Genomic DNA, 138,310 nt, shown 5'->3' with positions numbered 1-138,310 from the left:
GCGGGGCCGGCTCTGGCCGTGGGATGCGTTCTCGGCCCCCGGCAGCCCCAGGACACGCCAGTGTGGCAGGCAATGGCCGTGGCTCCGGCCCCACCCAGGCCACTCTGATGCGCAGGCTCCTTGGCGGGGGGCACTTGGAGTTGCCAACCTGCTCCTGAAGGCTGGGAGCCACTGACCCAGGCTGGAAACCCTGCGCACGGGGGGAGCCCACGGCAGCCTGGCCAGCCTCGCCCCGGCAGACACAGTGGCCACCCCGCCACGGCCAGAGCGCCTGGGGGCTTTCCCCAGCTCGAACTGGAAGGGAAGCACTATACCCCCCCCCCCCCATACCCTAACAGAGCAGGTGGGGGGGTGTGTATGTCTACACTACAGAGTTAATTCAAACTAATGGACGTTAGTTCGAATTAACTTTCATAGGCGCTACACTAGCGCTCCGTTAGTTCGAATTTAATTGGAACTAGCGGAGCGCTTAGTTCGAACTAGGTAAATCTCATTGCACGAGGACTAACCCTAGTTTGAACTTACTAGCTTGAATTAAGGGGTGTGTAGCCCCTTAATTCGAACTAGTGGGAGGCTAGCCCTCCCCAGCTTGCCCTGGTGGCCACTCTGGGCACCACCAGGGAAACTCGTATGCCCCCCCTCCCGGCCCCGGACCCCTTAAAGGGGCACGGGCTGGCTACGGTGCCCGTACCAGGTGCAAGCCTGCCAGCACCCAGCCAGCAGATCCTGCACCTGGCACGCCATGAGCCAGCCACCCGATGCTCCCCCTCTTCCCGGGAACAGGCTGGCGGCTCTCGGGAGCCTGGCCAGGACCGCAAGAGGTGGGCACCCGCCTGGTCTAGTGCAGACATTGTGGACCTAGTCCACGAACTCCGCACTAGGCACAGGAAAGTGGCCGTCTAGGGCAGGAGAGCTGCCAGCCTGGCCACCCAGGAGCAGGAGTGCATGAAAATCAAGGTGGTCCACTGAGACCCCCGACCCTGAGCTTAGAATGGCCGTAGTGGGTCAGACCAAAGGTCCATCTACCCCAGTAGCCTGTCTGCTGACAGCGGCCAACTCTAGGTACCCTGGAGGGGATGGACCGGAGACAGTGACCAAGCCATTTGTCTCGTGCCATCCATCTCGAGCCTTCCACAAACTTTGGGCAGGGACACCATTTCTACCCCCTGGCTAATACCACTCCATGGACCCAACCTCCATCACTTTATCTCACTTCTCTTTAAACTCTGTTCTAGTTCTAGCCTTCACAGCCTCCTGCAGCAAGGAGTTCCACAGGTTGACTCTTTGCTTTGTGAAGAACAACTTTCTGTTACTAGTTTGAAGCCTGCTACCCATTCCTTTCCTTTGGTGTCCTCTAGTCCTTCTTTATGGGAACTAATGGAGAACTTTTCTTTATGCACCCTCTCCACACCACTCTTGCTTTTATAGACCTCTATCATATCCCCCCTCAGTCTCCTCTTCTCTAAGCTGAAAAGTCCCATTCTCTTTAGCCTCTCTTCATATGGGACCTGTTCCAAACCCCTCATCATTGTAGTTGCCCTCCCCTCTCCCAGCCTCTCTTCCCCTCTCCCACCTACTTTTCCCAGTCTCCCCCAGTTTTGTTCAATAAAGAGAGATTCTATTTTTGACCACACGTTTTCTTTATTTTGTACATCAGGAAGGGGGGCTAGGGAAGGGTAAGTGGAAGGAGGTGAGGGAGGAATGGGGTATGCGCCCCCCGATGGGGAGGACTGGGCTGGCTCTGCGGGCTTCTGGGGGTGGAAGTTCTCCTGCAGCCCCCCAATTGCCTCCTCTCCCCCGATGGCAGCCTGTGGCAAGTGCAGCCGGGCTGATGGCCGAGTGCTGTGATGTGACGAGTGTGGGCACTCAGGGCACTCCAAGCCAGGACTGCTTTGCAAGTGGGGCACCCCTGAGGACTGTCTGTCTATGGTGGGGGTCGGGTCCCTTTAAGCACAGCCCTCGGCTCGCCTGAGACAGCAGCTCCGCGCTCTAAGTCCTCCTCTGACGCCCTGCCGGCACTGCTTCCGGCCAGCCTTAACCTCTGTTCAGGGTCCACTCAATGTGGACATGCTAGTTCGAATTAGCAAAACGCTAATTCGAACTAGTTTTTAAGTCGAGATGCGCTAATTCAAATTAGCTTAGTTCAAATTAACTAAGTTTAGTTCAAATTAGCGCTGTAGTGTAGACATACCCTTACACACACACACACACACACACACACACATACCCTTACAAACACCCACCCACCCAGTGTCTGCTCTGTCCCTGAGTTACACATACACACCCAGTGCCTGCTGTTACTGGGATGCGCGCACACACACACACCCAGTGTCTGCTCTGTCCCTGGGTTACACACACACACACCCACCCCTCATCCCTGTTTTGTCACTGGGTGCCACATACACATCCAGTGTCTGCTCTGAATCCAGTGTCGTTCCCCCCCCCACACACACACACGCTCTGCGGGAGGGTTAACTTTGCAAACATCCCTCTCTTAGGAACATTCCCCATCAGTTGCCTCTGGGCTATTCATGCCAAGTGCCTTGAAGCCCTTAACCCCCCAGCCTGCCCCTTCCCAGCAGCACCCCCAGCCCAGAGGAAATTCCACAGCGCTGATGTGATGTGAAACATGATCCCCCCCCACTTCCCAAAGCAGGTCTCTCCACAGCCCCCCCCCCCCCCAGCCTTTTCTGGTTCAGAGGCTGTAACTCGAGAGGGTGGAAATGCAGCTTCTTTCATCTTCCATTTCCCACATCCTGCGTCTGGGAGAGGCCACCCAGAGCCAGGAATGTCAGGCATGCGGCTCCTGCCCCTGCCAGCCCCCCATGCCGCTCCATTCACAGAGCAGATTAGCAACGGCCCTTTGCCTCCCCACAGGCTGCATCTACGCCTGAGCCTGTGTTAAACTCAGCCCAAGGCTCCTGGTCCTGCTGGGGCCCAGAGCGCCCCAGCTCGGCGCCTTTCTCCCACTGCTGAACCCCGGCTGCCCTGGAGTGAGGATGGAAGGGCTCCCGGTCAGAGGCCACTGGCCAGCACGGTCTCGTGCGGGGAGGCGATGTGAGGCCAGCATGTCCCCGAGCATCCACTGAATTTTGGCCAGGTCGCCCTGTGTGCTGGGGCAATGGGGAACCTCCTGGCCCAGTCGGGCGGCGCTGTGGGTGCCTGACCCCTCCGCTGACAAGGCCGTAGGGCTCTGAGCGGGGCACCAGGAATTGCAAGCGCCCCGGGGTCCCAGTCACGGGCCAGGCGCTGAACAAACCCAAAAGAGACAAGCCCCGTCCCCAGGAACGTGCCTTTGCAGTGACTGGAGATGGGCTGCAGAGGGCTTGCCGTTTGCCCTGGCACGGCCCCGGGAGCTGGGGCATGCTGCCAGCCCCGTCCCAGAGGGAGGCAGACAGAAGCCAAGGCCCCAGTGAGGCCGAGTGGGCGTCCATTGCAAAGTCTGAAGGGTATGTGGGGTTCAGTGATGAACTTGGGGCATCAGGCCCTTACCTCCCCTGGGGCCCATGGAGCAGGGCCACATGGCTCCTGCGTGCTGGGGAAGCAGGGGTCCAAGGAGTGGCTCTCGCGCCCTGTAGCGTGGGGGGTCCATGTCTGTATTTGCTGCTCCACTGAAAAGGTGTCACATGTTCCTGGAGGCCACTAGCCTGCAGGCGCGCGCACATCCGCTCCAGGTACTGAAAGGGTCCCTCGCCCCCCTAAGCAGTCAGCAAGAGCTACAGGCAGGACTCAACACGTGGTTTGCCCAGGGTGGTTCTTGGAGCAGGACGCAGGCCTCGTGGCTTCTTAGGCCACCGCTCAAGTCACTAGCCCATGCGTCCTCCCTTTCTGGTGACACTCGTGTGAGTGTTGTGACTCCTGCCCAGGGCACTGGGAAAGGGGACGCTTCGAAAAGCCTGCATCTGCCGGCAATCTTTGGTTTGGTTTGGTCTGGGACTTAGGGTAAGTCTACACTGCAAAATTCAGTTGACCCAAGTTATGTTGCTGAACCGCCACTGCTGTAATGAAATCACTTTCGCATGCCAGCCTGCGCTCCTTGTGTTGTGTGCACACCCTCACAGGCAACACTTGCATGGCTGTGGGTAGTTGTGTCAGTGCAGGTGCTACCAGCTAGCACAGGGTGGTTTGAGAAGGGCTTGCAATACCTCTTGGGGGGCAAACAAGTTGAGCAAGAGTGACTGGGAACGTGGTTTCAGCATCCCATGATGCAGTTTTCTCCATCCCATAATTTTATGTGCATCTCATATATTTCATCTTTTGTCAAAAGCTCCATAAACTTGTGCATCTGCCATCTCTGTGAGAGACATGGACCCTGCACCGCTCCACACCTGGGTGATGAGCATTGTGTAGCTGATCCTGCAGCAAAAAAGCAAACATGCCTCTGGACTGCATTAACAAGAGCGTTGTAAGCAAGCCACGAGAAGTCATTCTTCCCTTCTGCTCTGTGCTGGTCAGGCCTCAACTGGAGAATTGTGTCCAGTTCTGGGCTCCGCATTTCAGGAAAGATGTGGAGAAATTGGAGAAGGTCCAGAGAAGAGCAACAAGAATGACTGAAGTTCTAGAGAATATGAGCTATGAAGGAAGGCTGAAAGAATTCAGCTTGTTTAGTTTGGAAAGGAGAAGACTGAGAGGGGACATGAGAGCAGTTTTCAAGTATCTAAAGGGTGTCACAAGGAGGAGGGAGAAAAATTGTTCTCCTTGGCCTCTGAGGGTAGGACAAGGAGCAATGGGCTTAAACTGCAGCCAGGGAGACTTAGGTTGGACATTTGGAAAAACTTCCTGCCTGTCAGGGTGGTGAAACATTGGGATCAATTGCATGGGGGGATTGTGGAATCTCTGTCGAGGATGGTCTAGACCAGGGGTCTCCAAACTTTTCAGCCTGAGGGCCGCATTAACTATCAAACAGCAGTTCGGGGGCCGACTACACACTTGAGGTCCAAATAAAAAACAATCAAAACATGGATGTTGTTAATTATTTATTTAATATTATTTTATTCAGTTATTATTTAATAACACATTCATACACTACACATGAACACCTGTATTAGTGTGAATGGTGAAATTGTTTCCTGGATGCCAAAATAGCAGACATTTCTGGCTTTAGATTTGTTGTCCCTAACATCAACAGTGACCTGAGATTATCATCGGACAAGTTTGTTCTCAAATTGTTCTTCACGTATTTCATTCTTGAAAATGTTTGTTCACACAGGTATGTTGTTCCAAAGATTGAAAGGTACCTTGATGCAAAAGTTTTGACTTTAGGAAAGTCTTCCTTGGGCAAAAACTGGTAAAAACCCACCAGTCCTATTTTGAACTTGTCCCTAAGGAGGTCATTTGCTTGCAACTCAATGACTTCCAGCTGCAGTTCATCCGGGCAACTGGCCACATCTGCTTCAAATGGGTTTTGAAACAATCTCACTTCTTCTGCCTTTGAATCCAAAAAGGTCTCCACGGGCCGGATGAGAGGGCCTGGCGGGCCGCATCCGGCCCCCGGGCCGTAGTTTGGAGACCCCTGGTCTAGACGGTGCTGGGTCCTGCCGGGAGGGCAGGGGGCTGGACTCGATGCCTCCCGGTTCTAGTGTGCTATGATTCTGTGATTCTATTGGCAGAGCGGTCAGAGAAGCCATGGCAATCTGGTGATTCCCTGGAGGCTTTCTTGCTGTGGGACAAAGAAGGAAAGAATTCAGGGTTGGTGGCATTCAAAGAGCAGCTGCAGATGGTAGAGTCCCAACTCCAGGCTGAGAAACAAGCGCTGACGGGGGAATCACATCATCATGCAGGTTTGTGATGCTGCAGGACTCGGCGGCATGAGGCCGCTTCCCAGGAACTGTGCAGAGCTCGCCCCGGCAGTGCCGCGACCGGGGACGCGAGCGCTGATTGCTGTGTATTGCGGCCACTCCATGGGGAATCAGTTGGGCGTCGGGATCGCTGCGATGCAGGTGCGCAGGGCCGTTCATCACGCTGGGCTAGGAAGGACTGTGATGGGGGCAGTGTGCAAGACATGGTGGATGGTCCTGCAGCAACAGGGTTCCCAAGCTGCAGTGGGGTGACAGATGGCATGTGCACCCCTGCTTTGGCACCAGACTCTCTTGCCAAGGAGCACACACAGACAGAGCTACCTTTCGCTGGTTTCACAAGTGCTGGGAGATCCCTGCCGTGTTTTACTACTAGCAGGGAAGGTGCATCTTTAGGAACACAGGCCTGTACAGAAATCTGCAAGCAGGGACTCTGTCCAGGCCAGAAGATTACCACGGGGAATGTTGAAATGCCAATAGTGATCCAGGGAGACCCAGCCTATCCCTTACTTCCACGGCTCATGAAGCCATCAACCGGTCACCTGGACAACAAGGAGGAGCCCTTCAACTCCAGGCTCAGCAGGTGCCAAATGACGGTGGAATGTGCCTTAGGCCGTTTGAAAGGTGCTCTCCATTCATTCTATTAGACCTTGGCGGCAAAAATATTCCCCAGGTGATCGCTACCTACCGAGTGCTTCCAACATCTGTGACGCAAAGGAGGGGAAGTCTGCGGGGTGGCCTGTGGAAGCGAAACTGATTTTGAGCAGCCAGCTATCGAAGTTTGAAGAAGAGCTCAGTGGGGAACTATACAGCTCTGAGAGACCATTTTAATGGTGAGCCACTGTCCTGTGCGTTGCTGTAGTATGCTGTGCCTGGCATGGTCTGGGGCACCATGGTATGACTCTTGGAATGCGTGTAGTGTGTGTGTGTTGTAACACAACACTGAAATGCACCTAGTGCTCCTCTCCGTGAATGATGTCAGCCCCAGCCAGCATATGTTGTGAATTAACAAAGATGAATTACGTTTCCATAAATAGAGTTTTATTCCAAACCCACGTGAACAGACGTATTTGTAACTGAACGGGCCTTCGTAGATCCCTGGGAAGGGAAAAGAACAGGCTTTCTTGCTGCAGACGCGCACACCAAGCGCATGTCTCCAAGGGCAGTGTGACTGGACTCTCCTCCAGCGTGAGCTGGGGGGGGAATGCAGCAGCCCTGAGAGCCAGGTTGAACATGGGTGTGGGGGGCCCCTGACGAGGTCCCATAATGCAGTTCTTTCTCCATGGGCTACAGAGGCAGGCAGACATGTTGGAGACCCTTGTGGACCTGGGCTCGTTTGCTTCTTGAGAAGTGCCAGCATCTCCCGCTGCATGTGCCTCTCCTTTCCCTGTGCTCCTCTTCCCTCTGCTCCATCAGGCCTGTACGTGGGGGGCACAAAGGGTACCAACGAAGCATGCTCCGGCCGGCCGGGGCTCCCTTCCCCCGTGCGCCGGCCGGCCGGGGCTCCCTTCCCCCCGTGCGCCGGCCGGCCGGGGCTCCCTTCCCCCCGTGCGCCGGCCGGCCGGGGCTCCCTTCCCCCCGTGCGCCGGCCGGCCGGGGCTCCCTTCCCCCCGTGCGCCGGCCGGCCGGGGCTCCCTTCCCCCCGTGCGCCGGCCGGCCGGGGCTCCCTTCCCCCCGTGCGCCGGCCGGCCGGGGCTCCCTTCCCCCCGTGCGCCGGCCGGCCGGGGCTCCCTTCCCCCCGTGCGCCGGCCGGCCGGGGCTCCCTTCCCCCCGTGCTCCGGCCGGCCGGGGCTCCCTTCCCCCCGTGCGCCGGCCGGCCGGGGCTCCCTTCCCCCCGTGCGCCGGCCGGCCGGGGCTCCCTTCCCCCCGTGCGCCGGCCGGCCGGGGCTCCCTTCCCCCCGTGCGCCGGCCGGCCGGGGCTCCCTTCCCCCCGTGCGCCGGCCGGCCGGGGCTCCCTTCCCCCCGTGCGCCGGCCGGCCGGGGCTCCCTTCCCCCCGTGCGCCGGCCGGCCGGGGCTCCCTTCCCCCCGTGCGCCGGCCGGCCGGGGCTCCCTTCCCCCCGTGCGCCGGCCGGCCGGGGCTCCCTTCCCCCCGTGCGCCGGCCGGCCGGGGCTCCCTTCCCCCCGTGCGCCGGCCGGCCGGGGCTCCCTTCCCCCCGTGCGCCGGCCGGCCGGGGCTCCCTTCCCCCCGTGCGCCGGCCGGCCGGGGCTCCCTTCCCCCCGTGCGCCGGCCGGCCGGGGCTCCCTTCCCCCCGTGCGCCGGCCGGCCGGGGCTCCCTTCCCCCCGTGCGCCGGCCGGCCGGGGCTCCCTTCCCCCCGTGCGCCGGCCGGCCGGGGCTCCCTTCCCCCCGTGCGCCGGCCGGCCGGGGCTCCCTTCCCCCCGTGCGCCGGCCGGCCGGGGCTCCCTTCCCCCCGTGCTCTGGCTGGCCGGGGGAAGGCTGGGACTGATTTCCCTGCCCACTTGGGGGGCCATGGGGTGCATTCACATGTACACAAAAAGCTCCCCCCCCCCCCCCGCCGCCACCACAGACATTTGTGTGCACAGGCCTGTCTATGCTTGTGCACAGGACAGACCCTCCCTCCAAACCTGGTCTTGGTGTCTGAATCAGCAGAGGCTTGCAGGGTCTTGGACCGCACCCTCTCACACCCTCCTCTTCCTCCTTATCTGCCAGGGGCTCTCCACTGAGAGCAGAGAGCTCCGCAGGCCACGTTTCCAGCCACGCTGCAGTGCCGGGGCTGGGTTCACAAGGTCAGTGGGAATTGGGCCCCTGGAGCCGCGCAGGTGGCAAGCGCTGCGCACACCCTGCCCTGGGGGTTCTCAGAGCACAGCGGCGGTCCCAGGACACGGGGCTCACAGGTACGAGGGTGTGTGGCTAGAGCAGCTGAACTGAACGCTGGCCCTGCGTGCCACAGGAAGCCGATGGCTCGCTCTCGCCGGAGGGGAAGAGCTCCGGCCCAGGCTGGCTGCAGACGTGGGCCACGTGCCGCTAGCCTGTGCGGGAGAGTGTCTGCTGCAGTAATGGCCGACTGGCATGGGCACGTGTCCTGCCGCAGTGGCAGGACGAAGGCCGCCCTCCCCAGAAACCTCTGGCAGAGGGTTGCGTGCACCTTCAGGAAAGTGCCCTCAGATCTCTGGAGAATTCCTGGGACGTCCCCGCGCCTCTCGGCCTAGCTGCTCAGGGGTGGGAAGCAGACAGTGCCGCTGCGCCAATTGGTGATTTTGCTACAAATGTGTCCCTGCAGTATCAAAGCCAACTGCCTATTTCCTGGCATCTGGCTCACCCCTGCTGGACTGTAGGGACGGGGGGTTGAGCTTGAGCCGGGAGTGGGAGCAGGGAGTTCAACCGCCGGATCCCCCAGTATCTGGCCTCCATGCTCAGCTCCCCAAAGGAGCCAAGGCAGCCATGGGGTGGGTCTCACGGAGGAGGCCAGGCCTTTTTGCCCCCTCCCTGAGCAGTGGGGCCAGGGGTGCAGCATCAGCAGTGGAGGGCCTGCCTCCTGCACTCACTGGCAGCAGTGGGGGAAGTGGAGCAACACAGCCCAGCTTGGCTCTTCTTCCCGAGGCGGAGTGGGGCAGCCCTGCCCTTGCCCCCAGCAGAGCCAGCTGTTGTTCTGTTTGCCCTGCTGCTGCCCTGGGCACCAGCTGCCCTCCCCCTTCGCTGTCTCCCGGCTGCCCAGAGGCTGGGGTTGGGGGGCATGTGCTGCCCAGTTTCCCCCCTGCACCCCACCCCTTGTGGCAGTGGTGCTATTCTGGGGGCTATTTCCGCGGGCAGGAGCCGCGCTGTCGTGTAGGACTAACACTGCCGCGTGGGCCAGGCCTGGGGAACAAATCCAGCAATAGGCCTTGTGCTGCGCCCCCAGGCCGACAGCCCGGGCAGAGACAGTCCAGCTATTTGTGTGCAGTGAATTGAAACTGCAAAGCCCAGCTCTGGACTGGCCGTTTCCACCCATGTGCTAATTCGAATGGAGACCGGAGGCTCTAAAGAGTGGGGGGTGGGGGAGAGCAGGAGGAGAAGGAAACAAAACTATAAATTGAGAAAGGGACACTGCAGCTCCAAAGGCCCAGCACAATGGAGGGATAAAGCCGCAATTAGGCCTGATTATCATGCAAGGCAGTCCTGGTTGGCCTGGAATGCAGCTGAAGAGACTGCAAGCTGAAGGGCTGGGGACAGACCCTTTGATGTCTGCATGGTGCTTGGCTCCGCCAGCCAGCAGAGCACAAAAAGAAAAGCGTTGCGAGTGCGCAGTGCGATCCAGTGGCGACGCAGCACGCTGCAGACAGCATGGGGCGTGAGCTGGCTGCGGGGTTCCGAGGGAGCCTGCCGACACGCCCAGCGCTCCCGCTCCCGGCTTTTTGCTCGCTTGCTTTTTTTTCCCCCCAGATTGGCTAAGATTTCCTCAGTCTGCTCCCTCTGTGAGACGTGTGTGTGCTGCTCAGACAGCAGGACCAAATTCAGCCCCGGTGTCACTGGTGCTGTCTCGCCTGGCACGCCAGCTGCTTTCCCCAGGCCTCAGCTTGGCCGGGAGAGGGAGAGCGCGAGCGAGGATGAGCCAGCCAGACACAAGCGGACCGCCCTTGATTTAGGGGATTCCGTTGGGAAGCGCAGAGGTTCGGAGCCAGGGAAGACCCCCTACCTGCTGCATAGCAGGGCCTGCTGGCCATGGGCTGAAGGCCTGGGTGGCCAAAGAGGCACTAAAGTGCAGGGACAGATGCTGATGGTGCCCAAAGGCTCACAGCCCTCCACATTGAAGGCCGGGGGGGAGCCGTTTGGAATCTAGCAGAAAAGTTGCGTAGCCCATCAGCAGGCACACGCCTGGGCGTGAACTGGAGCTCTTGTTCCTTTGTTTATTGATTCATTCGTTTATTTCGCATCTGACACATCCTAATTGCCTGGAGGAGGGACTGGAAGCGGGGCCAGGTTAAATGCCGACGCGCCAGCCTTGCTTTCCACAGACACACAACGTGGCCCATTTTGGGAAACAGGCCTAGTCGCTCGTGAAACGCCCTGGAGCAGTGATGGGCAGCCACGAGCCGTGCATGGGCTGCATAAGTGGCCCCCCTTCATCTCATTGGGCCACAGCAGCCCGTGGCCCACGGGGGTTCCACCTGTGGCCCCCAGTTCCCCTGTCTGCTCCAGCCTGGCCAGAGCAGCCCCTGTCCACAGTGGGGCTGTAGCTGCCCCCTGCCCGCAGCAGGTGAGGAAGCTGCTCCAGCCCTAATTAGGGTCAGGGTAAAGCTTAGCGGTTAAACGGTCACATCCCTACCTTCCAGCACTTTCGGAGCACCTAGCCGGCACTCGTCCCTGCTCCTCCCCACCCTCCCAGAGCGTGAACAGCTGATTCCTACTGTTCCAGCTCAGGGGGAGAGGGGGAGGTAGGAAGTTTGGGGCTCCAATGCCCAGTGCACAAGAGGCGGGGGGGGGCCAGAGAGGACGCCCATGGGCTGCAGGTTGCCCACCACTGCCCTGGAGAGAGAAGATGGGCCTGAGCCATCTCCACAACCCCCCAGCTACCTCTGTGCAGCATGGTGGCTGGAGGTGGAGTTTGGCCTCTCGACCGCCGGGTTAAATCCAGCGCAAGTCAGTATGGGTGGAAACAGGCCACCGCGCGACAGCCTGGGAAATAAGCCGGCGCGGGACTCAGTCCACTTCCCAGGTCTGGTCTGCGCTGGGGATATTCAACCGGATTGGCAGTGGGGGATCCTCAGGGTAGCTGATGGGACATTCCCTTCGCATAGGCAGGCAAAACTGGTGTGAGACATTCCCAGGCAGGCGTGGAGTCCTCCAATGCCAGGCACTGCATTCCTGTCCACATGGGTGCAGCTGACACCCTGGCTGGAATTGGGGAACCCCCCGAAGTAAACAAGCCTCTAGATCCTGTGTGCTGCAGATGGGCTCAGTTCCATGGCAGCTAGGCTGATTCAGCCCAGCAGAGGAGGGTATGGCCTTGCTACATTTGGCCCTAATTAGCAGGTGCAGCAGAGGCTTGCACATCCTCCTCTGCCTTCCTTAGCGGAAGTCCCTGCAGGTTAGAACCACGGCCCTTGGCAGGAAAGCTCGCCGGCTTGCTCTGTCCACTCTGTTTATAAACAAAGAACTTCCATTTCTAGGACAGTCCATTTGGGACCTTTCATCATCACTGTAAGGGATTCAGTAATTGGTTAGGGCCAGGTTGTGAGCTACTTGTGGGCGGGAGTAACGAGATGCAGGGCTCTGGGAGTTTTCTTGCATCACTCAAGGAAAGTCTGTCCAGATTTTCCTCAAACTTCCCAGCAACAAATATTTCACCTTTGGCCAGCGACCCAGTCACGACAACGTCGGCTACACAAGAGGATGTTTCAGAAAGTTCTGAGTAAGCCGAAAACAGAACATGGAAACTCTTTTGCAGCCTCGAGTACAGTGCCCAGTGTGAACAGAAGAAGGTGGGAAGGCAAAGTGGTTTATGGATTCAGACTTAATGAACGAAACATGTATTTGTCCCGCTGCCCGCTGTCATGTCTTGTAGCTCAAACCCATCTGAGTATGAGCCACATTTTGTATTTGTATCTCCCAGAATAGGGGGTGTCTCCTTTGCCATGATGCCTAGAAAAAGACCCACAATGGTCAGCCCTCCGAGACCCCTGTCTATCACGCTGACCAGTCATATTTTATTGTTTCCTCAAGCTCCCCAACCTGTCTGCCTCCAACTTAGTTTGTAGGCTTTGGGAGAGGGATGGTCTTTTTGTTCTGTTTGTACAGCCCCAGCATAGTGAGGTTGTGGTTCCTGACTGGCAGGACAATGACACAAATGATTATAATAATCTGCACTGCAGCCACAGGTGTGGCCCTTTTGTTATGCCTCTAATTGCCACTTGCGGAAAGGATGTGCACATTTGTTTCTCTGTTGTGTATGGTAACATCCTTATCTTGAAAGCAGAGAGGCTAGGAAGATATTTCATCTCCGCTCGAAAATACTCTGCAAGTTGCCTCTCGGGACACCTTTAAGGTCTGAGACTGAAACTCTGTTTTCAGCTCTCGTGGCCTGTGTGCTTTTTGAAAATCGCTTGTGGTGTTTTGTTTTGACTCAGCAAGGAGCCTGAGCAGCTGTGTTGGGTTTTCTTTAATAATAAAAGAAAACAGGGCTCACCAGAATTTCCAGTAAAACCCATTAGATCATCTAAGCAACTCATTCCCCAAGTATGTGTGGGCGCTGGGAGCTCCCAGGTCTGCTCAGGAAAGAGCCCAGCTGGGCTTCGCCCGTAATAATTTAGTTCTCAGTGGCTGAAGCGCTCTGCTCTAGATGCTAATAGAGTGAGTAATCAGAACCCTGCTTCCAGTAAATTATTTATCTTATCTCTGGAACTCGGCAAAGCATCTCAGCCAGTGACTTCTGTGGAAAGAAGCTGCTGGTCAAGAACTCCCAGCTGGAATCTCCACGTTTACTAGAAAAGGGAAAAGCATAGACTCCGGGTTTGCCTGTGCGGATCAGGAAGCAATGACGTACTTACAATAAAACTCCAAGCCAATCAAAAGTGACTTCATCAAGGCGGCAAAAGGGGTCTGGCTTATGTTGAGGATGCCAGCTTTGACAGGCACCGTGGGTGGGATCCATCAGCATCATGGTGCCCTGAAAGTCCAGGAATGCTGCAATCCACAGAGCGGAGCTGGGGGCTCGATTCCCTTTGCAGTGGATGGGGAGAGAGGTGCCTTAGAATGTGACCCACAGAAGACGGCACGCTCTGCAGGGCGTTGCCCAGGTGCAGGTGCCCGTCTCGTTTGCAGAAGAGCCTGGGGCTGTTCTCCCCTCTCTGCCCCAGGCTTGGAGCAGGAGTCTCCCTCCCAGTCACTGAGCTACCGGGTATTCTGATGGGGGTTCCCTCGGTCTCTCCTCTGGAGGGGGATCCTCTGTGGCTAAATAACAACCAAGTAAGTGGAGCAGGGGGCCTGGACCCAGGGTCTCCTACGTCCCTGGGGCGCCCTGACCACTGGACTATAGGGTTTTTTCTCATGCTCTTTCCCTTCTCCACCAATGATTATTTAAGCATGTAACCGGAACAGGGCTGCCAACAGGGGCGAGCACAAGGAGGGCAGCTGCCCCAGCATCCGGCAATTTAAAAGGGCCCTTCTTATAGTCAGCTCGTCTCAGACTTCTCCTTTGCCCATGGCATCTCTGATCCGTCCCAGTCCTAATGCACCAAACTGAAAACTCCCCCATCTCTTCTTCATCAACGATTTAGATATTGGCATAGAGAGTACGCTTATGAAGTTTGCAGATGATACCAAGCTGGGAGGGGTTGCGACTGCTCTGGAGGATAGGGTCATCATTCAAAATGACCTGGACAAATTGGAGAAATGGTCTGAGGTAAACAGGATGAAGTTTAATAAGGACAAATGCAAAGTGCTCCACTTAGGAAGGAACAATCAGTTTCACACATACAGAATGGGAAGTGACTGTCTAGGAAGGAGTACGGCAGAAAGGGATCTAGGGGTTATAGTGGACCACAAGCTAAATATGAGTCAACAGTGTGACGCTGTTGCAAAACAAGCCAACATGATTCTGGGCTGCATTCACAGGTGTGTTGTGAGCAAGACACGAGGAGTCATTCTTCCACTCTACTCTGCGCTGGTTGGGCCTCAGTTGGAGTATTGGGTCCAGTTCTGGGCACCACATTTCAAGAAAGATGTGGAGAAATTGGAGAAGGTCCAGAGAGGAGCAACAAGAATGATGAAAGGTCTAGAGAACATGACCTATGAAGGAAGGCTGAAAGAATTGGGTTTGTTTAGTTTAGAAAAGAGAAGACTGAGGGGGGACGTGAGAGCCGTTTTCAGGTATCTAAAAGGGTGTCACAAGGAGGAGGGAGAAAACTTGTTCATCTTGGCCTCTGAGGACAGAACAAGAAGCAATGGGCTTAAACTGCAGCCAGGGAGGTTTAGGTTGGACATTAGGAAAAAGTTCCTACCTGTCAGGGTGGTGAAACACTGGAATAAATTGCCCAGGGAGGTTGTGGAATCTCCATCTCTGGAGATATTTAAGAGTAGTTAGATAAATGTTTATCAGGGATGGTCTAGTCAGTACTCGGTCCTGTCAGGAGGGCAGGGGACTGGACTCGCTGACCTCTTGAGGTCCCTTCCAGTCCTAGTATTCTATGATTCTATGATACATTATTGACCCAGGCTGAAATCATTTTCTATATCCTCTCTGACCTCAGTGCACTGCTTGACACTCTCCTCTTGGAAAGCTTTGAAGAAAACACTCATGTCACTGGCTTCTTCCTCACCTGCATTCCTCCTACCTCTCTGTGTCCCTGGGGACTGCTTTGCTGACAGTAGATGATTCCTTTGTGGAGATGCTCAAAGCTCTGTTCTCATTTCTGTCTACCACCTGCCACTGTTTCAATCTATTGTTTTGATGGGGCGGGCTGTACCATCCCTGTCTCTAACATCTTTAAATGTTACAGACTCCTCTATCAACCTGATTTCCTCTCCATCCTGATTTCCTTCAGCTGGAAATGGGGGAATTCTAAACTATGGTTCACTGCAACAAATGTAATTTGAACTCCTTGTGCTTCTGTAGTATTTTCGAGCTTTCTCGAAATAATGTGTACAGTGGCCAAATTATTGCCAATAGGGCAGCTGCAGCATTTTGGAATGTCTTGGGTATTTTATGTAAAAACTTCAAGGCTGTGCCTACGAAAGCTCATGATGCCATCTACATGTTTTGTTAGTCTATAAAGTGCTACCAGACCATTTGTAGTGTCTTTTTTATTAGAGAGAGAGAGAGAGAGAGAGAGCAGTAAGATACTGAAGAATAAGATGATCTAAAATGAAATGCATTGTGTTCAATGGCTTTGGCTTCAAAACAACCAAGCAGTCTTCCCCAGGTGAAATTCACCATGGAACTGAAAAAAATGAGAAATTTCAACCAAACACAAATTCTGTTATGAAGTCATGTCTTTTGAGAGCTGCTCTAACTTATACCTGCTTGCTTCTCACCCTGCGGTCATTCTAGTGCAAAGAGGAGCTGGAAGAGAGGGTGCTTTCAGAGGGTCACAAATAATCTCAAAGCAGGAGGGTTGTATCATTATTGCTATTTGGCATCAGGGGAAACTGAGGCACCCAGTGAGAATATGATTTATCCAACAGGGAAGTGCAGAATCAATAATAGAATCCTACACTCCCAAGACGAGACACTAAGCAACACTGACCCCTGGTTACACCATGTCTGTTTCAGTCATATATCCCCCCATCCACATCTCCAGTGCTGGAGTTCAAGGGGAAAGGGCAGACAGGCACAGAGTCACTAGGCTGGCCCATCCCACCCAGAGTCTCTCTGGGACAGAAAATTCCAGACAGCTAGTTAAGCTGACTTCTTAGCTGTTTCAGAGCAATACAGAGCAGCCAAAGTTGTGGGTCAAAATCTGGACCACAATGCCTTGGGGTCACTACAGGCAGTCCCCGACTTACGCGGATCCGACTTATGTCGGATCCGCAGTTACGAACGGGGCTGCCCCAGAGTACACGGACTGCGGGACCTCGCGGTCCCGACGCCCCTGTACTCCGGGCGAGAAAAGCTGCTCCGCGTCTCCCTGGTCTGCAGACCAGGAAGACGCGGAGCAAAGCCGCTGCCCTCCCCCCCTCCCCCCCCACGAGGCTTTGCAAAGCCGCGGGGGGGCTCGGGCAGCGGGGCAACCCAGGCGCGCCTGGGCTGCTCCGCTGCCGGCTTCCCCAGACTTTGCAAAGCTGCGGGGGGGCTCGGGCAGCGGGGCAACCCAGGCCGCCTGGGCTGCTCTGCTGCCGGCTTCCCCAGACTTTGCAAAGCCGCGGGGGGGCTCGGGCAGCAGGGCAACCCAGGCGCGCCTGGGCTGCTCTGCTGCCGGCTTCCCCGAGGCTTTGCAAAGCCGCGGGGAAAGCCGGTAGCGGGACAGCCCAGACGCCCCACGGCTGTCCCACTGCCAGCGTCCTCAGAGGCTTCGCTCCCCGTCTCCCTAGTCTGCTGGTCTCCAGCAGACCAGGGAGACTGGGAGCAAAGCCGCGGAGGACCCAGGCGGCGGGACCGCGGTGCGTCTCGGTCCGCCGCCCGCGTCTTCCTGGTCTGCTGGGGTAGGGGGGGCGCAGCTAGTACACCCCCCCTGCCCAGCAGACTAGGCTTTTCTCTGGACACCTGTGGCAGAGCAGCTGGGGCGCTGCCGGTTGGTCCCGCAGCGCCGCTCTGGGCGCTACTGGACCAACCCAGCAGCACCCCAGCTGCTCTGGTCCTGATTCAGCCGCTGCTGGTCAGTTTCAGCAGCGGCTGAATCAGGACGCCTGGGGCAGAGCAGATGGGGTGCTGCTGGGTTGGTCCAGTAGCGCCGAGGAGCAGCGCTACTGGAGCAACCCAGCAGCACCCCAGCTGCTCTGCCCCAGGCGTCCTGATTTAGCCGCTGCTGAAACTGACCAGGGCTGACTACAGGAAGCCCCAGGCACAGTTGCTCTGCCTCGGGCTTCCTGGAATCAGCTGCTGATCAATTTCAGCAGCAGCTGACTTGGGGACGCTTGGGGTTCTTAAGTTGATTCTGTATGTAAGTCAGAACTTGCGGTCAGTTTCAGCAGTGGCTGAATCTGGACGCCAGTTCCGACTTACATACAGATTCAACTTAGGGACTGTAGGTTTGTTCTTATCTTGTACGTAACCCAGGGACTGCCTGTACTCTGAAATAGTTTAGAGACTAGAAGGACTGAAAATGGAGACAAGAACTGAATGCAAAGAGCCTGCCTCTGTTCTGCCCCGTTTGGTCTTTCATGCGCACCCAGACACAATGAGCACGTAACAGAGGAATACAGAATTCTGGTTTAATAGTGTGTTACACTCACTTTGCACAGTTGTAACTACACAAAGCCTAAGGCAAGAAAATGTGTTGTGTCCTATTTATTTTCTGCCATCTGTGCTTTGTTCACCTTTTGCTCTTATCTCACATGATGGAATTTAGCCAGTTTCATTGTGTTTATAGCCGGTTTCACTTTCAGGTTGCTGCAACCTTTGGCTTGCAAGCATTGCTGGGAAATGTTTGTTTGTTTTAAATACAGCTACTCCTCCCAGAACTTGTTTAAAATACAAATATTGTGGAGAGATTTCTGTTGGCTTTAGCTTTTATCAAAGCTTGTTTATCCAATAAAAATGTTGGGGACAAATTTGAATTGACAGTATTTAAAGGTTGTATTTGTACTTGCAGGCTCAATATACAACTAACTACACACAACACAACTCTCCTTCAATGCTGTCTGAGACTGACACAATTAAGAGTGCCATTTTTTAGAAGTACACGTATGGAAAATTCTGCAAAAGTCTTTACTTGCAACAGCATGAGCTCTTATACACCACCCTAAAGAAGTCAAATGGGCCAGTGCCATGTTCTTTTCACATGTGGGACCTATTTCTCCGCGCACACACACACACACACACACAGGATGCAGAGTGTGAACAGTCTGAGCTCGTGTACAGCAGTGGAACTCAATGGAAAGCGACTTGGAACAGTCCCAGGGCCAAAGCGGCCTGTGAGCAGAATGAGACCCCATGGCAGGGATCCACCCGGTGCTTTTCTGGCCAGGGCGGCCATGGCCCAGCTAACAGGACTGGGGCCTCTGCTGCCAGGGCTTTGGGGACGTGCACGTGGGTCCCTGCCCCGAGGCGCTCACAGCCCGGAGCGAGGGGCGGGCGGGGGCCAGGCTGCAGGACCCTGGTGGGGCAGCCGGGGGGGCTATTTTGGTTTGCTGTTTCTGCTGGATTTGGGGGGTATTTACAGGCCTGCCCCTCCCCCTCTCACTGCCCCGCCCCGCCCCCTTCCACCTGCTCCTTCCCTCTGGCCTCCCCTCCCCCCTCTTGGCGCCTTTTCCTTCCCGCCACGTCTTGAGTCTCCCCGGCTATTCTGACGGGGAGGGGGAAAGGCCGCCCCCGCGGCTGATTGGCTGCGATCGCGTTTGTGGGCGTGGCGGGCCGCCCTAAGCCCCGCCCCCGGCTACCCCGCCCCGCCCCCGTACTCCAGGCGGCGGGAGCCGGGGGAGCCGGCGCCACACGCAGCCCGGCCCCGAGCGCAGCAGCCTCGCCGCGCTGCCCCCCGCCGCCCCCCCGCGCTCCCGCCCCGCTGGCGCCCGGCTCGGCCCCGGCCCCGCTCCCGCCGCAGGGGGACGGGGCGGGGATGCTGCTCTCCAAGATCAACTCGCTGGCCCAGCTGCGCTCCGGGCCCGGCGGGGAGCTGCACCCGGCCAAGCTGCAGCCAGGTGAGCCCGGCCGGCCCTCCCGGAGCGGGGCCGGGCTGGGTGTGGGGGGGTCTGGGTCTGGCGGGGGGCCGGGCTGGGTGTGTGTGTGTGTGGGGTCTCGAGGGGGGGCCGGGCGGGGGTGTGTGTGGGGGGGGGTCTGGAGGGGGGGCCGGGCGGGGGTGTGGGGGGGGGGGTCTGGAGGGGGGGCCGGGCGGGGGTGTGTGTGGGGGGGGGTCTGGAGGGGGGGCCGGGCGGGGGTGTGTGTGTGGGGGGTCTGGAGGGGGGGCCGGGCGGGGGTGTGTGGGGGGGGGGTCTGGCGGGGGGCCGGGCGGGGGTGTGTGGGGGGGTCTGGAGGGGGGGCCGGGCGGGGGTGTGTGGGGGGGTCTGGAGGGGGGGCCGGGCGGGGGTGTGTGGGGGGGGTCTGGAGGGGGGGCCGGGCGGGGGTGTGTGTGGGGGGGGTCTGGAGGGGGGGCCGGGCGGGGGTGTGTGTGTGGGGGGGTCTGGAGGGGGGGCCGGGCGGGGGTGTGTGGGGGGGGCCGGGCTGGGTGGGGTGGGGTCTGGCGGGCGGGGGGCACGGTTTGGCACGTTAGCCTTGTCTTTGGGGGTGCAGCTGGCCCTGACCCTGGTCTCTGCCCGCAGGGAAGGAGAAGGAGCCCCTGGAGAAGCTGTATCAGGTGGGCCCGCTCCTGGGCAGCGGGGGCTTTGGGTCCGTCTATTCGGGCACCCGCCTGTCGGACAGCGCCCCGGTGAGTCGAGCCTGCCCACTTCCATCTCCTCTCCCCGCTTTGCCCTGGCACAGCCACCATCTTGCCTCCCCTCTTGGGGTTGCCTTTCTCCAGGCTGATGGCCTGTCTGGTTCTGTTTGTCTCCCAGGTCGCTATCAAGCACGTGGCCCGGGACCGGATCTCTGACTGGGGGGAGCTGGTAAGTGTCAGGAGCTGGGGCTCTGCGCGCCCCGTGGGGCTCAGCTGGGGGGTGGCCTCTGCGGGCCAAGTCGCCTGCCTCTGACGGAGATCTCCCTTCTCTGCAGCCTGGCGGGAGCAGAGTACCCATGGAGATCCTGCTCCTCAAGAAGGTGGGCTCTGGCTTCCGGGGGGTCATTCGGCTCTTGGACTGGTTTGAGAGACCAGACAGCTTCATCCTGGTTTTGGAGCGGCCAGACCCAGTGCAGGACCTGTTTGATTTCATCACGGAGCGGGGGGCCCTCCCGGAGGAGCTGGCCCGCAGCTTTTTCCGCCAGGTTCTGGAGGCTGTTCGGCACTGTCAAAGCTGTGGGGTGTTGCACCGGGATATCAAGGACGAGAACATCCTGATTGATCTGAACAGCGGGGAACTGAAACTGATAGATTTTGGGTCTGGAGCATTGCTCAAGGACACAGTGTACACTGATTTTGATGGTGAGTAGCTATTTCCATCTGCCTCTTTTATCTGCGTAGGGAGGAAAGCCAGGGAAATTCCCCCTTGAAATGGGTTATTCTCTGCCTGTAAATGCTCCGTAACTTCCCAGCCAGGGATTGTCTTGTTCCTCCCTTCCCTGCCACTGCCTAAATATACTGTTGTTTGAGCTGCAGCTTTGATGCTATTGGGGTTTTCCTCCTTGCCTTGAATCCAAAAAGCTTTTCAGAAACGTGTGCCCCTCTCTTGGGGATAACCCCAGATGCTGCGCCGGCACACAGGGATTGGTGGTGGCGGCAGAAATTGGGTGTGAGCTCACAAGCTCTCTGGATTGAGTCTCTGTGAGCAATGTAGAGAAAGTTGGGCCCTGGTTCCAGTGGATTTGTTTTCTCTAGATCTGTCTCTCCTGTACATTTCAGCAGGGATCTGGCTGGGACTCGGCTGCCTCCCCTCCGAGATGGGGAAAGATTGAGTTAAACCTGTCTGCAGCCATGGCTGCTCAGATGCTGGCGCCTAGCCTCATCTGCCAGCTGGGTGCAGGGGAGGTGGCATGTCCCCCCTTAGGGTAAAGAGGGCTCTTGTGGGGATGGCTGGACTTAAGTGCAGGGAGGGGTCGAGAGAAGAAGCTGCTGCCACTGCCGCCATCTCTCTAAATTATTCATTTCATTGGAAAGTTGCATTTCGTCACGGGATGCATGTTGTGAAATCGGATCTGCGGGAGATCTGCTTACAGCTGGCGCCCTTTCCTCTGCTGCCGAAAGATCTTTGGGGAGGGGGCAGCTGCACGGGGGAGGAGGAGGGTTTGACCTTGGAGCAGGGGGGCAGGAATCTGCTTGGGGGACAAATAAACAAAGCTGCCTGTGCACATCCTACCCCCTTGAAAGGCACATTCAGTGTCGGGCCGTTGACTTTCAAAAAACCCTCCCTGCTTGCTGTTCAGGGCTGGTTTTGCTTCTGCCTTGCCCAAAGGCGGAGGAGGGGGGAAGGGGACAAGCTGCATTTTTTGTTTTTAATGTAACGGTTAATGACAAGGGATGGGTGGCCCTCCTCTTGGGTGGCTGTTCCCGAGCTGGCAGTGCCCCCTGGTGGGCCATCAGCTCTCTTTTTACAACCCAAAGTTTGTAAACAAGAGTCACGTGGCCAGAAACCAGACTAGCAGCTCTGACCTCAGTCTCCTCTTCCTGCCAGAAGGGAAGAGATCAAATACAACAAAGGCCAAGGGCGTAAGCATCTGCAGAGGCCAAAAGCAGGGTGGAATCGGCATTCCAGAGACAATTATCCCATGCACAAGTGTACTAACCATGCTCATGCCCAGGCAAACCACTCCCTGGCTGTTGTACAACTAACCTTTAGCCACAGCTTTGGCATGGGCTTGCTTTATACCCGGCTGACTCCACAGTAGTTAGTGCCAAAAAAGGGGTCAGCTCTTTGGCTTACTCAGGGAAACCTTTAGGTGGAGAAAGGACGATAAGGTTATCTGGGCTCCTCGTAGTACAGTAGACGAGGTCTCAGCCCCTCACCAAATGCTTCATGGACTGAAGCATTTGCAAGCTGCCCCTCTACCTCAGTGAGAAATGGTGAATTTGAAAGACGCAGTCAGGATAAGTGGCCTTAAGAAACCTGTTACTTATCGCCGCTTGTATTGCAGCTGGAAACCGGTTTACTTGCACTCCCTAGGTTCTGCTTCACTTACAGTTTGTACCCTAGCGCTACACTGCAACTGCTATACCTGCTGGGGGATTAAATCCTAATCAAACTGGGCTGAAAGTGAAACAATATTAAGATATCGCAACCTGCATTGGAGGCTGAAGTGCTTGGCTCGGTCTCTTAAAACCACCCTGGTAACACCTGAAAGAAGTAATTAGCAGATTGCTCTTTTGGCTAACAGTGATCCTTGAATCTTCCCTGCAGGGACAAGAGTGTACAGCCCCCCAGAGTGGATCCGCTATCACAGATACCATGGCAGGTCGGCAGCTGTCTGGTCTCTGGGGGTCCTGCTCTATGACATGGTCTGTGGGGATATCCCTTTTGAACATGACGAGGAGATCATTAGGGGCCAGGTCTACTTCCGACAGAGGGTCTCTTCAGGTGAGCACGCTCTTCTTGCCTCACGGCTCCGAACCTGAATGCAGCGCTGGCAAAGGGAGAATGCCAGAGAGGTGCCTTCCCATCCTTTCATGCGACCAGTCAGACGTGCAAGTCTATGGTCTGCTGGTCCCTTTTTGCCTTAAGCTCCATGGCTCAATGAGCTGTTCGGAGTTATTGAATCCCAGCAAAGTGCTTGGGGTCCCGCTGTTTCTCTGCCTTAGATGGCTGCTTCAGAGCTCACTGCTGTAGTTCATTTCGACACTTGACTCTTGGTGGGGTCTTTAATGTGGCTGCTGCAGCTGGCAGCGGGAGCAGGCTTACAGAATCCTGAACTGAACAGCTCACTGCGGGGGAGGGAAAGGTGATTGGTTTTGCTGTTAGCCTGCCTGTGAATGACAGGAGGGTGGGTTGCTCACAGCTTTGCTTTGCAACTGTGCTTCCTTGTGTATCTTCAGTCTCCTTCCAAAGATGGGAGGCGGTTCACATACCAGGTAGGGGAGTCACACAAACCACACCTAGCCACAGCCATGGTAATCTGTCCTGTGAAGCAAGGTGGGCAGGTCCCAAAGCAGACTTGCAGTGGGTAAATAGGGAGGCTTGTCGACTTTAGACCCTGCTCAGCAACACTGACTGATTCACCAACTGCTCCTCTCTCTCCCCAGAGTGCCAGCATCTCGTTAAATGGTGCCTGGCCTTGAGGCCGTCTGACAGGCCGTCTTTTGAAGACATTCTAAATCATTCTTGGATGCAAGACGTCCTCTTGCCACAGAAAACAGCAGAGATCCACCTGCACAGTCTCATTCGGGAGTCTGGCAAATAGCAGCTCCTCTCATCCCTTGTGTAAGACAACTCTCACCAGTGACTGTCTGCCTGTTGCATGGGAACATTCATCTCTCACCCAGAGCTCAGCTACCTGGAGAATCTTCTGAGAGGCTGGAGGTTGTCATCCATCCCAGGCAGACTGGCCTTGGATGCATTTGGTCCTGCTTTACTTGATGTCTCGCCAGTAGACTTCTTGGATGTCTTCTGGGCACATCCATTAGAGTCCTTGACCCGCTGAGTCCTGGAATATGAACTGAGCAAGGACCAGAGAATTAGCAAGAAGGTTTTGCTTGGGAAGACTGGCTGTGGAGGGGGAGGGGAGGTACTGATTGGAATGGCTGTCTTGTCACTGTGTCACCGTGTCCGGAGTGCCTTCAGTTGCCATCAGGGCTGTGCTGGGGGAAATACTTGAATCTTCCTATGCCGCTGCTTCTCCAAGATTCACCTGGGTTTATTTTATCCCCCTTCTTAAGGAACAGGTCAGGCAGCCATGGGTGATGCTGACACACCCAGGCTAGTTGTTTCTGAGGTATGCTGTCTAGCTGGAACTTTCCTTCCTTGGCTCTCTGCTTTGAGCCTTGGAAGCTGAGGCGTCCTCACAGATGCACAAACAATGCAACCCCATAGAGCTGTAAATGTGTACAGAATTATACAGGAATGAAGCTCGGTGTACAGAGGATTGTAGTACAGTTTTTACTTTTTTGTTTGGTTTTTAACTTATTTTCAGGGTTTTTTGTTGTTTTTTTTTTTTTTTTTTAAAGGAAAATCTGTAGCCTGTAGGATAACTTATTTATTTATTTATGAATCCTATGGGTTCCACGCCCATGCCTGGCTTCCACAGCTGCAGATCTGGTTTCCAGTTGGGGGTACCCCCAGACTGCACTGCCTGCTTAGAATGTTCTGTGTGGAGTGGCCGACTGCTCCCTGCTGTCTAGTTCCACACATGCCGGGTATTTGGCTGGGGTGGGGGCCGCCATGTGTGCATGTGTATATAGCATGGGTCTAGCCACGCTGTCAGGGAGGGGACCCTGCACTTCAGCACTGTCAAGCCTGTAGATGTAATCAGTGTGTAGTCTGCTGGTTTTGTTAATAGTTAATATTGTACAGGGGAGTTCAGAAATCCTATTTTTTTTATACCTGCAGTTTTAAATAAAAATGAATCACTTGCTTTACCCTGAAACCTCTTCTCTTTTGGGTGCAGTAAAGCTACCACTCTCCTAGTGTAGAGAAGTGGTGCTGTCAGACTCAGGACCCTTCCGAATGTGGCCAAAGCCAGCGGCTCGCGGAGCAGGAGAGGAGTAAGCTACCGCTAGAGCTAGCACCCCAAGCCACAAAGCTCACATCCATGTGTCTTCAAGGCTGAGTTACTCGGGCAGCATTTCGGTTCAACCCATTAAAGGGGCTGGCTGTTAGTGATGGATCTGAACTTCTGGGCTATCCATGTCGAGCGCCCTGGTTCTGGCCAGCTCTGGGAGCCCTCTTCACTGAACTGAGATCGGTGGCATACGACAGAGGCCTAGAGCATCTCGTCCCCTTGATATGATACAGTTTCCATTTGTGCCTCACGTGGGGTGTGGCTAAGCAGGCAAACACCAGAGCTGTGCTGATAATGGATGCTGATCATCTGCGTCAGGGCTCATTGTGTTTCAGTAGCAGACCATGTGTGGCGGGCTCTGGAGGCCCTACTACACATCTGGGAGGCTGATTAAAGAGAGAATGGAGGACTCAGCAGTCAGGGACGCTCATGGATATGGCCCTAAATTCAGTGGCTTTGAGCCAGGATGGGCAGGGCTGGTGTTTCTGGCTGCACTTTGCCAGAGGCTGGGAATGGGTGACAGGGAGGGATCACTTAGGGAGTGAACAGAACAGGGAATCCCCGTGGGGTACCTGGGATTGGTCACTGGAACAGGGCAGTTTGCTCACGGCGCTGGTGTGCAAGCGTGTGCGGGCTGAGCCAACCGGCCTGTAGCAGCGCTGTGATTGGCTGAAGGTCAGCGCCTGGCTCTCGCAGTCTGTGCTATGCAGTCAGCATCCATCTCCCTGCATGAGCCCTGGCTTTACGTGTCCCCCTTTAGTAACACCGGGAGGGAAACAACGATGTGGACAGAAAGGAGTCACCTGGCAACCCTGCGTGTGAGCAACGGTAAATGGGATGTCTCACGGGCCACGCGTAGAATCCCACACACCTCACCGTGCCACCACTGCTCTAGGCTTTCCATTCCTTCACTGCCCCATGCTCACTGCGCCTTCGGCCGGGTCACTTCCTGCTCTGGTTCCCCATCTGCAGAGCCCTCTTTGCACAGCCCTTTAGAAGAAAGGGTTAGCTTGTTTTTCAGACACCTCCCGTTGGTTGGTGGGTGGGCTGAACAAGAGAGCTCAGCTCCCTGTCTTCAAAGGCTGGGGGCTACTTAGCTGTGTGGTTGTCGTTTAACCTCAGGCTCTTGTGCTAACCCAAAACACTCTTTAGCACTCCCTGTTTTGAGGAAGTCCATCTCACACATTCAGAGCAGCAGCCACCTCTCTGGCGTGACACAGAGCTGTGTGCAGCTCCGGCCCTGCAGCCAACGGCTCTCTGCTGCAGGCAGGTGCTCTCTCCTTCCCGTAAGCACTGCTCAACTGCTAACTTCACTTCTTAGAAACCTCGCCACAGCCAGGCCAAGTGAGGTCAGAGCGTAAAGCCCTGCAGGGACCAATGCCTCCTCGCTTTGCTCCTCACAGCTCAGTGGGGGGCAGTGCAGCAGTACGGGCAAGCCAGCCGCAGGCACGGAGTACCAAGGAGCGCCTGCAGGGTTCCCTGTAAGCTGTGTGCTGGTGCCGTCGGCAGCAGACAGTCGGATACTGCCCAGCAGAATGCCTGCAGCTAGGTTTGTATTTCTACTGGTGGGGCACATTCGCGCAGGCCTTCATGCATCCATGGATGGAAAAGACTGGAGGGAACATTGGAGCACCTGGTCTAATTCAGCCCTTTGTCAGGTCGGCATAATGCTCGTTGAGGTCAAAGATCCTAGGTCAGGAAAACATTTGAATGTGTGCTGAAGCCCCAGGAGTCAATGGCACCGGTGTGGGTGTGTTTACACGGCCGCTGGGAGTGCCCTGGAAAATAACAGGGTGGAGCTCTTGGTCCTGGGGGGAGGCTGCACGAGCCGTACGATCTCAGGCCCACCCAGCAGAATGGACTTGAGCTTAAGTGTTAGCCCCAGCCTCCGCCGGTGCCAGTCCTGCCCCCACGTGCACTGGGATGGATTTTCTGGAAGCTGGGCTCTTCTTTGCTGGATCTCAAATCTTGGTCAGGCAGCTAGGAGGAGGAATGTCAATAGCCCAGACTGGCAACAAAATGTACCGGTGCCATCTGTGCACTCCTGGGCTACGCAGGCCCAGAGCTTCCCAGGCGAGGCTACTCCACAAGGCCAGGGTGGCTGCAGTCCAGGCTCGCCCCAGGAGTGCAGCTGCCCTGCGGCGCCTGTGCTCTCCTGCAGGAGGTGCTGCTTCAAAGCCAGCGCTTGCTGGGCGTGAGGGAAGAGTTCTGGCCACCCACGTGAGGAGCTGGTGCAGTGCGTGGGTAGCGTTTGTTTGCTCTTTCGAGGCAACCATGTCAGGTGGATGCCAAGGTCTGTGCTGCTGAGCCTGCTGGAGACCTTGACTGGCAGAAAGTCCACTGGGGGCGGGGCCAAGCAGGCAAAAACAGCCACTGCAGACAGGGAGTGAGCCCGGGAGTGTAGTGTCATCCGCAGGGCTGGCTGAGGACAGGCTGCTTGAACCCATCCTCCCAGCAGCCTCTGCTACCAGGCTCTTCTATTACCCTCATCACAGCCACCCGAGCCAGGCTCCTAAATTAGTGAGGCCTTGCAACACTGAGCACTGTAATGCCTACATACCTTTCAAAATCTGGGCTTTCGCACTTACCACCAGGCTTTTCAGCCATTGATCTTCAAAGGCCTTGTGAATGTACTGTATGGCAATAGCTTTCTCTCCATTTTACAGATGGGAAAGTAGAGCTATGGGAGGGTGACATGACTTGCCCATGGTCATTTGGAGACGCAGTGGCAGAGCTGTGGCAAGGCCCAGTCCTGCTGAATCCCAGGTCCCATGCCCTGCGTGTGGCTCCTTGAGGCAAAAGAAGGCCCTGGGACCACCCTTTTTCAAACACACACACATGACAGGCTTTGCAGTTTATTCAGACTTGAGGTCACAAGTGGAACCTGCAGCAACAGAAATGGAAACACTGACTGACTCCAGGGAGGGAGACTCCACAGGTATGGCCTCTGAGCTCCATCCCTAGGCTACACAAGTTCAATAGGGGCCCAACAGGGCTCTGAGGCCTCCCCTCATAAGCCTTTCCTAACAGTGGAGCCCAGCCTAAACCTGGGCGGTTCTGACACGTTCCTGGAGACCCGCCTCGGCCGGAGGGACATCCGGCCTTGCCCTTTGCTTTCACTGAGCAGCAGGGCGTGCGTGACCACGAAGGAGAGCCAGAAGCAATCCGTGGGGATCCTGGTGCCCAGCCCAAACCACTCCAGTGGGCTGAGGGAAAACCAGGCTTCTTTGGAGATCTGGTACAACAGGGCCACGAGGAGGCAGTTAGTCAGGTCGTAGAAGGTGATCCAGGCGACATAGGCGAACATCCCCATGCAGTGCCGCTTGTGGACTGAGTAGAGGAGCAGGATGCATACTGGGTAGGTCATGACGGCCAGCATGAAGGCCGTATAGTAGCAATACGGCAGCATCTTCCCCATGCTGGTCATGTTGTTGAAGGGCTTGATTTTCTCCATCTCCAACATTGCTCGCTGGAAATGGCCAACCTCAAAGATAAGGTACATGTTAGTCACTAGGATCATGTAGACAGCAGCTACGGTGGCCCCAGCCTTGGGGCTCATGCCACAGAACCCCCCTGGGCACAGGATGATCATGTTTTCTCCACAGGCAACTTGGCTGGCCAAGGAAATGGCAGGATGTGGCAGAGCAGAGAGGCGAGGCAGGAAGGATGCCGGTGAGGCTGGCGTCAGGGATGAGTCCAGCGAGCTCAAGCCTAGATTGGGAAAGAACAGGGTCAGGCTCAGACATTGTGTGAGGAGCCGTCATTGGCACCTACAGAGGAGAGCTGACCAGGGAACTGCGCCACCATATTTACAGCGGGCCACCTGCAAGAGTCCTTCAGCCCTATACGGAGAGTGGGACGGTGTGTCTGGGGCACACACTCGCTCACTGCAACCCCATCTCAGCGAGACTGCCGCTAAACCCACACTTGGCTATGTCCCCTGTGGTCCTATGTGCTCTTCACACATGCAGTCCGGGTGGGGCTCTGAACCAAGGGCAGGCGGTGGGCCTGCCGGCTCTGCAAGGCACCACTGCCAAGGGTGCAGGCGGCTGGTGGCTCCAGTTCCTGGGAACGGATTGCAGTGCTGGGGAGATTCACCTGGATTGTATTTGCGGACTGACTAATGACGTTGGGCGCCTAAGCCCTAGGGTCGGCCTCTGGATTATTTTCATCTCAATAATGCCGAGTCTATCCATCCCACAGCTGGTGGCACCCACTAAGGGGATCTGGGCTCTAGACCCACCTCTACCACTGGCCTGCTGGGCAATCTTGGACAAGTCATGGCCTGCTCAGGGCCTCAGTCTCCTGGAGTGTAAAATGGGAATAAGGATTCTGGGCCCTCCCTTCTCAAGCACTTTGAGAACTGCAGAGGGAAGGTGCTAAATCCGAGTGAGGAGTTCTCCTATAATCGGTTGGTTGCTGCAATGTGTCCACTCAGCTCTCGATTCCAGGCCTCCTGAGCCAGCTCTGCTGCCTCAGGGCAGTTGGAGAAGAGCTTTGCAGAGCAAAGCAAATGAAGAAACAAGGGGGAAAGCCAAGCCTGCAGGCTCTCTCCTGGGAGGGGTGAGCTCCTGGCCCTCCTGGAAATCCTCGGACTGCAGTTTCCGAAGACCCAGGGCCAGAGAAACAAGAGCCCGAGGCTTGCCATCTGGGGCAGGCTGCTCAGCACGCAGCAGCTCCCCATTTGCACTATGGCCAGCACCCAGCCTCCAGCAGCCTGGGCCTTGGCCAAGCTAGCCCTGCCAGTAGGTGCCCTTCTGAGGCTTCTAGCTGCAGCTGACAGCCATTCACACGGAACTCAGAGGGGGAAGCCTGGAGCTGTAATCAAGCAACCTCCCATTAGCAGCAATGGAAATTCGCTTGACATCCAAGTAGCCCTTGAGATTTCGTCTCCATCTTCCATGCCTGCCTGGCCGGCCAGGGCTAACTCGCTCCCTTCCAGGGGTCTGACCTCAAGCCTCTTTCAAAGGAGAGTGTCTAGACTGCAATCCCTTCTTTCGAAAAAGTGAGCCGCTTTTTCGAAAGAGGGCACCAGGCAGTCTGGATGCTCTCTTTCAAAAAAGCCCTGTTTGCATTCAACACCTTTTTTTGAAAGAGCACTTTTGGAAGAAGGTGTTCTTCCTCGTGAAATGAGGCTTACCACGGTCGGAAAAACCGCTGCGTTTAATTTGAAAGAACACGGCGGCAGTCTACACGCAGGGGAAGTTTTTTCAAAAAAACCCTGTAGTCTAGACACACCCCAAGAGAGCAAAGGGAGGAGACCTGGTGACTGGAGCCACTGCGCTATCTTGCACCAGCTGGAAGTGATGCCCAGTAACCAGGCCTGACCTTGGAGGCTAAGGGCTGAGACTGTGTGCTAAAGGAATACCGCCTCCAAAGACTCACCTAGAAAGCAAAGGGAGCCTAGGACTTGCCAGATGGGATGAGAACTGAGACCCATCTAGGCCAGGATATTTCTCCTGGGCTGTGTCTACATTGGGCCACTTATTCTGGAAAATCAGCCGCTTTTCCGGAATAAGCTGCGAGCTGTCTGCACTGGCCCTTGAATTTCCGGAAAAGCAATGACGCTCTACTGTACAAAATCAGCCGATATTCCGGAAAAACTATTCTGCTCCCGCTCGGGCATAAGTCCTTATTGCGGAACACTGTTCCGGAAAAGGGCCAGTGTAGACAGCCCAGTAGTCTTTTCCGGAAAAAAGCCCCGATTGCGGAAATGACGATTGGGGCTCTTTTCCGGAAAAGCGCGTCTACATTGGCCACGGACGCTTTTCCGGAAAAAGGGTTTTTCCGGAAAAGCAGCCTGCCAATGTAGACGCTCTTTTTCCGGAAATACTTATAACGAAAACTATTCTGTTTTAAGCATTTCCGGAAATTCATGCCAGTGCAGACACAGCCCAGCAGTGGTCAGGGCCAGATGCTTCAGAGAACGATACAAAGAGAAACCCCAGAAGGTAGAAGTGGGCTTAACCCAGGGACAAACAGAACACACTGGGCCACGTTATTCGATAGAAACCAAACTAACCACCTGTCTAGAGCTACCAAAAGGCGGCTGCTTCCCCCTGCTGGCGAGCAGCCCCTAGGACAAGAGCCCTGGAGAGGACCTGTCTGCATGGCCAAGAGGCCAGTAGTGTCTCCTCAGCCTGCTCTGGCCAGGAATATCCCTGTGAAGAGATTTCGGACCCCACATTACTGCCAGCCCTACAGTCTACACTTCGGGGGTGGTGACTGTATTTGGCTTCTTCCCTTAAAAGAGTCTAAAAAGAATTCAGGGGCCTGCATCATTCAAACTCTCAAACAGCTGCAAACTCATGCACCAGCTCAGGGCTCAGGGCTTTAGATTGTAGGTTCACTGGGGCCGGAATGGCAGTATTGTCATCTCCCCTCATGTAGCAGGAGACGTGCAATACTCGGGGTTTCTCTTCTAGCCCGTGATTTGGTCAGAACGCCAACTTCGGTTTGAAAAAACAATTGAGCCTCGTGGCTGTGGAGTAAAGCTGAGCACCCCTGAAAACCAAGGAGAAGAGCCGTCTTTCTGAATTAAAAACCTCACCATTCTTAAGTCAATGTCAGAATTGCTGAGGCCTGAACTCTTGATTTTGGAACGTGGGGGCTGGCCATTTTGGAACCGTATGTGTGCCGTGCCGCACCTCAGCGACATAAACAAACCAGATGTCAAATAACCCTGAGAGCATGAAAAAAATCAGGCAAAATCTCAATTGCTTTGTACCACTGGGTGTGATTCCAGCTCGCTCAGCTTGGAGAGTTTCACATTCTGCCTCTGGGCCTCAGCCCAAAGCTGCCAGGTTTGGGTGGCAAAGCCTGCCGAGGGATTGTTACAGCCACGTACAAACGGCTTTCCTTGCAACTTAGAAAAAACCTATCAAAATCAGACCTGATAAATTCCCATTCCCCTCCCCACACTCATTGGAGCAACACGTTTGTGGGCCACCTGAGGCTGGCGCAGGAGGGTTCCCCAAACACGTGGAGATCTATGAATGAATTTCTGCTCTGGCAGCCCGTCGGCCGGCGAGCGCTGCCCGCTGCGATCTCCCCGCAGCGCAGCGACAGGCCCCAGGGAGCCCGGTGCGAGGGGCTCGCTCTTACCCGTGCCAGGCGCCCTGTCGCGCAGAGGGGCGGGGAGCCGAGGCCCAGGGCACTGAGCGCCTTGCCCACGGCCGCCGTTTGACTCACCTCGGGGCGAGACGAGCGCCCCGGCTGGGGTCGGCCGGCGGAGGGCCAGGCCCTGCGGGTGCCTGGACCCCACGCGCCCAGCCTTGCTCCGGACGGTCCCAGCAGGGGGCCAGAAGATGGCCGCCGGGGAGCGCTACTGGCAGGAAGTGCTTGCTGAGGGAGGCCAGTGCCTGCGGCGGAAATGAACACAGTCCCGCTGGGGCGCGTTTTATGCCGGAGCCCTGTTTGTCCCGGGCACTTCCACAGCCCCACGAATCACGCACGGACGTGTGCTCTCTCGCACACGCCTTTCCTTAGCTCCTGCGCCGTCTTGGGCCCAGAATCCTTCTCAGTGCAAACCCCGGGCCAGCCTGGCGCCGGATCATGCGGGCCAGAGAGCGCCGCTTGGCCTGGAGGGTTACCCAGCGCCCCGAAGGCAGCGTCTGCCCCAGCATACCCGTCCGGGCCACACACAGCAAGGGGTACCAGTTCCTCCCGCTCGCCCCTCGTCCCCACGGGGAGCCCCCTTGCCGTTCACACCCGTCGTATTCTGGCCCGTCACTCTCCGACCAGTGTTCCCGCCTGCTCTCGGCTGGCCAGCAATGGACCTGGGCCCAGACACATGCCCTCCTGGTGCTGAGGGGGGCAGAGGGCCAGAGGCATCTCTCACACCGGTTCTTTTAATGAGTAGGTTTCAGGGGGTCTGCCAAATAAATCTGGCTTCAGCCCTGGGTGGTGGGGCTCAGGGAGGGAGTGCCACCTCCACCCCCTTGCTCACCTTTGTGGGCCCCCCAGCTTGTAGGGCAGGCTCAGCAGTAAGTTTTGCACTGAGGAAGTAAAACAAAATCAGTATTGTGTTTTTCATGTTGTGCCGGTGTTCCCCTTTTCTTTTGAACATTCTAGGGGCGGGTGGAACTGTTCACAGAATCTGGCTTTTCCTCTATGGGCTGTGCAGAAAAGCCGTTTTTATAGCACAACAGCTGGGGTGGCATCAGACTGGGTGATCTACTGGTCCCCTCTGGCCTTAAACTCTATAGTAGCATGAAACTCGGATCCTTTCTGTTCTCCTAGGACCAAGGAGACAGCACGTGGGCCCCTCTTTGCCCTGCCTCAGAGGGGCTGTTCTTGCTGCAGCTGGGAGCCATTCGCTTGGTGTTAAGTTCCTTCCCCAGCTCGGCCTGGGCACAGGACGGGGAACCGATTCTTATCCCCTCTCTTTCACTCTTGTTCAGAATCGAAAGTTGGCCTTTGTCTTTGGCGCGCTTCCAGCCAGAGTCTCCTGCTAGCACCTGGGGAGAAGAAAAGAGACACCCTGTAAGAAGCATAATGTGCAGTTATAAAAGTGGCCTGGCTTCTTATCAAGGGTAGACTCGTGCTGCCCTCTGGCGTTGGCATCTCCCATTTGGGCATTGAAACGCCACCAGGTTTTCATGGGCTCAGTGCTTGGCTCTTCTGAAAAATCTGACCCCAGTGAGGGCTCCTGACTGCTAGAAAATCTGGTCATAAGAATCCTGGTCTAACACCTCCTCCCCTCCCTTGAATGTCAAAGGGAAACTGGGCATAACCAAGTCACACTCAGGCAGAGCGGGTAAACGATGCAAGCAAATCAACCTGCTAGCTGTTCATCCTGACTTTATGCTCACTTAGTCCTGGGGTAATTGCCTGCACATGATGCAGGGCAATGGCAAATCAGACCCATTCCCTTCTCAAATTGCTGCTCAACTAATAACATTTTGCCAATCTAGAGCACTTTCTGAGGTCCTCGGAGCACTTTGGAGAGTACTGAAGGAACCCTCTGCTCTTCTGAGGGCATGCGTCATGAGCCTCACTTTACACATGGGGAAACTGAGGCACGAAGCAGGGTGGTGATTTGTTGACAGTCAGAAGGGCAGGTTGACACTTGAGTTGTTCACCTTGAATAAATGAATTGCTAATTAACTCAAGGCAGTTACTGTGTGTCTGCACAGACTTGCTGGGATGCTCCCCAAATGCCTGTTCCAGAATTGCTAACGTTTCTTTACCTCAGAGTTTGTCTGTAGCCCGTAACAATAGTTTAGGACAGTGCTACACAGACCTTGATGACCTAAGAGCCAAATTAGCAATCAACAGTACCCAAAAGAGCCACAGGAATATGAATGACAGGGAAATATTTAGCTTATAAAACTTTTTAATTAATTTGCTGTTAGACTATATAATTTATAATTATACTTAGTAATTTAGTGCAATCTGATAACAATTCATTAATAACACAGTAAAACACAGCACCGTGATTGGTTAATCATTAAATCACGTAGTCTTTTAACATCCTGTGCTGCACAGAGCCCCAGGAGATGCATTGAAGAGCCAGTCTCAGGCCTGGTCCACCCTGGGAGTGCTCAGACTGGCTCTCTGCAAAAGCCCTAGCTACCTCAACTGAGTCCAAAGAGCAAACTTGGGGGCAGGCCAGTGCACAGAGAAGCCAGGAGTCCCCGCATCCAGCTCTTTGTGTTAGTGGCCAAACCACCCCCTTTCATTTATTTACAAAACAAGGTAGGAGAAATAAACCTGGTCCAGATTTTCAAAAGTGGCCACCGTGGGAGACTTTCTGAGGATCTGAGCTCCCGTGAGGGGACTGAGTCATTAAACCTCGTTTGACAGGGTCTGTCTCCAAAGGAGCTCAGCTTCCATTTAGACGCCCAAAGGCAGTGGCCATGGTTCTGAAAGGGAGCAGTGAATTGCTGAGCACATCTGTAGCTTTGTCCATCTCCTTAGAATTTTGGCACCAGTTTGGGTGCTGAGATCTTGAAATGTTGATGAATAATGCAGCTAGGCCAGGGGCAGAGTTAAGGGTACCTGTGAAACAGTCACTTTGGCATGCCCTGACATTGGGTGCCTTGCCTTGCAATGTTTATCTGACACAGAAATTGTCATGCAATATTTAAGGCGTGTGGAGGTGTGCGTGCGTGCATGTGTGTGTTCCAAAGGCCTTAGAAAAGAAAGATGGTCTGGTGGCCAGGGCACTAGTCTAGAAATTGGCCTCTTATGAGGTTCCAGTTAGCAGGCCTGGCTGGCAATTGCTGTATCCCTGCTGGAGGCAGCCAGAGCCATGTAAGAACTGCCAGGGTAAAGTCAGCAGCCCAGCAAGCTGGTTAGTATAAGCACCAGAGTTATTGACTTGAGTCCCACGACTTGAACTCGAGTCCGACTTAAGTCGCCGAGGTGACTCGACTTGAGACTTGACTCAGGTTCATTGTTTGTGACTTGAGACTTGCTAATTTTGTTAACTCGACTTGGTGAAAAAATTGTCCGAAAATGCCGACATCAACGGCTTGTACAAAAGTGACTTGACATTTTTTAAATTAAGACTTGAGACTCGACTTGGGACTTGACTCAAAAGTGACTTTAGGGACACGAGACTCGACTAGAGACTTGAACTGTAGTGACGTGAGACTCGACTTGGACTTGACAATGACACCTTGAAGACAACACTGATAAGCGCTGTACGTCTGTACCTACTGACAGGTTTTATGCTGCTGCCCTTTGCTGTGATGTCTGAGAACCTTCTAACTAAAAATGATAGGGTGACCCTATCATCCCTAGTAATCATCCCAGATAAACTATCTGGCACTTTGTCCTTTTCGGAGTTAAAATCTCTGCTTGGCAGAGCGGGCCAGGTTCGGGGGGCAGTGGTTAGATTGTGTTTGTTGATTTGGTTTGATAGTTACTGATCTGGGACATCTGCAATGGGAAGAAAGTCTGTATATTCTGGACCTTGTTGTTATAAACTTGAAAATTAGGTTTTATTTGGTACTGGGTCTGCATGCCACAATTGCAGCTTGCTTAGTTTCCTGTTTGTGCTGTCTTGGTCATTTGGTTGCCAAGACAAAATTGTTATTAAACATGAATTGTTTTTAAACATATAAGAAATAATTACAACAAATGCTCCTGAAATAGACTGATTTTTACATTAGTTGTTTTTTAATTTTTTTCAGTTACAGACTAACAAGGCAACCTCTCTGTGATTTTTATATTTTTATTCTTCAAATAATCCAAGAGCTTCTAGGGAGCTAAGCAACCCCCACTGAAAGTTGCCCCTTCACCACTGAAATCTGAAATGGCATTACTACTTTCTGTGAGTTCCTTGTTAATAAGGATTATAATTACTTATTGTTTGTATCCAGTAGCATGGTTCAATAAGACAATGGAAAAGTTACCAATTTAGAGAAATTGTATAACATTTCAGTAAGGAGAGAGAAATATCTGTAGATCTAATTGTCATGCATACCCATCTCTCTTACCTATGTTTCAATTTGCCCATGGGTGGTATGTACTGTGTTCATCACCAGGCTAACTAAGTGCCTTATAAGTGTTATAATTTTCCTTGTGTGATTCCATCCCACTTGCATGAGCAAAATAAGATTGTTTTAAAAGTGTGAGCAAATCAAGATGGATTTCCACCCTAATTCCAAGAGGCACAGGTTCAGATTGGGACTGGGAGCTCTGTTTTGATGCAGTCCAGGATTAGACCCTAAACTACTCAGGTAGAAGTCTTTGAAACATCTAAAATAGAATGAAGTTGCAGGACTTTGTGATGTGAATAGAAAAAGTGGTTTTTTCACACTCAGCCTGAAGTACCAGAAATGTAACTTACAGCCAAACAAGCTGTCACTGGAGGGAGCAGGGAGGTTTGAGGACTCCCAATGGAAAGTTTGGGGAAATGACATTTAACTGAAAAGGGAGATGAGATGGAAGCTCCAACTCTAGGGGAGCCCAGCCACTGCACAACCCCTCTCCCTCTTTCAGTGCAAAGTGTTTAACCCCACACGACCCCTCCTCCCCAGTGCAGCTGGTTTAACCCTCTCCACCTGTCCTTCCACAGTGAAGTGGTTTAACCCATTCCCAAGCAATGCAGACCCCCTCCACCCCGCCTCCCTGGGGCACATGGTTTAACCCTCTCCTCCCCAATGCAGACGGTGTAACTCCCTCCAAGCGCAAATGGCTTAATCCCCTCTGTCCCTCCTCCCCAGGGCAGAGGAATTGTCCAATTCCCCCCTCCTCTCCCAAGGGGGGTGATTCGTCCCCTTCCAAGCACTGGAGATGGTTTAACCTAGCCACCTCTTCTCAGAGGAGATGGTTCGCTCCACTCCACCCCTGGACATGGTTTATTCCTTGAGTGCACAGATGGTCTCTCCCGCCTCTCGAGGCCCTGCCCCTCTGCCCGGTCCTGGCCTCCCTCGCTTCCCGACCCTGCAGGATCCCGGCTCTGGATTGGCTGAGCTGGAGGCCGCGGAGCAAGGCAGCCAATGGCCGGGCTTCGCCCTCCCGGATCCAAGATGGCGGCGCCGGAGCCTGGCAGCGGGGCCTCCGGAGGGAGGAGGTGAAGCGGCCTCGGCCCGCGGCTCCGGGACCTGTCGCCGCTCCCCCCTTCCGGAGCCGGCCGGGGCCCGGCCCCAGCCCCAGCCCCAGCCCCAGCCATGGCCGCCGAGAGCAGCAAGCAGTTCTGGAAGCGGAGCGCCAAGCTGCCGGGCAGGTGCGTGCGGCCCTCGCCCCCACCCCCCCCGCCAGATCTCCGCCCCCCCCGGCCCGGTCAGACTCCCCCGCCTGACCCCTCCCCCCCCCGGCCCGGTCAGACTCCCCCGCCTGACCCCTCCCCCCCCCCCGGCCCGGTCAGACTCCCCCGCCTGACCCCTCCCCCCCCCCGGCCCGGTCAGACTCCCCCGCCTGACCCCTCCCCCCCCCCCGGCCCGGTCAGACTCCCCCGCCTGACCCCTCCCCCCCCCGGCCCGGTCAGACTCCCCCGCCTGACCCCTCCCCCCCCCCCGGCCCGGTCAGACTCCCCCGCCTGACCCCTCCCCCCCCCCCGGCCCGGTCAGACTCCCCCGCCTGACCCCTCCCCCCCCCGGCCCGGTCAGACTCCCCCGCCTGACCCCTCCCCCCCCCGGCCCGGTCAGACTCCCCCGCCTGACCCCTCCCCCCCCCGGCCCGGTCAGACTCCCCCGCCTGACCCCTCCCCGGCCCGGTCGCCCCCCCCCCCCGGCCCGGTCATACACCCCCCCGACTCACCCTCCCCGGCCCGGTCATCCCCCTCCCTCTGCGGCCCACTCCCCCTCCTCGCCTGCCTGACCCCCCGCTCCTCCCCCGGCCTGCTCTGCTCATCTCCCCTCCCCCCACCTGACCCCTGGCCTCCCCTCTGGCCTGGTCACCCCCCCCCGATTCCCCCCCGCCGGCCCAGTCACTCCCCTCCCCCACCTGACCCCCAGCCCGGTCACATGCCCCCCCGGCCTACCTGGTCACCCCCACCTGCCTCAGTCACAGCCCCTCCTGACCCCCCTCCCCCATCTCCCTTTTATATTCCTCCTGATTGATTCCGGACTAGTCCATTAACTGATCATTTCCAGCTGGGCCTGAGAGGAGCCGACCTGCCTGGGAATGGGATTCACTTCTCCTATCCATTTGTGGGTACTTGTAATATGTATCTCTGCATAGCTGCAACCTTCACCAGGGAGCCAGTGACAAAAGGGGGGCTGTGCTGGAGCCTGTTAACTAACCTTCTGTGCACCTGCATCCCCCAAGTCTCCATTCAGTGGGGGATGACAAGCTGGAGCGGGAACAGTTTGGTTTGGCTTTTTTTTGGGGGGGGGGGGGTGAGGAAGCAGTGAGTCCTTTCCCCTTCCCTCTGCATCCTGAAGTGGGGAGGGGGCAATGTAGAGAGGAGCTTGCTGGGTGTCTAAAGGCCTACTTCAGAGCTAAGAGCACAAGGTGCCCCCCTCGTCCTCAAGGCCAGGCACGGCCCTGGACAGCAGAGCCTCCCAACAGAACAGGTGTCCTTGTATCCCATGTGAGATTGTAATTCCCTGCATTCCTCTTAACCCTGCTTCCCAGGAAGTGTGGGAGTCTGGGGGGGCACCTTCCCCACCTCACTTCCTCTGGCCAGGGAGCAGCAAGGGAGGCTTACTGGGTGGGAGGGACTGCACCAGCCATTGCCTTGAAATAGATTAATGACAGCAGGGGGCAGGAAACTTGCTCTGGGGAGAGGCTCCCCACTTGTGGCTTTGAGAGGAAGGTTCCCAAAGAAAAATTCAAAGCAAATCCCCAGGAGAAAGCGAGGGAATAGGGAGGTTTTACCCACCTCCCTGTGAGGAGTATTACAAGGGTAGGTTAAAGTCTGAGCGCTTCATATGGGCATCACCGTTTCCACGCTGCCATTAATCTCATCTTGACCCTGCAGTCCCCTCCTGGTGTGCACGTGCAGAGCCTTTGAAATGCTTAACTGGCTTTAAATCCTGCTTGGCCAGTTAATCTTCTCTTTCTAATGCACTCTCACTTTCACTCTCCCCCTGCTCAAACTGAGGTTGCTGGGACAGTCCAGACCTGGGAGAGTGGTGTGATGCTGCAGACATCACCCGCAGCTCCACCTTTTTTTCTGACAAACGAATGCCACTCTGCATATGCACGTGTCTTGGAGTATAATCTTACTATCGGGTACATGTCTTATCTGTAGCCCACATCCTGCCCGTGCAGAGGGTGCTCTCTAAGATAGCAAGTTTTTTCCATCTCGAACAACTTTGAGCTCCGCTTTTGAGAGCTTAACCAGGCAAACCCGTTTGGGGAAATAAGTAGGAGCCAGCCAGCCCGGAACTCAAACTAGGGCACTGGATAAACTGTTCTCTCCCCCAAAAGGCCAGCATGCTAATAGTTTGTCAGATCTAGCTGTGTGTGGTGGTACTGGCTCTGTTCCTAAATCCCTGCTATAATCACCCACGCTTGGAAGCTGTCAGCAGAGAGTGGAGGAGGGAAACAGGAGATGCTAGGTTTATGGCCTCGGAGGTTAAGATTACTTAAGAACTGCTTATCCAACCTTTCTGGGATCTTTTCCTGCATATTTGCTGGCTCTTTCCCAAGTCTGTGCTGATCACCCTGGAAGGAGCTGAAGATAATGTCAAAGTTTGGATAAGCACTTGGGCTTTCTCCATTCACCGCATCTCTTTGTGATCAGTTTCAGTTGTTCTCTAGCTTGGTGTTCAGCTTGGTGTGCCACCAAGAGGTTCTCTAGGGCTGTCACGGCTGTTCCCCACTCTGACAGGATAAATGCAGAAGTTGGGGGCCCACAAGAGTACTCCAAAACCTTGCCTCTACAAGCTCTGGTACAAAAACTTCCCTCCAAAATCCTAATACCCAGATTTTGGGGGACCCACTGCCACCATCAAGTGCTTTGAACCCCAAAATAAAAACACAAATGGGTGGATACCTGGGGTACCCCAAGCTCTTTTTCCCCAAAAGAGCTTGACAAGGAAAAGAAAAACGAGCTTCAGTATCTGCTAGCTGTCACTCAGAGGCATGCAGATAAACACAGACAGGCTGCATCTAGACTGGAATGATTTTGCGCAAATACTTTTAACGGAAAAATTTTTCCGTTAAAAGTATTTGCTCAAGAGAGCGACTATACTGGCATGTGCCTTTGCGCAAAAGATTTGCTTTTGCGCAAAAGCATCCGTGCCAGTGTAGACGCTGTCTTGCGCAAGAAAGCTCTGATGGCCATTTTAGCCATTCAGCTTTCTTGAGCAAGAAATTAATGTTGCTGTCTACACTGGCCCTCTTGCACAAGAATACTTGCGCAAGAGGGTTTATCCCTGAGCGGGAGCATCAGAGTATTTGCGCAAGAACCACTGATTTTGTACATTACGAAGTCAGTGTTCTTGCGCAAATACTCGCAGCCAGTGTAGACAGGTGGCAAGATTATGCCAGTCTAGACGCAGCCACAGACCTTCCAGGACACCAGAATCAACCAATACTGGTTAATTTAAAAAAAAAATCTTTATAGTTTTGTTTCAATAATAAGTTGCAAGCATAGTAAATTGTCTAGATGGAAAGAGCCACCATTTGATATAGATACTCAGGGAAAGCCCCTGGGCTGTAATCCTTACTTACAAAAGAGAAAACAATTAGCCAGCTGAGACAATTTCCAAACCCCCAAACAAGGAAAACCATAGACCCTGACAGACTAGCTAAACTTTTCTTTCCTTACACATAGTAAGAAGTCTGTTCTTGGAGAGAGAGAAGCGTCTCCCATCTCCCTCAGTACCTGGGAGAAACTGCTCTGATTTCAAACAAAAACCTCTCTTTCCCGGTTTGACTGTCCTACCTGCATTGCAATTGGCTGAACGCCTGGCACCTGTGCTAGGTACAGAGTTAACCTCTTAGTCACCAAGTGCTGGTCAGCACTCCTGATTATGACAAGGGCACTGTGAAGTTTGGGCCCAGTGCTTAGGGTCGGAAGGACAAAGTGCATCGCAGAGCCTAGTGTTCTCTTTGGGGTGTCATTGACAGGCTTCTCGGTTTGTATTTTCTGGTGTGGCATTGGCAACCCAAGCAACCTTATTATCTATGTACAGACCACAGAGGCCCCTTCTGAGGTCAGGTCCCCATTGTACATGAATGTGGCGAGAGAGGCCTTGTCCCAAGGAGCTTCCAGCTTCAATTAGACAAAGATGGGAGAAGGAAGAGAGGCACAGTTGGTGAAGTGACCTGATCTGTTCATTGGCACAGAGCCTTTCATTAGTGGAGTGGAACAAGCAAGTGAAAGTGACTGGATACCAAAAGTGGAATTGATTTGATCACAGTAGTTTCACAGGCTAAGCTGAGTTGCATTCAAAAACTAAATGGCATAGGTGGGAAGGAAATAAAATCTGAATAATCCATACAAACATCAGGACTAACTGTCATCGTGCTGGTCTCTTTCCCCACAGTCGTCTTCAGTTTCTCTGGCTGTAAAAGTTGGGACAAAGTGTTGGAGCTCCTTGGATGAAGGGGGCTTTGTAGTGGCCTGATCCTCCACCCTTTGAAGCCATTGGGAACAGGATCAGGCACTAAGGACTCTGAATAAAGCTACTTGTAAATCGTGCCCTGTTGGTTGCTAGGCTGTTTCCAGACTCATTCTGGGTTTTTTATGGTTGGCTGGCTGAGGCCAGTCGCTGTTGTGAATGGTTCTTGAAGCTGATCTTTACGTAGATGTTTCTTACCCATCTCTACAAAAACTCCAACTCTTATAAAGTCAGAGCTAACCCTACTCCTCTCAGCAGTTCTATAAGTAGTCCGGTTACAGGAAAGCCTCTGTGCTAATCGCAGCTGGTCCTTACCAGTGTTATGGCCTGGTTTACTGCCTGGGGATGGTGGTCAAAGGAAGCCTGTCCCTGGGGCTTTTCTTTAACGTAGAAGCTCATGGAATTGTCAATGTACTTTAGAAGTCAACCCCATTGTAGCTTTCTCCTGGGAGTGTTTGTGTTTCTGCCTCACTCTGCTCTTCACCCAGTACAAGGACAAACGATTCAGCCAGTGAAATGAACAGTCGAGCAAACGAAAGGAAATGCTGCTTTTGTGGTTGTTCCATGGAACTCACTGCTGCAAGCCAACATCAGATACTGCAACTGGCTTCCCAAAGGTGGCTGGGGAAGACCTGACCCGTGATGTTTGTAGCTGTTCATATGAAAATAACCTCAGCTCATGGGCTACATGTTCAGAAGTGACTGGGTTAGCTCTGGTGCTGGGGGTGACCCTGAGACAGCTGAAGGAGGCCTGTTTACAAAATCCTATCCTCCCCCCACCCTTAAGCTGTTTCTCCTTGGATGCACAATCTCAAAAAAGTCGGCCTGTGCTGAGTATTAGCTACTTGCTCTAGGCCATACGGTGGCATTTCCTGCCTCCCCAGACAGGCACAGCCCTGCATGCTTCTCCAAATGCATTATGGGCAGGGGCTGCTTCTTTCACTGCAGCCTCGGGTATCGGCCACAGCCAGCTGGAGGAGGGACCCTCGTTCTGAGGGACCAATGTTGTGTTCCCAGAGGGGACTCCAGTATTCCTGTGTCAGCCTTTTCCCAGTGCCCTGGCTCTGTGTGAACAAGGGACGGGGGGAGCTTTGGAAAACTCAGGTCATGCTTTAAAAGGGCTTCTCTGGCTTCTCCTGGCACTGAAAGAAGCAGCCATGAGTCGTTTGTGAGCAGCACTGCGCTCCTTTGCCCTGGACAATAGCCCCTCAGCACGGCCACCTGTGTTCAATGGCCGTCCTGACACCGGGACTTAATTGACAAGAGACTCCTTCCCGGCCTGGCCACGCCTGGCAGAAGACAGCTTGTCTGTTTAGAGCTTGGTGTGAAAGGCGGCAGTTGCTAGGCTTCCTCACCCATTGCTTTGCCTGGGCTTTGGGGCCCGTTGTCGCCCTTTGCCTGTCCTGCAGCTTTCTCTGCTGCCGATCGCTCTTCTGTGTCTCCCTGGGCAGCTGCCTTCTCCCTTCTCTTAGCCAGGTAGTTCGTAGCGCTCAGCGCTTCTCCGGCTGCAGCCAGTCGGATTCCCCCTCCTGTGGTGCTGAGCCCAGCTCTGTGCCGCTGGCTCCAGAACTGGGGGAACGGATTACGGTCCCATTGACTCAGGTCTGCTGCCAACAGGCCTTGCTGTTAAGTGGGGGTTGATGTTGGAGAATTTCCCATCCTCCAGCAGTGCTGTGGAGGCAGACGCAGCAACAGGCCTGGCTGTTGGAAGGGGCGTGAGGCGGGGACATGTATAACTAGGCCAAACGTTGGCCTGAACCCCTGACTGCTCCGTCTCGGTTTCCCTGTAAATTGCCTGTGAAACGAGCAGCGTCCTCAGTGTAACATCTATAAGGCTAGGCCTGGGTGGAGAGCAGCGTAGAGCTGCAAAGCATCCCTGCCCACTTTAAAGGGGAGTGTTAGCTTGTCACTGGGGCCCTGCACCCCCATCCTCAGCCAGCAGGTAGAACAGAAGGTTTCCAGTTGACAGGGGCGCAGCACAGGAACCAGGGGCAGCCAGTCCAGTCCATCTTGGGGGTAGGGGTCCAGGGCCTCAACTCCCCTCCCTGCACCCCAAGCCAGCGAGTAGAAATCCCCTGCAACGCGTCCGATCCCCGCTTTGTCACACGGGCTCACTAGCTGTGTCAGCTCTAAGCCTGCCCAAGCCGGGGCACACCAGCAGCCCGCTCCGCCTCCGGCCTTTGTCCAGCTTTCGTTCCCCTTCCCCCATCCGGGCAGAAGGTGTCACCTGATCACCCCCCCCCCCCCCAGCTGGGGAGTGTGGCCCTGTCCGAGGCTGTGGCAGTTATTCACAAATCTTCTGTGGCTTTTTCCTCTGCAGCATACAGCCTGTCTATGGAGCCCAGCACCCCCCCTTGGACCCCCGGCTCACCAAGAGGTAAGTGTCCAGTCTCCCCTCCCCCTTCCGGCTTTCCTAGTGCTGGGCGCCCAGTGCTCGCTTTGCTGGGATGCTCTGGCTCTTCCTGGCAGGGGCTCTCAGGGGCTCCCTTGTAGCCTGTGAATCTGGCCCTTGCTCCCGGCGTGACATGAGCCCCGGCCTCATCAGTGACAAGGAGCTGCCGTAGCCGCTGCCCTGGCTCTGTCAGCAGGAAGACCACGTGGCGGAGCTCCCCTTTGCTCGTGGGGGGTCCCTCAGGCCAGCAGGGGAACCCCGCAGCATGGGTGTGGGCACCACATCTCTGTGGCTCCCCGTGCTCTGTGAACACGCAGCACGTCAGCCCTGGGACTGCCAAGTCTGCACGCTCCCCCGGTGCTGAAGGAAGCCTTGATTTCCTAGCTTTGGCTCCTTATCACGCTCCCTCATGTGGCGCAGGGGAGGTGGACTTTGACTCTTGATGCTTGAGCGCTCAGCAGGCTGTCACTGGCCAGCCGGAGTGGTCGCAGCTGGAGGCTCATGGCTGCACAGGCGCACGGAGCTGGATCTGCACCTCTCTCTGGACTGAGTGCAGCTGCTAGTTTTCCTGCTCGTAGGGTGTGGCGTCTGTAGGCCTGGGAGCAGAGTGGGTTTCTCTCCTCTGCCCCGCTGGGATGCTCTCCTCCCGGACAGTGGAGGATTGACCCCCCCATGTCCAGCTCTGTTCCGCCTTCCAGGGTGGTTCTTGCCTTGGGGGGAGCGGGTGCCAAGGCTGTAGGGAGGAGGCTGTGCCATGGGCTGAAGAGGCCTGGGGGGCGTACTGGGGGTGAGGGGAAGGGAGTGTTTGGAAGGAGTTGTGCCCCAGGTGCGTGGGATGATATTGTGAAAGGAGGAAAGAGCAAGAGGGTGGCTCTTTCTGTGGCACTTACCCTATTTCCCTGGCTCCCAGCTTCATTAAGGAACGCTCCAAGGGCAACGTGCTGCTCATGAAGAATAAGAAGGCCTCTAGCTTTCACGAGTTTGCCCGTAACACCAGTGACGCCTGGGACATCGGCGATGACGAAGACGAGGAGTTTTCCTCTTTCCAGACCCTGAACTCAAAAGTGGCCAAAGCCACGGCCGCCCAGGTGCTGGAGAACCACAGCAAGCTGCGCGTGAAACCCGAGCGGGCCCAGCCTGCTCTCAGTGACATGCCAACCAACTGCAAAGTCATCAAGTCCAGCAGCGAGGCCCAGCTGGCCAGAGCGCCGGGTAAGGGCCCCCTTCCACGGTCACTCTGCTGTCTCCTGGCCGGCTGCCACACCTCTAGCTAGTGCCCACGTGCTGTGTGGGTTGAGGTGGAATTCAGCTTCCAGCTGAATTTTGAAACTGTGCTTCCCCTCCTCTCTGTCCCAGGCGCCTGGTGCCACATTGTCAGAGATACTCAGCCTCTGGCTCTGCAGAGCCCCAGCCAAATTCAGACCTGTCCTAAGCTCTGGTGGAGCTGTGCCCACTTGCTCCTGACCCGAGTGCTCTGCCTGGTGCACAGGGTAGCTCTCTGGCTTAGGTCATTGCTGCATCCCGCTCTGGGGCTCTTTCCGATCAGAGGTGGCAGGGTCATGGGGTGCTCCCCAGGGAGAGCTTGGAGTCGGCCACTCCAGAGAATTCTTGCCAGGGCGTCTGGCCCACATGCTCAGCGTGTAACTGACGGCCAGACGGGGTCAGGGAGGAATTGGCAGATATTGGCCCCTTTCTGCCTTGCTCCACCTCGCGAGGCACAGCTCAGTTTCAACCAGTGTCTGTTCTGTCCTGGGAGGGGAGGTCGCCAGGCACTCGGGGAGGGCTGGGGGAGGCTCTGTGCCTGGAGAGGCAGCAGGTCAGATGAGATGATCGTGATGGTTCCTTCTGGATGGTTAAATTCTGGAAGTCATGGACATGTGCCCTTCCATGCCTCAGTGCAGCGGGGCTACACGCTTGCCTTTGGGAAGGAGCTGCCAGGTGAGTCTGGCCACCAGATGGCATCAGAGGCCACGTCATGGCTCCCTGTCTGTCGAGCTCCTCTCCCTTGGTAGGCTAAAGGAGGCCAGGTGGGGGAGACATCCGCCTCCGTTTCCTGGATCTCCTGAGCCTCTGCACTGCTCTGAGGCATGCTGGAGAATTGAGGGAGCAGCTGGCGGGGTGCTGGGGGGGGGGAGGGGGAAGGAAGGGACCCGGCCGGGGCAGCGGCCGGCGGGATGCTGGGGGGGGAAGGAAGGGACCCGGCCAGGGCAGCGGCTGGCGGGATGCTGGGGGGGGAAAGGAAGGGACCCGGCCAGGGCAGCGGCCGGCGGGGTGCTGGGGGGGGAAGGAAGGGACCCGGCCAGGGCAGCGGCCGGCGGGGTGCTGGGGGGGGAAGGAAGGGACCCGGCCGGGGCAGCGGCTGGGGGGGGGAAGGGGGAAGGAAGGGACCCGGCCGGGGCAGCGGCCGGCGGGGTGCTGGGGGGGGGAGAGGGAAGGAAGGGACCCGGCCGGGGCAGCAGCCGGCGGGGTGCTGGGGGGGGGGGGCGGGAAGGAAGGGACCCGCCTGGAGTGAAAGGAAAAGACCAGGAGACCTGATGGAAGAGCAGGTGCCGGGAGCTGGCCTGGCTTCACCCCCTCGCTGCCCAGCCTGTGGTGGGGCCCGCTCCTGGTGCCTCGGCAGTTGCACTATGAAATTCCCAGAGCTGCTCCTGCTCCCGAGCAGCGGCTGCTGCTGTCCTGTGTGGGGGCGGGGAGGGGGAAGGCAAGTGGGCAGTTAATTGAATGATGGGACGTAGCCCTTGGGCCGGGCATGGGTAATTGGTTTGCTGGGGGAGCTGGCCAGGTGCGTACGGGGTTGGGTCGCTCGGCAGCCCGGAGGTCTCTTGTGGTTTGTCTCGTGTTCCCGAAGTCGCATGCTCAGGTGATCAGGGCCAGACAGGGATGTTTTCCCCCATGTATTGTGGGACCCTCTGTCTGAGTCCTGTGAAGTATCAGATTTGGCCAGAGTTGAAGATGGGACACCAGATAGGTGGCACCCCAGAGCTCTGGCTCACGCTACGTTCCCTCTAAGCGCAGGGGGACACTTCTCTTCCCTCTGAGGAGGGCATAGCGCTTGTGTATACGGGAGGGAATGAATTCCAAGGGAGGGATTTATCCCTGTAACGCAGGAGGGGAAACTGAGGCACAGACCGGGAGGAGAATGCACGCCAGACCCTCCGTCTCCTGTGCTTTCGCTACTCCCCACCCCTCTGCTCGGCGCATCCGCGAACTCTCTAACCCTTCTTGCAGAGGATGCCTGCGTGCGGAGCGCCCTCCACAAGCAGCAGTCCCTCCCGCTCCGCCCCATCATTCCGCTTGTCGCCCGCATCTCCGACCAGAATGCCTCGGGGGCCCCCCCAATGACCGTGCGGGAGAAAACGCGCCTGGAGAAGTTCCGGCAGCTCCTCTCCAGCCACAACACGGATCTGGGTGAGTGGGGGCAGGACGGGTGGGGAAGTACTTCGGTGTCCATCGGCCGTGGGACAGAGCCAGGGCTGCTGGCCTCGGCTCTGTGCCCTTATCCGCTGCTTCCCCGCTGCAGTCCCCTGCTGCCGTTCTCAGTGAGCACGGCTGACACAGAGCCTTCCTGAGGGCTGGGAGTCCAGAGCCTGCAGGAGCAGACTGGGGCTTCCTCTCCTTTTAGGTGTAGTTCTGCCTAGCCGGGGACCTCCTTCGGGACGCCCAGGGAGCTAATCCATTGCAACCACTGTCCGTTTGCAGATGAGCTGAGGAAGTGCAGCTGGCCTGGCGTGCCCAGAGAGGTCCGGCCCGTGACGTGGCGACTCCTGTCGGTGAGTGCCGAGTGCGTGGCCCTGGGGCAGAGCCACGTGTGACCATCTAGACACGGGACTGCCCGGTTCATTGTGGGACCTTGCACACGGAGCCCTTTCCTGGGCGTGCTCTCTACACACTAGCCGACAGAGAATCCTCACTCCCAAAGGTGTGGGGCAGATTCTGGGTGGGGTGAATGCCCCCGGGGTGGCTTACTGGCTGAAAAATGGGGAGCTCCCGCTCTGCCTGCTGGGAGAAGCAAGCCAAGGGCGTGAGGAGGAGACAGCAGCACCTAGGGAGCGAGGACAAGTCTGAACGGCCAGTTGCTGAAGGACAGGGAGCGGCTCCAGCCAGTGAACCCAGCCATTGAGGCATACGCTGGTGCATGGGACTGCATGCAGAGCGGTGATCCCTCCGGTAAAGCCCCACGCCGAGGGGCCAGCTGGTGAGTGGGCTCCTCCATCTCAGAGCCACCACAAGCTGGTCGTAACAAGCCGCTCTCCCGGGACCGGGCAGCTGGCTTGTGGCACTGGCGCACCAAGCTGTGCCGACCGACCCGTAGCCGTGCTCCGATAGGCTGCAGAGGCAGCGCCTGGCTCCCTGCACGGGCCCTGGCTCCTCGTATGTCCCTTTGGTAACGCCGGGAGGGAGAAGGCCCCACCGATGAGAGCAGCCCTGCACGTGGGCAGCGGTAAACAAAATGTCCCATGGGCCACACGCAGAACCCCGGTGGGCCACGTGGGCCCTCCAGCCACAGGGTGCTCACAAAGCGTTATTTGTTTTGCATGTCCTGTTTGCTGCTCCTTCGTGCTATAAAATGGCTGCTTTTTGCAGCCGAGACAGCCTCTCTCCTCCGCTGCTTCCCTTGAGGAAGAGCAGGGCTCTCCAGCCTGGCTGGCTTGGGTTGCTGGAGGGAGCGCTGGCGTGCAGCTGCTCACAGCCTTGGGCTACAAGAGGGGATGCTCGAGATTTCCCTCCCTGGCATCTCTGACTTTGGACCAAGCGGGAGGGTTAGTGACAGACTTGTAGCATGTCAGGCTTCAGCCCTCCCTGCAAGCCATCCCAGGCTGCTGGTTCTCCAGTGGCCGTGGAGGCCTGCAGCAAAACTGGGGAGCAGAGACCTTGTCTTCCCAACCTTCAGGCTCCCCACTGTGTGATTCCTGAGGGGCACCAGGCGAGAGTGGGGGCAGTAAAAGCCCTGTTAAAATCCAGTTACAGCTCCCCACCCCCGCTACCCGGTCAGCCTGTGTTGAGTGCTGTGTGTTCACTTTCTGTCAGCCCCTTTCCTCTCGCTTCCGTGCCATGCTGCTTGAGCTGAGCTCCCGTCTCCCTGCGGCTTCCCAGGGCATTGGGCAAACAGTCACACCCAGCCCTGTCTCTAGCTGCTGGAGGCTGGCAGATTGCTGGGGGCAGGAAGGCAAGTTACTGCGCAGTGTGTGCTGGGAGCAGTGAAGCTGGAGAGCTCCCCTCCCCCTCCTTGGCACACACGCTGGGTGCTGCTGGCAGGGCGGGGCAGGAGGGGACAGGCTGGTGACCGGCTGCCTTCTGCTGCAGGGCTATCTCCCGGCGAACAAGGAGCGGAGGAAGCTGACTCTGCAGCGCAAGCGGGAGGAGTATTTTGGCTTCATTGAGCAGTATTACGATTCCAGGAATGAAGAGCATCATCAGGACACCTATCGGCAGGTACTGGTCTGGCTCTTCTCTTGCGCCACCCAGCCTCCCCCCGGCCCCTGCCCTCCCTTTGGCCTGCTGCTGCTCTCTGGCCTGTGAAGGGTCCCAGCAGCTCACACAGGGAAAGCCCCCATGGGGCAGGGTGGAGCCCCCCTGTCAGTCACTGGATTAGCTGCGTCAGTTGGATTTGCCCCCGTGCCCCTGTCACTGGCTTTAAGGCCCCTGCCACGCCAGCTGCTCCCCCCCCCCTTCCCCAGAATCGAGCCATGGCGGCTGGAGTTTGGGCCTCTCAGCAAGTGCCTCTGTCCCCAGGGCGGTAGAGGGAGTCAGACCTTTCTCTCCAGGGACTGGCTTTGCTGATTTATAGATGGGAATCCCAGCTCCCTCTTCCGGACAGCGGAGATCAGCGTGTCTAACCCGCTCTGCCTCTCTCCTCCTCCAGATCCACATCGACATTCCCAGGACAAACCCTCTCATCCCGCTCTTCCAGCAACCGCTAGTCCAGGAGGTGAGGCAGGACGAGTCTCTCTAGCTTCCCTGCATGGGGCGGGGCAGGCCAGGCCCTGCTGGCACCTCTCCCATTCTACCCGGCCATCGGGTTTTGCCGAGGGGCTGAGGGCCAGTCGAGCCCAGTGGATTTGATCTAGTCCTCTGGATTTGGGGACAGAGCAGGCATCCCTCCTTTCAGCTACGTGGCTTCGGCTCAGCCTCCCCCAGATCGGTTTGGATGTAAAATGGAGCTGTTGCCACCCCAGCACCTCCTGGGAAGGGATCTCGCAGAAGCTGGGTGTTTCCCCCGGGTAGAACTTGTGGGTGGGTGGTGTAGGCATCCCAACCGAGAGCCCGGCTCAGTTGTGCTGGGTGCTGTACACGCACACTGCCTGTCCCAGGGAGCTGACAATCCAAATAGGCAAGACGTAGGATGGAAGGAGAAACTGAGGGGGCAGTGACATGTCCAAGGTCACAGCAGAGCTGGGATTAGAACCTGGGTCTCTTGTGTGCCAGTTTAGTGCTTTAGCCATTTGACCACAACATCTTCCAGGCCTCTGAGTTAAGTGTTTGCAGCTACTGAATGGCACCTCCAGTCCCTTCCGCCTTGTGGCTAGAGCGTTGATGTGAGCTCCTCTTCTGACGGAACAAATCGCCATGCTCCGGGACATGCCCTGGGCCTCCAGAATACGTGCGCGAAGGCGGAGAGCTACAGTGGTGCAGCTCGCCAGGCGCTGCGCTGCGGGAAACGTGCCTGCACGGACAAGGCCTGGCTTGTCCTCTTACTGCAAAGCTTCTGGGGCCCTCTGGTAAAGGCTGATGATCTGAGCTAGGGGCTGGCCGGGATGCCATGTATGAAAGGCCCAGGTTTAGCTGATAAAGTAACTGAGCGTTGGTCCAAAAGCTGACGTTGTTGGAAACCAGTCCAAGGCCCTCTAGATGCCCTGCTGCCTTGCCACCCTTGTGGGAGCGAGGCCGAGAGTCCCGGCCTGTGTTGTCCGCGGGGCAGGTTTAGTGGTGCTGCTGGGAGGCACGTGCAGCTTGGTGGGATTGCCCGAAGTGCAGGCGAGGTCAGCCTGCCGGAGTCCCGAGGACTAGTGTATGTAGCAGGAGAATCTGGAGTCTGCGATCACAGGGGCTAGGCACAGGGAGATGTGGAGCAGTCACAGTCCTCGCTAATCCCCAGGGGCTCAGGAAAGCCCTTGAGCATCCTGCTTGTCGAACCATTTCCAGGTCTGCGGCTGGGCCCCTGAGATGTTACTGCAGAAAACAGGCGCAGCAGCCTGGCTGCTGACTTGGGTGTTCCGTAGTTGGGAGCAGTGTTCCCGCTAGCCTCTTCCAGCTGCTGGGCTTTTCCCATCCGTGTGCAGAGTAAATGTTAAGTGCACCGAGGCCTGTGCGGATGTGCACCACCAGTAGATGCACAGTCCTAGCTGTGAGCGCTCTGCCAAACCGCTCAGTGCACAGGGACCGTCTGACAGTAGCGCAGCAGTGAAAGGGCTCTGGCTTGTGTGCAAGTGGATGTCTTGAGTGACCAGCTCTGTCAATTCTCAGCCCAGACAGCCCCTGAACTCTTCCTGGCCTTCGGAAGGGCCTGAAGCCACGGCTAGGGCAGCGTCTGGATCTTAGGCACCACTGCTGATGTTTGGGGAGGTGTGGGCGGACTGAGAGGAGGAGCTGGGATTTTGGTGCCTGCTTCTTTAGCTTGCTTATTTTTGAGCCCGTGGGTGTGGCTGCTAGAGATGGCTCTGCCACCCCACCCCACCCCACCCTGCCTGCCTGTATGCCTCTCACGTGCTTCTTGGCCTTTCCACTGAGCCTGGCTAACACAGATGTCCGGCTTTCCTCCTTGCTTTCCGTAGATCTTTGAGAGAATTCTGTTTATCTGGGCCATCCGACACCCAGCCAGTGGCTACGTCCAGGGAATTAATGACCTGGTCACGCCGTTCTTTGTCGTGTTCCTCTCCGAATATGTTGGTAAGTGACAGCTGAGGCCCAGAACATGCAGTTGCCTCCGGTGTTACAATGGGCCTCTACTGTTAGCGCAGAGAAGCTTACCCTGCGGGAGAGAGGGTCTCTTGGCTATATTGCTGCTCCTTAGCCTGGCTGCCCCCTTCTCCTCCTGGACTGGCCTTTCCACGTAACCTCCAGGGCTCAGCAGAAGCGCAAGTGCCAAGGGTGCATTTCCATTTGAATGTGCTGACTCTGGCTGGCGTTTTCCGTGTAGAGGAGCCAAGGCTTTGCTTAAACCCATCCCTGAATTTCTCTTGCTCTTCTGGCTGGAGTTCCGATCTGGCACTCGCTCCGCTCCCGAACGCGGGCGCCATACAAGGGACCCTGTTCAAATTAACACACACAAATAAGATTTCTGCTACAGCTGATTCACCAGAGAGCTGGCCTGTTCCCTTGGCTGTCTTGCCAGGCCAAAGCAACTAGCCTGCTTGTGGACGGCAGATCAGTCACCGTGGGAGCGGAGGGGAGCTGCTGAAGCATGGCATGGTGCTGCCCTGTGCGGCTGCAGGTGTTCGTGCAGACAGACAGTCCCTCCAGTGGTGGGTTGAGAGGAGCAGGGTTGAGGATGGGCTCTGTTGTATTAATTGTAAAGCAGTAAATGAGCCTGGAGAGTCCTTGCAACAGGTCCCTAGAGCCCTACCCGGTGTGTCTTAGCAGTGAGGCAGCCGGGCCTGGTGTCAGCCCCCAGCCGGCGCCAGGCTGTATCGGTGGGAATGAGCTTGGCAGGGTTTGGGTTACGCACTTTGTCAATGGCTTGTGAGTGTTAGGGGTGGGGAGGGCCAGCAATGGAGGGAGATTAGACAATAACTTCATGACGAGATGCTGAGATCCAAAGAGGTGTCGTTTTATGACCATTAAAACACAAATGTCAACGTCATCGGTCGGATATCTGTAAGGGAAGTGGCCTGAAATCAAACTCCTCTAACGTCTCGGCAACAGTTGTCTGTCTGTGCCCACCTGTAGACATCCGGTCTGGAGAGGCAGGCTGTTCAGCGATGTGGGAAGAGTCTGACACTTACCGATTGTTTACTGATGAAAAGCTCGTCTTCCACACAGCTGGGGTTGCATTATGATGCTCCCATCACTTAGCCTGGATCCTGTATCTCTGCCTAACAGATCTTCCTTCACTGCATGCCATGTCCCTCATCTGCCCCTTCTCAGACTGACGCCTCTGCCCCAGCACGGTCCCTGTGTGGCTGGCCCTTGGCAGCCATTGCTGGCCTTGTTGTTGCTCTTCTCTGCACTCGCTCCCGTGGGTCTGTATCTTCGTGGCCCTGAGGCCCACAGGACGAAGTGCCATCTTCTCAGTCGGCAGGGTGCCAGCAGGGCAGTGCAGAGAGGCTCTGCGGTGACGCAGTGTGTGCAGCCTAAAGAACCTCTTTCTCCCCGCGCCACGTGGCCCGTCAGTCCCTCCGTTAGCATCCCCTCTCCTCATACATTAGCCCAGCATGGACTAGTTGCTTCCCCCCCTTGCTGCCTCTATCAGAGGCACCGTCTCTGCAGAGGCAGCAGGGAAACGGGGCGAGTGGGGATTGAAACAGTCTCGCTGCTCCTCTCCCTTGGGGATGTACCAGAGCGGGGCAGCGCGCAGGCCTGCTCACCTGGCTGACGAATTGCAAGATAACACCCCTAAGCCGGGGGCAGGGATTGCCTTGCATGCCAGAGCAGCAGCAGCATCTTGCATAGAGGTCAGTTCCCCCATCCCTTAACTCAGTGGTCCCCAAACTTTTGGGGCTGCTGGGCGCCCGGGGGTGGGGCCTTTCACGCGTCGGGCACCAAGGGGCGGGGCCGCACACGCCGTACGCCCGGGGCCGGCGCCACTCCTGCCATACGCCTGGTGCCCGGGGCTGACACCGCTCCAGGGGCAGGGCCGCCCATACGCCGCGCACCCGGGGCCGGAACAGCCCATGCGCTACATGCCCCTCCCGCACGCTCTGGCCTGGCCTGCCGGCGGGGAGCTGCATTGCTGTTTCCCAGGGTGCTCTGCAGCAGTCTGCTGTGTACACAGCTGCCTTGTGGGTGGCCAGAGACGCCTCCGCCAGCACCCGATCTCTCGCTGGAGCCGCTGCCGCTCCAGGGCTTCCGGTGCAGAGGGCTGGGGCCGTCTCACCGCAGCTTGTGGGGGTCACGGCTGCGCCTGCGGTGGGGCAGAGCTGCTGAGCGGGCGAGGGGCCCCACGGCTCAAGGGAGGCTGAGATCTGCACGTGCAATCCCCAGGCATCGCTGCTGCTTCTCTTGTGCATTGTACGCTGTGCCTTGGCCGGCCTGCAGCCTCCGCGGAGCAGCCCCTCGCAGACTGGCCGGCCTGGGGCAGGCAGAGGCGTGTCCAGGGGCTTTGGGGCTGACTGGTCCTGCTTAGCAACCCACGGGCCATGCTCCGCCAGCTCTCTGCAGGGATGGTCGAGCCGCCAGCGGGGCCGGATGAGGGCAGCGCTGGGACTAGGGCTCCAGCCTGCTCCTGTAACTCACAGGCAGGCTGTGAAGGGGGCTCTGGGCAGAACATGGACGTTTTCGAAGTTTCCGGCCCTGAGGGTTGCTAAGGGAACCTGCCGGTTCAGCACGTTTCCTTTTTAACCACGTCTGTGCCTAGGAGCGGTCGCCCTGCCCGTTGGCCCGGCGCTAACGGCCGCTGGCAGTTGAGCCATTGCCCGGCTCGGCGCTCCGGCTCGGAGGGGTGTTTGAACAGCTCCCAGGGCCGGTAGGCGCATGGCTCAGGCTGGGCCTTTCAGCTGGAGTCTGCCTTTGGCCAAGCCGTGGCTGGAGCCGTTCTGCCCTCTGCGCCACAGCAGCGCTGCACCCTGCGGAACGGGCTAGGCATGCAGCCAGCGGGCCGGGATCCGAATCGGAATGGCCCGGCCCTGCAGGGGAACGGGGAGAAGGGGTCAAAGTTCACAGGAAGGTGCTGGCGATCCCACCCTGCCATTGGGGGTCTGGAATTGGAGGGTGCGTGGGGTGCTGAGATCCGATGCTAGGAGGAGGGTGTAAGATCAGCTAACCGGTTAAATGTTCAGCTAAGCGAGATCCCGGGCAGGGCACTGCACGGGGCTGGCCCCACGGGTAACTAGTCCCAGCCCTAGCCAGGTGCTTTGCTTTTCCCAGTGGGCACCTGGCCAGCAGGGAGCCGGGCACTCTCCTTCTCGCCTCTCTTCCCCCTCTGTGCGCCTGGAGGGGGGCCGCGTGCCCGGAGCACTGAGGGGGGGAGGAGAGGTGCAGGGAAGAGAGTGCCAGGAGCACTGAGGGGGAAGAGAGGCGGGGCTGCGTGCCCGGAGCACGGGGGGGGGGGAGGAGAGGTGCAGGGCCGCGTGCCCGGAGCACCGAGGGGGGGAGGAGAGGTGCAGGGCCGCGTGCCTGGAGCACTGAGGGGGAAGAGAGGCGGGGACGCGTGCCCGGAGCACCGTCCTGCCTCTCTTCCCCCTCAGTGCTCCGGGCACGCGGCCCTGCGCCTCTCCTCCCCCCCCTCGGTGCTTCAGTCACGCAGCCCCGCCTCTCTTCCCCCTCAGTGCTCCGGGCACGCAGCCTCGCTTCTCTTCCCCCTCAGTGCTCAGGGCACGCGGCCCTGCGCCTCTCCTCCCCCCCCTCGGTGCTTCAGTCACGCAGCCCCGCCTCTCTTCCCTCTCAGTGCTCCGGGCACACGGCCCTGCGCCTCTCCTCCCCCCCCTCGGTGCTTCAGTCACGCAGCCTCGCTTCTCTTCCCCCTCAGTGCTCAGGGCACGCAGCCCTGCGCCTCTCCCTCCCCCTCCTCAGTGTTCCGGGCAGGCAGCCTCGCCTCTCTTCCCCCCCCTCGGTGCTTGGGGGTGTGGTGGGCCCTGAGCCCACATTTCTAGTCTCCTTTCCTTCCCGGTGGGGCGGGGCTGTAGGTGGGGTCGAGGGCCTGTCTGCCCTAGCTGCCCCAGCCATGCTTGGGCCCGGACGCAAAGGGCAGTGCATCCAGCTGGGACGAAGGGGGGACTGGAAAGTGGCACAAAGCACCTGCACCGTTGGGGCACTCAAGCTGTGAGCGGGGTCATGGGATCTTCAGTGCCCGGTGCTGGTCCAGCCGGAGTCGGCCGTCGGGTGTTCCCTCCCTCCTCCCTGGGTGAGCCCGAATGGCCAGCACCCCTGCCACAGCACGGAGGTGGGGGAGGGAGGCCTCCCAGCCATGTCATCAACTGCAGGGAGTCGCGCCAAGTTTTCAAATGCTACCGCCACCCTCTGTGGGCCTGAGGGCAGCAGGGAGAGGCAGAACCCAGCAGCGCTGCTCCCAGCCAGAGAGCCTGCCTGCTGCTCTGCCGGGCGCTAGATGAGCGGGAATGAACAAAGAGTTAAATACGAGGCTGCGGCTCTAAACCTCAGCTCTGGGCTTGGGGCCGGGTCCCACATGAGCCACGCTGGAACCTGAAACAAACTCTTAGGTCAGGATCCCCGCTCGGGCCATTATTTAGCACAGGTGAAGTGCAGAGAAAAAACCCAACAACCACCCTCCCCGCAAGCAGGGCTGGCCTAGGCACTGACTGGTCTTGCCTTGCACTTCGCATTTCTCCCCTTCCTCCATTCGTTCCTGTAGCAGCAGGAGTCTGGGGCATAAGCCATGAAGCTGCTCTGAATGGGAACTGGAGATTTGCATCCACTTCTGGGCGCCACGTTCCAGAAAAGCTGGGGCAGGTTGGACAGAGCCCAGGGAAGAGCAGCACGGCTGACGACCGCTCTGGAAGACGTGGCCTGTGAGGGAAGACTGAACGCTGGGTTTGCTTAGTCTGGAAAGGAGGAGACTGAGAGGGGACGTGCTAGCGGCTTTCAAGCACATTGCAGGGAGGAGAGACACACATTACTCCCCTTCGCCGCAGATGACAGCACAAGACGCCCTACCTCTCGGGGTGGTGAAACACTGGAGTAAGTTGCCTCGGGGAGTTGGGGACTCTCCAGCATTGGCGATGCTTAAGAGCAGATTTGACAAACATCTGCCAGGCATGGTCTAGATCAGAGAAGAGGCACCCACTGCTTGATTTCATCTGGCTAGCAGCAAGGCTCCGTGCTGAGGGCTGGGAGCGCTGAGACTTGGTGCCCTGCCGCTCCTATCCCTGATCCCACAGGGCTGGATGGCAGCGCTGGCTTGCCCCACTGAAGGGCACAGCTGGGGGCGCCAGGCCATTCAAAGTCTGGTCAGCTTCATGCAGCTGCTGGCAGCGGCCAGCATGCCCCTGTGGCCTGTAGGTGCTGGGGCAACCAGGGAAGCTCCATTTGCTGCCCCTGCACTGCCAGGACCCATGGCAGTGCTCCCCCACAGAGCTCCCTGCTCACACCTCTGCCTTGGGGCTGGGGGCAGCAGCTGCTTCCAGGAGATGGGGCAGGTAGAGAGCCTGCTGGCGCCCAGCTGAGAGCCACACCACCTGGCCGGCGCTTGCACCCCGTGTCCCAGGTCAGAACCTCAGTTCCCTCCCATATGACGGAACACCCACATTCCCCCCTGGAGGCCCCTCCCACACCCTGAGCCCTCATTTCTAGCCCCACCCCAGAGCCTAGAGGAAGCTCTGAGCCTCTGCTACTCCCTTTCTGCTGAGGGGCTGCCCACGGCCCATGAGTGATTTTTTTTTTAATCTGTGGGTCCACAACCCCTGATAGAAACCCCAGGTCCCCCCCGCCCCCTCCCGGTCTAGCTACTACGTGAAGTGCAGGGTCCTGGACTCGACCAGTTCCCACACATCTGCGAGTTACGAATTTCAGGCCCAGGGTGGATTGGGATTGTCAAAGGAGCTGGCTGGCTGTGGCGTGTGTTAGTATTGCAACAGCGTCTGTCCTGGAGAGCCTCTGCCCTGACGAGCTTACAATCTGAGTAGCTACGGCAACCTGCCCAGAGCTGGCAAAGGGACCCAGGTCTCCTTACGCGGCCTGTGCCCTGCTGAGGAGGGAACTCTCCCTTTTGCCAGAGCCCTGACGCCAGGGCCAGCCCTAGAGGAATGCAGGGCCTGGAACAACCCCCCTCCCCCCGCAGGCCTCGGCACCTTCATCCTCTTCCCAACCCTGCTCCACTGCACCCTTCCCCGAAGCCCCTACCCCGTGAGCCATGCCCTGGGGATTACCAGGGGGCCTGGCGTGGGCTGGCAGCAGGGTACTCAGGGATATCCAGCCGCCTGCTCCGCTCTGCTGCCCTCTCCTAGCCGGGTTGCTCCTCTTCACCACACCCTGGCTCCAGCCTGGTCTGGGGAGGGGAGCAGAGCTGAGCAGGCGGGGAGCTGGGTCTCTCCACTTCCCACTGCTGCAGTAACTGGTGGGGGGGGCCCTAACCACTGCTGCCCCGTGCCAGGGCCCCCCTGGTAATCCCTGAGGCCGCCCTGGGCCCCGCCAGCTAATCTCAGTGTGGGGGCCTTCCTATCCCTTGGGACCCAGGGTGGCTGCCCCAACCCATCCTATCGCTGGGATGCACCGGGCTCTGGGGTCCCATTGTCCTCTTGCCTCGTGGCACAATCTCTGGGCAGGGCATCTCGCTGGGCTGAGTTGTGAGCTCTCCCAGCCCTTCCTATGGCGCACAGGCTGCTGCTGCCTTTCAGGGACGAGCCGGCAGCGGCGTTAGCCTCCTAGTCTGCAAAGCCTTGAGTCCGTCCTCCCACTGCCAGTGCCCAGAAGAGCCCCTGTCGTGCCCAGGGCTGGCTGCAGTTACTAGCGCTCCTCGGCCAGGTGTGCCTGGGGAAGGCACCTGTCAGTTCAACATCGCTCGTTGCTCCGAGCCGGACTGCCGGCCCGAAGACGTTTGAGCCACCGGGCCTGTGCGCCTGGCCACCAGCCTCGCCCAGAATCTCCCAGCAGCAGTGCTCTGTGGGAGCCTTCCACAGCCGCCTCTTGGCTCGGCACCCTGCTGCTCCTGGTATCTGCCAGGCTGCTCAGGGGGAGCGAATCCGCTCCTCTGCCAGCTGGAAATGGGCATCGCTGGTGGAAGCGCCCAGTGGGCTGCATGTCTCCGGCGCCGTCCCCGTCAGGCGCTGCCGTTCATTACGCCTGTTGGGCACTGCGGAGCACCCTGGTGCTGGGCAGACAGCACACACAGCTGCTGGTTTCAGCTCGCGCATGCAGCACCAGTGGCAATTGATGGGAAACTGTGGAAACGGCCCAGAGTCTCCTGCTGGCCAGGGACGGGAGGGAGGAATGAGCCTATTGGGCAGACAAGGGCAGCCAGGCAGAGCAGGGTGTGATGTGTTCAGCTCCAGGCCTTGTCTGTGGCAGTCCCCAAAATGGAACCAGCTCTCGCTGGCAGGGGCGGATAAGAGTGCCGTGGGGCCCAGGGTAGCGCCGTGGGGCCCAGGGTAGCGCCGCGGGGCCCCCCCTTTGACACAGCGCATGTGCCATGGTGCCAAGGCGCATGCGCGGGGCCCGGGGCAGCTGCCCCACTCGCCCTGCCCTAAATCCACTGCTGCTCGCTGGCTTTAACCACTAGGCCATGCTTCCTACAGTGCCTTTTAGTCCAAACCCTGCAGACCCGCAGGGAGGGGAGAAATGGGGGCTGTCGCTGCCAGGATAAAACCTGGGTGGGAGATCCTGCACAAAAGGGGATGAGCCAGCTTATCAGCCGGGTGTTTAATGGCCTGCCCAGGGCTCTGCCTGACACCTGCTGCAGACATGTTCAAGAAACCTCACCTGGGGCAGCGGTGGGAGAAGTTTCCTCCTTGCAACTAGCTCAGGGGTGGGCGATAATTGTTGATGGGGGAGGGGAGGGGGTCACTCCAAGATTTTGGAAAGTGGTCAAGGGCCTCACTCTTCCATGATATTAATGGACATGCGGGGCCTGGGATGGAGGTTGGGTGCAGAAGGGGGCTTGGGGTAAGGGACTGGGGTACAGGGGAGACGAGTCTGGGAGGGAGTTGGGATGAAGCAGGCGGTTGTGACCTAGGGCAGGGGATTGGAGTGCAGGGGTTCGAGATGTGTCCTAAGGTAGGAAGGAGATTGTGATCTGGGGCAGGAGATTGGGGCCGGATCTGGGAGGGGGTATGGGTGTAAGAGGGGGACAGAGGGTTTGGGTATGTTGGGGGGCAGGGGGAGAGTTGGGGCAGGAAAGGGCTGGGGTGCCAGAAGCAGGCTGTGGCAAGAGACTTACTTGCCAGCTGCCAAACTAGTTTGCCTGCCTGCAGAGCTTAAAATGTTTCCCAGCCAGCCTGTTTGCCTGGCCGTGTGCTTCATGAATAACTGAGCCCAGGAGAGGGGGCGTGATTCTTCTTAGCTGCCTCTTATTCTAACAAGCAGCTCCCGTTGGCTGGTTTCCCCCAGAAAATTGCCGTCATCTATGTGTCTGACAATTTTATTCTTTACTGTAGTTTCAACTAATTTACCTGGTACTGACAGTAGACGTACCAGTCTGTAATTGCCCGGGTCACCTCGAGAGCCCCTTTTAAATATTGGCTTCATGTTCGCTATCTTTCCAGTCATTAGGTATGGAAACCAATTTAAAGGATGGGTTACAAACCACAGTTAATAGTTCCGCAGTTTCACATGTGAGTTCTTTCAGAACTCCTGGGTGAATGCCATCTGGTCCCAGTGACTTGTTGCTGTTTACTTTTTCAATTTGTTCCAAAACCTCCTCTAATGACACCTCAATCTGGGACGATTCCTCAGATTTGTCATCTAAAAAGAATGGCTCGGGTTTAGGAATCTCCCCAATATCCTCAGCTGTGAAGACTGAAGCAAAGAATTAATTTAGCTTCTCCGCAATGGCTTGATCGTCTTTAACTGCTCCTTTTGTATGTCGATCGTCCAGGGGCCCCACTGGTTGTTTAGCAGGGTTCCCGCTTCTGATGTACTTAAAAAACATTTTACTATTACTTTTTGAGTTTTGGCTAGCTGCTCTTCAAACTCCTTTTGGGCTTTTCTTGTTATATTTTTACACTTAAATTGACTAAAGTTTATGCTCCTTTCTATTTTCCTCACTAGGATTTGACTTCTACTTTTTAAAAGATACCTTTTTATCTGCCACTGCTTCTTTTACTTGGTTGTTAAGCCACAGTGGCACTTTTTTGGTTCTCTTACTGTGTTTTTTAATTTGGGGTATACCTTTCAGTTGGGCCTGAATTATGGTGTCTTTGAAAAGTTGCCATGCAGCTTGCAGAGATTTTACTTTAGTCACTGTACCTTTTAATTTCTGTTTAACTAACCTCCTCGGTTTTGTGTAGTTCCCCTTTCTGAAATTAAATGCCACAGTGCTGGGCTGCTGAGTTGTTTTTCCCACCATAGGGATGTTATATTTAATTATATTATGGTCACTAGTTCCTGTGCTCCACTCAGGACTAAATCAAAAATTGCCTCTCCTCTTGTGGGTTCAGAACCAGCTGCTCCAAGAAGCAGTCATTTAAGGTATCAAGAAATGTTATCTCTGCATCCTGTCCCGAGGTGACACGTACCCAGTCGATAGGGGATGGTTGAAATCCCCCACCCTATTTTTTATTTTGATAGCATCACGAATCTCCCTTAGTCCGCCAGATGTGCTGCTCCCCTCCCAGCCTGGGTTTATTCTGCAGGGTTCTCCTCCCAGCAGAGCAGCTCGTTTCTGGAGCCATCACTGGATGTGCTCGTGGTAGTTCCCAGGCCAATATTGGGCTTTTCCTGTAGCCTGCTGTCAGGGCCGGCCCACAACATTTTGGCACCTGAGGCGGGGAGCTCAAATGACGCCCCCATGCCCCTCGCTTGGGCCAGAACTTTGAAAGGGCTCAGTTCTGCCTCTTCCTGTCCACTCCTCTCATGGGACTGCTCTGCTTCCTACCCCAGTAAAGGAGAACTAACAACTTAAAATGCCTCGTTCAAAAGTCCATCTGCGCCAGCACAGACAGTGTTCTACACTCTGGGTCCTTGGGGTGCCGCCTCAGTTCACCTCCTGGTAAGGGCAGCCCTGCCTGTGGCTTGGGCAAACCCTGGGCTGCCCTGTAGAGCGGGTCTCTGCTGCCAGCAAGGGAGAGGGGGCTGGGGCTGAGTCCCAGTCAGGGTTCTAATGCTGTTTGCGACCCGCGGCGTGACTGCAGGCGAGTCGCTGCGTTTCTCCCTGCCTGTTTGCCCAGCAGCAGCCAGGGGGTAAAGATGCTTCCTTCTTGCCTCCAGGCGCAGGGGGGCTTGTGTGACTGGCACCTGGGGCAAGAGTGCTAATGGGACATAGCACGCCAGAGTCCCCCGGGGGCCTTTCTCCACTCGCCATCAGCCCAGCAGCAGGGCAGGCGCCACTGGCAGCAGAGAGCTGGGAATGGCTCAGGGCTTGCCGGCTTGGAGCCAGGGCAGGAGGACGGAGCCTGAACAGAAACTGCTGCAAGCACTCAACCGCAGACCAAGGATGTCATCAAGGGCACCCCTGCCCTGTGGGTCCAAAGGGCTGCCTGCTAGATCTGGTGGCATTGCTCTGTCTGAAGCCTGGCCTCCAGATCTACTCTATGTGCTTTGCTGGGCATCTCTCAGCGCAGGTTAGTGCACGAGAGGGTTGCTGTGGGGCCAGTCTGCCATTCCCATGGCCTGGCGGGATGGGTTAGGGTTACAAATGGGGTCAACTCTCCTGCCCCCCCAAGCACTTTGACCAGGCTTTCCTTCCCAGCCGGGACTCCTGGGTCTTCCCCACCCACCTTCCAGAGACACTGTGCTGCTGATCCAAGGAGCTGGTTCGTCCCCTTCCGGCACTTGGCGTTCATAGACCCCAGCATTCGCAAAGGCAGGCTAGCAGCAGGCTTAGGGGGAGCGGGGTTATTGGTAGGTGTTGATAAATGCCGATTTCACTGCACACAGACAAACCCCCGAAGTCCAACAATAACAAGCAAAGTTACAGATGGGCAAAGTGCTTGAAAACGTCAGGTCAGAGTCCAAGGAGTTAAACGTTGAATCAGCTTGTCCCAAGTGGCTTGCAGGTGGGGGGTTGTCTGAAGGACGTTTATTTTGTATATTCTGGCACATGGTGATGACAGTTTGTGTTTCAGTGATTAGAAGTTTTCACTGTTTCAATCTCAGCATCTACTGTCGTTAAGTCGCTTTGTCTGAGCCCCGTCCCGTCCCACAACCCGGAGAGTGTCAACCAATGAAAATAAAACGCTGAGAAAGAAACATCAAATTCGCCATCACAATGGCCGGAAACGAACTTGGAAACCTGCCCAGGCTAGCTGTAAGCAAGGTGGCCGTTGGCCGCGGCACCCTTGCTGTGGTACCTGGAGATGGGTGGTGTGGGCGTTGGATAGAGCCCTGCAGGGCCGCGGCTCATGTTGGCAGATACAGATTTCGTATCTACGCAGGGTTCTGCATTGGAGGCTTCCTGGCAGCCTGCTTAGATTCTGGCCAGTAGGGCCAGGGCTGGTAAGGAACTGCACACAGTACAGCCATGGTGGGCTCAGCTCCCCAGCCCAGGCAAGGGGTGCGGTTAGATTGTAAGCGCTATGTATTCTCGGCTTGTGCAGCGCTTGGGGCCTTGGTCTGCTTGGCACTTACAGGCCCTCCAGCCCGCCGGATGGTGACCGTGTACAGGTGGCCCAGGCCAGGGGCATGTTCCAGTGAGGGCTCGCCAGGCTTCACTGGGCTGCATGGCGTTTGGTACAGATCTTGCTCTAGAAGACACAGTGGCCATGAACGGTTCTACCCCATGCCCTGGCTGCAGAATAGAGATGTGAGGGTTTTGCCGGTGGGGGTGGTGCAGTCCCTGGCTGCTGTGGGAGATGGGGGACCGTTCCCCACTCGGCCTCCTTTAATCGTCTAACCGGTTATACAATATGTTTAGCTGATTAGCCAATGAAACAGGATTTTGCATCCCTGCTGCAGAAGAGCAACTCAGAACCAAGGGGTTGCACCAGGGACACCCAAGTGTGTTTGCTGCAAGGAGGGTGGCATGGTAGCATCCTGATCCCCATCCAGCTACCGGGCGCTCTCATGCCCCCTCCCCGCATCCTGGGAGGCATGTCCTTGGGAGTCTCTCCACCTTCTGTTTTGCAGAAGAGGACGTGGAGAACTTCGACGTGACAAACCTGTCTCAGGATGTGCTGCGGAGCATCGAAGCAGACAGCTTCTGGTGCATGAGCAAACTCCTGGATGGCATCCAGGTAAGTGCCCGGGGGATGGGCCTGCTCAGATTTCTCTCGGCTCCCTCGCTCCCTTGGGTGGCAGAGGTCCCCCTCTGGCTACACTCTAGGGGCCTCCCTCCACCTACTGCTCGGATGCCAGGCTGAGTCCTGTCTGCTCTTGCAGCCTGGGGCCCCGACTCCAGGAACGGACGAGTTCCAGTCCCGGCCCACCCACTGACAGTCCACGGACCTGTATCCAGCCCCTCGGCTAAAAGGGGGTAGTGGCTCCAGGGTTTCTGTGCTCTTCAGCCCTGTCTAGCCTGGCTCCTAAAACCACCTGCCCAACGATTGGCTGCCCTCTTGCTTTCCCACCTCCGTAACTCCCCCCCTGCGTTTGCGCTCTCGGGCCTCTTGCCCCCAGGAAACATGCTGCATCTTCTTCCCCCGACATGTGCAGCCCCTCATGTGTCTGCCTTTCAGGGCCTCCTATGGCTGCAGGCTTCTGCCCCTCCCTCTGTGGCTGGTGGTCCCACAGAGGCCTCCTTGCTCAGGGTCCCACAAAGACATGTAGACTTCCCAGTGGCTGTAACAGTTGTCCTGTGCCTCCTTTGGTAGAAACTCTCCTCTCTTTTACCAGGATCAACCTTTGAAAGGGAGAATTAAGGGCCTATTTATGGCCCCAGTCAAATGGAATTTTGCTCTGTGAGCTCCAGATGGCTTTCCTTGCACACTGACTCATGTAGACATTTCTCAGTGTGTTCTCTTGTGAGCTGAGCATCCCATACGTAGCACGAAACAAAGCACAAAACGAGACACACAAAGCCAAACTCCTGCTTAAAACAGAGGGATTGCTGCTTAGCATCAAAGGGGGATCTCAAAGCACTGCACAAAATTGCCTCTGCTTTACAGATGGGGAAACTGAGGTGCAGAGAGTTGAGAGACTCCCCCGAAGTCACCATAGGAGCTGGGAGTGAAGCCAGGAGTGAAAGCCTGGTTCCATGGAAGTTGACAGCAAAAGGCCCAGCAGGGTGAGATTTCACCCCAGGCTCCTGAGTCTCAGTCTGCAGATCTAACTACTAGGCCACCTTGCCTCACTGAGCATTACCCTCATGCTCATGTTTTCCAGGGACTCTGGCTTGCACTGGGCTTGGAAGGGCAGCAAGCTTTCCCAACAGGGGAGTGCATTCCAGAGCGGAGGATTGCCCCTACACTCCCTGTCTCCTGGACAAGTCACATCCAGGGACTCTTAGCCAAAGCATGATGCTGTTCTCCCCAATCCCAAGAGTAGGCAGAAGGCAAGCAGTTCTCTTAGCGGGGTTCCCAGCCCTGGGATGCTGTCACTGCAGCAGCTGCTGCCTTTGACTCTCCCTATCTCCCTGCAGGACAACTACACCTTTGCACAGCCAGGGATCCAGAAGAAGGTCAAAGCCCTGGAGGAGCTAGTCAGCCGGATCGATGGTAGGTGGTGAGGAGAGGAAACCCGGGGGGAGGTCATGCTGTGCATATCTCTTGTTCCTCAATCTCCAAAGGTTGATCATAAGAACAACCAGGATAGGTCAGACCCATGTGTGCTCAGGATCCTGCCTTCTGACAGTGGCCAATGCCAGGTGCCCCAGAGGGAGTGAATAGAACAGGGAATCATCAAGTGAGCCATCCTTTGTCACCCATTTCCAGCTTCTGACAAAGAGAGGCTAGAGACTGATGGACCTGTCCTCCATGAACTTATCTAGCTCTTTTTTGAACTCTGTGATAGTCTTGGCCTTCACAACATCCTCTGGCAGGGTGTTCCACGGGCTGACTGTGCCCTGCGTGAAGAGACACTTCCTTTTGTTTGTTTAAACCCACTGCCTGTTAATTTCATTTGGTGGCCTCCTAGTTCTTGTGTTCCGAGAAGAAATAAATTACACTTCTTACTCACTTTCTTCACACCAGTCATGATTTTCTTGACCGCGATCATATTCCCCCTTAGTTATCTCTTTTTGAAGCTGAAAAGTCCAGTCTTACTAACCTCTCCACATATAGAAGCTGGTCCAACCCCTAATCAGTTTTGTTGCCATTTTCTGAAACTTTTCCAATTCCCAGATAGCTGTTCTTAGATGGGGCAAGCACATTTGCACACGCAGTATATTTGAGATGTAATTGTTCCATAGATTTATGGAAAGGCAAGACGATATTTTCTGTCTTATTACTGATCCCTTTCCTAATGATTCCCAACATTAGGTTTGCTGTTTTAACTGCTGCTGCACATTAAGTGGATGTTTTCTAGGAACTATCCACAATGACTCCAAGATCTCTCTCTTGAGTGGTTGTAGCTAAATTCGTTCCCATCGTATTGTATGTATAGTTGGGATTGTGTTTTCCAATGTTACTTTGCATTTATCAACATTAAATTTCATCTGCCATTTTGTTGCCCAATCACCTAGTTTGGTGAGATCTTTTTGAAGCTCTTCACAGTCTGCTTTGATCGGAACTATCTCGAGCAGTTTTGTATAATCCGCAAACGTTGCCACTTCACTGTTTAACCCGTTCTCTAAATCATTCCTGAATATGTTGAACAGGATTGGTCCCTATACCACTTGTTATCTCTCTCCATTCTGAAAACTGACCATGTATTATCTCCTGGCTTTTAACCAGTTGATCAGTCCACGAGAGGACTTTCCCTCTTATCCCATGACCACTTACTTGGCTTCAGAGCCAGGCTTTCTGGAGATCTAAGTACAATGTGTCCACTAAACCCCCTTGTCCACATGCTTGCTGCCCCCTCAAAGAGCTCTAATAGGCAAGGCAAGATTTCCCTTTACGGAACCTATATTGACTCTTCCCCAGCAAATTGTGTTCATCTCTGTCTCTGATACTTCTCTTCTTCAACCAGTTTGCCTGGTGCTGAAGTTAGATGTACCAGCCTGAAATTGCTGGAATCACTTCTGGAGCTTTTCAGAAAACCTGCCTCCCATTCGGTGGAAAGGTTGATGTAAATGGTCCATTATAAGCCACAGTTAGCAGCTTGGCAATTTCACATTTGTGTTCCTTCTGAACACTTGGGGGAAGCCCGTCTGGTCCTGGTGACGTGTTACTGTTTAGTACTCGCTGGTCATAGTGCGGCGACGGGTCTTTTGTGGGAGAAGTGGAATATTGCACCGGGTGGAAGCAGTTGCTGGACGTGATTTCCCTTTGGATTCCTGGCGCAGGCAGAGAGCGGGCTCATACTGTTCCGCATCCTCCTCCATTCCCCAAGAGGTTCCCATTGCCCAGGGCTGTGTCCTGATCAGGACAGAGGCTACAAACCATGGGAAGGGGTGGAAGTGGGTACAGTAAGTTGGGACGGGTGTAGCTGCATGCAGACGGCTGCTGGCTTGGCTGGAAGGCGTGTGGGAGAAGACATGCATGGGGCGTTCACAGCTGGGGTCATGGCTCGGCAGGTGGGTGAGGACATGGTAGGAGGGTCGTTAGCAAGGGAGGGGACTTGGCACATGGGAGGGGCATCGTTTGAGAGAGCGGGGGGCTTCAGTGCACATTGTAGGAGGGGCTTGGTGCAATGCAGGGGGGCGGGGCCCTGCCCCCTGTAACGGAGCGTGCTGTTTCAGAGCAGGTACACAATCACTTCAGGAAGTACGAGGTCGAATACCTGCAGTTTGCCTTTCGCTGGATGAACAATCTGCTCATGAGGGAGCTTCCGCTGCGCTGCACCATCCGCCTATGGGACACCTACCAGGTACCTAGGGCCTCCCTGGGGCCGGCCCCCCACACAGCCTCACCAGTGGTGGGTGTGGGGCAGTGGCAGGGCTCACTCACCTCTTGGCTGCCTTCTTGTGGAGCCCAGCCCCAGGCCTTGGAGCAAAGGCAGGCTAAGCTGGCCTTGCTGGGGCTCCCCTCAGGCTGACTCTGTGGCAGGGACTGACCCGAGTTTTGTGTCCTTCCCAGTCGGAGCCAGAAGGATTCTCCCATTTCCACCTGTACGTCTGTGCCGCCTTCCTGATCAAGTGGCGGAAAGAGATCCTGGATGAGGAGGATTTCCAGGTGACTTCCTGGGGAGCAGCCCCAGTGTGGGGAGGAGGGCGGGCAGTAGAGTTGTGGGTGGGTGGTTAAACACCAAGAAGGGAGAGGCACCACCTGTGGCTGTGGCAAGTATTGATTGCACCCCAGTGATACAGCAGATCATAAAATCTACACCCAGATGCAACCCTCCGAACGGGGGGACCTACCCACAACCGCCCCACCATTAGCTCAGATCAGAGGACAGGTGCTTGGTTACATGGAGAACCTGAGGCTCTGGGATCCTCTGCCAGAGACTCAATCTGCCCTCTGTGCTATGGTCCGGTCTGTTAACGCTGTCCCTTTGTGCACCTCTGTCCGTGCTCTGATCCCCAGAGGCAGGGTCCTGCTGCGGCTGGAGTAGGCCAGGAAAGGGGAGACCCATTTGGATGAGGAGGGAGCAGTCTGTGTGTGCTGATCTCCGACTTGTTCATTGTGTGCTGCAGACTGAGGTCTGAAGGCCTGAGGAAAAGGGCTGGGGGACGTGACCCCATTTTCCAGGGATAAGTGAGGCTGGTTAATGAGGAGTTCACTCCACATTTGGGTGCCGCCAACTTGCAGGAGTGCTGGGTGTGTCTGTGCTGCTGGGAGGTGCTGAGGAAGCTGGGTGTGGTGTTGCCATCTTGTGTACATGGCGGGCTGGAGTGGGACTCAGGAGACCTGTTCCCTGCTCTGCTACGGGTGTCACTGTGTCAGTCCTGGCTAGAAAGTGCTACTGTGCCTGTCAGACCACGTCTGCATTTGCCCTACAGCGGAATCCTCGCCCCACTCGATCCAAAGTAAGAACTCCCTTTTCCCTTGTTCCAGGGTCTTCTCATGTTGTTACAAAACCTACCCACAATACACTGGGGCAACGAAGAGATTGGACTGCTCCTGGCTGAAGCCTACAGACTCAAGTACATGTTTGCAGATGCCCCCAATCACTACCGCCGGTAGGGGCCAGGACTCGGCCTCCCCGCCCCGGCCTGATCTAATCACTGTGGCATTTCATCCTCGAAGTCCTTGGACACGCCGGCCAGGAGCCACTCCTAGCTGGGCAAAGCTCACATCGACTTTTGTCGTAGACTTGTACATGTGCCTGCCTGCCACTCCACGCGTGGATGTGCCACTCAAACAACCATCAGTATTCCATGCCGCCTATGGCCCAAGGCGGGGGAAGGAGGCAGACAGTGGCAGCTTCTGAGCCAACGATGGAGCCTCTGGATGCCCCTGCAGGCCTGGCTTGGCTCTCATCAGCCATCTTAGCCTTGCTGCCTTGCGTTAACCCACCCAGGCACACATGCTCCCAGCTGGGTTCGTTTTCCCTTCAGACACAGACGAAAATGCCTTACAGAGACCAGCCCAGTGGAACCCTTTCTGAGGGCGGCAGTGCAGTAGGATGCAAAAAGCTCTCAGGGCCTTGCTTCACTCTAAGTGTCTGAGGAAGGGCAGCATTTCACGGGCTAACCGGAGACAAACTCACACTCTTTCTCTCATGCAGCACATGGGTGCACATGGGTGAGGGAGGCTGGCTCATCCATGCACTGCCTGTGTGACATGTCCCCTGGACAAGACTTCTCCTGGGGCTGATCTGACTGCACAGCCCCCGCCCCCGCCCCCAGGAGGGCTGGCAGGGGGGGAACTGTGCCTCTTGAAACCCTCTTTCCATGACGACACTCCTCCTCCAAGGCATATGTGTATATTGTGGTCTTGTGTATATGGGTAAGAGATGTACAATATACGTCTTGTTTGTAGCAGATAGGGTTTTATATTTATAACGTGCGTCTCGTGTGCAGAGGCTGCCTAGGCTCACGCACCATAGAGCTCTGGGCTCTTGTGGTGCTGGAGGTGCCAGGCTGTAGGCATTTCTGCACTAGCACATTAAGAGACGAGTGTTGAATTCCTATTAGGAAAACTTGACTAGAAACTTACATATTGGTTTCAAGTCGCCTGCAGTGCAGGTGGGGCTGAGCCTGCCAAGGACATGGGAGTGAAGCCGCCCCTGGAAGAGCTGGGACGTGAACTGCAGGGTGTCTGTCAACCATCTCCACGCTTGGCGGGGCCTTGCAAAGGGCGCTCCGGCGACCTTCCCCCGAGCACTGTAACGTGGCTGTTGTCTGCAGTGGCACCTTGGGCTGTGGCTGTACAACCCTCCAGGATCCTTGTTAAAGGGGAATGCTTTTCTCCTGCCTCCCTGTCAGATTGGCCCATTGGCCCTTCAGGGCCAAGAAGGGAACCCCAGGCTTGCCTGTGCATCTGTCACACTCCTGGGGAGCAGAGAGGACTGAGGAGATGACTTATGCCCACATGATGCCTCCCTCTCTGCTCTTCCCCTCCCCTAGACCTTGCCTCAATGTGCTTTTAAAAACCAACCTTGAATGTTTTAATGTCACATTTTATTCTGGCCAAAAGTCTCCATCTCCTTAGTGCCAAGTGTTGATCTCTCTGGGCCACAGGGGGAGTTCTTCCTCTCGCACCAAGGGGTGATCGCGCAAGGCTCCCAGGGACCAGAGCTCACTGGTTATTATTTGAATTGTTCTTTTCAGAAAGAGTCCCAGGGCAACAGTCAAATAATTGCTGGTCAGGCCAGAGGATGCGAGAACGGGAAAGTGAGAGCTGTGTTGCAATACAACTCCAAGCAGTGTCTCAAGAGTTGCTTTCCTAATCTGGAGTTGTTTCCTCAGGCATTCTGACTTTTCTTTTTGTGTGTGCCTTTCGTTGTTTTCTTGAGCACACCACCTGGTGCTCATTAGTTTAACATGACTAATTAAACCCAAACCCCAGTAAACCTTGTGCCAGAAGCTGTTTCATTTGTTCAGGAGAAGAGAAAGGGTTCTGCCCCTGGACTGCTGGACGGCCATAGGTAAGTCACTTCACCTTCCCGTGCCTCATCTGTTCCATGGAGATAAGGACACCGAGGCTATGTCTAGACTGCAGGCTTCTTTTGGAAGAAGCTTTTCTGGAAGAGATCTTCTGAAAAAACTTCCGAAAGAGAGCAGCCACACTGCCAAAGTGCATTGAAAAAGTGATCTGCTTTTTCGAAAGATAGCGTCTACACTGAATGGACACTATGTCGTATGTAAGCTGTGATTACCAGGGCTCGACAAATAATGTAGTCTGCTCGCCCGTGGCAAGTAGATTGCAACCCGGAAGAGCAGGGATCGGGTGATCTGCGTATGCGCAGATCGCCGGACAGTGCAACTGGCGAATGGGGCTGGCCGCGGTTCGGCGAGCCCTGGTGATTACTGTGAGCGTAATGGCCACCCGGGCACCTGTGCTTTTTCCGTTTTCCTCCTCTTGCGAAAGAACTCCCTCTTCCCCGTCCGCACATGCCTTTTTCTGAAAAAGGCTTCTTCCTCGTAGAAAGAGTTTTACCAATGTCGGAAAACCCCCTCTATTCTTTTGACTTTCTTTCTAAAGAACGCGATTACAGTAAGGACATAGTTGACGTTTTTTCAAAAATACTCTGTAGATATATCCTGTGTTACCAGTATAGCAGGGGTCACCAACCAGTAGACTTAGAGCCTCTGACAGGGGATCCTGATTGGTTTGGCTGGGAGGCTCTCAAGTGCCTGCAGTTCAGCTGGCCCTCCCCACACTGTCTTGCTGTTCCTGCCCAGAGTTGCCCTGTGGGAGTCTCCTGCTTGTTGTGCAGAGTGGGGGAGACAGAGGCAGGATGCTTTGATGTCACACTGTCCCCCTCCCCTGTACCTCGTCTTCACAGAGTGAGGAGGGTGGGGCCTCAGTGAAGGAGTAGAGCAAGGGTATGTCGGTTTGAGGTAGATCCTGGACTGACAAATTAAAAAAGTGATCTTGTGCTTAAAACGGTTAGAGACCACTGCAGTACAGCATGCGAAACAGTGTGGGGGGACACACCAACCAGCCTGTGGACCTATTGATTAGGCTACCAAGTGGCTATTACTGTGGCCCCTAGAGGCTGCACTGTGTATAGTAAGAAGAGAGCTCACCATCTAAATAGACAAGACAGGCAGAGTGGGAAGTGACTGCCCCAGGTGTCAACTCCCAGCCCTGTGCCCTGTCTGCTCAATCATGCTGCCTTCTCACAGGTGACAACAGGTTTTGGCTAATACTGACCTGAAGTGGGTTCAAACCTTTAGGACCCTAAGGAGGAAAATTTCCCTTTTCTCATCCTTTTCCTGAGCCATCGTGCCAGTTGCTATCTGTGATTTTTTGAGGAACATGCAATCCTCTGGCTATGGCTGCTGGAAAAAATTACATTATAAAAAATGACCATAACTCATAGAAACATCAAATGATGGCCAAAACTGGCAGAAAGCTCCTACCTACAAGGGATAAAGCAACTGTGTTCTCAAAATCGTGCTGTGCAGTGTTGTGGTGCGCAATGCTGTGCAGTGCTTTGCTGTGCAGTGTTGTGGTGCGCAGCGCAGTGCTTTGCTGCGCAGTGTTGTGGTGCGCAATGCTGCACAGTGTTGTGGTGTGCAATGCTGTGCAGTGTTGTGGTGCGCAGCGCAGTGTTGTGCTGCGCAGTGCTTTGCTGTGCAGTGTTGTGGTGCGCAGTGCTGCGCAGTGTTGTGGTGCGCAGTGCTGTGGTGCGCAATGCTGTGCAGTGTTGTGGTGCGCAATGCTGTGCAGTGTTGTGGTGCGCAGTGCTGCGCAGTGTTGTGCTGCGCAGTGCTTTGCTGTGCAGTGCTGTGGTGCGCAGTGCTGTGGTGCACAGTGCTGCACAGTGCTGTGCTGCGCAATGCTGTGCAGTGTTGTGGTGCGCAATGCTGCACAGTGCTGTGCTGCGCAATGCTGTGCAGTGTTGTGGTGCGCAATGCTGCACAGTGTTGTGGTGTGCAATGCTGTGCAGTGTTGTGGTGCGCAGCGCAGTGTTGTACTGCGCAGTGCTTTGCTGTGCAGTGTTGTGGTGTGCTGTGCTGTGCTGTGCAGCGCTCGGAACTGGGGTGACACCACCCCTCCTTTTAGCCTGTGGACAAGCTGAAGTGGGCAGGACATTGACGTCACAGTCTGCTTTCAGCACATGCCCGACCGCGGCGCTATCTCTATGACGTCATGCCGGTAAGGCCCCGCCCCTTATCTCTGTCGGAACACTGGCGATGCCACACACGCCTGCGAGCGCGAGGCGGAGCCCACGGGCGCCAAATCGGTCTCAGCGCCACCCCCCACGAGAATCTGGTTCTGACGTATGCGGGGGGTGGGGCGCGCGCCTAGTCTCCCCTCAGGGAGCTGTAAGTCCCGCCGCCATCTTGGGCTTGCCGCTTACGAGTCACGTGACGCGGGGATGCCCAATGAGATCGCTCATTATTCGGATCCGCCCCGTTAGCGCGAGCCCCGCTGAGGTAACAGCGCCTGCGCGCCTGGCCCCGCGGCCCCCGGACTGCACGGTTGCCTAGCGACGGGGCGTTAGTCCGGCCTTGGCCGCGCTCCCAGGCCAGCGCGCGTGTTTGGCCGGGCCCCGCCTCCCCCGCCGGTCCTGTGGGATTGGGCCCCCCCCCGGAGATGTACGCGGACTGTGGCCCCTTCCCCTAGGGTCCTGACAGCCAGGCTCCCCCCCCCCCTCCCGTGCCATGGAGCAGGAGGGAGCTGGGCGGATCCCAGGCCCTTGCTGGCTGGAGCTGGCCGCCCGCCCACGCGCCCTCAGGCAGAGCAGAGGAACGAGACGCCTGGGCGATGCCCTAATATAGTCATTGTGCTGGCTCCCCAGACGCCGGCCTTAGAGCCCGACTCGCAGCCAGCAGCATCGGCAGTGCAGGGCTGTGAGCCCGAGCCAGCCACCGGCAGCACGGCCTGGCTGGGGCCAGTGGGGCTGTGCATGGTACACCCAGGCGCATGCTTGTGAACATTGGGCTGGCCAGCCTGCGGCGGTGCTCCCGCCACCTGGCTAGTGCCTAAAGAACTATGGGTCCCATGGGCACCTTGTAAAATGGTGCGTTTTCTATGGTCCCCTCAGAGTGTACGCTGGGTGTGGCATACGGGGATCAGGTATGGGTGTACACTGAGTGGCTGGGGGTGTGCGGGGAGGGGGCGTGCGGGGAGCAAGTTTGTCTGGTAGTTTTGGAGTTTCCAAGATCTGGACTTTCCACCGTTATTTAATATGTGACTGGAGCCTTCAGCATCCCCCCTCAGGAGAAGGTGTTTCCTGCCCACCCAGCAGAATTCCTCTGGGGAGGGTAAGCACCCATTTAAACACCTGTTTATGCAAGGAACAATGGTTCCCAAATCAGCCCTGGGCAGAGATGCAACAGTTCTCCCTTGCAAATTCTCTGTCATGGTTCATTTCCAACTCAGGCCAGTCACATTACCATTAGTGCCTCTGATACACTCAGAGCGTGAGCCCATCTTCACCTGCAGCCGGGGCAGGTGTCTTGTTGCTGCACCGGTTCCTTTCTCTGAAAGTCTGCAGAAAACCGCACAAGGGCTCTTTTCCCCCAAGCACAGAGGTAGGTCACAGGCAGCGTTTGGTGAGTTTTATTATTATTAGTGACACGGTGGATGATGTTGTACATGGTGCAAACAAGTTTGACAGTCAGAGGACAGAGCTGAGAATGGCCGTGGTGTTTGCTTGTAGCTTCATGCCTTTTAGTGTCTTTCCCTTCATGTGTGGCGGGATTCAGGATGGAGCCCTGCTTGGTGGTTCGAGGGGAATGTGACGCAGCTTGTTTATAGATCAGCACCCGCTGCACTTACAAAGCCCATTGCCAGCACTAAGGAAATGCACCTTCCTCGCCCCCTCCCCCCAGGGGATGGCCACTAGCCTCATTACACTGAGGGGCACTGAAGAAGCAAGGCTATGTGATTCTCCTAGGGAGTCGGCCTCAGTGTGGCTTAGAACTGGGCACACGCTGCCTGCTCCCTGGGACACCTCAGGTAACTTGGACTGTCCCCCATGTCTTTGAGGTGCTGCTGAGTTACTCCTGGGCATTGGGCCAGCTCAGTGACTGTGTCTTGCTCTGTGAAGCCAAAGGGAGACTAGGGGATGGTGCCTGGGGAGGTTCCCCAGGTCTGACATGGGCTCTCGGCTGGGATGTGGAGTGAGGCTCAGGCATGCTCAGGAGAGGGAAAAGAGGGGGTGGGAGTTTGGGGAAAGGAGTGCGGCAAGGCCTGGGGCAGAGCAGGAGTAAACCACCCCTCAGGGCAAGGAGGAAGGTGCTACCTTGTGGCACTGAGCAGGGAGAAGCTCCCCTCATGCGGATACACTGAGCGGCCATAATGCATCTCACCCAGGGTCAGACAGGCCAGTGCATGTCAACAGCCCACTGCTTTCTTATCACTGGCATCTGATGGGCTCTAGGAAAAGCCTGGGTGGGGACAGGGCTCTGCCAAGAGCTGCCTAGAGCACTTGCCCCCTCCCCAGAGAGGCCTGGAGCATGAGAGCAGTTCTTCAGGGGTGGCGCTGCTCTGAACATGACCCTGCCCATGGTCCAAGGGGGTGTAAAGGCAGGCAAAACGCTGAGCCAGAGAGCGGTCTCTGACAAGCCGTCGGGAAGCAAAGAGCTTCCAGCTAAACAGTTGCCACAACAGCAGCCCCATGGAGCGATTCCCTACAGCCCCTCGCTCCTGTGGCGAGGGCCCCTCCCTGCTATTCTGACATGGGCCCCCCACCCCAAGGCACTGACGCAGACTCCCTTGCTTCTGCTGCACCAGCGCAGGAGCCCTGCACCCACGTCCCTGCCCACACAGACACCCCTCCTCTGGCACACATGCCCCACACCCTTCTTGGTGCTGCTCAGCGAGCAGCAGCTGCAGTGTCTTAAGGCTGTGCAAATCCTGCGCGTTCTGCGCCTCCGGGGACCCAATAGCCAGACCAAGCCAGTTCCCCACCGTGCCCCCAAGGATAGCAGAGCATGCTCCAGCACCTCCACCAGTGTGCTTGGCTGAGAGGGGGGGGTGTGGGGAGCGCTCCCAGCCCATGGCCATGTTTGAAGTGGAGCGAAGGCACATGCATGTTGCATGCAAAGTGAGGGTTCAGGGCAATGTTTTCTCCGCTCAGCCCTCTATCCTGCTCCTCAGTCTCATGCGTGTCCTTCACTAAGGGAAGCTGCACAATGAGCGCCGGATCAGTCTTGGATACCTGGCATGGGGCAGAGGCTACACGGATCCCTGAGGCGACTGGGGAGGTTACATCTCTGGGCCAGATTGCCACACACTTTAGTTATTTCTTTACCCAAAATATCAGCATCAGGTGCATTTCCCTCCCCCCCCCTTCAGCCAACTCTGCATGTGGTAGTCGGCAGCTCTCCCTCCCCTGCAGTGTTGACTCTGAACCCGAGAGGTGGCAATTCATTTCTGCCCTGCGTTCTGCTCGGCGGCACGCCACAGTGTCCTGCTGCCACCTGTCCCCTAGCCAGGGCAAAGCAAGGCTGGTTGGGTGCGGACTGCTGGTTGGGTGCGGTTCTGTATTGGCAGAGCCATGCAGTTCCAGGGTCGTCCATCCTGCAGCTGCTGCCCTTGGGAACTTACACTCCAAACTGTCAGCAGAGAGGCCCAAACAGCTTCCCTCCCATTCCTGGGGCTGTCCCTCACCTGGCAATGGCATGCCGCTTGCTGGTGCTGGCTGCAAAAAAGCTTTAAGAGTTAAAAAATGTAAAAATGAAGAGCAGGTCTGCTGCACACACTGCTTCCACTGGCCCCCGGATGACCCCTCCGTTGGACCCACAGAGAACACTGCTCCTCAGGCTCTGGGCAGGCAGGTGGCCATGGCAGAGTCTCGAAGGACTTGTCATGTAAACAGTCACGAGAAAGGCAAACGTCCTATTTTCTGCCACAGGTCTCATCCCTGCAGAGATCCAGCTTCCGCGTCCTATTGCAACAATTTTGGCACCTCCACCTGCCAAGAGAAGAGGCTCAGTTACCCTTCAGCACAGGCCTGGACCCAAGGGGTTATTGGAAGGGCTGGGCTGCTTTATTTTGAAATGGATGATGTGTGAGCGGGGGAGTGAGTCTCCAGTGAGCAGGCAGCAGGGGCAGCCCAGCTCGAGGTGGAAGGAAGCTCAGGCTGTATTTGCTGTTCAGTCTGGGCCTCTTGAGGTCAGAAAGCCAGTTGCAATATGGGCAACTCAGATGGGGACAGCAGTTCTGTTTACACAGCTCCGCAAGCCCTACTGAGAGTCAGGGTGCCAGGTACCCTCCCCTGAGCCACTGCGGGAGCCTTGTCCTCACACTGAGCCAGCCAGAGTCTATGGGATATCAGCTGAGCTCAGATGCCAGCCTGGGGCTGAAATGGCTAAAAAGATGAATGTTCTCCCTACGAACACCCAGCAGGCTTAGCTGGGTACCCTGGCACATGCTTCTGTACAGCACATCCCAGTTATCTGAGGGAGAAGCTGCAGAAAATCCTCAGCCTCTGAGCAGAAACACCGCAGAGTGTGCCCATGGGCCTGGGCACTCTGGGCTCATCCACTGTCTGCTGGTGACGCACAGGGTGTTTCCGGCTATTGAACTCCTCCGAAGCCAAATCTTGCTCCCATAGCAACTGGCCACTGACCTATGGGGTGGGACTACAATTTGGCTGCTCAGGAACTTTCAGCTAGTTGCTTTGGGGTTACTGGGTTTAGCCAATGCAAATAGCAAGAGGATCTAGGAACCGCCATGCCAGAATGCGGTTCCTAGTATTGGCTCTGATTGGCTAGCACACAGAGGCTCTCCAATGCAGGTTTGGCCTCCCTTACTCAGTATGCAGGTGAAATGATCTTGGTGCCTAATTATGTTTGGACCCAAACATGGGGGGAGGGGATGGGGCAGGGAAGGCATCTAAAGCTAGACCTGAAATCTTGGGTCACCCAATGAAGCTGTCAGTGTTCTGTGGAGAGCCCAACTCCTTGGCCCCTCACTTGCCTTCTTGAGCTGTTTGACGTTGCTGGATCGAATGGCAGCCAACAGCTGGTCCCTCGAGTTCTTCTCCTGAGGAGGAAGTGCTTTCTCCACCATCTTCCTCTGTGTGGCTGGAGAGAGAGAGTTCCTTATATTTTCATTGATCAGGGGTGGTGCTAGTGGAGGTGGAGGTGGGGGAGGTGCAGCTGGCAGCCCACCCTTCTTAGGAGAACTTTTAGGGGAAGACCATGGGGAAGATTTGGGGGATGGCTGTGGGGAAGATTTGGGGGACCCCTTTAGCAAACCGCCTGCCTTTGGCACCTCTAGCAGGTCTTTCTTCTCTCCACATTCCTGAGCCTGCTTCTGCTCCTGCAGGCGTTTCTGCCTCTGCTTGTCCATGTTCCTACTCAGCAGGTTTGTGACTGTCATGCGGGGCCCGGCCAACTCAAAATGGTAGCCCAGCTTCAGGAGGGTAGTGTTCTCCTTCAGCAGCTTGGCTATCTCCATCTCCGTCTTCCCTCCACAGATGTGCCGCTGGTTATGGAAACGCAGCTCTGTCAGGGTGTTGTTCTGCAGCAGGGCACGGAAGATGGCCAGGATGCCTTTACCGGTGATGTGGTTAGAGTCCAGATTGATGCTGCTTAGTGCCTTGTTTGATTTCAACATAATGGCAATGGCAAATGCAACGTGGTCATCGGCATGGGTATTGGCCAGGGAAAACACTTTGACCACAGTGTTAAATTCCAAGGCCTCCGTGAAGCGCACGAGGATTTCACTGGTGATGCAGTCGGAGTTATTGACATTGACTTCAGTCATCTCTGGATCATTATTCTTCACTCTTTCCAAGGGCTCATCAAAAATACTGGAAGCTGCTTCCTCCTCTTCCTTGGTCTGGCTTGGGAGACTGTCCACAGGTTTTGAGGGGTAATTTTCTGGCATCTGTTTAGGCTCTGTCTCTGGTGTTTGAGGAGCCTTTTCCTCAGTGACTCCTTTGGAGTCTATAAGTGATTTCTCCTTACCATCAACCTTTGAGTATTTCTTTAAAGCTGAATGCTTTTCTTCTTCTTTACCATCCTTTTCTCTCCTTTCTTCTCCTTTTCGGTCTTTTCCTAGCTCTTTCTTTGCTGGTGCTCTCTTCTCTTCTTGCTTTTGGCCTGTTCCTAGCTCTTTCTTTGCTGGCGCTCTCTTCTCTTCTTGCTTTTGGCCTGTTCCTAGCTCTTTCTTTGCTGACGCTCTCTTCTCTTCTTCCTTTTGGCCTGTTCCTAGCTCTTTCTTTGCTGACGCTCTCTTCTCTTCTTCCTTTTGGCCTGTTCCTAGCTCTTTCTTTGCTGGCGCTCTCTTCTCTTCTTCCTTTTGGCCTGTTCCTAGCTCTTTCTTTGCTGGCGCTCTCTTCTCTTCTTCCTTTTGGCCCTTTCCTATGAGTTTTTTGTCGATGACTTTGTCTTTGGGGGCCTTTGCTCCTTTGGGTTTGTCATTGCATTTACTCTCTAGTTCTTCTTTCTCTTTGTAACTTGTTTTCTGAGCACATTCTCTTCCCAGATCAAAGTCTCGTTTCCTGCCCAGGTCTTGTGAACGAGCTTCCTTACCCCTTCCTTCCAGGTTCCTGGGGTCTTTTTTCCTCTCTGCTGGCTTCCCTTCCTAATGAGCAAGAAAATTAGAAAAAGATGCAACAAGCTATTAGGTACAAGTCCTATAAGTGTCTAGCATATAAAACAGAGTAACTGGGTAACATTCTGTTTTTGGTATTTACCTTAATATCAGTGCTGCTTAACATAAAACAGTTTCAAATTCTGTTGCTATTTCAGTTTTTCAAAGATAGATTCATAACCCTTAGTAGTAATCTGTTTCCCCACAGTACACAATACACATGTAAGCACACTAATCAGGCACTGTCTGACACATGCAGCATGCTGGTAGCTCATGAAAAGAACAAAAGGTTGCCCAGACTAAATCTGACCCAGGATCCTTCTAGCACAGGCCTCTGTCTTTGGCAATGGTCAGCCCCAGGTCTGCAGAGAAAGGAGCAGGAAACCCTCAGGAACAGATGTGGGGTAAGCCATTCCCCAGGAAAGTCTCACCCTGACCCCTAGTTTTTAGAAATTTAAATTTAAAGGAGTAGCTGATGTGGGACTCTATTAATGAAGCTTTAAAGGGTGGGGGTATAATTAATTAATTAATGAAAGCCACTGACACAAAGACAAATGCTCAACACCATGACAAAAAGCAAATTTGGTTTTGGGGAGGTACAAATTCTGATATAGGGAAACTAGGCCAGGTCATAGAAGAGATGCTACTGCTGACACAGCCGGGGTGTCAGAGACAGCAGATGGACAGGATCAGGAAGACTGACAACAGCCTCAGGAGAAAATGTTGCTGTGTTCTGGACGAGATGATGGACAACACCATGAGGGTGTTGCCATCTCTTTGAAGAAGGGAGCGGAGCATTCCCTGCTTGAGTGGAAATCCACCACCGGCAAAGTTATGAGAACCAGACAGAAAGGAAAACAGAATAATATTGCCCTGATTCAGTGCTGTGCTCCAACAAATGACGGTGACGAAGAAGCAAAGGACAAATTGTACCTTGCATTACAGGCAGAGATAGTGTGTCCTGCTGGGATCTAACAATCCAAACAATGACAGAGCCATGGAAAGACATAGGTGTGGCACTGTGAATGAAAACGGAGAGGGACTTGTTTTCTGAAATATGAACAACCTGCTCATTGGCAGAGCCCTGTTTCAACAGTGTGACATTGACAAGCTCACATGAGAGTCTCCAGTGACAGGCGTAAGACTTGGATTGACCCTGGGAAAAGAGTGACGGTCACTGACAGATGGAAAAGTGAGAAGAGAAGCAGATGAAGGCGGTGAGCACCAGTTTGGGGCAGCCTCCATCAAGCTAAAACTGAGAAAGCTGGGTCAGCCAAGCAAGGGGAGAGATTATCATGCTGACAAGGTAAAGTTCTCTTAAATACAGGAAACCTTCACCCTACAGTTACAGAACAGGTTCCAGGCACTTGCAGACTGAGGCAAAGGGTAGGGGAACACAGATGAGGCGATCAGCAAGAAGTGGGTGAAAGGTGGTAATGTTCTGAAACGGAGCAGTGCAGCCTGGTGAGGCTGCAGGCAGGAGAACAGGAAGGAGTGGGTTACATTTAGCATACTGCAAGTCCGAAAAACCAGAGGAGCCCTGAAGAAAAATGTTTAAGACACAAACTCCCAGAAGCAAAGGGCAAATACCTTGTGCAATATAGCAGGGCATTCCAGGAGGTCAAAGGCCTTGTGAGTGTGGACAAACAATATTATATTGGTAACCTGACACACAAGCAGAGCATGCAGCTGCCTGTGGTGAACAAGGAGCCATCTAAACATGATGCAGCTTATCAATGCACCTGGCAAAAACCAACCAACACACTTGTAAGGGACGAACTACAGGAAAAGAAGACATGCACTGCAAGAGCTGCTGGACAGGGTGTCCTCCAAAGAGGAAGCAGACATCCAGGAGGCAGAAGAAGATCTTGATAAAAACAGACACCCCAAGTAAGGAATAGATCTGTGGCTTCCAACCTTTGAGGATGCAGACCCCGTTTCAGTCTATTAACATTTTACGCCCCCCCTTCCTCTCCCCCCCAAAAAAACTCCAACAATATAGCAGTGCCTGCAGCCTGCACATCCCTCAGCCTGCTGGGGAAGCAGTGCAGTATGAAGGATATGCTGGCTGTGAGAGGCTTTGCGCAGACCCCCAGGGGTCTGCCAACCACAGGTTGGGAACCACTGGAAAAGATCATTCAAGCCATCAAATCCTTAAAAATGGGAATGCTCCTGGCAAGGACAACTTGAAAACAGAAGTGTTCAAGGTAAATCCTGAGTTAGTGAAAATACTGAAGAAAGGGGCCCGCAGTGATTGTAATAAATTGTGTGGTATCACACTTTTATCAGTGCCAAGCAAAGTATTGTGTAAGATCATGGTCCAGTGTGGATCTGAGGCAGTTGATAGTGCTCTCAGAAAAGAGCACACCCTCCAATCCAATGCCTCCTGACAATGATGGTGTTCAAATCCTTTTGGCTGCGCTGTGTCAGTAGATCTTGGTTTGAGGTTGTTCTGGGCCAAAAGAGAGGATTTTTCTGCAGGTTGCATGGAATGAGGACAGTTTGGACACATCATAGTTCCTCATTGCCCAGCATTCTGCACTGGGGAAGGCAGTGTTGAAAGTGCACAGTTCTGACAAATGTTGAGTTTAGTTTTAGCGGTTTCCAGGCTGTGTTTAAGCTCCTGAAGGTGTTCCTGGCTCTATGGACTGTTCCGAATGTTCTGTTGTGGTTTTTTTCTACCATCCTGACTGATGGTACCACCCAAGCATGTGAATGTTTCTACATTGGTGGGAACACAGATCTCTCTCTGTACTGGTGATGGTGAGGCAATATTAAGACTCATTATAGCGGTTGTCTTATGGTTGCTTTTCAGTTCCATTTTCTGGCTGAATGCATTGAGCTGAGTTGTTTCTTCTTGTATATGATGTTGGATACCTGATGGGAGAATGAAATCATCTGTAAAGTCCAGGTCTTCAAGGGATGCAAATTTCTCACCTTCCAGTTTAATTATGTCCCCTTCTTCAGTTATGAGAAGGGATCAAAGAACCTCCCAATCTAGCTTCACTAGGCTAATCTCTTTTTCATACTCTGTTGCCTTTCTTATGTAACACTCACAAACTTTTCAGTGTCTCTTCAAAGGATAATTTTTCCAGGCCCTTGATCATTCTTGTTGGAGATGAGGTGATCAGTGAGGCAACACCTTTGATTTCTATAATGACATTATGAAATTTTATTTATTATTTTCCATCCAATTCCTTGTGGCTCCTAACATTGTGTCTGTTTCTTGATGCCAGATGGACTCAATAGCCAAAGTCTCATGTAGCTTCTGCAATGATGCCCAGGTCCAATTCCTGATATAATGCAGTAATAGAAATGTAGCCGTGTTAGTCTGGTGTAGCTGAAGCAAAATACAGGACTATGTAGCACTTTAAAGACTAACAAGATGGTTTATTAGATGATGAGCTTTCGTGGGCCAGACCCACTTCCTCAGATCAAATAGTGGAAGAAAATAGTTACAACCATATATACCAAAGGATACAATAAAAAAAATGAAAAATGAACACATATGAAAAGGACAAATCAAATTTCAGAACAGAAGGGGGATGCGGGGGGGGGGGAATGTCTGTGGGCTAATGATATTAGAGGTGATAATTGGGGAAGCTGTCTTTGTAATGGGTAAGATAACTAGAGTGTTTGTTGAGACCCACTTGTAAAGTGTTGAATTTTAGCATGAATGACAGTTCAGAGGATTCCCTTTCAAGTGCAGATGTAAAAGGTCTTTGTAGTAGAATGCAGGTAGTTAAGTCGTTGAGACAGTGTCCTTTCTGGTTGAAATGGCAAGAAACTGTTTTTTCTTTGTGATCCTGTCTGATATCTGTTTTGTGGGCATTGATCCTTTGGCGAAGTGTCTGAGATGTTTGTCCAATGTACATAGCAGACGGACACTTTCGGCACATGATTGCATAAATTATATTTCTGGATGCGCAGGAATATGTGTTCTTGATCTTATAACTCACTTGGTTAGGTCCAATAATGGTATCAGCAGAATGAATATGTGGACAAAGCTGGCAATGGGGTTTGTTGCAAGGGAAGGTACCAGGGTTGGTATTAGTGTGGTATGTCCTGTGGTTGTTGGTGAGAATCATCTTGAGGTTAGGTGGTTGTCTGTAGGAGACAGTGACATAATGCAGTTAGGATAACACCATGTTAGGTGCATGAGTACTTCATATTGTTCCCTCCAGGGGGCATTACTTTGCCTTTATCGACACTGAGCTTCATTTGCCATCGTGCTGCCCATCCCCCTAGATCATTAATTCTCTTGGAAGTTGCTCACTGTTCTCTGTGATCTTGTGTCACCTAAAGAATTCTGGATCATCTTCAGAGTCCAGCTCGTTAATAAATATATCAAACGGCACAGGGCCTAGTGCGGAACCGCAGGGCCTTAACTGTTCACTCTTTGTCAGAATGAAAATTGGTCGGTTCTAGTCTTTGTTTTGATTCATGACAATACTTTGCCTTTCACTGCAGGATGACTTAGCTTCTTTAGCTGTCTTGAGTGTAGGACCTTGTCAAAGGCCTTTGAAAGTTTAAATTGTCAACCAGTTCTCCTTTATCCACTACTTTATTGACAATTTCACATTTTCTAATAGATTAGTGAGACATTAATTTCCTTAGAAGGAAGGATGAAGTGCTCTTAGATCTTATGTATAGAGTGATTATACAGGAGTTTTATCTTTCTATTTTTTGCTCATAATAGCAATCCATTTACCAGATAGAGATGTAAGGCTTATTGGTTTGTAATTCCCCAGATTGCCCTTAGAATCTTTTCTAAATGTTTCTAAATCTAGGCACAACTAGTTACCCTCAAGCTTCCAGTGAAGTAGCTGTTTATAACGAGAGGGTACATATTTTAGCTAGCAGCTCAGCAACTTCATTTCTTGAGAGCTCTTGGATGTAGGCCTCTACCAGTTTGGGGAATCTGTCTGTACAGCTTATGAATTCTGGCTATGAAGCTGTTATGAAATTTGTATCATGTAACTCCTCTCTGTGGACGTGGAATCCAGTGGTTGCTGACAAGGCTGTAAGCACATCTCTCCCATACAGCTACAGTGGCGAGTCCTTAACCTTGGTGACTATGCTTTGGATTGAACAATTAGTATGCCAAAGGAAAACTACTTCCTCCAGCTTGTTAACAAGGGGCTGGTGAAGTGCAAACTGGAAAAAACACCAGCATCAGAACAGGGATCCAGGTGTTGGTGGGGAACGTACAAACTTGAGAGACTCGTTGAGACAGCAGGAAGTGCTGTGTAGGTATCCTGTTTAACTGTGGCCCAGCCACGGGCAGGGGAAGGCAGTGGAGCTAGAAGAACTCCATGACTGAGGAGAGAAATCATGAGCTGCAGAGGGAAGTATCAGGGACACAACAGAGGGGGGCTCGCCCAAAGCCAATGCACCCTTCCCTTGGGGAGGAACCTGAGGCAGGCTAGCACATACAGATGTGTTTATTGTTTTGTCGTACCTGCAGCTCTCTCGTGCTGTGGACGGAAAAGCAGCGGTGTTCTCTCTCCTGGGCAAAGTCTGGGTATCTGTGGGCTTTTGCTGTCCCAGGCCCCGAAGAGGCATGCTGACAGCCAGGAGGGAAACAGGAAGCCTTTGATTGGCTCCTGGGGAATTAGCAAGAGTTGTGGGAGGTCAGGGAAGACAAAACTAGTGTTAGTCAATTGGATCCTGGGATTCCTGGCCAGAGGGGTATCAGGCATGAGGTCGGCATGTGGAGCATGTGCCTAGAGCGGGGCCTAACAGTGGCCAGGTCCAGCAAGCTAGAGGCACATTAGGCCAAGGAGGGGAGGCCCTCCCCCCACCACCGCAGTCTGGGACATGGTCAGCTGATTAGCGCAAGCAGAGCTGTGAGGATGAGGATTCCAAACCGGTTTTAAATGCATCCATTTCTTTTCCCAGCATGTCCTCTTCTGACACCTCATTGTCTACTAGTGCCTTGTCTTTCTTACCAGGAAAGACTGTGTTTGTAGTAGGAGTCTCCCCAGCTGCTTCCGCGGGGAAGACTGGTGCAAAGATACCGAGCCACTTCTCACCAATGTGCTTCTCTTCCTTTAATTGCACCCAGTCCTCACCCCTGGACATCCAGCAGGCCCACTGGTTCTTCACAGGCTTCCTGCTTCTAACAGGCTTAAACCACAAGAAATTCTTGACTCCTCAGCCCTTCTGATCTCCGTGTACACAAACCCTGCAGTCCTTGAGGCTGCTTTTTGTTGACTTAGTGAGGGTGAGATTTCCACATCTTGGGGGTCTCCATTTGACTCAAATGGCCTCTCCTGGCCTGTTTGTTTCTTTGTGGGTTGGGCTTCATCTCCTGTTCTGTGCCCTGCAGAGACAGGACACAACCAGCCCGCTCCATGCAAACACCAAGAGCAGCGGTTCCACCGCGGAAGCCCAGGAGCAGACTGCAGCTGCCACGGCTAGCACATGGAGACCATGTCTGAGGTGTGGCTTGGGTTGTCTGGTGGTTGGATGAGGTGACCTGTGGGCTTATCCTGCATTGTGCTCCATAGGCTCTGCTGCAGCTGATAGCGATAGGAAGCTCGCCCTCGCGCTCTAGGGAGCTCCTGAGGTGTGGGGTCAGACCTGGGTGACACTCCTTGATCCTGGGAGAATTCCTGCCTCCCTACACATTCAGACGGGAGTGGAGTGGGCAGAGCCTCGCGGGAAAGGGGAAGGCTTTCGGTTCAAAGACGGGAAGGGACCACGGCACTGCATCCCTAGGCAGCAAGGTGCTCAGCTTGGCTCCGCGCTTGGACGCCGGGAGCTGAACGGGGCTCCCTTGCGGCTTTGGTCAGCAGAGCTCAGTGCTGCAGGGGGAGGGAAGCACACTCCAGAACAGACTTGTTTCTCAGCAGAGTTGCGTGGGGGTGTTGGCAGAGGCAGCACCACAGGGGAAAGGAGAAGAAACTGGGCTCGCCTGCCCTGCCGAGAGTGGTCGCAGCTGGCACTGAACTGCACCAAAACCCCGAACCTGGAGATCAGCCAGCCCGACGGCCGGGGAGGGGGGGGGGCTATTGGGCCTCTGTGGCAGGCTGCAGTCAATGGCCAGACCTAGCTCACTGGCAGCTCTGACGCTCCTGCTGGCAGAGCTCTGGCGCAGGCCCCTCTCTGCCCCGCAGTGTGACGGCGCGTTGGGGGTTCCCCGTCTCCTTCACCCCGAAATGGCACAAACAGACTCCACCAGCCAGTGGAATTGAGGGTGGTTTATTGCTCCTCCAGCACAGCGCAGCACAGATGTAATCTGGTTACAGGAACTGGGGCTAAGAGGCCTCAGTGCCCCCCCTTGAGATAGGGGAGTCCCAGCCCCCTCCCCAGCTCCTTATTCCCTGCCTTCCAGCCAGGAACTAACTAACCCTCTTCCAGCCCTGCCCCCCAGCCAGGGCAGCATCCACCTCCCTTTGTTCCTCTCCATGGGGGGTGTCTGGCCACTGGTTCAACAAGTTTGGCATTACCTCTGCCTAGTGAGGCTTTCCCTGCTGGGTCTTGCTCCAGACAGCAGGGGTCACCACAGCCCAGCAAGTACCCCCACTACGTCACAGTGGCAGGCTGCAGTCAATGGCCAGGCCTAGCTCACTGGCAGCTCTGACGCTCCTGCCGGCAGAGCTCTGGCGCAGGCCCCTCTCTGCCCCGCCTGGTTCCCTGATGCGCCACGAGCTGTTCAGGGCTCAGTGAGTTTCACAAGTCACTTTTCTGCGGACCAGGCTGGCCTGGTTCTCAGTGCATGTGGAGCTGCCCTGGGAGACCGTTTGTCGGGAGCATAAACAGATGCCATCTGGGCCTGGGCTCTGTTTATTTCATGTAGAAACTCTTGGCTGCTCGTCCTGGATCCGCACAAGCAGCTGCAGGGTGGATGCTAGACTGTGCTCTAGCCCTGCAGCAACTCTCCGGGCTTTGCTGTCCCCCCAGCCCAGCTCCTCCTCCTCCTCCTGGCTGCAGCTGCTGGGAGCAGGCGGCTTGAACTCCCCCGGGGGGGTGGTATTTCTCATCTTGCCAAGGCCAGAGTCTGTTTGCAAGAGCCAGGTGGCGGGTCTCCAGCTCTGGGCGTTGCCGGACACTTGTGATACTTCAAGCTGAAGCAAGTGAGGCTCATTCTTCTCCCCAAATCAGGACTGCCCCATAGCAGCAGGTCCAGGAGTTCTCCCACCAGGCCTGTGCCCGCTCCCCAGCCACAGGCATTTGCATGGAAATCGGATCCATTGGTTCCTGTGTGACAAGCCCCATGCCTCCCTCTCGCCTCAGGAGCCCTCTCTGCTCTAGCAAGAGGGCCCATCTCCAGCACCAGCCTTCCCCACAAACGCCCCCCTGGCTTCCCCACAGAATGAGCGACCCCTCCCCAAACCCCTGCCTCCTGGGCTGTCGCTACCACCCCATGTCCCCGTTCCTGCAAGGAGCCCCCAGCCCTGGCCCAGATGCCCAGCTCAGGCAGTGTTTGTACAAGGTGGTTAGACATGACCATGGCCCCACCTCCACTGAGCCCCACTCCATTCCAGGCAGAGTGATGATAGCAAGGTTCGCCCTGCACAGCTGCGCTGGAGAGCAGCTCCCATCAGCACAGCCACCACCACTTGGGGAAATGGACGCGCTGCGCCGCTGGGGGAAGCTGTCAGCACGCAAGTGTCTTCACTTACGCACTACACGGGTGGTCTGAGGCGGGCTGCGGCAGCTGGCATCCCTGCCTGCATGGCCCTCAATGGCGCGATGTCGGCATGACATAATCAGTGGGCGCCCCGGGCGCCCCGTTGAAGGTGGCACCCTAGGTGACAGTCGAGTCGGCCTATACTCACGGGCCACCCCTGGCACTCCAGCAGTGCAGCGTTGTGAGCGTGGGCCTGCCCTCACTCTAAGCAGGATTTCTAACCTTCTAATGGCCCCTCTCCAATTTATCAGCGGCCTCCTGGGCCTGTGCATTCCTGCAGTGACACCAGTGCAGTGAGGTGGCGGAGGAGGAAAGTACAGTCCAAGCAGAACTAGGTGGCACCAACACTGTTTGATATTGCGCTAGCAAGACCCCAGCTAGAGGCTGTGTCTAGGTCTTGTGCCCACCCTTTTAAAAAGGCAGATTGCACGCAACAAACAGGGCCGAGAAGAGCGAAACGTGATTCCAGGAGCAGATTGCAGACAGATCTGACATGGAGAGACTCAACAAGCGTAATTGCTTTAGGTTAACACGGCCAAGGGGTAATTAATGCCCAGGCAATCTGGGCCAAGGCAGGGGTTCAAAGAGTGGGAGGAGGCTGTTAGCTGAGGGAGGGGATGGCAGGCTCTGGGGTGGGACTGGAGATCAGGTGTTTGGAGTCTAGAATGGAGCTCCAGGTGAGGACTAAGGTGTTCGGAGTGCAAGAGGGGGCTCAGGGCAGGAGTTGGGGTGTAGGTGGGGGCAGGGGTTGGGCACAAGGTTGGGGGACAGGGCACTTACCTAGGGGAGTGCCCCACTGGTGTCTCTGCCTGCTGCCATGAGCTCACCTGAAAGACCACCCACTGCAGCTCCCAATGGCCACCCCTCCCAGCCAATGGGCGCTCCAGGGGTGGAGCCTACAGGCAAGGGAAGTGTGTGGACAGAGCTCCCAGTGCTTGCAGCTCCAGCTCAGCAGTGTGCAGAGCCATGTCTCCCGTCCGTCCGTCCCCCAGCATACCAGGCCGGTGTGGATAACGTACAGAGGCTTTACTGGCTGTAGCTGGGGTCTTGCTAGCGCAATATCAAACAATCCAGAGGAGAACTAAGGTGCAAGGTTAACAACTCACAGTTGGAACAATTTCCAAGGGTTGTGCTGGAATCTGACACTTGCCGTTTTATAGGAGGCCTGGTTGTCTTTCTGACACCTTGCCTCTAGCTCCAGGACTTTCCACCGCAGACCTACAGGGGCCCACAAGCCAGAGCTGAGATTTCCACGGGGGCTGCGCCTCCATTCCCAATGGGTAAGAGGCTGTAAATGAAGAAAAGTTGGAAACCAGAGGATGAGCAAGTGTAGATGTGAAGGACTTGCCATAGAGATCAGTGGGGGGATTCTCAGGCCATCGGGCTGGTGTCTCCTCCTGGCTCTAAACTCCAGCAACTGAACCACCATGTGCTGCGAGCTAGGCCACTGCCTTGGCCACAAGGCCATTCCTCCCTTGCCTGGCACCTCCTTCAGCGGCACATGCCAAGCCAAGGCACTTGACACTGTCTGCTTCACCCAGTCAGCCAGCCTCGCAGAGTGTACGGAGTCAGCTTTCTGCCAGTCTGCTGCCTCTCCGGACCACCTCTGTTTCAGCTTTTCCATAGCGCTGGGATACAGTCACCTCCTATGTGTCTACAAATGAGCCAGGAGAAAGCGTTTCCTTAGTTGCTCAGGAGTACAGTTATTAGGGGAGCGTTTTCATAGCCAGTGTCGGGCCTTTACAAAACCAGCCGGGTTCTCGGCTGATGAATCACTGGTGTTTGGATGAACTGAAGTGACTGCTAGTTTCCTCTAAATAGACTAAAACTATTGCGTGCTGGCAATCGCGCTCCCAAGCCCACTCAGATGTTTCCTTAAAAGGAAAAGGAGACAGAACTTCTCTGGAATCTGAGCAGTGGTAGCTAGTGGTCCTCCCCAGTCCGGTCTGCCAGGCTTCTGCTGTGCAGCGTGTCCGAGCCAGACGTTGTTCCCCAGGCATCGCTTGTGTCAGGAGAGCCGCCTGTCAGCCTGGGGCAGTTCGTGAGCACGTTGGGTCAGTGATTTCAAGAAAAGAACTATTCCCTCCCCCCCCACATCGCTCCTTCCTGAGGCCTGGGTGGATCAGCTAGTAGAGCACCGTGCTGTGCTACTGCTCTGCGTGCAGGCCCCCTACCCCACAGCTGTCGTGGTGCCCAGCGCTCAATGGCAGTGTGTCTCTGAGGAGCAGAGTCATAGGCCTGCTCTGCCCTACACGGTGATCTCGCTACGTTGGCCTCCCAGGGGCTCAGGTATAATAGGCCCAGGAGACACTGCCACTGCACATGTGCTTGTGGGTGCGGCCGGAGGAATGTTGCTTTAGCCCCATGCAGGTTTCGAGGTGTCCAAGGGGTGATGTGTGTTGTTCAGCATCCTGATGAATCGAGGAACCTCCCTGGACTCCAGAGAGATTACTGATGAGCCCAGGATGCTAAGTGGCAGCTACCACCTGCCCTGCAACCTGCATGGAGCCCTTCAAAAGCTCAGGTTCTTCTTGGGAGCAGAGATCCTTTCACTGCATTGAGGCTTAGGGCCTGGGGAGGGGAGGCACAGCAGGCCAGAGGGGCTCTGGACTCTGGCCAGTCCAGAGCTCCTCCAGGCAAGGTGCGGGGAGGGCGCTCGAGGCTTCTGTGAGTTGGGGGGAGGCTCAGGCCCTGGTCTGGGAGAGGTGCAGGCAGAAAGATCAGAACAGGGAGCTAGCTTCCCCAAGGGGCACTTCAGCCACCCCCTGGAGTCCCTACCTCTCCTGACACTTCGTTGTGCCCCAGAAGTGGCTGGCAGAAGGTCCAGCTGTATGCAGGGGGACCACAGGCTCCATGTGCTGCCCCAGCTGTGAGTCCCCCAAACCCACAGCATACTCCTGCACCCCAAGCCCCTCACCCAGCCCCACCCAGAGCCTGTACCCCCTGGCTAGAACCCTGACCGTCTGCTGCACCCCAGCCCGGAGCCTCCTCCCACGCTCCAAACCCATCTTCCCCAGCTCCATTGGGTCACAGGTAGCAACCGTTTTCTACAACTGCGTTGTCAGAAAAATAGCACGAGCACCAATGTACTGTAGCCTTGTCCCACCTCTGTAAATGCCCTTCCCGCGGCACCGGCACCGCCTCCCTGCCCACAGCTCCACCACCGCCTATCCTCCCACGGCACAATCACCGCCTGGCCCCCACGGCACCATCACTGCTTCCTTTCCCGCAGCAAAATCACCGCCTGCCCCCCCATGGCACAATCACCGCCTGCCCCCCCACGGCACCATCACTGCTTCCTTTCCCGCAGCACAATCACTGCCTGTCCTCCCACGGCACCGGCACAGCCTCCCTTCCTGCGGCACCATCACCACCTCCCTTCCCGCGGCATAATCACTGCCTGTCTTCCCATGGCACTGACACCGCCTCCCCTCCTGCGGCACCATCACCGCCACCCCTCCCACAGCCCCCATCCTCAAACAGATTTTGGTGCGTGTCTCACTAATTTCATAGCTTTAGTGGGGTAGCCGAGTTAGTCTGTAACAGGAAAAACTTAAAAAACAACAAATAATCTAGTAGCACCTTAAAGACTAAATAGTTACAAGAAGCTGATAAGAATCATAAGCACCTTCATGGTGTGGTTGGTTGGTTCAGTCATTAAGATGTGGAAGATAATGTGCGAGCCAGCTGATATCCCAGTTCATACCATTTGCATAAGATTTAAACTTGTAAATGAAGTTAAGTTCCAATCTTTCTCTGTGTATTTGGCTTGTGGAATTGGTCTGAAACAAAATTAATCATAGAATCATAGAACTGGAAGAGACCTCAGAAGGTCATCAAATCCAGCCCCCTGCTCTAGGCAGGACCAATTCCAATTAAATCAACCCGGCCAGGGGTTTGTCAAGCCGAGACTTCATTGAATGTCTTCTCCAACAGGTGTTTGTGTGTTGCCTTTTTGGATATCTGATTTGTGGCCATTAATTCTTTCTCGTAGAGACTGTCCAGTTTGTCCAATATACATGACAGAAGGGCATTGCTGGCATTTGATGGCATAGATCACATTAGTGGATGTGCATTAAATGATCCCGATTTACCTGGTGGCTGATGTGGTTGGGTCTAGTGATGAATTCGCTGGTGTAGATGTGTGGGCAGAGTTGGCACCGGGACTGATTGCCGGGGTGGGTTCCTGGATGATTATGATGGAGGTTTGTTGCGTGGTTACTGGAAAGAATTTGTTTGAGTTTGGGGGTTGTCTGTAGGCGAGGATTGGCCTTTCCCCGAAGGCCTCTGAGAGTGGGGGGTCATTTTCCAGGATAGGTGTAGATTGTTGACAATGCGTTGGAGGGGTTTAAGTTGTGGGCTGTAGGTGATGACAAGTAGAATTCTGTTGTTTTCTCTTTTGGGCCTGTCTTGAAGTAGTTCATGTCTGGGTACTTTTTTGGCTCTGTCAATCTGTTTTTTCTCTTCTCCAGGTGAGTATTTTAGTTTTATGAATGCTCTATATAGATCCTGTAGGTGTTTGTCTCTGTCTGTGGGATTGGAGCAAATCTGGATGTATCTTGGGGCTTGGCTGTATACAATAGATTGGGAAATGTGTCTGGGATGGAAGCTAGAGGCATGAAGGTAAGTGTAGCGGTCGGTAGGTTTCCGATATAGGGTGGTGGAAATGTGTCCATCGTGTAATTGTACTGTAGCGTCAAGGAAGTGGATCTCTCGTGTGGACTGATCCAGGCTGAGGTTGATGGTGGGGTGGAAGTTGTTGAAATTCCTGTGAAATTCTTCAAGGCTCTCTTTCCCGTGGGTCCATATGATGAGGATGTCATCAGTGTAGCGTAAGTAGAGTAAGGTTGCTGGGGGCGAGAGCTAAGGAAACGTTGTTCAAGGTCAGCCATAAAAACATTGGCATATTGTGGAGCCGTGCAGGTGCCCATGGCCGTGCTGCTGACTTGAAGATACAAATTGTGTCTGAATCAGAAGTAGTTGTGGGTGAGGACAAAGTCGCAGAGCTGTGTGACCAGGTGTGCAGTGCTGTCATCTGGGATAGTGTTCCTGATGGCCTGTAATCCGTCTTCATGTAGAATGTTGGTGTACAGGGCTTCTGTGTCAATGGTGGCCAGGATGGTATTTTCGGGTAGTTTACTGATGTTTTGTAGTTTCCTCAGGGAGTCGGTGGTGTCGTGGAGGTAGCTAGGAGTGCTGCTGGCATAGGGTCTGAGGAGAGAGTCAAAATAGCCAGATAATCCTGTAGTAAGTGTGCCAATGCTTGAGATGATGAGTCATCCAGGATTTCCAGATTCGTGTGTCTTGGGTAGCAGATAGAAAACTCCTGGTCAGGGATTAGGGGGGATGTTAGTGTAAATTTGGTCGTGAGCAGCATCAGGGAGCTTCATGAGCAGTTATTTCAGGGTTTTTTGGGTATTTTTTAGTGGGATCACAGGAGGGAGGCTTGTAGAATCTGGTTTTGGTGAGTTGTCTGGTCGCCTCCTGTTCATAATCTGTTCTGTTCATGATGATTACAGAGCCCCCTTTGTCAGCCTCTTTGATTATGAATTTAGAATTGTTTTTGAGGCTGTGTATAGTGTTGCGTTCTGCATGACTGAGGTTATATGTTGTTGTTTGCTGACAGTGTCAGCTTGAGCACGTTTGTGGAAGCAGTCGATGTAGAAATCAAGACTCTCGTTACGACCGTTAGTAGAGGCCCACATAGAAGCTTTCTTCTTGTGGAATTGGCGGGGGGAGCAGCAAGGTCAGTGTGTTGCACATCGGTGTGTTGGAAATAGTCCTTTGTGGAGGCAGCGAAAATAGGCGTCCAGATCCCCCAGAACTGAATCATATTCGTAGAGGTGGTGGGTAGAAGGAAGGTCCTCGAGATAGGACAGATTCCTCTGCTGAGCTAAGGGAGCGGTTGGATAGGTCAACAATGTTGCTAGGTGAGTTGAAAGTATCTGGAATGAGAGATCCTGAGGCGTGTAGGAGTTTGGATAGTTTATTGTCCTTTTTCTTCTGAAGAGAGATGAAGTGATCCTGGTAGGTGGTTTGTTGAATTTTAGAAGAGTCTGAAGAAGATGACATGTATGTGGAGGCTTGGTTTTTTATGACAGTTTGCAATGTTGAGAGCTCCTCCTCCTTGATTTTCTTCTGTTTGTTGGATGGAATGCTGATATGGTGGTTCCTGAGTTTCTTTGTGAGAGTGTGGCATAATCGCTGGCTGTAGTCTGTGGGATATGTAGATTGCAGTGGGTTTTTCACCCTCAGTCCCTTAGGTATGATGTTCATCAGTTTGCACTTGGAAAGGAAGCTGTCTAATTTCATAGCCAGCCTCTTCTTGACTCCCTCATTAAGGGCACTGTCTTCTGCATGGCCACTGTCCGGCTGGAGTATGATGCGCTCTGAGCAGATCATTTCCAGAGAGGAATTTGTGCCTTGCAAGCAAACCTGAACAGCACAGAGAACTCAGGGCAGCCTGCTAAGACCTGAGAGAAACATTTGTCCCTTTTCTCCCCCGGTGTTGGTAAAAGCCTTTGACAGTGGACAGCATGTTCCCAGATGCTCACTGTCTATCAGCCTAGAGAGGAGAAGGGGGCAACCCACGGAGCAAATGGCAAAGTTTGGTCAGATCCTGCAAAACTCTGCCTGCCATCTCGCGTTTGCCAGAGGGCGATGGGCAATGCTCTGGGGTCTCGCAGGGCCCCGGTGGGGGGGGGGGGGGTTGTGGGAGTTCCACAGGCGGCTGGCAAGAAGCTGTGAGTTAGATGGAAGGGGTGCTCCAGAGCAAACCAGTTGGTGCCCAAAGCTGGTGCTGGTTGCTCTAACAAAGAGCTTCAGCCCTGAAATTGACCAGCCCAGCTGCTTGCCCCGAGTCTCAAGAGTTACCGCCCAGCCTGGCCTGAAGAACACAGCGCAAAGGCAGGCAGCACGGGGAGCAGAGCAGCCTTGCCAGGCCTGGCTGAAGTGGAGACTCAGCCAGCAGAGGAAGGGGGGAACAAAGACAAAGGGCAGGAGCAGCCTGCAGGGAAGTGTAAGTAGCCACGGCCATGGGGAGACGCAGGCCCAAGAAAGCTAGTGGGAAGTGGGAGCATCACTGCAGAGTCTTCTCCTCCTCAGAGACGCCAGAAGGAAAGCAGGTGCTTGAATTTTCACATACCCATTATCACAGTACCTGGGCAAATGGCAGAGATGAATTAACTCCGACTGCCCACAGCAGAGAGGCCACGCAACTCCCCAGCCACGCATGGGCCAGAGTCGATTACATTCCTGGCCAAAAGATGAGTCCTTGGCCACGTTCTGAAGGTTACTAACCTCCGACCCCCAATGGCCCTACAGTGAGCGGAAGATCTAAAGTGGGGCTCAGCTCACCCCAAAAATGCACGTCCAGGGACAGCTATGGGAGCAGGTCTGCAGACGGGGGCTCTAAAGGCTTTTGCTTATGCTGAGTAGCAGTTGATTCCATAGACCCGTGGTCCCCAACACGGTGCCCGCGGGGGCATTTGCATGCGCCTGCCAGGTGCTCAGGGCTGGCCTGGCCCCGGGCACATGGCGCGGCGCTTGCAGGGAGTGTCGGCCCAGGGCGCGTGGCGCTTGCGGGGGGGGGGGAGCGCCGGCCCCGGGCGCACGGCGCTTGCGGAGTGGGGGGGAGGAGCGCCGGCCCCGGGTGCGCAGCAATGGGGGGGCCCCAGCCCCAGGCATGCGGCTATGGGGGGGCCACCCCCGGGCATGTGGCTATGGGAGGGCCGCCCCCGGGCATGCGGCTATGGGGGGGGCGCCCCCGGGCGTGCAAGTGTCCCCGCCCCCTGGCGCCCGGCGGGTGAACGGCCACGCCCCCTGGCGCCCGGCGGGTGAACGGCCATGCCCCCTGGCGCCCGACAACTTCAAAAGGTTGGGGACCACTGCCATAGACCATCTCAGAGCAGTGTGGCTACCAGCAGACTCAGTGCGAGCCAAAGGACCCCAGTCTGCTCCTAAGGTAGCCTCCACCACAGCTCTTCTCCAGAGGGCATCTGCCCATCCTCCACTTGCACTGCCTCGCCAACCAGCGAGCCTGTCTCTAGGGGTTCCCACGCTGCTCCTGACTGACACAGGGCGACTCCGGCACTGGCAAATTGACACTGGCTTCCCAGCACAAGCAGAGATGTCTCTCCTGTCCATATCCTGCCTGGCCCTCCGCCTGCCCTGCCATTTCTTTTCTGCTCCCCGAGCCATGCCTTTTGGTTCTGTTAGCAAGGGGCCTACACGTATCCCACTTCCCCTCTGGTCAGGCCTTTCTAAGTGGGACAGAGTCCACCCCCTTTGTTGCTCCTTGGGCCAAAGGTCCTGAAACATGCTCCTCTGGAAGTGGAATGCCGTTCTCCAGAGATTTGGGCCTTTTACTGACCCTACATCTAGGCCTAGATTGCTAGATTGGCCTTGCTTGCTGAACTGAATGCAGTGAACAGACCTTTACACTCAATGTTCTTGACAAAAATACCATGTTACGAAAATAGCTCCATCTCCTCATGGTCCTTGTGAAGACAGTACTGAGATATGAATCAGCTGCTGGAGCAGTGCACGTGGGCAGTTTTGTTTCCCTAATAAACCCCAGGTTTAGAAGTCTGCAGTCCCTCTTCTTCCTCTTTCCTTGAGCCCTTTCTCCTAGCACTGCGGAAATGGACATTCCCAGGCTATAGACCAGGGCTACTCAGCGTGCGGCCCACGGGCTGTTTGTTTGTGGCCAGCGATGCAGTTTGGGTTTACGCAGGCACAGCGATCCATGCGTTTGTTACATCCCGACTGGATTACTGTCATGCACTTTATGTGGGGCTGCCTCTAGAGAGCCTTCGGAAACTGCAACTGGTCCAGAATGCGGCTGCTCGAGTTTTAACAAACACTAGTTATACGGAGCACATTATGCCAGGGCTTCGGCAGCTGCACTGGCTTCCGGTATGTTTCTGGGCACAATTTAAGGTTTTAGTTATGGCCTATACAGCCTTAAATGAGTTGGGTCCAGGGTATCTGAAGGACCGTCTTCTCCCATATGAACCTGCCCGGGGATTGAGGTCAGCTGGGGAGGCTTTGCTTCGTGTTCCCCCACTTGTGGAGATAAGATTAACATCTACGCGGAACAGGGCCTTCTCTGCTTTTGCTCCCAGTCTGTGGAATTCTCTTCCTTGGGATATTCGCAGGGTGCCAGCGCTAGCGTTGTTCCAGCGTCAGGCTAAAGCCTCCCTTTTTACTCCTGCTTTTATTGATGTTTGAGTCTGGATGTGTGTGTTCCTCCTCTCGATATGTTTTTAGCTGGTTATGTCCCTCTGAGGTCTCATATTTTAAATTCTCATATTTTACATTTTTATATATATTTGTATTTTTTGTTTGTTTATGCTTGTAAGCCACCTTGAATATTTTAAATAGAAAGGCAGGGTAAACATATTTAAATAAATAAATATGTGGCCCACGGGTGGGAGTCTATAATGCTCTTCTGTTGAGATGCATTTTAGTAGTTGCACTCCTGGACTGGCATTGCTCATTCAAAGAGCTGTCCTATGGGTGGAAATCGGGTCAATGTCGCATTTTATTAATATCAGCAGAACCGACTTAAATGGGGCCTGCGTGTTGTGTAGCCTTGCCTTGATCTTTGTATTCATTCCCATCAGTGTGTATGCAACCACACTTAAGTTGCGGCCCTCAGCATGTGCTGTGAGTATCGTTGTGGCCCCCAGGACTTCCAAAGAGCACTAAAAGGGAATTCCCAAGCACATCTGACCAAGGCTCCTTGCAGTTCAGTACCCTGTCACCAATACTGTCTGGAGCCATGTGCTTTAGAAGGCGCAGCAATCGGAAACCCCATAATCATGATTTAACTTCCTTTAGGGGAAATGTTTCCTATGTAAGAGTGGCCAGACTGGGTCAGACCAAAGATCCTTCTAGCCCGGTGTCCTGTCTGCTGACAGCGGCCAGTGCCAGGCGCCCCAGAGGGAGTGAACAGAAACAGGGAATCATCAAGTGATCTCTCTCCTATCACCCATTCCCAGCCTCTGACAAGCAGAGGTATGGATGCCCTCCCTGCCTGTCCTGGCTAATAGCCACTGGTGGACCTGTCCTCCATGAATTTATCTTGCTCTTTTTGAACTCTGTGATAGTCTTGGCCTTCACAACATCCTCTAGCAAGGAGTTCCACAGGTTGACTGTACATTTGTGTAATAAAATATTTCCCTTTGTTTTAAATCTGCTGCCTATTAATTTCATTTGGTGTCTCCTAGTTCTTGTGTTATCAGAAGCAGTAAATAACACGTTCCTATTTATCTTCTCCACATCTGGCATGATTGTATAGACCTCTGTCATATCCCCTATAGTCAGCTCTTTGACCAACTGAAAACTCCAAGTTATTAATCTCTCACATGGCAGCCATTCCATACTCTTAATAATTTTTGTTGCCATTTTCCGAACCTTTTCCAATTCCTTAGTTGTCTTGGAGCTTACTCACCTAATGATTCTGCTTGTTATGTTTCTAAACACAAAGTACAAACCTTTACCTTTTCTACAATGCTTTTCATTTCAGACTAAAAAAAAATGAGGGAAAGGAAGGAAAAAGGAAAAACCACAAGTAAAGCATCCTTGAAAGAGAGTATGGGGTGTGCACCTGTTGGCCGGCCAGCTATAAAAGGTATGCCCTTCTCTGTAATTGCAGGGTGAGTGCGAAACGGATTGCCTGCATATTTATACTGCTGGTGAACTCCCATTTATGAGCAATTTCATAGACTAAAGCTCTCTTTTCTGTTTGATCATCAAGAAGTTGAAATGAGCGCCTCAAAAATCTTTTCTACTAATCTACTATAGGTGTGAGAGTTGTTTGTCTGTGCGTCTGTTTGCTCAAGAACTCCTTCTAAACGGTAAGAGTTAGGGCCACCGAATTTGGTAAACAGTTTCCTTTTATCCTAACGTAGAGCAAGGGCAGGGTTTGGTTGTGCCAGGACAATGGGAGGTGCCTGGAATGGGTCTGTTTTTTATAAAACCATACAGAAAAGAGACAATCACCAGACAGGTGAAAGGGGCTTAGTGGGGGTGCACCCTCCTCCTCCATGCAGGACTGTGTCCCAGGCCTCAGCCTCCCATTGCCCAGACACCCTTTAGGGAGGGCAGGGCAGGCTAAAGTTTCCCCTGCCCCACCTGATTCATACAGGAACATTGCTGACTGTTCCGCACTGCCAGGGAGTAAAAGGAAAGTGCCCAGTTTGCTGCATTCCTCAGCTGGCTGGGGAGCGCAGGGGGCAGTTGAACCTGCACCTGCCCTGGCTGGGGGTCATGCACCCCTCCCCTGGCTGTGCCTACTGGAGCTGCAGCAGCCATGGGGAGGTGCTTCTCACCTGGCTTATGCTGCTGCAGTGAGAGAGGCTGGGGTCAGGCCTGGCCTTAGGCCGATTCAGCCGATTCCCCAGTGTGGGGCCCCATGCCTGAGGGGGCCCGGCGCCCAGGGAAGCGGCACATGCACCGTGCCATCCAGGGCCCTGCACATGTGTGGCCCCGTCCCCGGAATCAGGCCCTGCGCTCTGTAGAGCCGGTCCTGGCTGGGGTAGTAACCTGAACCTGCCCAGCCTGCAGACTGAACCCTTCATCCCCAGCTCCACCCCAGAGCAATGATTTCAGTGAGGGAAAAAAATATCTAATTGAGTTCAGGACCTGAGCAACGCTGGGTAAATCTTCTAGTGCAGCCGCACAGTGCAAAGCAGCTGCTTTTTCTGAGACAGGGGTGAGGAATCTTTTCTGGTTCAGGGCCCGCACACAAGTGAGAGAAGCAACAAAACCAAACCAAACAAATGGTCATCGAGATGGCCCCTGACTGAGAAGCAGAGAGACCCTCCCCACATCAGAGCTAGGGGGGCCCAGGCTAGTCGATTGTGTGTGCTCCAGTCCCATGGAAGGCAGCGGGGGAGCTGGAGCGCCAGCACAGGAGCCCTGAGCCTTGGGTCCACATCTGGCGCCCGGTTCCTAGGTTCTCCACCTCTGTTCTAAAAGATCTGGACACAAACAGGCACTGCAGGCAGCTAAGTTTGCTTCATGCCTGCAAAGTTCAGGGCTCTCTCGCCTCTTTTTAAAGAGCTGAGTGTAAGTTCAGATACCCTGCCTATTACATATTTCAGAAGCTTGCTGGGTTTGATTCCTTACAGCTGAAGTTAATAGAGAAAGAAAGGGGATTAGTTGTTCTATTCCAGATGGCTGGAGATTGTGTCTCCAAAGGCTTTGTTTTGGTATTTTGCAAAAATTGTCACGAGAGAGAGAGAGAGAGAGAGAGAGAGAGAGAGAGAGACAACTAGCTCCCCCGGGGATTGGGAGTGGTCACTGCCTGTTCTGACTCCAGCCCGTCTGCTGGAATGGCCCCAGAGCAGACACACATTAGTATCCTGTCAGTCTGCAGTCCCTTTTCAGTGCATTCTCTGGTAGGATGTGTGTCCCACTGCCTCTCCCCATCCCTGGATTCAAAGCAGCATCTCTTCTCCTTCTCCAAGGGGCGATCCATGTGTAGCTGTGGAGAGTAACTTCACATATTCCCAAAGTCATTGCTGCATCCTCTTTGTTGCTTTGCAGATCAGGCTGAATGAACACCACATGTAAACAGAAAGACATGCCCCACTTGACACTTGAGCTTACATGACACCATGACAATGTGGCACTGGGGAGGCCACATCTGGTGTATTGCGTCCAGTTCTGGGCCCCCCACTACAGAAAGGATGTGGACGTATTGGAGAGGGTCCAGCGGAGGGCAACCAAAATGATTGGGGGGCTGGAGCATGTGACTTATGAGGAGAGGCTGAGGGATTGGGGCTTGTTTAATCTGCAGAAGAGAAGAGCGAGGGGGGGTTCAGTAGCAGCCTTCAACTTCCTGAAGGGAGATTCCAAAGAGGATGGAGAGAGGCTGTTCTCAGTGGGGGTGGATGGCAGAACAAGGAGCAATGGGCTCAAGTTGCAGTGGGGGAAGTGTAGATTGGATATTAGGAAAAACTATTTCCCGAGGCGGGTGGTGAAGCACTGGGATGGGTTCCCTAGGGAGATCTCCATCCCTAGAGGTTTTTAGGTCCTGACTTGACAAAGTCGTGGCTGGGATGATTTAGTTGGGGTTAGGCCTGATTTGAGCAGGGGAGTTGGACTAGATGACCAACCCCAATCTTCTATGGTTCTATGTTCAGAGGAAGATCTAGGGGAGAAGTGTGTTGAGGGAGATGGTTCCCAGAGTCAAGGAAGGAATATGTCTGGCAAGTCTACAGAAATGGCTGGTAAACAAAGGAGCAGAGTGAACAATAGGAGGCTCTTGAAGGTTTAATTGCTCCGAAAGAGAAGTCTTCTCTGCACATCTGGGCAGGTACGGATCTCTCTCGGAGACTGGGAGGAAGAGAGGTATTGGTGAACTCAATGGAGGTAGCTCAGATCTCTTTTGGAGAGAGTTCATGCTTTTAATCTTTGTGAGGGTCTCTAGTGCTCAGAAATGGAGACCTGTTGCCTTAGGGACAGTCAGCACCTGCTCTGCACATTTGCCAGCTTACCAGTACCCTGCCCTGAGCTTCATTCCTGGCTTTCCAAAGCCCCTTCTTTTCCAGTTCCCAAAGTGCTTACTCAAGGAAGATTTCACTCCTTCTGGCTTGTGCGTGGGGCAGCTTTTGCAGGCGCCACGACTAGAAAGCAGGTTGCTGATCATGAGTCTCTAAGGGTATGTCTACACTACCACCCTAGTTCAAACTAGGGTGGTTAATGTAGGCATTCGAAGTTGCAAATGAAGCCCGGGATTTAAATATCCTGGGCTTCATTTGCATCTTGCCGGGCGCCGCCATTTTTAAATACCCGTTAATGCGGACTCCATGCCCGCGGTTACACGCGGCACGGAGTAGGTAGTTCAAATTATGCTTTCTAATTCGAACTACCGTTACTCCTCGTGGAACGAGGTGTAACAGTAGTTCGAATTAGAAATCCTGATTCGAACTACCTACTCCTTGCCGTGTGCAGCCGCGGGCACGGAGTCCGCATTAACGAGGATTTTAAAATGGTGGCGCACAGCAAGATGCAAATGAAGGTCAGAATATTTAAATCCCGGGCTTCATTTGCAACTCCGGTTGCCTACATTAACCACCCTAGTTCGAACTAGGGTGGTAGTGTAGACATACCCTAAGAGTGTTGTCTGGGAGGCGCTAGAGGAGAACTCCCATACAACCGTATTTATTGTTCTCTGTGCACTTTTCACACACAGAGAAAGATGCAGTCTCTGGCCAGATGAAAGCGTGGACTTGTGAGTGAGGCTGCGGATTTACAGGCCCTCTACATCTACAGTGCACTGTAGTTCGAAATAAAATATGTAATTTGAGCTATGCAAATGGGCTGCGTCTAGACTGGCATGATTTTGCGCGCATACTTTTAACAGAAAAGTTTTTCCGTTAAAAGTATTTGTGCAAGAGAGCGTCTATCCGTGCCAGTGTAGACGCTCTCTTGCGCAAGAAAGCTCTGATGGCCATTTTAACCATCGGACTTTCTTGCGCAAGAAATTAACGTTGCTGTCTACACTGGCCCTCTTGCGCAAGAATACTTGCACAAGAGGGCTTATCCCTGAGCGGGAGCGTCAGAGTATTTGCGCAAGAACCACTGATTTTGTACATTACACAGTCAGTGTTCTTGCGCAAATACTCGCGGCCAGTGTAGACAGGCGGCAAGATTTTGTGCAAAAGCAAGTGCTTTTGTGCAAAATCATGCCAGTCTAGACGCAGCCATGGAGTATTTGATTTCAATCTGATTTTGAAATAGCTTATCTCATAATTTTGAAATAACCCTCTATTCCGAAATGTCCCATACTCCTTGTGGAATGAGTTTTACAGGGACATTGGAATAGTCAGCCCGAAATAATGGGCTTGCTGCTATTTTGGGATATTCCGGTATCTCGAAGTAGTGCCACAGTGTAGACATAGCCTAAAAGAGAAACTAAAATTCCTCTCAAGTGTAAAAGTTAGGCAAAGCAGAGTCCTAGTCAGTCCATTGGCATGGAGGGTGGCGGAAGCACCAAGGGCTGTGCGGTTTCTGCTCTAACAGCAAATAGCCACAGAGGAGGCAGATATACCCCTCGGCTACATCTACACTGGCATGATTTTCCAGAAATGCTTTTAACGGAAAACTTTTCCGTTAAAAGCATTTTCGGAAAAGAGCGTCTAGATTGGCAGGATGCTTTTCCACAAAAGCACTTTTTGCGGAAAAGCGTCCGTGGCCAATCTAGACGCGCTTTTCCGCAAAAAAGCCCCGATCGCCATTTTCACTGCTGTCTACACTGGCCCTTTTGCGCAAAAGTCTTTAGGAAAAAGACTTTTGCCCGAACGGGAGCAGCATAGTATTTCCGCAAAAGCACTGACAATCTTACATGAGATCGTCAGTGCTTTTGCGGAAATTCAAGCGGCCAGTGTAGACAGCTGGCGAGTTTTTCCAGAAAAGCAGATAATTTTGCGGAAAAACTGGCCAGTCTAGACACAGCCCTAGGGAAAGATCCACAATGAGGCTCCTGGGCCTACCTGACATTTTAGGCCCTAAGTCCAACATTTAGACACTAAGCCTCAGCTGTCACCAAGCCTTGAAGGTGCCTAGTAGGGCTGCCAACTTTCTGATTGGAGAAAACGGATTGCCTTTCCCCGAGCTCTCCCCTTTGTTATTTGCTCTCCCCAATCTTGCTCACTCATTTTCACCAGGCTGGGCAGGGGCTGGGGTACTGGAGGGGGCAAGGGTGTAGGCTGTGGGATGGGGCTAAGAGGCTTGCGGTGTGGGAGGGGGATCAGGGCTGGGGGTGAGGCTGCGGGTGTTGGAGTGTACGAGGGGGCATCAGGCTGAGGGAAGGGGTTGGGGTGTGGAACAGGCACGGGCTCTGGGATGGGTGTTCAAGTCCCATGGTGAGATCAGAATTGAGGGGTTCAGGCTGCTGGAGGAGGCTCTGGGTTGGGGAAGGAGGTTGGGGTGCAGGTTCCAAGTAGTACTTATCCAGGCAGCACTCAGGAAGCAGCTGGCATGTCCCCCTGGCTTCTGAGCCAATGGGCGGCCAGGGGGCTCTGTGTGCTGCCCTTGCCTACAGGCACCGTCCCTGCAGCTCCCATTGGTCACGGCTCCTGACCAGTGGGAACTGTGGGTGCTGGCTGCTTCTGGTTGCTGCCTGGAGCTGGCCACTGCAGCCAACCAGACTTCTAGCGGCCCAGTCAAAAGCTGACCAGAGACCAGGCAGTCCAGTCAAAAGCTGGACACTTGGGAACCCTCAATCATGCCGATGTTTCTGCCAGTGAGGTTGTGCGTAGCTGCCCCAGTCTGGGGGTCTGAGTACCTGCCTCCTGCCCTCACCCCAACACTTGATCCAGTTCCTCAAGCCCCAAAACTAGAGAGACAGCACCCAGGAAACCAAAGCACAATTCCTGGCACTCCGCACCACTCTTCCCCCAGAGCTAAGCTCCCGGGTGTGCCATTGAATTCACCCGGTGGTTCCTGCACCAAGCCGATAGCTTGTGATTAAACGGGACCTTATTGTTTAGAAAGAGATCTCCAGCAGTGGAGAACCCATCCTGTTTCCCGAGGGATACTGTTCCCTCCCCAGCAAACATGTACACCACAGCTCCAGCCTGCTTCAGCTTCTAGCCATTGGATCTCGGACTGCCTTTATCGGTCTTGTTAAAAAGTTTTCTGCTATTAGAAAATTGCTGGGAGATCGCTGACCTAAATTTCACCTCAATGCCTCGTTTCCCCCCTCCCAAACATGGATCTCTGTGCATATCTGAGGTCCTGCTCAATGTTTCTAAAGAGAGGCATGTTTCTAAGGCTAAGGACTGAACAGGGAGATATTTTCACTCACTAGCAACAGGAAACAAAGGTTAATTAATGCATAACCAAGATGTGCACTTGGCTCCCCAGTGCACAGACACTCACTTCTATTTTGGGTTGTTTATAAACAGCTTCATGGTTACTCAAGTTTGCCCTTTTCACCTCGCTCCTCCAAGATTCAGCAGGCTTTTGGGGTGTCTGGAGCTAGTCCTCAGAAAAGAGAAATTATTTCAAGGGTTCCTTCCAGGGTAAGGCTGAAACTCTTTCTTTACAATACTACCCACTTCTGTGTATTTCGCCAGATCCAGGAAAACTGATCAGTTCTTCCCAGACAAGGGGTATGGCAAAGCTAGAATGGTCCACAGGTGCTTCAAAGAGTTCTCATGGTAAATATTAGTACTCTGCTGCGAAGAACCAAGAGGTGTGGGGGAGGAGGAGCAGGGGCAGCAGGAAGATTGCAATGTCTAGAATCCAAACCTCAGCTGGTAACTATCATTTTAGCCTAGCAGTCTGGTCAGTATCTCTTTAAAAGATGCATATTTGCAATAGCATAATTCTCACCACCGCTTGGGTTAGCGTGGCCAGCCTTCCTCTGATAATCCTCCTTAAAGGCACTGGAATGTTAAACAAAAGCAGGCAAGCGCTGGGAGGTGGAGTGCTGTGAACTCCCATGCTGCCTTGCAAAATTAGCTGCGTAGCAATAACGTCATGCAGCTCAAGGTTCTAACATGGAGCTAGAAAGAAAATTGCCTTGATATTTATTAGCCACGTCCCTTTTGCACAATGTTTTGGATCCAGGCATTTTCTATAGTTTAAGGAAGTAAAAAAAACCTGATCTTATTTCCAGTGAGTTGGAATCTCAGACTCTATAAACAGTCAAATCTTTAAGATGCTTTTACAGTCATTACCAGCAAAAGAAACTATATGCCCTTCTCTTGTTGGTCAGATTCTTCCTCACCCATGCTTTCAATTCTGTTTTCTGCCTGTACCATGTTTGCTTGATTTATTTCATCAAGAGCATGGGCTAGGGTGTTCAGAGAGTACAGGCAGGCTTGCAAACTACTAAGCAGAAAGCTAAGTGACCTCACCATTCCACAAAATGCAAGTGTAGCCTCAAATGTACAGCCAAAGATGATCATTATATAAAATCTATATATAAGGAAAGAGATTTGTGTAGTCACTTATTATTGCCATGGTATTAACTGATGACACAGAGAGCAAATCAGAAAGCTCCAAATATGTCTATTATGCGTAAGCGATAGAACAAAATTAAATAATCCTTGTAATTTTGCACGTGCTTCCTACCTTCTAAAGAATAAAAAAAGCGGCCTGCTTTTGATAGCTGCTAGGGCCACATGACTCATGTGGCCCAAACAAAGCAGAAGGCACAGAACTGCTAGTGATGGCACTTGGCATTTTACAGATGCCGATCTCTAGTTCCTAACAATGCCAAGGTGGAGGAAGGGGAAGGATATTTGTTCTTTCCCACCAGGGATGGAAATAGAGGAAGTAAGCTAGCTCCACAATATTCAGTTACTGCAGCACCAGATTTGCCAAAGAGTGTGACCAACAGCCAATATGCTTTGTCTTCCACAGCCTAAAGTTACTGAGGGCCAACGAAGAAAGACCCTGGCTCCATCATTCCTTCAAGCCACAGAGCAACTGACCTTGCAGTTCTTCACATCGCTTCTTACTGTGCTCGTCTTTTCTGAAAAGTGAGTCATTCCCACAGTCTTTTCCTCCCCCCATTCCAACACAAAGTCCTTCCCGCACCATACACACCAGGGATGTAAAGGACTGGTTAGTCGACTAACCGATAAGCAAATACTTATTGGATAGTCGACAGGATAGTTGACGAGTCACCCCCCCCCTTTACTGCCTTTATCAGATCGAGGCAGGAAGGGGCAGGGAGACTAGGGGGTACTTAAAAGCAGCAGCGCCACGTGGAGCCTGGGATCAGCTGGGGACTCAGCTGACCTTGGGCTCCACCCGGCGTTCCGCCTTTGCAATGTACAAGAGTCCCCAGCGGAGGCTCTTGTGCATTTCAAAGTGAAAGCACAGCATGGAGCCCGGGATCAGCGGGGCTTCCCACTGTCCCTGGGCTGCATGTGGCATTCCACTTTGAAATGCACAAGAGCCCCTAATGGGGCTCTTGTACATTGCAAAGGCGGAACGCGGAAGTGCCTATCGACTAGTCGAGTAGTCAATGGAAATTCCATCAACTACTTGACTAGCAAATTAATCGTTACTTAACGTCCCTAAGTACACTCCTGGTGTGAATTACTTTCCAAAGTTTCTAAAGTTTAACTTTAATGACAACATTCCTTGCTTTCTACTTTTCAAAAATTACCCTTTCTTTCCTCTTCCTTTATATTACAGATACTGTCTCATCCTAACTCCAGTTCAGTAGAGCCTGTGCAGATACAAAATTTGTATCTGCATCTACAAAAAAGATCTGCAGATATCCACATCCACTCCTGTGTGGATACCCACGAATATAAAGCTGATATTTAGGGTTGGTGTTATCTGTGAACAAAAACTATGTGCCATCACCAAAGATGTCAAATGCAAGAAGAAGCAGAAGGCTTTTTACAATCCATTAAGAACCAGAGCATCTCCTGCAATCTGATGATTTAGGTTTCCAAAGGACAGCCCCTTAAATGCTGACTATCAACTTGGACTATCTGCATGACACTGTGGAATGCTGACTGTCATAGACCCTTGATTCAGATATTATTCAACTAGAAAGCACCTCTGCGATCATCTAGTCTGACCTTCTGCATATACAGGCCAATGGGCTGAATTAATTCCTAACAGATCTTCTAGAAAAACATCCAGTTTTGATTTTTAAATTGAGAGTGATGGGAAACCCACCATAGCCCTAGGTAAATAAATTGTCACAATGGTTAATTACTCTCACTGAAAAATTTCTACCTTATTTCTGGTTTGAATGTCTAGCTTCACCTTCCAGTCACTGGATCTTGTTAGATCTGTGTCTACGAGACTGAAGAGCCCACTATCAAGAAATCGCTGTTCCCTGGTAGGTACCTAGGGCAGGATCCTCAAAGGAACTTAGGCACTGGAATGTGTAACTCCGAGGTGCCCAGCATAGAATCTTCAGCCCTGAGTTAGATGTCCAGGCTCCCGATATCAGTGAGGAGAGAAGCCAACAAACTGCCTAAGCTGGCCAGAAGTGAAGTGCATGCAAAAAGCCATCCTGTTATAGACCTGGGTTCAAGTCCCTTCTCCAAGGCTGTGTCTAGACTACATCCCTCTTTCGAAAGAGGGATGTAAATTAGACACTTTGAAATTGCAAATGAAGCAGGGATTTAAATATTCATTTGCATAATCGCGTCATGGCGCCCCATTTTGAAAGTAAAACCGCAGTCTAGACCAAGGTGTACAGGATCTTTCAAAAAAGCCTGCCGTTTTCAAAAGAACTGCATCTAGACGGCGGTTTTACTTTCGAAATGGCGCTTTTTCGAAAGAGCGCCATGATGCAATTTTGCAAATGAAGCGCAGGATATTTAAATCCCTGTTTCATTTGCACTTTCAAGGTGCCTCATTTACATCCCTCCGCTGACAGCGGGTTGTAGTCTAGACACAATGCAAGTGAGGTAGAACAGTCTCCCCCAGCCCCGCTGAGTGCCCTGACCACTAGCCTGAGATGCACACACAGGGGCAGCAGTGCTTAAGGTGGATGTAGGCACCTGAGGACCTTTGTCACTGTAGACCTTGGAGTCTGATCAAGTTACCCTTTTGTTAAGACAAACAGAGCAAGGCAGGATTCTAACCCTTCTCACTCAGAGCAAGGCAGGACTCTAACCCTTTCATCACTGTCATAACTCTTCTTGGAGCCCTCTCCAATGTATCAACATCCTGCTTGAACTGTGGGCTCCTGATCTGGACACAGGATTCCAGGAGCAGTTGCTCCAGCCTCAAACACAGAGGCAACATAACCTCCTGTGACGTAGTGTTGGTACCTTGCTGATTGCTATGCTGGGGCTGTGGGTGACCCCCACTGGTGGCTGTCTGTAGCACGGCCCAGCAGGACAGAGAAGGAGTCACTAGGCAAGGGGCTCCCAACCTGTTCGACCAGTTGCCTCCCAGGGAGAGAAACAAAGGAAGGAGGGGAGGGGAGGCCAGCCCATGGCTGGGGGGCAGGGCTGGAGGGGACTTTTTAGTTGCTGTCTGGGATGATGGAGGAAGCAGCCTAAGCAAGGGGCTGGGATTTAGGGGCCCAGTCTCCCCCATCTCAAGGGGGGCTGAGGCATCCTAGGCCTGCCCTGGAACCAGATTCCATCTGTGCTGGGCTGTGTCCTGGAGATGCAATAAACTCCCTTTATTCTACTGGCTGGCGGAGCCTGTTCGTGCCACTACGGGGGTTCAGGAGGTGGGGGAACCCCGACAACCCTCCCTACCAGGATTCTGTTCCTTACCAACCTTTTGTTTTATGGTAGCAGGAATTCTTCATTCAGCCTGGTTTACATTACAAAGAACACATCTCCCATTGGAAGCCAGCCAGCCAGCGAGAGAATAAATTTGTACCTGTGGTACTAAAGTGAACTCTATTTTGCAGCCTTAGAATCTAGATGGGGAGTTGTAAAGTCCCGGCTCTGAGAGTGGGCAGAAGTCCTTTGGCCCACACAGAATATCCTATATAGACACTGTGGAAGTCAGTGAGGGCATGTCTACACAGCAGTGCTAATGCCAAAATAAGCGACGCAACTTGAGCTAAGTCAGTTGCGGAGCATAAGTCGTAATAGCTTATTTCAGCTTTTGGCGCTGTCTGCACAGCAGGGAGTCCAAAGTAGAGCACTCTTCCTTTGACTTTCCTTACAGGGTTACGGGAGTTGGAGGAAGAAATCCTCCAGCTTGACACTGTCGAAATAACTTCCTGTTGTGTAGACGCAGACTGTTACTTCAGAATAACGTCAGTTATTCCAAAACAATGCTGCTGCGTAGACGTAGCCAGAGTACCCTGCTCTCACAGCCAGAGAAATCCTGCCACAGGATGTAACCCACGTCGGGCAGAAATATTTCATTTTTTGTTTAGGTATCAGATATCTCATTTGTTCATTCTAAATCTGCAGTTTTCTTCCCCTTAATATTCTGGCAGCATCCAGAGGCCACAACCAGCATGGAAGCTTTATGAAAACAAATGCTATACAAGTACGTAAGAAGACAGTTCCTGGCTCAATGACTTTACAGTCTAATTTAGGGCTACATTACTCTGCTGTGAGCTCGCAGATTCAAGGTGTTCCTAGGTAAACTGGAGTAGATAAGAAATTAGGGTTAATACGGACTGTTAAAATGAGTGTGTCACATAACCCTTTACTATTCTTACATGGTTTATATTCTGCAGTCCTGTTGTTTAACACCTAATACAGGTGGGCTGGGACATGGAAGCTTGCAGACACATCGGGGGGTCTAAATTTCACACTTTTGGGTGCTGATCCAGTTTGCCATAGCAAAAAATAAACACAAAAATGTGCAGAGAATGGCAAATATGAGCCAACCTTTCCCCACCCACCCAACACTAAAGCCAGTTCTCGGCATCTCTTTTCCAGAGGCTTACAAAGGTTGCAGAGAAATGGAACTGGCTTCCATCAAAGCTGCATACTTGTATGGGAGGCACATGACACGAGCAAGCCATTGAAAGAGAGAAATTCAGAGTCCCTGAGAAACTGATGAGATTCTCCAGGTAGAGAGGAAAAGAAAAGTGAATAGAAAGGAAGTTATAATGAATCCAACCCCACCGAAGAGTGAATGCCAGCTGAGCTATAGTCACAGTAAAAAATCACAAGCCAGCTGGCTAAGTGCATTGCAGCCCGTATTCCCTGGAAGTTGGCATTTGTGCGGCCACTCAGGAGATTCAAATGCTGCCCGGTTGAATTAGTGGAACACCCACACATAGATTTTTTGTTTCTACTATTGGTGCACATACAAATGTGTTCTGCACATAGATGGAAGACTGGAAAAGATTAGCGGGAACCTTGGCTTCAGCACCTGCTTCTGACACCTCCCATCTTTTCTGCTAGTCCAAGAAATCTTGCAAATATTTAGAGTCATAGAGTCAAAGACTCCTAGGACTGGAAGGGACCTCGAGGAGTCATCAAGTCCAGTCCGCTCCCTCACAGCAAGATCAGGCGGTCAGCAGTGTACAGCATGCATGTCATAAGTGGCACGTGAGCTGATTTTCAGTGGCACACTGGGCGGGAGCTCAGTCCCACCCTTCCCCTGTGCAGCCGCTGGAGAGCTCTCTCTTCCCCGCAGAAGGTTAGGCTGCAGTGGAAGGAGGCAACACTGGGGCTGAGGCTCCTGAGAGGCACCTCTGGGTCCGGCCTGAGACACGTTGCCACAGCAGCATCACCTCTAGCTTCTGACTGCCCCAGAGGTGCCACAGGTCCATGACTGGCCCAGGATTGTGTGGTTGCAGCAGCAGCGCCTCCCTTGTGGCCATGGCAGCCAGGCCTCCAGCCTCAGGGGCCAGCCCCAGACTGCGTGGCCGTGGCAGTGGGGCCTCCAGCCTCATGCCCAGACCTACACACCCCAATCTCCCTCCCTTACTCCTCTCCACCCTGCCACGACCCTACACCCCAGCTTGCTCTGACACCCTCCTTTGTTCCTGCACCCTCCCTCCCAGCCAAACATCCTACCACCATCCTGCTCCTGCTCCTGCTCCTGCTCCCTCCACCTGGCCACACACCCTACTCCCAACCTGCTTCTGTGCCCCACTTCCCTCCCAGATCCTGCACCTCATCCCTATCCTACTTGCTGGCAGCCCTATCTTGCACACTGGACCCTGCATTTTTGTCCCTACCCCAGAGCCTAAGGGGGTCCATAAAAATCCATTTGGCCTATGGGAAACCCTGAACCTCAGGCCTCACTGTCCCTTCCCCTCATCCTGTGAGGCTGGAGCACCGGAGGAGTGAGGTGTCTCACTTGGGGGCCACGTTAGTGGGGATTGGGTTTTTTTGGAGGCGTTTTTTTGCTTCTCACTTGTGTGGTCCCCAACTGATTTTTTTGTGGGTCAGTGACCTTTGACCCATGCCATCAATAAAACATTGAAACCTTTTATGTTGGACAGAATATTTTACTTTATTTAAAATGAAGTTTGATAAACTAATATGAGAAAGTTAAAACACTTAATCTGTTTAAATTAAACCGTTCTCCCTAGCTGCAGCTGGTTCAGAAAATATGGTCACTGTACGCAGCCTGCCCCTGCTCTGCACCACCTTCCCGAGCACACAGACCTGTGAATAAGTTAAATCTTGGCACGCCACTTCAGAAAGGTTACTGACCCCTGAACTAAACGATCATCCCTAACAGATGTTTGTCTAACCTGCTCTTAAATATCTCTAATGCTGGAGATTCCACAACCCCCCCTAGGCAATTTATTCCAGTGTTTACCCACCCTGACAGGTAAGAAGTTTTTCCTAATGTCCAACTTACACTTCCCTTGCTGCAATTTAAGCCCAATATTTCTTATCCTATCCTCAGAGGCCAAGGAGAACAGTTTTTCTCCCTCTTCCTTGTAACACCTCTTTAGATACTTGAAATCTGCTGTTATGTCCCCTCTCAGACTTTCTTTTCCAAACTAAACAAACCCAGTTCTTTCAGTCTTCCCTCATAGGTTATGTTTTCTAGGCCTTTAACCAGTTTTGTTGCTCTTCTCTTGAACCCTTTCCAATTTCTCCACATCTTTCTTGAAATGTGGTCCCCAGAATGAATATGGCAAACTGGAATAGCAAGACGCATAAACCTGTAGGGGAAAATTTTCTTCCTGGACATTAAAGTATCCATTCTTTTATCACCCTATTACAGAGGGAAGCAGCCAGATTGGAGTTCATTTACAAGTTCAAAACTATCAAATTAGGCTTGAATAAAAATCTTAACCGATTAAGGCACTACAAAGGTATTTGCCCATCTTTAATACTCGCATTTCCACATTAAATGCTATGAATGAGACACATCTAGCCTGACTTAATAAGCTTCATTAACACTGGCCCTACAATTGCCAGGTAACTGCTTTTGCTGTTATATAGACCCCAGATTCTGAACTTACCATTCCAACTATCTGATGGCTATCAACTATCTCCAGCTATCAAGAACGATGGTTTTGCCCACAAAACCTCATGACTTAATAAATGTGTTAGTCTCCAAGGTGCCACAGAGCAGTGTGTTGTTTTGAAAAGACCGGGGTAATTAAACTCTCCAAAACCAGAGTGCGCACATGTGGAGAAACACACAACTGAGCATTGCTTTACGATACTAAAGCAGGGAGGGGTAACCTACTGTCTGGCCAGCACCTTGCCTTGTCTGGCCCCCAAGGCTCAGGGCTCCCTGCCAAGGGGTGAGCCGCGCTAGGGCTCCAACCACACAGGGGCACCAAAGCTGGCACCAGGTCTCTAGCCGTGTGGCGGGCTGAGCGTGAGGGATAGGCACTCCCCTGCGTGGCTGGGGTGCCAGCACTGATTTGCCCATTGTGAGAGGGAGCCCCAAGCCTCACAGGCCAGATCAAGGCAAGCCTCATGCTGCATCCAGCGCACAGACCTTGTCTGGCGGGGGAGGAAGAGGCTCTGGGAACAGCAGCACAGGGAAGCTCTGTCTCTGTGCTTACTTGTAGGCTCCCATTGGCTGGTAATGGCGGCCCATAGGAGTAGCTGGGGTGGTGCCTGTAAGCATAGGGTGGTGTGTAACCACCTGTGGCCACTGGGAGCTGTGCTAGATAGGCCCCCAATCCTCTGCCTCCTCCCATCCAGACCCTGCACCCCAATTCCCAGCCCACTGCTGCACCCTACTTCCTGCCCAGCCCACTCCTGCACCTTATCTTTGATCTAGACCCTGCACCCCCACCCTGCTCCTCAATAGGGCTGCCAGATGGTTTCAACAAAACAACCGGACACACTTGACATGACATCACAATCTACATTGCATCTGAGTTAGAAAATACCGGGCGTTTCTATTTCCTCAGTTTGTTTCCTGAACAGAAAGCTCAAATACTGGACTGTTCAGTTCAAAACCGGACACCTGGAACCCTACTCCTCAACAGCCCCCCCCCCCCCCCACACACACACTGAATCCCTCGTTTTGGCCCCGCCCCAGAGCCTAGAGGGGACCTCACAAAAACTACTAAACCCATGGCCCCCAGAAAATGTAATCTGGACCTGGGCATAAGCCCTGAGCCTCGGTGCCTCCTCCCAGTGCTAAAGCGCAAGAGGAGTGAGGTGTCTTTTTTTCTGCTTCTCAGTTGGGAGCCACATCTATGGGAGTGTTTTTTCCCTTCTGCTTCTCACTTTAGAGTGAGGTTTTGTTTTTGTTTCTCACTGATCTTTTGTGGGTCACTCACCCGTGACCCAAAAAAGGTTCCCCAGCCTGCACCAAAATCTTGAGGTGTGTTCTGTTGAGAAAAGCTGCCTCCCACAGAAGCCTTGCCAAGCAATGTTAGCCTTGCATTCACTATCAGCGTCAAACAGAATACAAGTCCAGGTGGTAGCAATGGCGTCTAACTTCTGAATAAAGTTGGGATTTCAAGAATTTCCCTGACCCTGTTCCTAAAGCATCTGATCTGAATACCCTGCATAGGAAAGAGTGCTGTTTAGATTTCTCAGCAGCCAGCCATGAAGCATGTCTGCTCACTTTCCCACACACCAGTTGCTCCTAAATATTAGTTTCCCTTCTGTATCCTAAGCTAGCCTGATGGCGTTCTCTCCAAGTGTCCCTATGTGCAGCACCAATACTGGCAAATAAGACTTACGTCCACTGACAGTTCCCTCTGAATAAGTTTCTTGGACTCCTTTTCACAATAGTTGAGCATTGCTTCTCGGTTGAACAAGCCAGTCGACTGCTTGTCAGTTTGGTTTCTTTGCCTGAGTCCCACAGGGATATTCCCATCTGGATCAGCCACATCCAACTCCTTTTCCAGCTCTTCCATCTCCTCTGGAGATAAAGTAGCTAATAAGCTATCAATATCTGGATCTTCACTGACTTGCCTTCGGTATTTTGCTACCCTGGACATCTTGGCAGTGGAGAAGAAGCACAGCTGTGACGCTACGCAAAGTCAAAGAGTGGAGGAAAATCACTGAAATAATAGATCAGAAGCTACTGCTTCCTCCTCCCTTTCAGGTGCTGAAGTGTTAAACCTAAGCAGCTCTAACTTACTACAGCTCAGGATAAATTGGTTATCAAGGGAGGACCTGAGCTGGTACAGCAGCTGGCCAATTACAGTTAGCAGCAGCGCAGCGTGGATCAGGAAAACCAACCACGAAAGGCAGGAGGTGGGGCTTCTCTGTATCAGAAGAGTTTGAAACCTGAGGACATTCCAGGGAATCTGGAAGAGCTTCATGACCAAATTTAGTACTCAACATTTAGCCTTTTAAAGGCAATGGGACAACACAGTGAGAAAACATACAAAAATGCATAAGCTGCTAGGCTGGGGCTTTGAAACCAGGGAGGAAAGAAGAATCCAGAGCTGTGGATTTCTAGGATGTGTCCATATGGAAAGACATTAAAGCTAACTGTAACACTTCTTTTGCTTTCCCATCACAGGGTTGAAAGGTGTAGCTGGAGCTCACATTCGGTTAATTCCTAGCTTTCTGCTGAATTTGATATCAGTATGCAAGAGACCATCCTATACCTGCACAGCATTTAGGAAAACGTTCATTTTCAGAAAATATTCCCTATATATATTTACAGTTCCCTGAAATCTCGTTGGCTATGTCTACACTCGTGCAATCTCGCGCCAGAGCTATGCAAATGAGGCTAAGTGTGGAATATTGCCGAGCCTCATTTGCATATCTAATGAGCTGCCATTTTTGCGGACGAGGCTCTTGCGCAAGAAGGAGCTGTCTACACTGCCCCTTCGTGTGCAAGAAAAACCCTCTTGTGCAATGCTGTTACGCTGATTATTTTCAGGAATAAGGGCCTTGCGCAAGAGGGGTTTTCTTGCGCACGAAGGGGCAGTGTAGGCAGCTCCTTCTGGCGCAAGAGCCTCTTCTGCAAAAATGACAGCTCATTAGATAGCAAATGAGGCTCGGTGATATTCCACGCTTAGTCTCATATGCACAGCTCTGGCGCAAGATCGCGCCAGTGTAGACATAGCCTCACAGTCTCTCTTCCGTTAAAAAAAAACCTACATAGTTTTATTTGGAGGCCTCTATCAGGGGCGGATATAGAGCAGGGCGAGCAGGGCGGCCGCCCCGGGTCCTGCACTTCAAGAAGCCCCGCGCATGCACCATGGTGCCACCGCGCATGCATGTGGCAAAAGGGGGCCCCGCGAAAATGTGCTGCCCTGGGCCCCGTGAAATGGTCACCCGCCCCTGGCCTCTCTAATTCTCTTCTCCCAAAAAAACCCCATGAGTACATTGGATATTTTAAGCTACTTTAAAAAAACAACTACAGATGAATTTTGCCTGTTTGGTACGTGTGTAGGGTGGGTGAACAACAGCAGATGTCAGAGAGTCCGAGAAACCCACCTTGTTTTGAAATCTCTTTCTGAATGTGGTACATGGCCAGCTCTGCATCATTTAGATGACTGGAAGTTCACAGAGCTATCAAAAGTCAACAGTTTTATATTCAATCATCTTGGCTCTTAATCCTATTTTTATTTTATGGAAGTAATAGCATAGCTCTAAGTGACCTATCTCCTATATAATATGTCACAGTGAATACTTGGTGTATTAAAATATCTGTTCTCAAGATAATCTGCATTTCTGACCCCTTTGTGACTCCCTTGATGACACTCAGATCTCTATCTGTCCCTTTTTTCAGCACAGAGACCCACAACTCTCTCACTTTAGACCTGCAATATTCCTCAGTTCTTTCAATATAAGTTGAACCTCTCTAGTTCAGCACTCTTTGGTCAGGCAACATCTGTGGTCCGGCATGATTTTAGTTAGCCGGATGTCTACTTACTATGGGTGTGGCCAAATCTCCTGTAGTCCCATAAAGTTTGTTTACAGCCTCTAGGCCTAGCTCTCAGTGTTCTGTGCTGTTATTTAGCTCTAACTTACCCCTAAATGTCTTCTAAGAGCCCAGCATGTAGTGAATGTGTCGGTAATGCTACTAGACAACACTGACCTCCCATGGTCTGGCAAATTCTCTGGTTTGGGCAACTGGCAGGTGCTGAGATTGTTGGAGTAATGAGGTTCAAGCTGTAGTACATTTCTCTCCAGGGTAGTGACAGGGTTAATTAGTGACCAGAAAGCAAAGTACTACTTACTCATAACAAAACCGTTACAGAGAAAAAATAAGCAGCTTCTACATAAACTAGTTTACCTAGTGTCACCAAAGTATTTCATGCCTCTCTGACAGTCTCTTGTTCAATTTTGGATCCAGGAGGCCTAGTGATCTTTCTTCCAGATCGAGGCTGTCTCTTGGGACAGTTTGTTGTTTTTTGTTTGCCAGGCCTCTTTCACCAGTTCAAACCAGTCTACACAATTTCCTCTGGGGTGACAATTCCAGACTTGTTACTATTTGAGGAGGTATTGAAGTGTGTTGAGCACTTCAGATATATGGGTAGGATAACTAGAAGGGTTAATAAACATAACACAGAGTGCGTCTACACTGAACCGTTATTTCAAGATAACTAGTGTTATTTTGAAATAACAATGTGAGTGTCTACACAGTCATTCAGTTATTTCGAAATAACGGGCAGCTTATTCCGAAATCTGTAACCCTCACTCTATGAGGAATAACGCCTCTTTCAAAAAAAGGCCTGTGTAGACGCTCCACTGCTGCTATTTTGAAATAGCCCTTCACCTGGGCCATTCTGAGTTTTTTCTCCCCAGCGCCTCCTGCGGCTCTAAATCAAGATAGCACATCTGCATTAGGGAAGCTGGCCTGGGACTCATTTAGAGTCCCCACCAACCACTGAAGGTGCTAACAGCTCTCTGAGCGGTATCTTTCCTGTCTCAGCAATCTAGCTATTGACTTTGATCAGGATGGCGGTCGGTTTCTAGCAGAGTGCCCAAGGTTTGGTTCTAGGACCGGTTTTGTTCAATATCTTTATGAATGACCTGGATGAGGGGATGGATTGCACCCTCAGCAAGTTTGTGGATGACACTAAGCTGGGGGGAGAGGTAGATACACTTGAGGGCAGAGATAGGGTCCAGAGTGACTTAGACAAATTGGAGGATTGGGCCACAATAAATCTGATGAGGTTCAATAAGGACAAGTGTAGAGTCCTGCACTTGGGACGGAAGAATCCCAAGCATTGGTACAGGCTGGGGATCAACCAGCTAAGTAGCAGTTCTGCAGAAAAGGACCTGGGGGTTACAGTGGATGAGAAGCTGGATATGAGTCAATAGTGTGTCCTTGTAGCCAAGAAAGCTAATGGCATATTAGGATGCATTAGGAGGAGCATTGCCAGCAGATCCAGAGATGTCATCATTCCCCTTTATTCGGCTCTGGTGAGGCCACATCTGGAGTATTGTGTCAAGTTCTGGGCCCCCCACTTCAAAAAGGATGTGGACACATTAGAGAGGGTCCAGCAGAGGGCAAACAAAATGATTAGGGGGCTGGAGCATATGACCTATAAGGAGAGGCGGAGGGACTTGGGTCTTTTTAGTCTGCAGAAGCGAAGAGTGAGGGGGGATTTGATAGCAGCCTTCAACTTCCTGAAGGGAGGTTCCAAAGAGGATGGATAGAGGCTGGTCTCAGTAGTGACAGGTGGCAGAACAAGGAGCAATGGTCTCAAGTTACAGTGGAGGAGGTCTAGATTGGATATTAGGAAAAACTATTTCACTAGGGCTGTGTCTAGACTACATGGCTCCATTGATGGAGCCATGTAGATGAGGGTTGTAGGCAAAGGGAAATGAAGCCGCGATTTAAATAATTGCGGCTTCATTTAAATTTACATGGCTACCGTGCTGAGCCGACAAACAGCTGACCAGCTGTTTGTCGGCTCCGCACACTAGTCTGGACGCTCCGTGCCGACCTGAAAGCCTTTTATCAACCTCCCCGTTATGCCTCATAGGATGAGGTTTACCGGGGATGTCAATAAAAGGCTTTCATGTCGGCAGGGGAGCATCCAGACTAGCGTGTTGAGCCGACAAACCACTGATCAGATGTTTGTCAGCTCAGCGCGGCAGCCATGTAAATTTAAATGAAGCCGCGATTATTTAAATCGCGGCTTCATTTCCCTTTGCCAAACAAACAAATCTACATGGCTCCGTCGACGGAGCCATGTAGTTTAGACGTACCCTAGGAGGGTAGTGAAGCACTGGAATGGGTTACCTAGGGAAGTAGTGGAGTCTCCATCCCTAGAGGTGTTTAAGTCTCGGCTTGACAAAGCCCTGGCCGGGTTGATTTAGTTTGGATTGGTCCTGCCTAGAGCAGGGGGCTGGACTTGATGGCCTTCTGAGGTCTCTTCCAGCTCTATGGTTCTATGATTCTATGATCTGCTTAGGTTTAAGTACCCATTCTCCAGATACTTAATGATGCTTTGTTTCCCCCCCCCCCACATACCCTCCTTCCTCTTTCCTTTCTCTTCCCCTTTCCTGTTTTTTATTTCCAGTTTTCATATCCCCTACTCATAACTCCGTTCATCTGAAGAAGTGACTTGTGCCCATGAAAGCTTATGATACCATCTACATGTTTTGTTAGTGTATAAAGTGCTACCAGACCATTTGTTGTTTTTTTCTGTAAGGGTACGTCTAGACTACATGGCTCCGTCAACGGAGCCATGTAGATTTGTTTGTTCGGCAAAGAGAAATGAAGCCGCGATTTAAATAATCGCAGCTTCATTTAAATTTAAATGGCTGCCCCGCTCTGCCGATCAGCTGCTTGTCGGCAGATCGGGGCAGTCTGGATGCTCCCCTGTCGATGTGAAAGCCCTTTATCAACCTCCCTGGTAAACCTCATCCTACGAGGCATAATGGGGAGGTCAATAAAGGGCTTTCAGGTCGGCGCGGGAGCGTCCAGACTAGCGCGCTGAGCCGACAAACAGCTGATCAACTGTTTGTCGACTCAGCACGGCAGCCATTTAAATGTAAATGAAGCCGCGATTATTTAAATTGCGGTTTCATTTCCCTTTGTCGATCAGCCTAATCTACATGGCTCCATCGATGGAGCCATGTAGTTTAGACACACCCTAACAGATTAACTCAGCTACCCCCTGAAGCTATTTGGGAATAGCTTATTTCGAAATAGCCATGCAGTGTAGACATACCCTTTGTGATCTTACATAGAATGAGACTTGTGACTGATGTCCTAGATAGTACTAGGAAGTGGAAAATGAAATTGATGCTGTCTCTTATCTTCAGCATTTTGCTATATGCATGTGAGACATTATAGAAACAGGACATCAAATGAACATGCCACAAGTGATTGCTGCGTGCTAACAGTTAGCGCACGACTAACAAGGAGGTAATTGCCGAGATTTGCAGCATAACAGGAGTGATACCAGATCTCATCAAGATGATCTTAGAGTGATACATAGAACCAGGGGACTAGAAAGGCCAGCAAAGGCCAGCTGGTCTCAGCCCCTGCCAAGATGCAGGACTTGTTGGGTCTGATCAATAAAACTTGCATTTGTGTGGAATGTGGGTTGGATGAGCAGAAGTAGATTGCTTAAGCCAATGTTGCAGGGACAGGTGCCAGTTTTCGGCAGTGTGGCTGATGGCCAGGGTGTGATACAGCATGCTTCTCAAGGCTGTGTGCAAAGTATGGAGGAAGGTTGCTGCCTCTGGTTCTGGTGTATTTTGTTTACTGTAGATCGGGATGTGGTGCTTGGCACTAGGAGTATGTAGCATGTATTTAATAGCCCCCCACCCCCGTCATTTTATCTGCTCCAGGAAATCATTTAGCTCCCTGATTATATTCTTGGCTGAAACTCAATCACTAGCCAGCCCGCAAAGATCCATATAACATTTATACATTTAATGAATTAGCCTGTGAATATTCTGTGCTTCATATAAAGCATTGCATCTGCCACATAAAGGACTTTGTAAACTACATAACCCTAAATATCAAACTAATCAGTGTGTGTTCATGTAAACATAGACACATGATTAGGAGACACTCTGAATGCACGTGGGCTATGTCTACACTGGCACCCTTTTCCAGAATGCTTAAAACGGAACAGTTTTCCGTTATACGTATTTCTGGAAAAAGCGCGTCTACATTGGTGGGATGCTTTTCTGGAAAAGCACTTTTTCCGGAAAAGCGTCCATGGCCAATGTAGACGCGCTTTTCTGGAAAAAAGCCCCGATCGTCATTTTCGCGATCGGGGCTTTTTTGCGGAAAAGACTACTGTGCTGTCTACACTGGCCCTTTTCCGGAACAGTTCTTCCGGAAAAGGACTTTTGCCCGAACGGGAGCAGCGTCGTTTTTCTGGAAAAACACTGACAATTTTACAGTAGATCGTCATTGCTTTTCCGGAAAAGCAAGCGGCCAGTGTAGACAGCTGGCAAGTTATTCCGGAAAAGCGGCTGCTTTTCCGGAATAAGTGGCCCAGTGTAGACACAGCCTTGGTGTGTTTTACACACAGATCTTTGTTCTGGCCACCCTTTCTTAGGATAGTATGAGGTAGGATTTGGGAAAGTATGACATTCTACAGGATGCAATTTGAGCTGCTGGGCCCTCTTAACTTGACAGCCCAGGGTGCTTTTTGCACATTTTTGTTAGTGAACAGCAAACCTCTCTAGGCTTTGATCATTCAGAGCCACCAGCAAAGTCACTCCCAGCTGAGTACATGAATGCTCAGCCCAGTCATCCATGAATTGATACAGGGGATACTCATGTTCCCCTCAGTATGAGCTATGCCCCCCAGAAATGTGCATTTTGTGCCATTCAGTAGCCCACTGAACCATACAAAATCATAAATCAGTTCATCATTCCAAGAAAGGCTAATGAACGTGCACCGATCTTGTTGTCTCAAGGGAAGGCCCCGCCATACCTTTCAATTAAACACACTGGTTTAGATGAAACAGCAAAACAAAGCCATTAACCCGAGAGAGACAGCTTTTCAGAGCTTTACGGGTGATAATGTGTACTAGTCAGAACTGGTTACAAAAGAGCTAAAAAGATAAAACCGTAATGGCTAAACTTTACCAAGGCAAAGAGTTCTAAATTTGCTACAGTGTATTTCACCGAGTACTTCTTTTCCCAGCCTAGGACCATTCCCTGAGAATTCTTCAGGTATTTCTTGATGTCTTGGGAGGTAAAGGGGAGAGGCAACCAGAGAGCTTTCTACCCCTTTTTATATTCTCACCTGTATTCTTATATTCTGGCTGGAAAAATCTTTGCTGGGCCATGGGGTCTGTAGGTCACGGTGTAGATGCGCTGTCAGATGTCCTTCAGGTGAACTGTGAATACTTTATTTATACCTTCCTCCCCTGCTGGTGGGTGTCCAATCAAGCAGGCAACAGCTCTGGTTTGCAAGTCTGTCCTTGAGAAAATGGTTTGATGGCGTTACGCAGAACGACAGCATAGTTCAGTAGACTCATAGACTCATAGACTTTAAGGTCAGAAGGGACCATTATGATCATCTAGTCTGACCCCCTGCACAGTGCAGGCCACAGAATCTCGCCCACCCCTCTTAGAATAATCCTCTCACCTATGTCTCAGATATTGAAGCCTTCCAATACTTTGAAGGCCCCAACATGCAGAGAGTCCTTCAGCTGTGATCTGTGCCCAATGCTACAGAGGAAGGCGAAAAACCTCCAGGGCCTCTGCCAATCTACCCTGGAGGAAAATTCCTTCCTGACCCCAAATATGGCGATCAGCTAAACCCTGAGCATGTGGGCAAGACTCACCAGCCAGACACCCAGAAAGTTCCCTATAGCAACTCCTATCATCCCTCCATTGACCTATTTCCAACTGGAAATGAATGGTCAATTAGTTACCAAGATCATGTTATTTCATCCAATCATCCCCTTATCATAGAATCAGAACTGGAAGAGACCTCAGAAGGTCGTCAAGTCCAGCCCTCCACTCTAGGCAGGACCAATCCCATCTAAATCAACCCGGCCAGGGCTTTGTCAAGCCGAGACTTAAACACCTCTAGGGATGGAGACTCCACTACTTCCCTAGGTAACCCATTCCAATGCTTCACTACCCTCCTAGTAAAATAGTTTTTCCTAATATCCAATCTGGACCTCTCCCACCACAACTTGAGACCATTGCTCCTTGTTCTGCCATCTGTCACTACTGAGAACAGCCTCTCTCCATCCTCTTTGGAACCTCCCTTCAGGAAGTTGAAGGCTGCTATCAAGTCCCCCCTCACTCTTCGCTTCTGCAGACTAAACAGACCCAAGTCCCTCAGCCTCTCCTCGTAGGTCATATGCTCCAGACCCCTAATCATTTTGGTTGCCCTCCGCTGGACCCTCTCCAATGCGTCCGCATCCTTTTTGTAGTGGGGGGCCCAGAACTGGACACAGTACTCCAGATGTGGCCTCACCAAAGCCGAATAAAGGGGGATAATGACATCTCTGGATCTGCTGGCAATGCTCCTCTTAATGCATCCTAATATGCCATTAGCCTTCTTGGCTACAAGGGCACACTGTTGACTCAGATCCAGCTTCTCATCCACTGTAACCCCCAGGTCCTTTTCTGCAGAACTACTACTTAACTGGTTGGTCCCCAGCCTGTAACTATGCTTGGGATTCTTCCGTCCCAAGTGCAGGACTCTACACTTGTCTTTGTTGAATCTCATGAGATTTCTAGTGGCCCAATCCTCCAATTTGTCTAAGTCACTCTGGACCCTATCTCTGCCCTTAAGCGTATCTACCTCTCCCCCTAGCTTAGTGTCATCTGCAAACTTGCTGAGGGTGCAATCTATCCCCTCATCCAGGTCATTAATAAAGATATTGAACAAAACCGGTCCTAGAACAGAACCTTGGGGCACTCCACTAGAAACCGACCGCCATCCTGACATCGAACCGTTGATCACTACCCGCTGGGCCCGGCCTTCTAGCCATCTTTCTATCCATCTTACCGTCCATTTATCCAATCCGCATTCCCTTAACTTGCTGGCAAGAATATCGTGGGAGACCGTATCAAAAGCCTTGCTAAAGTCAAGGTACACAACATCCACTGACTTTCCCATGTCCACTGAGCCAGTTACCTCATCATAGAAGCCAATCAGATTGGTCAAGCACGACTTGCCCTTTGTGAATCCATGCTGACTATTCCTGATCACTTTCCTCTCATTCAAGTGTCTCAAAATGGATTCCTTTAGGATCCCTTCCATGATTTTTCCAGGAACCGAGGTAAGACTGACCGGCCTATAGTTCCCTGGATCGTCCTTCTTCCCTTTTTTGAAGATGGGCACTACATTTGCCCTTTTCCAATCATCCGGGATTTCGCCCGATCTCCACGACTTTTCAAAGATAATGGCCAAAGGCTCCTCAATGACATTTGCCAACTCCTTCAGTACCCTTGGGTGCATTAAGTCTGGACCCATGGATTTGTGTACGTTTAGTTTTTCTAAATAGTTCCTAACCTGTTCTTTACCCACCAAGGGCTGTCCATCTTCTTCCCATCTTGCGTCGCTTAGCACAGAAGTCCAGGAGCCGACCTTGTCCGTGAATACAGAGGCAAAGAAAGCATTGAGTACTTCAGCTTTCCCTACATCCTCTGTCACTAGGTTACCTCCTTCATCCATTAGGGACTGCACACCCTCTCTAATCACCTTCTTTTTGTTGACATGCCTGTAGAAACCTTTCTTGTTATCCTTCACATCCTTAGCCAGTCGCAACTCCATTTGCGCTTTCGCCTTCCTGATAAGCCCCCAGAATTCTCGAGCTATACATTTAAGCTCCTCCCTAGTCATTTGTCCAAGTTTCCACTTTCTGTAAGCTTCCTTTTTGTGCTTAAGTACACCAAGGATTTCCCCTGTAAGCCAATCCGGTCTCCTACCAGGTTTGCCTCTCTTGCTACGTGTCGGGATGGTTTCTTTCTGTGCCTTCAATAAGGCTTCTTTAAAATACTGCCAGCTGTCCTGGACTCCTTTCCCCTTCATGTTAACATCCCAGGGGATTCTTTCCATCAGATCTCTGAGGGAGTCAAAATCTGCTTTTTTGAAGTCCAAGGTGTGTATTTTACTACTCTCTTTCCTTCCTTTGGTCAGGATCCTGAAATCTACCATCTCATGATCACTGCTTCCCAGGTTGTCACCCACCTCTACGTCCCCTATTAGTTCCTCCCTGTTTGTGAGGAGAAGGTCAAGCTGTGCACGGCCCCTGGTCGGATCCTTCAGCACTTGTACCAAGAAGTTATCCCCAACATTCTCCAAAAACTTCCTGGATTGCCTGTGTACTGCTGTATTGGTTTCCCAACAGATGTCAGGGTGATTAAAGTCCCCCATGAGAACCAGGGCCTGCGATCTGGAAGCTTCGCTCAGTTGTTCGAAGAAAGCCTCATCTACCTCATCCACCTGGTTCGGTGGCCTGTAGCAGACACCAACCACAACATCACTGCTGTTTGCTCCTTTAAACCTGACCCATAGACTTTCAACAAGTTTTTCTCCCTCTTTATACTGGAGTTCAGAGCAATCATAGTGCTCTCTTACATATAGTGCAACTCCTCCTCCTTTTCTCCCCTGCCTATTCTTCCTGAACAATCTATACCCTTCCATGACAGCGCTCCAGTCATGCGAGTCATCCCACCAAGTCTCTGTTATCCCAATTAAATCATATTTCTTGGCCTGGGCCAGGGCCTCCAGCTCTTCCTGCTTGTTGCCCAGGCTTCTCGCATTAGTGTACAAACACTTCAGGTAACCAGTTGATTGCACTATCTTCTCCATTCGAAACTGGGGTCCTCCTTTCTCGCTCCTTGCTCTATGCATTTCTTCCCGGTATCTGACTTTCCCACTCCCCTCAGGGTTTTGGTCACCGTCCATACTGCCAAGGCTCATAGCTTCATAGACAATGTTGATGCATTTTAAAAGGATAATGAGTTCAGTGGATTATGAATTTTCAGATGACGTCTCACAGGACATACTTTGTACCAAACATGTCACGACCAAATAAAAGGCTAGAAAATCTTTCAGCGGTTTCCTAGCTGAGTCCCAGGATCTTCAACTTGGCTTCCACTAGGGATGTAAATAACCATTAAATTAGTTAACCAATTAAACGGATAAAGTTATGCCATTTAACCAGTTACCTGTTGGTGGGCTGGCAGCCAACAGCTGGGGCCCAGTTCCCACCTAACTTCACAGGCTGAGATGGAGTGGCTGCATCCTGCCTGATGGTCCAGCATGGCCAAGGCTGGGGACCCACTGGCCCCCCCGTGCAGGCCCCACCTGCCCTGTCCTAGCACGGCTGGGGTCCCAAGAGGGAAATTGACTCCAGTGAAGAGTCTGCCCCAGTCCCAGGAAAAAGACCCACCAGGGGATCCTCCCCCTGCTCCGCCCAGGGCCTGCACATGGCCAGCACCAAGTTCTCCCTGTCCCAGTACGGCTTCATCATGTTAATGTGATTCACCCGCTGGCCGTGTGTCCGGCCCGTCAGCTCCACCACGTAGTTCACCTCGTTCAGCTGCTTAACGACCTTGAAGGGGCCGTCGCAGGCAGCTTGCTCTTCTGCACGGGGATTAGGACCATCACTTGGTCCCCGGTAGCCCGTGCGTTGCGGTCGTACCAGATCTTCTGCTTCCGTTGGGCCCTGCTCAGGTTCTCTCTGGCCAGGCCCGTGAGCTCAGTGAGTCTTTCCTGGAAAGCCAGGACGTATTCCACCACCGACTCACCCTTCGGGGAGGCCTCCCCCTCCCACTCATTTCTCAGCAGGTCCAGGGGTCCCCTCACCCGCCTCCCGTACATCAGCTCGAACGGGGAGAACCCCGTGAACCCCTGGGGCACCTCCCTATATGCAAATAGCAAGTGGGGTAGGTACTTGTCCCAGTCTCGCGGGTGCTGATGCATAAAGATTCTTAGCATCTGCTTCAGCGTCCCATTGAATCTCTCCAGCAGCCCATTGGTCTGGGGGTGATACCCTGCACTTCTCCCACAAGCACCAAAGCAGGGCCAACATGAAGTTGGATCCCTGGTCTGTGAGGACCTCCTTGGGGAACCCCACCCTGCTGAAAATGGTCAGCAGCTCGTCTGCCACCGTGTCTGCCTCCAGCCAGTAAAATAGAGAGGGTGTATTGCTTCTCCAGGACACAGCCCAGCGTGGGTATAAGGAGTCAGGGCCAGGCAGCCGCAGACCCCTTGTGGTAGGGGGGCCTAGGCCCCTGGGCTCCCAGCACTCCGCTTAGCCTTTTCTCTCCGTGTTTGCCCCAGCCAAACTGACTCTTCTCCAAACCACTCCCTTCCTTTGTTCAAAGTCCGTCCCTCTCCGGTGAGAACCAGTTGGGTCACTGTCTACCTAACCCGAGGTTCCTCAGGCGACCCCCCATTGGGCAGTGTTTACAGATGCAGGACAGTAGGGGTCACCCACAGACCACAGCCCAACCATAGCAACCAGCGATGTACCGGCACTACATCACAGCTACAAGGGCACACTGTTGACTCATATCCAGCGTCTCAACCACTGTAACCCCCAGGTCCTTTTCTGCAGAACTGCTCCTTAGCCAGCCAGTCCCCAGCCTGTACCAATGCTTGGGATTCTTCTGTCCCAAGTGCAGAACTCTACACTTGTCCTTGCTGAACCTCATCAGTTTTCTTGTGTCCCAGTTCTCTAATCTGTCCAGGTCACTCTGGATCCTATCTCTGCCCTCCAGCGCATCTACCTCTCCCCCCAGTTTAGTGTCATCTGCAAACTTGCTGAGGGTGCAATCCATCCCCTCAGCCAGGTCATTAATGAAGATGTTAAATAAATCCGGTCCTAGAACAAATCCTTGGGGCACTCCGCTAGAAACCGACCGCCAACCTGACATGGAGCCGTTGATCACTACCCGCTGGGCCCAACAGTCTAGCCAGCTTTCTATCCATCTTACAGTACATTTATCCAATCCACATTGGATTGGATATGGCAAGAATATTGTGGGAGACCGTATGAAAAGCTTTCCTAAAGTCAGGGTATATCACATCCACTGACTTTCCCATATCCACAGAGCCAGTTACCTCATCATAGAAGCTAATCAGATTGGTCAGGCATGACCTGCCCTTGGTGAATCTATGTTGACTATTCCTGATCACTTTCCCCTCTTCCAAGTGATTCTGTGAGGATCCTCTCCATGATTTTTCCAGGGACTGAGGTAAGGCTGACTGGTCTGTAGTTCCCTGGATCGTCCTTCTTCCCCTTTTTGAAGATGGGCACTACATTTGCCTTTTTCCAATCATCCGGGATCTCTCCCGATCGCCACGAGTTTTCAAAGATAATGGCCAAAAGCTCTGCAATGACATTTGCCAACTCCCATCTAATTGCTATCCTTTGATCCTTATCTGCTTCTTTTAATTATCCAGTCTTTAGGTGCTTACTGATTACCAGTTCTGCCTATTTGGTTTTCCCTTTGGTATTTTCTTGCCCTCTGCTCCTTATTTCCCGCCCCTTTCCATTTTTTTCCCTTCCTGCCTCTCCCTTCTTCCCTATTTATTTTGGGTCTGCACATCCTAAACCCAAAACTCCAGTCATCTGAAGAAGTGGGCTGTGCCCATGAAAGCTCACAATACCTTCTACATGTTTTAAGTATCAGAGGGGGAGTCGTGTTAGTCTGAATCTGCAAAAGCAGCGAGGAGTCCTGTGGCACCTTATAGACTAACTGAAGTGTTGGAGCATAAGCTTTCATGGGCAAAGACCCACTTCGTCAGATGCATGTAGTGGAAATTTCCAGAGGCAGGTATAAATATGCAGGCCAGGATCAGGCTGGAGATGACGAGGTGGATCCAATCAAGGAGGATGAGGCCCACTTCTAGCAGCTGATCTGGAGGTGTGAATTCCAAGGGAACAGAAGCTGCTTTTGTAGTTAGCAAGCCATTCACAGTCTTTGTTTAATCCAGAGCTGATTGTGTCAAACTTGAAGATGAACTGTAGCTCAGCAGTTTCTCTTTGAAGTCTGGTCCTGAAGTTTTTTTGCTGCAGGATGGCTACCTTTAGATTTGCAATTGTGTGTCCAGGAAGACTGAAGTGTCCCCTACAGGTTTTTGTATGTTGCCATTCCTAATATCAGATTTGTGTCCATTGATTCTTTTACGTAGGGACTGTCCAGTCTGGCTGATGTATACAGCAGTGGGGCATTGTTGGCACATGATGGTGTATATTACATTAGTAGATGTGCAGGAGAATGAACCAGTGACGGTGTGGCTGATCTGGCTAGGTCCTGCGATGGGGTTGCTGGTGTGTATATGTGGGCAGAGTTGGCACCGAGGTTTGTTGCATGGATTGGTTCCTGAGTTACAGTTATCACGGTGCGGTGTATAGTTGCTGGTGAGAATATGCTTCAGGTTGGCAGGTGCATATTCTCACCAGCAACTACACACCGCACCCCTCCTCCCTGCCAGCTCTGCTTTCTGGCCCCCTCTCCTCCTGGCCAGTGCCCCTCCTCTCTCGGCCGCCCCCCCATGAGGTATATTTTTAAGCCTACCTGGTAACCCTACTGATCGGTGCCTGACCCCTGGAGTACGACCTCCTCTTCCGGCGCGTCTGCCCTCCCCAGGTGTTCTGGTGGCCTCCTGGGGTAAGAAGGGGGCTCCTGCGGGCTCACTGTCCGCCTTCCCCCCTTTCGTCCGCCTCCGCCATTTTAAATACCGGCGCCTTCTTCCATGCCCTCGGCTGGCCAGGTCTCCCCTGGGTCCATCAGCCCGCCGGTTTCTGGCCCAGCCAGCGTGCGCATGTGCTGGAGAAGGGTTCTCCGCTGGTCACGCATGCACCGCAAGCCCAAAATGGTGGCAGCCTGCCTGCGGCGAGCGCAGCCCTGCCAGCAGGGCTAGTGTGTGGGGAGGTGAGGCCCCCATCACAGGGACGCTCTAGGGATGGAGGATGTGTGGGAGGGCTGGGGGAGAGACACAGCTCCAAATATTGCTGGATCAGGGCCCCCAGCTCTGGATATTGCTGGAGCCTGGGCACCACGAGCCCATAGAACTCGCCGCCCATGGGTGCTTGGTCCTGCCCTGATTCCTCTTCATTCCTGGCTTCCCCATATGTTAGATATATAGTAACACCAACTCTCATGGGCACAGCCCACTTCTTCAGGTGATTCTCATAGCTCCCACGGGACTGGCATTGAGTGGATCAACTCACGATGTACCTAAGTATATTAACATGAGAGATGAACGCTATCATAGAACCATAGAGCTGGAAGAGACCTCAGAAGGCATCAAGTCCAGCCCCTGCTCTAGGCAGGACCAATCTTTCTGTGTTGGAAAGATGTTTTCAGGCTTTAACAGGAGTAGAGGCTCCACAGCCAAGCTGCAGTATTTAAATAAAAATGTGATAGAGATGTAGCCGTGTTAGTCTGGGGTAGCTGAAGCAAAATGCAGGACAATGTAGCACTTTACAGACTAACAAGATGGTTTATTAGATGATGAGCTTTCGTGGGCCAGACCCACTTCCTCAGATCAAATAGTGGAAGAAAGTAGTCACAACCATATATACCAAAGGATACAATTAAAAAAAATAAACAAATATGAGAAGGACAAATCACATTGCAGAACAGGAGGAGGATGCAGGGCTGGGAGGGGGAGGGGGGGGAGGAAGGAAGGTAAGTGTCTGTGAATTGATGATATTAGAGGTAGGGAGAGTGGGATGTTTGTGAGTTAATGGTATTAGAGGTGATAATTGGGGAAACTGTCTTGGTAATGGGTGAGATAGTTCAAATGTTTGTTAAGTCCTTTTTGGAAAGTGTTGAATTTTAACATGAATGACAGTTCAGAGGATTCCCTTTCAAGTGCAGATGTAAAAGGTCTTTGTAGCAGAATGCAGGTGATTAAGTCATTGAGAGAGTGTCCTTTCTGGTTAAAATGGCAAGAAACTGTTTTCTCTTTGTGATCTTGTCTGATATCTGTTTTGTGGGCATTAATCCTTTCCTATTCGCATTCTAGCCTTTCCCCTCTCCTCCCCGCCCCCCAAGTCCTATCTAAATAAAACCCACAGCACCACCTTCTGGCAGCTTTCATTACAATAATACGTTTGACATACAGCAACTATCCTCTTCTAAATGAATAGTAATAGAGATGTAGCCGTGTTAGTCTGGTCTTGCTGAAACAAAAGACAGGACTATGCAACGCTTTAAAGACTAACAAGATGGTTTATTAGGTGATGAGCTTTCGTGGGCCAGACCCACTTCCTCAGATCAAATAGTGGAAGAAAATTGACATGACCATATATACCAAAGGATACAATCCAAAAAAAAAATCTGATTTGTCAATTTTATGTGTGTTCCCTTTTTTTTATTGTATCCCTTTGGTATATATGGTCGTGCCAATTTTCTTCCACAATTTGATCTGAGGAAGTGGGTCTGGCCCACAAAAGCTCATCACCTAATAAACGATCTTGAAAGTCTTTAAAGTGCTGCATAGTCCTAGTGATAGAAATGTATCCGTGTTAGTCTGGGGTAGCTGAAGCAAAATGCAGGACAATGTAGCACTTTAAAGACTAACAAGATGGTTTATTAGATGATGAGCTTTCGTGGGCCAGACCCACTTCCTCAGATCAAATAGTGGAAGAAAGTAGTCACAACCATATATACCAAAGGATAAAAAAAAAAATGAACACATATGAAAAGGACAAATCACATTGCAGAACAGGAGGGGGATGCAGGGGGGGGAAGGAAGGAAGGTAAGTGTCTGTGAATTGATGATATTAGAGGTAGGGAGAGTGGGATGTTTGTGAGTTAATGGTATTAGAGGTGATAATTGGGGAAACTATCTTGGTAATGGGTGAGATAGTTCAAGTGTTTGTTGAGTCCTTTTTGGAAAGTGTCGAATTTTAACATGAATGACAGTTCAGAGGATTCCCTTTCAAGTGCAGATGTAAAAGGTCTTTGTAGCAGAATGCAGGTGGTTAAATCATTGAGAGAGTGTCCTTTCTGGTTAAAATGGCAAGAAACTGTTTTTTCTTTGTGATCTTGTCTGATATCTGTTTTGTGGGCATTAATCCTTTGGCGAAGTGTCTGAGATGTTTGTCCAATGTACATAGCAGACGGACACTTTCAGCACATGATAGCATAGATTATATTTCTGGATGCGCAGGAATATGTGTTCTTGATCTTATAACTCACTTGGTTAGGCCCAATAATGGTGTCAGCAGAGTGAATATGTGGACAAAGCTGGCAACGGGGTTTGTTGCAAGGGAAGGTACCAGGGTTGGTATTAGTGTGGTATGTCCTGTGGTGGTTGGTAAGAATCATCTTGAGGTTAGGTGGTTGTCTATAGGAGACTATGGGTCTGTCTCCCAGAGCCTCTTTGAGTATGGTATCCTGTTCCAGTATAGGCTGTAGTTTATTGATAATGTGTTGGACAGGTTTAAGTTGGGGGTTGTAGGTGATGACAAGTGGTGTTCTATTGTTGGTTTTCTTGGGTCTGTCTTGAAGTAGATGGTTTCTAGGTATTCGTCTGGCTCTTTCAATTTGCTTTTTTATTTCTCTGGGTGGGTAGTTGAGGTTTATAAATGCTTGGTAGAGATCCTGAAGTTTCTGGTCTCTGTCAGTGGGATTAGAGCAGATGCGGTTGTATCGAAGGGCTTGGCTATAGATGATGGATCGTATAGTGTGTTCTGGATGGGAGCTGGAAGCATGTAGGTAACTGTATGAGTCAGTGGGTTTTCTGTAGAGGGTGGTGTCTAATTTTCCATTGTTGATTTGTACTGTGGTGTCCAGGAAATGGATCTCTCGTGTAGAATGGTCCAGGCTGAGGTTAATGGTGCGGTGTAGGTTGTTGAAATCTCTGTGGAATGTCTCCAGTGTTTCTTGGCCATGCGTCCAGATCATAAAGATGTCATCGATGTAGCGTAAGTAGAGAAGAGGTAAAAGGGGATGGGAGTTGAGGAAACGTTGTTCTAGGTCAGCCATAAAGATATTAGCATACTGTGGGGCCATGCGTGTACCCATGACTGTGCCCGCTGATCTGGAGGTATAAGTTGTTCTCAAACTTGAAATAATTGTGGGTGAGAACAAAGTTACATAGGTCTGCTATCAGGCTGGCAGTGGTGTCCTCTGGGATAGAGTTTCTAATTGCTTGTAATCAGTATTCATGTGGGATGTTGGTGTATAGTGCTTCTACATCCATGGTGGCAAGGATGGTGTTATTGGGGAGGTTATCGATGTTTTGTAGTTTCCTTAGGAAGTCAGTAGTGTCTCGGAGATAGCTGGGGTTGTTGGTTGCGTAGGGTTTGAGGAGAGAGTCTACATAGCTGGGTAGACCAGTAGTGAGTGTGCCAATACCAGAGATGATGGGGCGTCGGGGGTGTCCAGGTTTATGGATCTTGGGAAGCAGATATTAGTGTGATATGTCCTGTTGTTGGTAGGAATCACCCTGAGGTTAGGTGGTGGTCTATAGGAGATTATGTGTCTGTCTCCCAGAGCCTCTCGGAGGGTAGTATCCTGTTGGAACTGTATAGGTTGTAGTTTATTGATAATGTGTTGGACGGGTTTAAGTTAGGGGCTATAGGTGATGACAAGTGGTGTTCTATTATTGGTTTTCTTACGTCTGTCTTGAAATAGATGGTTTCTGGGTATTTGTCTGGCTCTTTCCATTTGTTTTTTTATTTCTCCAGGGCTGTGTCCAGACTCAGGGGTTTTTTCGGGAAAAGTAGCCTTTTTCCGAAAAAACTTCCCCTGCGTCCAGACTCAAGCCGCGTTCTTTCGAAATTAAATCGAAAGAACGCGGCTTTTCTTTCGATGGCGGTAAACCTCATTTCACGAGGAAGAACACCTTCTTTCGAAAGTTCTTCTTTCGAAAGAAGGCGTTCTTCAATGTAAATAGGGCTTCTTCGAAAGAGAGCATCCAGACTCACTGGATGCTTTCTTTCGAAAAAGCAAGCCGCTTTTTCGAAAGTTCAACGTGCAGTCTAGACGCTCTCTTTCGAAAGAGGCTTGCAGTCTAGACATAGCCCAGGTGGGTAGTTGAGGTTTATAAATGCTTGGTAGAGATCCTGAAGTTTCTGGTCTCTGTCTGTGGGATTAGAGCAGATGCAGTTGTATTGAAGGGCTTGGCTACAGACGATGGATCGTGTGGTGTGTTCTGGATGGGAGCTGGATGCATGTAGGTAACTGTATGAGTCGGTGGGTTTTCTGTAGAGGGTGGTATCTAATTTACCACTGGTGATTTGACTGTGGTGTCCAGGAAGTGGATCTCTCGTGTGGAACGGTCCAGGCTGAGGTTGATGGGCTGTAGCTTGTGAAAGTCTCTGTGGAATATCTCCAGTGTTGCTTGGCCATGGGTCCAGATCACGTGATGTAACTTTGTAGCTGTATTGTAACAGAGATCAATGGCTCCCACACCGGGCAGCACCGAGCCATTCGTCTCGTTTGCAGCGGTGCAATTAGTGCAATTAGTGTTTCAATTCCTTACTTTGAGTTAATTCGGGGAGCGCCGATCCCCGACGCTGCTTTCCCCGAGCAGCTGATTGCCTTGCTCGTGCTAGAAACTCGCCTCTGCGGGGCTCCAGCGCCCCGGCGCTTTGCAGCCCGCTGGCCGGGGGGGGGCCGCCCTCGCCCGTTTGAAACGCAGGGAGGGGCCCTGCTGCAGCAGGACAGGAGCCCGCGCCCCGCCCCGCCCGTGCGAGCCACGTGGCCGGCCCTAGCGGGGGGAGGGGCGCGGCGGGTAACGCCCAACCGCCGCGGAGCGGATGGGGGAGGGGTTCAGGTGGCTTGGGGTCAAGGGCGCGTCCCGCGCGCCCCGCCCTGCCCGGACGCCATTGGCCGGCGCGCCGGGCAGCAGCCAATGCGGTGGCCTTGCGTCCGGGAGCGTGACCTGCCGTCACGTGACGCGCTCAGTTTGCCGGTTGTGCACGAGATGGAGGAGTACGCGCGCGAGCCCTGGTGAGTCTGGGGCGCGCGGCGGCCGTTGGGGGGGGCGCGAGCCGGGGAGTCCCGCTGAGGGCCCGGGCTGGCTCCCTGCCTGGGCGCGTGGTAGCCTCGAGCGGGGCCCGCAGTGACCCGGCCGCCTGGCGCGAACCCTGGACCCGTGACACGCAGCGCGGACGGGAACACACACGCGCGAATCGCGAGTGGAGGAAACGGGCTCGGCCGCCGTGGGGCTCGTAGAGCAGCGGGGGCGGGAGCAGGCGCGGTACGGGGGCTGCTCTGGCCGGTCTCCGCTGCAGTGCTGCTCCCGGCCACGCGGAGAGGTAAATCGGTGCCACTGTCCCGGGTTCTGCAGAACCCCCCCCGGCCAGCGAGCAGCGAGCCAGCTTCAGGAAGAACAGCCAGCTGCAGCCATGGGGAAGGGTCCAATCCTGGCCTTCAGGCATCCCTCTGCACTGAGGGCACCTCTCTGGGGGAGGGAGGTCGAGTCATTAGGGAGGGACCCGTAGTAGTTGGTCTTTAGCTGAGTTTGCAGTGACTAGCAGAAGTGCACGGTGACTTGCCTATCTGGCACAAAGGTTAACATTAAAAAAAATGTTTTATAAGATTAATGGAGATTGCCTGTCTCCTAGAACTGGAAGGGACCTTGAAGGGTCATTGAGTCCAGGCCCCTGCCTTCACAGCAGAACCAAGTACCATCCCTGACAAACCTTTGCTTCCACAAGGATTGAACTCACAACCCTGGGTTTAGCAGGCCAGGGCTCAAACCACTGAGCTATCCCTCCCCCCCAAGGTTGCAGATCTTCTCTACTCTTCTGTGTAGTGCTGGGGAAGACCTGATTGTGGTACAGGTACATACCAATGACATAAGGACAAATAGGAGAGAGGTTGTAAAGGCCGAATTTAGGCAACTAGGTAAGAGATTGAAGTCTAGTATCTCTGTGGCAGCATTCTCTGACATTAGGACAGAGGCATCCCTTCGGATGATGCTCAATCAGTGGAGTTTCTCTGTGTCCTAAAGTGATTATGTAAAATTGTTAGAAGTCTAAATAATAAGATGGATGCTTTGTATTAGATGAGGATATTGATATCATAGGCATCACAGAAACTTGATGGAATGAGGACAGTCAATGGGACATTGTATTTTGTTCCCTGGTATTACTATCAGGTTGTGCTGGTAGGGAGTGGCACTGTATGTATAAGAAAGCATAGAATCAAATGAAGTAAAAATTGTAACTGAGCCCAAATACCATAAATTATGTATAATAACTTAATGCGTGACTGTGCAGAGAACCTTAGAACTTGGTAAGTATTTTGGGAGAGCGTAGGTACATAAAGTTAATGTGTAATCGACAGGGGTGTAAAAGGTTAACAGGAAAGCCGGTAGGGGCTGGAGCAGCTCCCCACCCATTCTGGACAGAGGGCTGCTCTAGCCCCACTGGGCCCACTGCAGGCAGGGGTTTCTCTGGCTGGTCAAAGCAGCCCCTCTTTGCAGTGGGCCTGACTTCTCTGCTACAGGTTCACACTATGGATCCCTACCTTGCAGAGCTACCTGCAGATCTCACAACAAAGTCTCCCTAGAAGTGGGGCCACCTGCCCCTGCCCGCCCTGCTCCCAGGGAAGTTTTGCTGCAAGCTCTGCAGTATAAAGAGTCTTCAGTGCATGTAACCGCTAAGATTTTTAGCGGTTACGTGGTTACCTTTTAAAACCACTTGTTACATCCCTAGTAATTGGAAAGTTCTGATAGTTTTCTTATTCTTTATCCTTGATTTCAGCACTTTATATTTCTGTTTGTTTTTCCTCTTTAGCCCCTGGCGGATAGTGGATGACTGTGGTGGTGCCTTCACAATGGGAGTCATAGGTGGTGGCATCTTCCAAGCTATCAAAGGGTTCAGAAATTCCCCAGTGGTGAGTAAAATAATTTGTTGTAGATAAGCTAATATAGTAGCTTTGCTTCCAATAGTGAAACATATAGGAGTGACCTAAGAAGAGGAAATACCCATAAGGTTCTCTTCATGATAACTTGTCCCCAGTCTTCGTATTGAGAGACAGTATTTATCCCCTGCAGGAGAGATTGCAGACCAGGAGAATAAACCTGCTCCATCTCCCATGATCCACATAAAGTATGGGTCCATCTGTATAGAAGCCTTGCTGCCTTCTGCATGCTCCCTATGGCTTCTATGACCGGTGGCAGCCCTAGGGAAACCTTTTTAAGGGACATCTTCCTGCTGGGGTATCCTGCCTAGGGTTGCAGTGCCATTTAGAATTTGCTCAGCTCCCCATCCTTCATTAGCCACATTAAGTGGTGCTGTGACCCCTGGCACCAAGTCACAAGCAGGGTCAAACCTAGTGGAACCAGAGCTTTTGCTGAGGGGTGAGGGTGGGACAGGCCCAAAGCCCCCTCTCCACACTGGGCCAGGATTAGGGTTGCAATGCCAGGCATATATGTAATGAAGGGTTGCAAAAAGACCCACATATTTGGGAACATTGGATTAGGACACTCACCTAATAGGGGGGCAAAACCCACTTCATATTCCTTCTCAACAAGTGTTGGGAGTTGTATCCTTGATTTCCTCCTTGTCTTGGGTGAGTACTCTACTGGGCCCAAAGTTACGAGATAGCTCCTCCTTCCCCTTCGCGCCCGTTCTCCTCAATCCTTCCAGCTATTTCGTAAGGAGTTAGGCATGCAAGTTAGGCGGAGGAGCACCTATGTTCCCCTAGTTTGTGATTTGCACTCGAGCTTAGAGTGTGAGGTAGTAGTTTGCATACCCTGACATAGAAATTTAGGCATCTAAGGAACTTTTACTGCAAAATCTTCTATTCCATGTGGGCTTAGGCATGCGGCTAAGAGGGGCATTTCTGAGTATCAGTTGCCCCTAAATTAGGGAGTTAGGTGTCTAATTCTCTTTGTGAGTGACTCTGACCCATAAGCGTTCTGTTTAGGGTAAGCTATAAACATAGTAGTGGCCATAGTTGGTTAAGCCAATGGTCTGTCTAGCCCAGTATACTATTTTCCAACAGTGGTCAATGCCAGATGCTTCACAGGGAATGTCTGTTCTGTTCAGTCATTAAGTGATCCATTCCCTGTTGTCCACTCCCAGCTTCTGGCAAACACAGGCTAAGGGCACCCAGAGCAAGCTGTTGCATCCCTGACCATCCCGGCTAACAGCCAGTGATGGACCAAGAACTTCTCTAGGATTTTTTCTTTTAATTCTGTCATAATTTTGGTCTTCACAATATACCCTGGCAGTGAGTTCCATATGCTGTTGTACGTATATTGCATGAAGTATTTTTTTTGTCAGTTTTAAACCTGCCTACAAATTTCATTTGGTGACCCCTAGTTCTTGTGTTGTAAGAAGGTGTATTTACTTTCTACACCAGTCAAGATTCTATAGACCTCTGTCATATCCCCTTTCAGTCATCTCTTACCAAGATGAAAAATCCCAGTCTTTTTAATCCCCCCCTCCTATGAGAGCTGTTTCACGTCCCTAATCATATTTGTTACTCATTGCTATCTGTATCTCTCCTTTTTTGAGATGAAGCATCCGTATCTTCACCAAGATGTGACTCATAGACTTTAAGGTCAAAAGGGACCATTATGATCATCTAGTCTGACCCCCTGCACAGTGCAGGCCACAGAATCTCACCCACCCCTCTTAGAATAATCCTCTCACCTATGTCTCAGATATTGAAGCCT

General features: G+C 53.2%; 5 protein-coding genes across 14 annotated transcripts in view; 3 read left to right on the top strand and 2 right to left on the bottom strand.

The window, feature by feature from the left end:
• The first annotated feature begins 18,799 nt into the window (after window positions 1-18,799).
• Window positions 18,800-24,489, top strand: PIM1 (Pim-1 proto-oncogene, serine/threonine kinase). The gene is made up of 6 exons (XM_075910009.1): window positions 18,800-19,025; window positions 19,644-19,750; window positions 19,878-19,928; window positions 20,035-20,401; window positions 22,311-22,487; window positions 23,150-24,489. Exons 1-6 carry the CDS (start codon window positions 18,944-18,946, stop codon window positions 23,305-23,307), a joined length of 942 nt encoding a protein of 313 aa, XP_075766124.1. The 5' UTR covers window positions 18,800-18,943; the 3' UTR covers window positions 23,308-24,489.
• Window positions 24,490-27,634: 3,145 nt separating this feature from the next.
• On the bottom strand, window positions 27,635-33,094 carry TMEM217 (transmembrane protein 217). Of its 3 annotated transcripts, none has more exons than XM_075910010.1 (2): window positions 32,573-33,094; window positions 27,635-28,335 (listed from the first exon to the last, which is right to left on the bottom strand). In XM_075910010.1, the coding sequence occupies exon 2, from the start codon at window positions 28,214-28,216 to the stop codon at window positions 27,635-27,637; it is 582 nt and encodes a 193-aa protein (XP_075766125.1). In that variant the 5' UTR covers window positions 28,217-28,335; window positions 32,573-33,094. The 3 variants fall into 3 exon arrangements, with proteins under 3 accessions (XP_075766125.1, XP_025033565.1, XP_006135797.1); XM_025177780.2 differs by lacking the exon at window positions 32,573-33,094 and adding an exon at window positions 31,729-32,300; XM_006135735.4 differs by lacking the exon at window positions 32,573-33,094 and adding an exon at window positions 31,816-32,300.
• Window positions 33,095-37,018: 3,924 nt separating this feature from the next.
• Window positions 37,019-107,681, top strand: TBC1D22B (TBC1 domain family member 22B). Of its 6 annotated transcripts, XM_075910331.1 has the most exons (18): window positions 37,029-37,303; window positions 43,915-43,971; window positions 44,897-45,198; window positions 47,215-47,394; window positions 47,686-47,756; window positions 49,291-49,419; window positions 49,850-49,915; window positions 51,759-51,873; window positions 63,817-63,923; window positions 65,267-65,342; window positions 67,469-67,596; window positions 67,806-67,901; window positions 68,724-70,758; window positions 98,507-98,611; window positions 101,130-101,302; window positions 104,898-105,014; window positions 106,363-106,481; window positions 107,146-107,681. In XM_075910331.1, the coding sequence occupies exons 1-13, from the start codon at window positions 37,248-37,250 to the stop codon at window positions 68,850-68,852; spliced, it is 1,512 nt and encodes a 503-aa protein (XP_075766446.1). In that variant the 5' UTR covers window positions 37,029-37,247; the 3' UTR covers window positions 68,853-70,758; window positions 98,507-98,611; window positions 101,130-101,302; window positions 104,898-105,014; window positions 106,363-106,481; window positions 107,146-107,681. The 6 variants fall into 6 exon arrangements, with proteins under 6 accessions (XP_075766449.1, XP_075766448.1, XP_075766447.1 ...); XM_075910330.1 differs by lacking the exon at window positions 101,130-101,302; XM_075910329.1 differs by lacking the exons at window positions 101,130-101,302; window positions 104,898-105,014.
• Window positions 74,333-114,966, bottom strand: LMOD1 (leiomodin 1). 3 transcript variants are annotated; one of them, XM_006135734.4, is made up of 3 exons: window positions 114,527-114,964; window positions 77,715-79,328; window positions 74,333-76,707 (listed from the first exon to the last, which is right to left on the bottom strand). In XM_006135734.4, the coding sequence occupies exons 1-3, from the start codon at window positions 114,785-114,787 to the stop codon at window positions 76,681-76,683; spliced, it is 1,902 nt and encodes a 633-aa protein (XP_006135796.2). In that variant the 5' UTR covers window positions 114,788-114,964; the 3' UTR covers window positions 74,333-76,680. The 3 variants fall into 3 exon arrangements, with proteins under 3 accessions (XP_006135796.2, XP_075766443.1, XP_075766442.1); XM_075910328.1 differs by lacking the exon at window positions 114,527-114,964 and adding an exon at window positions 105,328-106,367; XM_075910327.1 differs by lacking the exon at window positions 74,333-76,707 and having other exon boundaries at window positions 76,761-79,328; window positions 114,527-114,966.
• A 19,506-nt stretch (window positions 114,967-134,472) lies between these two features.
• TIMM17A (translocase of inner mitochondrial membrane 17A) overlaps window positions 134,473-138,310 on the top strand; it is an 18,563-nt gene continuing 14,725 nt past the window's right edge. Inside the window, exons 1-2 of the mRNA XM_075910302.1 lie at window positions 134,473-134,628; window positions 136,422-136,521. Coding sequence (XP_075766417.1) covers window positions 134,531-134,628; window positions 136,422-136,521 — 198 coding nt within the window. The 5' untranslated portion in view covers window positions 134,473-134,530. The remainder of the gene's footprint in view (window positions 134,629-136,421; window positions 136,522-138,310) is intronic.

This window comes from Pelodiscus sinensis, chromosome 27 (genome assembly GCF_049634645.1).
Source record: "Pelodiscus sinensis isolate JC-2024 chromosome 27, ASM4963464v1, whole genome shotgun sequence".
NCBI classification, from domain to species: domain Eukaryota; kingdom Metazoa; phylum Chordata; order Testudines; family Trionychidae; genus Pelodiscus; species Pelodiscus sinensis.
This window is presented reverse-complemented; position numbering and strand designations above follow the sequence as displayed.

Excerpts from the sequence above, each read along its gene's own strand:
- LMOD1 (XM_075910327.1), bottom strand. The coding sequence starts at position 114,787 with ATGTCCAGGGTAGCAAAATACCGAAGGCAAGTCAGTGAAGATCCAGAT. Across the intron at positions 79,329-114,526 it reads AGAGGGAACTGTCAGTGGAC|GAAGGGAAGCCAGCAGAGAG; the intron begins GTAAGTCTTATT and ends CTTGCTCATTAG.
- TBC1D22B (XM_075910329.1), top strand. The coding sequence starts at position 37,248 with ATGGCCGCCGAGAGCAGCAAGCAGTTCTGGAAGCGGAGCGCCAAGCTG. Across the intron at positions 47,395-47,685 it reads CAGCCACAACACGGATCTGG|ATGAGCTGAGGAAGTGCAGC; the intron begins GTGAGTGGGGGC and ends GTCCGTTTGCAG. Across the intron at positions 47,757-49,290 it reads TGACGTGGCGACTCCTGTCG|GGCTATCTCCCGGCGAACAA; the intron begins GTGAGTGCCGAG and ends CTTCTGCTGCAG.
- PIM1 (XM_075910009.1), top strand. The coding sequence starts at position 18,944 with ATGCTGCTCTCCAAGATCAACTCGCTGGCCCAGCTGCGCTCCGGGCCC. Across the intron at positions 19,751-19,877 it reads GCCTGTCGGACAGCGCCCCG|GTCGCTATCAAGCACGTGGC; the intron begins GTGAGTCGAGCC and ends TTTGTCTCCCAG. Across the intron at positions 20,402-22,310 it reads AGTGTACACTGATTTTGATG|GGACAAGAGTGTACAGCCCC; the intron begins GTGAGTAGCTAT and ends TCTTCCCTGCAG.
- TMEM217 (XM_075910010.1), bottom strand. The coding sequence starts at position 28,216 with ATGATCATCCTGTGCCCAGGGGGGTTCTGTGGCATGAGCCCCAAGGCT.